This window comes from Lutjanus erythropterus, chromosome 14 (assembly GCF_056507025.1).
Source record: "Lutjanus erythropterus isolate fLutEry1 chromosome 14, fLutEry1.hap2, whole genome shotgun sequence".
Classification (NCBI taxonomy): Eukaryota; Metazoa; Chordata; class Actinopteri; order Lutjaniformes; family Lutjanidae; genus Lutjanus; species Lutjanus erythropterus.
The window spans coordinates 13,754,791-13,898,969 of record NC_139330.1 but is presented as its reverse complement, the minus strand read 5'-3'; the positions used below and the strand labels follow the sequence as shown (position 1 = coordinate 13,898,969).

The 144,179-nt window shown below is 39.4% G+C and overlaps 2 protein-coding genes across 2 annotated transcripts in view; one reads left to right on the top strand and one right to left on the bottom strand.

The window, feature by feature from the left end:
- LOC146315306 (gamma-aminobutyric acid receptor subunit pi) overlaps nt 1–36,051 on the bottom strand; it is a 53,690-nt gene extending 17,639 nt beyond the window's left edge. Inside the window, exons 1-3 of the mRNA XM_084735565.1 lie at nt 35,892–36,051; nt 23,039–23,128; nt 1–16 (exon numbers count right to left, since the gene is read on the bottom strand). The exon at nt 1–16 is cut by the window's left edge and continues 97 nt beyond it. Of these exons, the coding sequence (XP_084591691.1) occupies nt 1–16; nt 23,039–23,091 (69 nt within the window). The 5' untranslated portion in view covers nt 23,092–23,128; nt 35,892–36,051. The remainder of the gene's footprint in view (nt 17–23,038; nt 23,129–35,891) is intronic.
- Nucleotides 36,052–73,759: 37,708 nt separating this feature from the next.
- On the top strand, nt 73,760–125,955 carry cfap46 (cilia and flagella associated protein 46). Its single transcript, XM_084736280.1, has 58 exons — nt 73,760–73,877; nt 75,899–76,030; nt 76,342–76,406; nt 77,253–77,417; nt 78,500–78,623; nt 79,475–79,569; nt 80,465–80,602; nt 80,770–80,869; nt 81,263–81,361; nt 81,817–82,007; nt 82,545–82,770; nt 83,473–83,590; nt 84,743–84,872; nt 85,458–85,582; nt 85,961–86,079; nt 87,159–87,271; nt 88,850–89,062; nt 89,897–90,095; nt 93,238–93,387; nt 95,203–95,313; nt 96,090–96,271; nt 97,339–97,470; nt 97,651–97,816; nt 99,317–99,380; nt 99,674–99,809; nt 99,921–100,104; nt 100,720–100,873; nt 101,616–101,839; nt 101,951–102,073; nt 102,372–102,533; nt 102,942–103,090; nt 103,354–103,452; nt 103,532–103,592; nt 104,077–104,220; nt 104,470–104,682; nt 104,783–104,889; nt 105,774–105,956; nt 106,733–106,871; nt 108,132–108,329; nt 109,386–109,574; nt 110,547–110,669; nt 112,228–112,407; nt 112,714–112,887; nt 113,475–113,572; nt 113,929–114,002; nt 114,668–114,838; nt 115,099–115,210; nt 115,558–115,628; nt 116,031–116,192; nt 118,532–118,608; nt 119,007–119,067; nt 119,174–119,206; nt 120,056–120,158; nt 120,276–120,388; nt 123,414–123,495; nt 123,665–123,801; nt 124,783–124,878; nt 125,152–125,955. Exons 2-58 carry the CDS (start codon nt 75,935–75,937, stop codon nt 125,262–125,264), a joined length of 7,566 nt encoding a protein of 2,521 aa, XP_084592406.1. The 5' UTR covers nt 73,760–73,877; nt 75,899–75,934; the 3' UTR covers nt 125,265–125,955.
- The last annotated feature ends 18,224 nt before the right edge of the window (nt 125,956–144,179 follow it).

The following is a 144,179-nucleotide window of genomic DNA, read 5'->3' as shown; positions in this document are numbered from 1 at the left end:
GGTGCTCTCTAACAACCTGAAAACAAAGACGGAGAGAGAGAGAGCAGCGGAGAGAGAAAACAGAAATGAGAATTATTTTTCACGTCTCCTCTTGTTGCGCGTTTGCCAGGTGGATTCCTCTTCACGACCACCGCGCTATTCACACAGTCTGCAGGGTGTCGATTGAGTTCCACGGCAAACCTTACAAACCATGCTGAGTGGAAGAAAAGACAGGAGATTAAAATGGCAACTCGGAGCCTGAGAAGGAGAAGAAAAATAATAACAGGAGAAAACATGCTTCTTTTAGTTATTAGATTACCTTGAATTGACGGGTTTCAGAATATTTTAAACCATCCATCTCTCCGTTTTTCCTTTCACTTATACGCCTTTAAAATTACTGTTTGCTTTCATGAGATTTTTTTTCCCCTCCTTGTTTCTGAATGCTATCCTTAAAGGCACATTGAAGTGTGGGAAGATGATTATATTGCTGGCAATTGCGACGGGGGAAAAGAACACTCATTGCTCCTTCCCCAGTGGTATGTGTGTTTGTGTATAAATCAGGCTCTAAATACAGAGCGCCTGCTCTGTAGAGAGAAAGCCCAGGGGGCACGTGCCATGATGTAAGAGGGGCTGAAGCAAGACAGATCAAGCCATGTGCAGAGGCAGAAAACATTCATCTCCACATACTGGCAGGGTCCCCTCTGTCACTTGTACGCTGCTGTAGTCAAATGTGTGACAACGAGGGCAAGAATAAAGACGCGTGATGGATGTTCTTATCACACAGCATCATCAAATATCCACACGTCATTGGATCATTCATTTCTGGGTGAAGATGCTACATGTTTGAAAGTATCAGAATGTTCATTCTGACTTTTTAATTGCTGGACTAGAAACAAACTAATCAACAGGGGCCGAGTTAATTGGTAGTTTCTTTCATGCAGGTCGCCTCGTCTCTTAAGGTGCTGGAAAAGAAACATCCTCTTTCTGTTTTGTTCTGTAAAGCAACCTCATTCAGTAGCTATATATATTTTTATATCTGACCCAGTGGGACACGGTTTCTTCTTGGTGATTACCTTGTTTGTATGTGTTAATTATAGAAACGTCTCAAGATGAATCTAATGATTTATTTATGATAAAATGCTACATGTAATCCATTAGTATAGCTTTGTTTGCTGTAGGGAGACAGAGTTATTGCACTTTATGGAAATGAAAGCAGAATCTAAACAAAAGTCTAAAACCAGCTGGTGGCTCTGTGAGGCTGTACGGGAGAGTGGGGTAAGATCGGGTGGGTATGTTGAGCCAGCTGGGGGTAATCTGACTGTCCAACTTCAAGTTTAAAAATGAGCATAATTTAAAATCTAATTTACCTCTTTAAAACAATGGTTTAATAATACAACTTCCCTTTCCAAATAGCAGTGGTTTGAGTTAAATGCTAATGTTAGCATGTTAACTAGGTCACAATGACAAAGCTAACATGCTAATGTTTATTAGGCACAACAATGTCTACCAGGCTCATTGTCATAGTTTAGTATGTTGGCATAATAATGTTGCAAATACACAATAAGCACACAGTACAGTGAAGCTGATGATTAGGTTTGGTCTTAATACCCACCTGCCAGGATAAAGTACCTGAGAAAAATTGTAGGGGGAGATTTTTTCATCAATTTAATCATGCAATGCTTCAAATAACAACAACATAAGGGTGTGTGTCCATACAGTGTTTTTTCTGTGGCAGAAAAGCACTGGCAGGATGCTGGGGAAAACTTGGCTGAAACATTTACGCTGCAAGAAAAAAAAATGATGCATGGACACAAGCCTTAAAGCTACTGTTTCATAATCAAAGAATTAACTTATTAATAAGCACTACATAAGAGTGTAGCACTCGCAACATGTGCCAAACATTCTCTGAATTTTTGAATGATTCTTTGTCAATATCATCAGGGAGAGGCACAGAGAAACAGCTCTCTCTCTCTCTCTCTCTCTCTCTCTCTCTCTCTCTCTCTCTCTCTCTCTCTCTCTCTCTCTCCCCGTATTGAATTTCATGGCAATCCATCCAATAATTTCAAACACTTCACTGATTTCACTCTAAATCAGAAAGTCTGAGCTGCTAGTAGTGCTGGATGAAAAGTCGGGGGAGCCACTCATTAGAAAACAAGACATTTTGCGCCACAAGAAAAATGTCAATCTCATGGTCACCAAAGTCACTGACATACATTCTCTTGGGATGATGAATGCTCGCACCAAAATTTATTCCAGTCCACCAATATAGGGATAGTTCAATCAAGACCAAAGTGGTGGGCCCAACAACCAACACTGCCATACCAAAAGCTGCAATGCTACCATAGATACATGACCAAAGTGTGCAACAAATATTAACAGACATATCAATTATCATTTTTCACTTACATTCAACTTTAGTCAAAATGTTGGGTGGACCCATTTCATTTAAACATGATGGAAGCCATTCCTTCCTAAAATCACCACTGTTTTTAATTACAGCTCATGATTAACCTGACATGACACTGACGTGCAAGACAGAACTGAAGAAAGGAGCTGTATGAATCCAATTAACAGTCAGTGAGGAAAAGAATACACTGGAAGAAATTATTAAAACATCCCAGCAAGTGTCCAAATCCATCTATGAAAGAATCACCAGGCTGTTCTGCTGGTGAATCCACCACACGGCGTGAGAGCCTTCAAAAAGAAAACGCAGAGAGAAAGTCTTCCCCACGAAAACTCAGAACTTGTTTCACCTGACTGTGTCAAATCAGCTTAGACAGTGGGGTAGCTGGCTCCCAGCACACTGTTGCTATGCTGCATAAAGTCTCACTCACATGGCTCCCAGCCTCTTGTTTCAGCAGGCAACAGCCTTGGATGGGAAAGCCACGTTAGTGACGGTAGTGACAGCACTCTGCTTCTGGCATACTGCATTATCAATCTGGGTCGCCCTGTGTGACCCTCGTTACATTCACAAATGGTTTTGCATCTGTTTAACTGTACGAGTGGGTTTGTGTGTGCATTTCGAAATATGTCTCTGCAGTGACATAGCTGAGAATAGCAACAAGAGATGATAAAATATGACAGAAGGAGGAATGTGATAAAAAATGGTAATTTAAATTTATAGCTTAAAGAAGAAAAAAGTGAAAAAAAGGACTAAAATTCAAAGCAAATACAGAAAACATTCAACTAGATGTGCCACATATCATAGAATTGATTTCTTAGCACTTACTGGTAGTGGCAGAGCTATTCATCTCTCAGTGTTTGTCTGTGTTTTGCAGTCTGATGATGAAACACTGCTTCTTTGACCAGAATGTGTGCTAAGAGCCCCCAGCCCCTCTCACTCTATCCATCTCTATAAATCCCCAGACTCTCTAACTGTTGGCTGTCTAAACCTTCACCTGCAGTCGGGGAGGAGACCTCGGTTCTCCAACCTGCCAAACAGTCGCTATCCACTGAGCCCTAACAGTGAAAAAAAGAAAAAGAATCCTCCCAGAATCACGCACACTGCTAATATTAACAACTTGTCTTTGTTATTTATGTGCATGTGTAATATGTGTGAAAAAAGGATATTTAGACTTTGTGCCGCAGATAAGCCCACACTGTACACACACGTGCATGCACGCACACACAAACAAACATCACTCATATTTATGTACTGTAGGGTCCCTCTCTCCCCAGATGAGAGCGCAGCCTGCAGAGTGCACAATTTCCCAGAATGCACACTGACAGACCCGACACACCTGCCCACCTGGCTGCCTATCAAGAATAACAAGATGACACGTTGAATGCCCACAACTGAGCTGAGGAAGGTCTCTACCATACTAAGTCACAAGCTATTGCTTGGTTACAACACAATAGCAAAAACTGCCATGGCCAGAATGACAGGCTGGAAATTTCTGAGCAGAATATCAGCAAGACAGTAAAACAACCTAATGGAGAGTAAAACAACCTAATTAGGGATATTGTGTTTTTATATGACTATTTTGTGTCTACTGCAGATAATATAGAGATGGTACAAAGGCTCAGCAGCATTGTCACCTCACACTTCATCATGTGAATCTACCAGCTGGGGGTCCACCCACCAACTAAACACATTCAGGTTATACTTGGACTGCCTGTAGGTGGGATTGTGTTTTTCTGTCTTTGAGTATTAGCCCTGTAACGGACTGACAGCCTGGCCAGGGTGAAGCCAGCCTCTGACCTGCTGCATACTGAGAGGAGCTCTCCAGCTCCACCGCAACCTTGAACAAGTCAAACTATATTTAAAATGGATGGATGGATTCATAATTTTAAAATGCTAACACTACATATATAATGAATAATAAGTCTGTTTGCTGTTTTTAACTTAAAGGAACAGTTCACCCAGAAATCGAAAATACATGTTTGTCCTTTTCCCTGTAATGCTATCTATCCATCTGGATTGGTTTGGTGTGAGGTGCAGAATTTTAGGGATATAAATTGTAGAGACAGCTGCCTTCTCTTTAATATAATGAAACTAGACGGCACATAAGTTGTTCTTTCTATCAAACTTCACCCACCAACCCCATCACTGCAGAAGAAAGGGTGTACCTACTCATGAACGAGAGGCTCGTGCTTGTGACAGTATGAGTAGCAAATATTAATAGTGTCTTCCTCGGCTGAGCTGTCACTTTTCATCCATGAGTAAATGCAGGCTTCTGTCTGTGCAGTAATGTGATTGTTGGGTGTAATTCAGTTGAAAGAAAATAGTTCCTACGTGAAACTGCTCACAACAAGGCCTGTGGATTATCTTGAGTAACTGGGTCATTTCTGGAAAGACATCTCTTTTTTTTTTTTGGCATTTTGAGTATCTCAAGCTGAGGGCCATCAAGTTCCATCACACTAGAGAGAGGGCAGACATTTCTATGGTCAATACCTCCAAAACTCAGCACCTCACACCAAAACAATCTAGATGGATAAACAGCGCTACAGGCAAGAAGAAAAATACAGATTTTTATTTTGGGAGGATCTGTCTCTTTAAAGCAAGTTCATAAAAACTAAATTTGCTGTTGTGCAAAGGGCCTAACTTCAGTGATAATGCTATTTTTTTCTTGTAAGCAGCAGGTAGTTTGTTAGCATGAAAGAAGCTAAATGGGTTGGTATAAATAATAGGTTGTTATAGAGATAACAGAGTTTGCAGATACTCAAATTAGTTAAAGGGACAAAGTCACACCGATTTGGAAAAAGGAACTTTCTGCCTGCCACAAGGTTGTATGACAAACAGTTCATGAGTTATGAAAGGGATCGAAACTAAAGTATAGGCTAAACATCACTAATGAAACAGGAACTCCCACAGGAGTCTAAGACTGGCAGGTCATAAGTTGTCATGTCAAGATTATCTGTTTAAAAGTTATGCACATATTTGTTACAGGCAACTCCAACTCCCTTTGGCGAGACCATGACCAACCTTTCCACAAAATCAGTCAGTTCATTTAGGAGTTAAGCACCTTTTTGCAATAGGCAACTGGCATGAATACAAACACACACCTTCACACACTTGACCTCAATACCAACTTTCAGCCTCCAAGGGCGAAAACTGTGCCTGCATGGGGAAGTTTTGTGGACCAGCCGATTGAGCTAAATATTCCAGTGAACGCTGTTTGACTGATGAGTGATCTCTGAGAATTGCTGTGCAAAAAACAGAGTAAAGGAAACTTGCAGTGACACCAAAGAGCACCAAAGAGATGCAAAATACATTTCAGAAATTCATCCAGCAGATTACCACTTCAACTAGCAGCTCAACAGTTGGGGCGTCGACATGAGCAGCAGATTTGTATGACACCAGCTGATTTCTGAGGGCTTGATCTGTCATGGCACTTGAAGCAGCTGCATTATCTGTACAGACACATGACACTGTGGATCCAAACAACACCTTCTAATGTGCTAATTGGCTGGTCCCAAGTGACTGCTTCTTAGCTCTCTGAACTGGGTGGGAGGGAAGTGCCAGCAGGAAGCAATGATCAGTCTGTCTGTTTTTGTCATGATCAGAATCTTCTGCTGCTCTCAGTAATGAGCCCTTTGGTTTGCTTATTCTGCTCGTCTCCTGTCTAAATCTTGCTCTTTCATAATTTCTCATCTGTCTCCCCATATCTTTCTCACAGTATTAACACAGTCTATGTCTGAGTTGCTCCATGATGAAGATAATCAGCTGACGTATTACACCCATAATGTGATTGCTTGCTGCACTGTATCCACAGTGAGAGATGAGCATGGAGACACCAGTAACACTACACAAACTACTCAGAAGTCATCTAAAAGAGACATCAAAGACTGCCAATTAATTAACTGGTAGCCTGCAGTTTCAGAATAATGAATAATGAATAATGAAAGATGAGTTCAACATTTTAGGAAAAAAAATATTTGCTTTGTTTTTGCTTTACTATAAGAGACATGCTAACCCAGCAAACTTTAGGCTGCACCTTGCTAATGTCCAGTCAGGAAAATAAAAACGGACAAAGAGGGAACAAAGACTGTTGTGCCCACATCTTATGGCGATGGATCACTTTTCTTTTTGGTGTTAGAATTCCTGTGTTTTATCCAGCATATCCACCATAGATGGGATTAGGTCATTCTGAAGGGATTTACATTTAACAAGATGCTTTGTTACATGTTGTAGGAGTCAACAACAACACAGCAAGTATTATTAAGAGGTCACTACTTTAAGAAAGTAAGACTGAGTAGAATACAGTATATAAAGAACATCTGGCCAGCTGATCTGACAGCCATGAGGGAGCTCTACTACCATAGAATGGACTCCGCTGTATTCCTATACATGTATACTGTACAACGTACATTCTCTGGCCTATAGGCTAGGCCAATGTGTCTAGTGTTTTGATGCTGGATGCGTGGGTGGAGGAATAGGTTCAGACAGAGCAATACAGGGGTGACAGGGTGGCTTGGAATGAAGGACTCAAACCCTGCGGGGAATTTGCCTTTTCAGATCCTGTTTCATGACATAGCCTCCCTACAGACCCCCCCTCCCATCCCCCTACTCTTCTTCCCAATCTCCAACGCACACAAGGCATCAGTCCAGGCAGCACTTGCACATTTCACAACAGATTAATTCAGTTGAACATAACCCCTGCAGAGAGCTGAGTAACACTCTCTGTGGACCCCCATCTCCCTCTCCTCCTTCCATTCTTCCTCCCACTCAGCAGTACATTCAAACTACAACCTGCTTCTCACTCTTCTGTCATTGATTCATGTCATTTTTCGTTCCCCAAACTCCCTCTCCGGGCCTCCTCTCTCCTGCAAAGAAATCCCTGCAGCCACTGGCATGCCACAATGCTCGAGCCTCGTGTAGGAGTACAACATGTGTGTTCTGTATACGCACAGGGAGCAATTTGATTGAATATTCCCCTTTCAAGAACATGTACAAATCAGCTGAGCAGAGTGGGATTTGACAAGCATCTACCAAACCAGCACATGTTCCCAAATACATTTTCATGAGATGGGTTTTCCCATTTGTTGAAAAAAAAATCCAAATAATATAGACTATGTCATACAAGTGCATAGACACATCATTATCTGTATTTGTACCTATTCAACCACCAAATTTTCAGTATCTGTATCTGTTCAACAAATCAACAAAATTATTTGTAATCGTATCAGTATTTGTATGTATATCTGTTGCACCAACACAATTATCTGTCTCTCTTTAATCAACAAAACTATCTGTCTCTGTATCTGTTCAACGAAAAAGATTATCTGTCTCGGGATCAGTATTTGGATGGAACACCAGAAGCTGCCATGGTGTAGGAGTCATGTTAAACTGGGTAATTGTTTTTTTTGTTTTTTGTTTGTAATCTAATACTGCAGTCATTTTGCCTTCAAGTTGATTTAATATTGGCATATAACTGTACTTTTCTTCTAGTCCTTTCTTTTTAAATATTTTATTTATTTATTTTTAACTAAATTAAGTTGTATGTACCGAAGCCAACCGCCGCCTCTGTAACTGTAATTATTATGTTTTGCATTTGAAGAAAGGAAGAAAAGCTATTTCCAGTAAAGATGTAAGATGCTTGGACATAATACATATATAAATTTTATATTATAATGACATAATATTAAAATTAGGTACTTGTGTTAAAATGTACTTGGATAAAAATAAAAAGTAGTACTCTGAGGGTTACTGCATCACATTTTGGAATAATAATGAGCAACTGCAGGTAGCAGAAATATCTGTTTCCATCACATTATTTGTGCTTTCCTGAGTAACATATTTGGATTTGAGTGCATCTCTACAATATCACATTACCATATGGTTTAGTTTCCTCCCTTACACCATCAATCACATTAATAATACAAAGCATTTAATCACACTTGATGTGCTAATGGTGGAATTCCTCCTTGTGGGATTGGTTCCAATTATGTGGGTTATGTCATCATGCTTTAAATAAGGTCATGGATGTATGAGGATGAGTTATTCACACCATATTAAATCAGGCAGGTCCTAGGTTGACCTTCAAAGTCAGAGATTCAAGCTTATTCATATTCAAATGACAACTAATGACATTTGCGTCTTAATTCACAGCTCCAGATCAAATGGTAAACCAAGAAATTGGTTCATTTTCTCTCCGTGCAGGGCTGGAATTGCACCGCCTCACTGCATGAAGGTTTCAAATACAGAGCACCCTCGTGACTTCCTTGGTACAGTAGGCCGTAAGTCAGACGATGCATCCATTGTCTAGTGACAGGCTGCTGGAGAGAACAGGTAAAACATACGGCATTAGCTCAATCCTCAAGGTGTGCTAGAAACATCTGCTCCACACTGGATGTTTCGCCTGTCAAGTTGCATTAAATGTCTTCTTTTCTTCTTTTGCAGAGAATATTCATTTTTTGCCGCTGTGAAATGGGATTTGAGGGAAGTCGCTGCTGCTCTCATATACAGAGATTATTCTCTCGCTCATCAGGGACTTTCGAGGCTTCCTCAGACCCCTCAGCCACTCCGTGCTCGGAGAGGCAGAGGCAGGCAACTAGGCACCACGAAAAAAGTCCTCCTGAGTTCATGTCGCAGGCTTTTGTGGATAAAAGCAGCTGTTTCTCTCTTTCATGCTATCCCAGGCAGCTCCCTAAGCCTCGCCACATAGGAGAATGGAACATTTCCTGTCGTCATAAGCCCACTGAAGTCTGAATCTCAGAAAAAATGTTAGTTGCGACACAAAAAAATGTGTGACTCTATTACGGGCACATCGGCCAGTGCAGATGTTATATGTCCATTTTTATATGGTTTTGGTTAGTCTCATTTCTAGCCTCAAATCTTAAAAACAAGAAGCCTGCTGTAGAATCATCTTTGCAAGTTGGGTGTAATGAACCAGCAGAAGAAAAAAAAATATCATTACTGTCCTTCTGCCTGGATTGTAAGGCTTCATATGCCTAACAATCCTGATAAGTTGACTTCAATTTTAAAATACCATTTCTTTATCATTATAGATATAGATGTAGAGTCTTTTGCTCATTCCACTATATCATTCTAATCTCGCTTTCATTAATAATACATGCAGGCCAGGAAACTTTCTCTGTATGAATACTGAAGTGGCAGAGTGAGATTTGTCAATGAAGTGCTGTACCCCGTCACCCCCAGCCAATTAAATAGAAGTAGTGCTCACTTTGCAGTATCAACTTGTCATGCCCTCTCACATCCACGCAGCGTTCAATCAATTACAGCAGCGACACAATCAGAAATTAACCAGTATTCTGAATCATACAGCAAATTAACATGATTATTCATGTGAGATTTACAGCACACTCATATGTTAATCGTGTTGCTAATATACATCAGCTGCTGCTTTTACACAAGACTGCTATCCAGAGGCAATTTGTCACTCAAGGGGCTGCTAAAGTATTACAGCAAAGTTATGAAAGTCCATGTGCATCAAAGTGTGTGAACAGTAAGAACATGCCACAGTACTTTTAAACTGCATCTTGACAAAACAAAAAAAAAAATGACAGTGACATATGGCTGCCTAACTGATAAGCTGTCCACGATTTGACGAGTGTAATTCAAGAAAACATTATTATTCTTCAGTGGGTTTTTCAGCGTGATTAAACACAGCCTGCTGTGAGCCAAATCCAGCAGGCTGTGGGGAGCACTGATGGTCCGCTTTCAGTCTGATGTTTATAGATCCGCACTCTTGCTCACCTCTCCTTATGCAGTTACAGTCTGGGAATCAGCCATGAGTAATTGAATATGTGCACATTCCCCTGAGTGGTCTCAACCCTGGTGCCATGCAGGCGAGCAGGTCTCTCACTCTCCTCTCTTAATGCTAATGAAAATTATGTTAGTACTGCGAGTTAATGCAAATTCCTCTGACCGCAAAACACTGATGCAAATCTGAATGCCTCTTAGGAAAAGGGTTTGACTGACATAAAGTAACTCAGACTGTCCTGACAGTCCAAGAGCTATACAATATCTGGGTATAGAATCATGCTGACAAACACGGTGACTGTGCTCATCCCCTTTATGACTGGTTTTGAATACTGAATTTTGCCTGTTTTCATTAGAGACAGTGCCACATTCACTGGAAGGCTGTCTTGGGGAAGACAAGGAGAATGCTGAATAACGCTTGGCTACACATGAATTTCTTTAGCGCAAAAATGAGGAAGGTCTGAGTATATGCTTGTATGGGTGCCAGTGCATCCACGGGACAATGCTGTTTCTGCAAAGAAATGCTTTTTATATTGCCATGCCAGCTGCCGGTCAGTTAGTGGGTCCACCACTTTGGCACAGACTGAAATATTTCAACAAAAATTAGATGGATTGCCATGAAATTTTGTATAGATAGCCATGGTCCTCAGAGGATGAATGTGATTTGCTGACATTTCGTTTAATGTCACCAGCAGGCAGTAGGGATTGGGACAATGCCCACCCCGCTGTTGGCAAAATGACCAAAATGCATCCCCCCTTGTTACCCTACCATCCACCCCCTCCATCCTCTAGTAACAGAGAGAGTGCAGGAGCAGAGTGGTTATTTATTTGACTATGTTAGTCTAGTCTCTCTCATTGATCCTTTATCTGACTGAGATTTGCGCAAGTCAGAATCAATGACCCCGACCATAGCTCTGGCACACTAGTTGCCTAACAGTGCTGTGTATTAATAAATCAATGGAACTGTCCTCAGTGCTGAAGTAGCAGGCAGATTTGTAATTGTCCAACCACTCTGTCAGTTTCATATATACTTTATGTAGTCAATTATATACTATATTGTAGCCTGTATATATACATTATACGATTCATGACTAAAGTGACAAGTAACAACATGTAGTAATTAAAGAGTGAGAGGATCATAGAGGCACATTGCTGCCTGTAGTATTCCTATAATATTTATTGTAGTAGGGACACAGGGAAGATAATGGCTTTACTTATTCTGTGAAATATCACAACACAGATGGACTGCCACAAAATGTTGATGTTAATCTTTCCCTGAGCCTTGTTTCTATCCAATTATCAAACAAATTTGGAGTTCAAATTTGAACTGGATTTAAAAAAAAAAAAAAAAAATCTGCAAAAGAAAATGTGAATTAATTTGCATTTCAATCCACTTCTGTTACACAAACATTAGGAGCTGGAAAGCTGTTGGTGCTAATCCTCCATTTGGGTGTCATTAAACCACTGCTGAGGAAGATGGTGCAAAGATATGGCGTAATTCACAGAGTCAAACTTCAAATGGTGTAAAATGTATTGGAGATATGGCATTTCTGTTTGTTCGCATTAATTTAAGGAAGATTTCAGTCTCCTCATTTGTCCGAACAGATCTGATGTGTTTTTTTTTTTCAAAATAAAGATAAAGATGAGAATAGAATACACAGAATGCATCTTCACATGGGAAAAACCCACTTGATAATACTACCAAAAGTAAAATAAAAAATAAGGATGAAAACAGAATGCATAATATAAGATGGAAATCGCCCCCTGAATAATAATAATCAAATTAAAGCTCAAAACACTGTACACGGAATACATAAAATCAAGAAAAATAAATAATTAAATAAAGTGCAGCAGTGCATGAGTGTGAAGTAAAATGCAAAATACAGTCCCAGGCCTTCACAAAGGAAGTTTATGAGCTAGTTAAAGGCAACAGTGAAGAGAAAAGTTTTTAGCAAGTATTTGGCAAGCTGGCTTCCCTGATATCCCAATTTCCTTTTAGCTGTTTCTGGAAACCTCCAATAAACCAAGACCAGATGATCTCAGTGTTCTTAAAGGCAATTTGGCAACAAGGGAATTAGCAATGTAGCTTGGCCCTAGCCCATTAAGGGCTTTGTATGTAAGGAGAAGGACCTTAAAATCAATTGTAAATGTTACAGGAAGCCAGTGCAGAGCAGAGGAGACCATGGGGAGACTCTGTCAGTCGACCTCTTTTTCACCTTCAGTGAAGCAGCAGTATTCAAAGCAGACGACGGGGTATTGTTGAAATTTTCAATCACGTCATTTAAAGCGCAGTCAAAGGTGTCTGACTGAAGTGATTTCATAATATTACAGAAGTTTGCTTCAGCCTTGTCATCTAGGAATCTCTTTTGAACTAAAAAATTCCCTTTCAGTATTTGTTAAGATGCATTATAGCATCAAAAAGCACACAGTGATGATCAGAAATAGGTAATTCTGAAACATTATTAATGTTTAACCTTGTTGTTATTACCAAGTCTAGAATGTCACCATGCCGATGAGTGGCTTCATTTACATGTTGAATAAGTTCAAAGCTGTCATGTAAATTCATGAGCTTGATTGAAGCTTCAGTGGATCAATCATCAGTCATTCTCCATGCACCCCACGATTTATTTGCTAAGTCTGCTTCCATTGCACTTTGACACATTTTGCTTTTATTAATACACCAACTTTTCCAGCTCAGCCGGGCATAAAATCTTTAATGTATATTTTGAGGGCTTTTTAACCAAATTTCAGAGATGCACTTGCATCCTAATGACTTTAGTGATCCCGTGACTTTTCCTCTTACACCACCAGCAGGTTCATATTTGTGGTTTGAGTGAAATGTCTCAACAACTACTAGACATAATCAGGTTCCAATCAAGATACAGTTGAAGTACTTTGGTGATTCTCTGGTCTTTGTTTGGCCAAACCTTGGGCTCCCGACCAAATACCTGCAAAACTAATGACATTCCTATCAGGATGTCCTGAGGGGTCACATATGCTGTGTGACAAATGCAACAATAACTGCCTGTTTTTACAGGAAACACGTCTGCATGTGGAAGGAAATAGCACTCTGATTTCCATGCCATGTCAACTTTTAGCCTGTATTACGTAGCATCCATCTGATTCATTAATTTAAACTCTGACAGTCCAATTATTTCAGTCCGACTGTTTTTATTCAGCACCTAAATTATCCATTTGTAAAGTAACAATATAAAAGAAAATATGTGGCTTAATTAGCAGTTTTATTATGGAGAAAAAGTGCAGCTACGCTACAGGTTATAAGTACACAACATACAATATACAACCAGTGTACTAACAAAGAAGCAGTAGTAAAAAAAATTGATGTGTCAGTTTGAGGTTTAAAAGTCAAGTGAATCAATTTGAGATACTTGAATTTATCAAAAAACTTAAGGCCTTGAAAACAAATGCCATTTCTTTCATCAGATTTGCAGGATGTTAAATTTAATGTCATCAAATATTTGCTAAAAGATAAATCAAATTAAATGAAATGAAATGGACTGGGACATTACACTCAAACTTAATGTTATGTTGACAGAAACTGTAGACTTTCTCCTGGCAAGGCTGCAATCAACAAGCTGGATTTTCATTAGGGGAAATCATCAAAGATGCATTTTATGCTTCTGCGGGTAATTTATAAGTACTCCTAGCATTTTTTCCTGTCCATTACAGAGTTAAGCCAGAGGTGAGGAAAAAATTCATTAGTTATGAAGAGAGATTTAACCATCCAGTAAAATCCAATCAGCAGAGTAATAACTGTGCTTTTCTTTTTAACACCACATGAAACAGAGTAACAAGCATCTTTATGGATGCCTCTACCAAACATGTCTGCACATATGATAACTGAATGAAGAGCCATGCAAATTAAAGCTGATTTCCAAGCAAGCAAGTGGTAAACAACAATGTTACTGTTTTGACAACAGTATGTGAGGAGGGAATAGTGAGGTTTCATCAGACATTTTTATCCAAACTTATTAAAAAGACTAAAAATTTGAATGTTTAATGCGCGCATTGGGATATGTTTTGATATGGGCTAAAAACAGGCAGCAAATAAGAGCTGCTATGCCAGAATTTGGATGCACAACACACCAGCACTGCACTGCTGACTGAACCATGGAATAACAAAGGTGTATTTTCAAGCCCACAAGTGCGCTACAGGGATGAAATTACTATTGTCAAGCCAGAGACATTTTAGGATCAGCCACACACAGACTTTTAAATATCCTCACTGTTGTCCAGGTTAAAACACATCCTCCACCACCCCCAATCCTCAAATTAGAGGCTGTCAGAAGTGAGCTGCTGCTAACAAAGAACAGAACAATAGAGAATAGATGGCAGCCGTTTTGTCACATCCATAAAACAGTATTTAACAGACATTAAATCAGATCCCCAGGGCTTGTCAAGCAGCACTTAATAAAGTTTATTTTAGATTTTGATGAACTGCAACATTAAAGGTGCTACAAGCAATTATGGTTACATATGGTTGATTGCTGAGCCTCATTCCCAGGTCGTCAAATACCAGTACTTTGGGTTGGAGGGTCGACCAAAGCCAACCATTTGTGTGGCGCATGACAACATCTGCAGGGCACGTATATGAGTCAAGTTATACACCGTTCTGCTGGGCAGATAATTTTTTTAAGGCAGGAATCTTTAATCGTTCTGATACCGCATTACAACCCCTTCTCACCCCAACTTGTCACATTTGTCACCACCCCGTGGTGTCTGTTACTGAAGCACAACATACCCTTTAGTGGCTCTCTCACTGAGGGGTGGTGACAAATTGTCGGCACATGACAAGTTGGTAATGAGATCAGATTGCATATCAATACTTTTTATTAGGGGACTGACAGAGCTATTTAAGACTATAAGAAGAACCTGTATGGACTGGTTATTCATTGTTGTGTGAAAAGGGACTGTAAGAGATGCTGCCAAATAGTCAAAATCTGAAAAATGTTTTGAAGTTTTTCAGTTTGAACTTTCTGTGCCCTCAGATAATGATTCAATTTCACTATTAGTCTTGAACTTAATCCTGGGATCATCAGAAAGTAAAGGCTGTTAAGGTGGCGTGTGAAACAACTGAACGCATGACAATCAGCTTGCAAGTGGATTTTAACCTTGAGATAGATGTTCTGTTGGTGCAGGAGATACAGAGTAAAGCTCTATGATCTTGAGTTTAGAGTCCCTGTCCAATGGGATAAGCTATCAGCTTCAGTAACATTCCCGTTAAAGCAAGCGTGTGCTTCTTTATTAAATCTTCTTTTACAAGCTCTGAGATTTTAGGAGCTCAAAGGAAGGCCAAAATAAGATCTCAGCTTGTGTTAATTAAAATGACACTACAAAGTGTTATCATGGTAATAAGAGTCTTATCCTTAGCTCCAGCTTTGTAGTCTTGTAATATGAAATTGACCTTGGAGCTTTGGAGGAGTATGAATACTGTACATACAGATTTAGTTCTTTAAATTTTCCCATTGGATACCGAATCACTTATCCAAATTCACAAATGAATCTGATTCAACCATTTGCAGGCTGTAAGTGTAACCGCAGTGTTTCATTCAACCCATCCAAGAGATGGAGTGCTGACCTTTCCAGTTTATATGTCAGACCATGGGCCAGAGCCAGTCTGGAAAACATGGTAACTTTCAAAACTTTGGTGGATTTTGTCATGAACTGGACGTGTAGTTATAATGCTGAGTGATATGTCGATTCACTATCATACTATCGGTAACTTTGCTCTACCATATAAAGTAAAAAGAAGATATTACATATAATAATATCTCCAGACTGTATTCTGGGCCTGCTAACAAAAGCAAAAATCATGATAATTATGACTTTTTCAATAGGCTTTGCATATGTGATGAAGCGTAGGGGCAGGGCAACCCTATCAACACACAATTCTGCAGATGATTTGCAGATAAATCTGCTACATTCAATGGGACTTGTACAAGAATCACTTTTTGTCTTCAAGTCTTTTTCTTTCACAGTTTTCTTGTACTTAGTCTGTACCTAAGAGAAAATTCAAAGCACAGAAAAATCGTTGAGGAATAACAATTCCATAGTCTGAAAGAAGTTTAAATATGATACTGTAAGTAACTAAAATAAAATATAAATCAAAAACAGACTTGATGCAGAAGTACTGTTCTGTTTTTCATATGAGTTAAGCACAGCAACTTCTACGGTTCAGAATAAGAAACATTTCTCATGCAGGTCATTGTGGTACACTGTCCAGTATCATCCTCTGTTGCCCCCAGCAGTTATCATACTGTCTCGTCTAATATCTACCCCCCTGTCCATCTCATATCAGTAATAGACTGCACTACAGAAAGCGTCTGACATGCTGTCCAACCACCACGGCTTTATTTCTGTCACAGTAAACGTCACGGTTGGCAGCAGTTGGCAGCACTATTATAATATTAATGCTTCATAATTATTTTCAGTCCCGCTGCTAAATTTTAATGTTTTTCTCTGATGATTACTTCCAACGGCACAACCCACACCTCCACAGTGTGTAGTTCTTCCTGTTACACTTGGTAACATTTTTGTACACAAACAGGGAGGAGCAGGCAGGCTTATCGGCAATTTTAGGGCACGGACTGTAACTGCCGCTCACTCATCTTATAAACAGCTCTCACGCGATTTTTGAATGTGCCCAGTTAACAGTTTTGAGCTGGTTCAATTTAAAATGCAAGTTAACTGAACATAGGCTGAGTAATGACAAACATTACGTACAGATTTGATTGCCTTTTACATTTTCTCAGTTTGAAGAGTCAGTTCTTTATTTCACACAAAGAACTCAGAGCTGCAGCCGCTCCTGTTGGAGTTACTCTGTTCCAGCATTGGCACGAAGACAACATGTAGAACTGCTCCCAGTGAATATATTAAATTTTCAGTGTAAGTGGGTGGGGACTGAATTTAGTACTAACCTTAATCATGGTTTGCATGGTTGGTTTTCATTATTGTGAAAACAAACAACCATGACTTATCGTACAGTGTATCTGTGACACACAAAAGTTTCCATCAAATATTTTCTTCAAACTATAAAAAGAAGGGCCTCGGGAGAGTTTTAACTCATTCTGGGAAGTCTGCAAATATGCTGTGCCTGAACTCTAAAAATAAAACTTTGACTCATTTTTACTAAATTGTGTGTACACGAAAATAATGAGTTTGTGAAAACACAGGAAAACAACATTTTTGTGTTCAGCATAGTGCTGCAACACTTCTTGTAATAATTTTTAGATGTATTGATCAAGAAATTGACAACATGTTATATGAACATAAAAACATTGATCACATATTTACAACCACTTCTTCGTTCATCTATCACAATATATGCTAAAGGCAGAATGTATGTGTTATTAATTGGTCTTGAACTACTTAGGCTACGTCGGCTTTATCATTTTCAGTAAAACAAACTCAAGTGAACATCTACTCTTTAAATGATGCAATCTACAATGAAAGTAGATGTAGAATAAGAATGTGAATATATTTTCTCAGGAGGCTTTTTAGTCTTCACTTTTAAATTCCTTTTTTCTACAGTATATGTATAGTTATGCTTAGAGAGAGGTTGTGGTTGTGGTACATTAACTAGGCAACTAAAAGACTTGGTTTTGAAAAAATCAGGGGTAGATGCCAGTCTTCCTGTCAGTTTAGTTAGTGGGCACACTTTTTCCTGCATTGGCACTGGACATAAACTGTGAGCTGCTGAATTGTCCACCTTGAACATAATTCCTGGGGATGCTGAGATGGACAGAGCACCAGTAGACAGAAGGGAATGTCAGTGAACGAGTGCAAGGATGTCCTAAGTTCAGAAAATTCAAATTACTTTCATTGTTAAAATGACATGAAAAGACTAGAAGTCATGTGCCTACAAATCCTACACTTCTAAATGGGAACATCTGTCACCTTGGTCAACTGCAGCAGGGAGTGAAGTCGACTCCTCATGTAAATTTCATCAATCATTGTTAAAGAAGACACAGCTTAGAAGAATCTGTGTAACCCTGTCAAGAAAAGACCTGGAGTTTTTTCAAAAGGTTCAAGGTCCCCTGGGAAAATTCCTGCCCAAGAAAATACATTTTCATTTCCTTTCACAAATCATAGCGGTCGTAATTGTTTGAATTGTTTCCCAGCAATCTGTTAGGATTTGACGACACGCTGCTTCACAGAAATAAAGGGGCCAATATGTACATGCAGCCCCATGGTTCAAGAAGTTTAACACTGTAGTATAATCAGGTCTAGAGTGAGAAAATCCTTGCTGCGGGAAAATATAAGTGACAATGGTACCATGACTAACAGCTGTGAAAATGGAAATGGCAGAGAAACCCAACAGAGGGGAGATATTGTTCCAGATAGGGGACCTACAATTAAACTTAATGAACATGAAAAAGTGGTTTTCAGTTCACTTTGCTGCAGAAAATGATAAATTATGGAGTTCAAATAGGCGAGGCAAGGCAATTACTAACAGGCGCTGTAGTAAAGAGAAAAGATTTTGTGGAATTTAAAAGAATCTCAATTGTCTCATTATTTAACTCTGAGTAGAGAAGGCACCATCATTTTTTAAATAAAAAAGTTTAAGCATTTTCTATTAAAGACTTTTACTTTGACCTATCTCCTGCAGACACAAGAGAGTCTGATGGACCAACAAATTTAAAAATCACTTCAGTGGCGCTTGATGGAGAACCATGTGCAAAATCTGAGCATTTAACAATGCAGTCTAGTATTCACTGAAACTGAAAAACTGCCGTAATCCTAAAGCTGCAAATAGGAAGTTCTTCATCTGAGCTGGGTCATGGCATACAGCTCTGAAACGTCAGTGCTGTTTTATTTTGGTAACCCTTGACATGTGACATGTGAGCTGCCTCAAGCATTAACTTGTCAGAAGCAGTAAAATTGAGGATCACTCTTCCAAATCAATGTGCCAAAGCACTTGTAGGAGTCAAATCTCAGCTTTTTATTCAATCTCCTGGAAGCTCACAGTTCAACATACCTTCAAACTGCATGCAGAGACATTCTCTGATTCTCAGTTAATAGTAAAAATAATGAACATCCCCAAAACTGAATTTTTTTAAAAATCCACAACCTTTAAAGGAAAAATATTTAAGTCCTTAAAGTGCAAAAATGAGTACTGCAGTCCAGATAGCGAGCTGGAGTCATAAACGGTATTTAAAAATAGGTTGAATCCCTATTCAGTTTATGATGGATGGTTGAAGCAAGTTGTTTCCCCTCACCCCCTCCTCTCCAGATGTGAAGCTCACATGACAAGTCCTACATTATAGATTGATCTGCTGTTTATAACTATCTGTCAGTATAAAGCTAAAGACTTGCTGTGTCTTACTGCCTGCCAGAACCTGTTTACACGTTGCTCAATTTAAAAGTTATAAACATCTGCTCCTTCTAAAAAGTTATTGATACTGATTACAACTAATGAACAGCAAACATTCTGCATTAATTTTAAGTCCAGTGAAAGTGAAACAGGCAAACAAAACCAGTTGTTCCAGCCCTGAATGGAAATTTCAAAACATGCTGGCTGCAGCATTGTTGTCAGAGAGGCCGGTATTTCAACTCAACATGTTTCCTTAATCTCAAATGACATATGGAGGTAATTTTATGATTTAGCACAGTAAATATATTCGGTATTTCTCCTGTAACAACTCCTCACAGACACGATAAAGTCGTTTTGATGAGTGACACTAAAACCGCTATTTATTTCCTCTTAAACATAGAAAAAACAAAGCATACAGTACAGTATCCTCTCAAGCCAATTATTTCTCCTCACGCACCTCTAAAATGTTGCCTTTTGTGGTGCCAGGTTTGAGACAATTCAGTCATGTAATTATCTGAGCACATGGGTACGCTAATCTCTCCGGTGACAATCAATAAAAAAAAAGCTGACATGTAATGGACTTCTATACAGGAGGAGGAAGTCATGTCTCTCCAGTAAACACATGAAAAGCATAGTGTAAGCCTTTAATCTGCCTGTAATAGGCTTCAGCACATTTTTATCCATGCTTTCTGTATCCAGTGCTGCGAAACCATTGGTTCCTATATGCAGTATTATCGTGTTACTTTATATTATTTCGCCTCAGTTGAGAGATTAAATAAGAAATCAAGCCGGGGTTTGTAAAGATGGGTTGCTAGAGGACTTCCAGAGGGATGCTGTTATGTTATATAAATATACCCATTCTACCCTGAGACTATTTAAACAAAGACATTCACAGTTAATCAGATAATTGCTAATTAAAGGAGGGCTTTATAGAATACTTCCTTGAGATTTTTTAATAAATTTTAGACTTTATCATGGATTATACTAATTAGGCTAAACTCCTCCCATGAACAGTAATTGTCTAATTATGGTTTATCAACCATAAATAGCCAGATATGTGCGTAATGCACTAGTAAGGGTGATACTTTGCATTTGAAGAGGTTTTTTTTAAAGCCTTTCTAAACCCAGAAACAATAATGAATGTGGCAAGGCTTAGCGAACTGTCAATTAGATTTTACAACTGTCCCATTTATTGTTTTGCTTGTTTTTCTCCGGAAATAAAATCTTTAATTTAAAGTTGATCATGCTGCCGGTTTACCGCAACTCTAATTTTCTGCTGCTTTGTTTTTCCCGCTGCATCTTCTTTTTGTTCTTGCTGCAAGCTCTCTTGCAAAAGACGCCAGCCACAATAAGATCACAGTTAAAATTAGAGCACATGAATCGATACGTAAAAATTTAAACTGACTTCAAAGCCTATACGTGGTCTTGTACCAGTGCCATGTTTAGTCAACAATCAGTAAATACTTTGTATGCCAGCCACTTCCATGGCTGACTGCCTCAGATGACGAATTCATGTTTTTTTAAAGCAAGTTTAAAAAAAAAAAAAAACACAAGCTCACTGTGATCCTCAGCCTCTCCTCTTGAATTTCTTGCTTTGTGCTTTCGACTCGGGGAGAAAAACAATGCTCCAGTGCTGCCAGGCTTTTCACTGAGAGCCACATGAACACAGGAGCAGGAAGTTAGCAGAGGCTGGATTGACACTCGAGCACCAATGTGCCATTATGGAATTCAGCCACATCGATGTTATATTGTATCTTCAGCATGAAGCGAGGCATCAGTCTTTGCACAGAGTTCAAGCAGTCCATTCGTGTCCCTGAGAGCCTTTTCTGCCAGATGAATGTGAGACTTTCATGGCCGTTTATGAGTTAATGTTGCTTGTGACCTGGAACAAGGTGCTCGTTTGCCGTAAGATGAGGTGAGGGTCCTGGCAGTTTCAGCATTGTCAGGGTCATAGGTCATGTTCATAAAGCTGCCGGGTTAATAATGTGGCCATATACGTTGGTGAAAATGGTTGTAGAGCATTTGTATTCCACTGGCAAAGGGAAAGCGGTCTTTCTTAATCACTAAAGCTATCGAGCCTCCTGAGCTGAGAACCTCATGCTGAAAGGGTTTACTGATGGGCTGCAGTTATGGCAAATCAACTTTCCAGGGTCTTCAGACACACAGTGTCAAGAGGGTCATAGCAATTACATATTGAGTTGTTCACAATCACTGAATTTCCATCATTAAATTTTACACAGCCAGTTTATAACAATAATGTATAGCTCTGTCAAAAGGAGCCGTGGAAATGAAAATTAGGAGGCATACTGAGCAGGATTTTTATCCTCACAATAGCAAAAACTAATTTATTTTAAACTATCCTAAAATTATCCTTGCACGTATCGTAGAATCCTACCCTACCACAACCACACTATAAGGTAAAACTCTAAATGCCCCTTTTTCTAGGGTGGGCTGCTCATCTCTGCACTAAACATAAAAAACAAACAAACATTGTTTTATTTCCAGATATGTGTAGGAACACAAGCCAAAGAGGCTGAGCATTGCAAGGCAAAACTTCACGTCCTCTGCCGGCATTCCTTATCAACATTATTGTTACTGTACATATATTGTTAAGTACATCTGAATTGAGGTTACTATGGACATAAAATTGATGTGAATTAAAGCCTAAACAAACCCTGCCTGCATAAATAAATAAAAGTTTCATTTTATAGAGAAATGTGTGTAGTGAGTATTGAATCTGTAGCACCTGAACAGACAAATTCTGGCACAGATGTGTATTCTTAAGACTTTCTCAGCCTTGACTGTCATGTTTTGTCATTACATGTAGAAGATTCACTGAAACAAAATGGCGATCAGTTCAAAAGTAAGTCTTTGAAAGCTCACAGATTCATGACATTAATTAATTCCATGTTTGAACGGTCAACATTTTGTAAATGGCGTCTGCACATGCCTATAAGGAGATGCATTCAGCAGCACTCTAGTGTAGCAGCAAACCTGCTATAGCACATTAATCCCAGAGCTGATTGTGCAAAGAAGCGCTGCACTATACAGAGAATATCTTATTGCAGGATTGAGTGAGACCCAGAGGGTTTGCCTTATCTAAAATGTGCAAAGTGCATTCTGTGCTTTGAAAATAAACTGCAAGAAGAGGAGAGGCTTCTCTTCACGGTAACAGACAAAATGTGCACCAAAACATCCCATCATTCTCTCCATATGACCTCTGCAGGGATTATAACACCAATTGTGTGCAATGACTGATACATGTGATGCTGGATCCTGCCTCATTGGTTCTGCTCAGCAGCGTCATGGATGTGGCAATGGCATCTCAGGGCTTCTCGTCTGGTGCACGGGGACTTGTTATCAAGTATTGATGGTTCATGGGAAAATGATATAACTGAGTGCCTCTATCTTCTCCCCAGATCATTGCATACAAAGCATTGGTGGCACTGGGTGGTACGCATTATAATCTGACATGACTTGATTATGCTTCCTGCCTCTTAAGATGGTATTGTGGCTGCAGATCCCAGCGGTTGTATTTCTCCTTCTGTAAGCAGTCTTACCTGCTAATGAGGAGGATGGTGAACACGGTTGCTCCTGATACAGAGAAAGCCATGGCTGTCGAAGGAGTGGAGACGCCAGGTGGAATTTATCTGGAATAAAAGCACACAAAGGACAATACGGCGCAATTTAGAGTGATGCAAGTGATGATAGTGGATACATAAAATATGGATTTTCTTCCCTTTGAAACCAAGATTGTTTGATGCCTATCAGCAGGGAGACAAGATAGCACATGTGCTGATCCAGTGGCTCCCAGATCTTTCCTTTTCAGAAGCAATTTTCAAACTGAATCAGCTGGCACACATCACAGGTGTTCCTTGCCCCCTTTTTTATTTTTAATCTTTACAGTCTACTTTTTTTTTTTTTACTGAGATGATAGCTATCACCCAGGTAACGACGGTTTCTGTGAACCACTTGGTTATCTTTTACAGATTCTCTCACAGATACTGAAATGTAGGACAAATTTTCTAGACGTATTTCTAAATCACACAGAAGCGAGCTACAGCACTGACATGCCAGAGGGAAACTCTCTCAACAGCACAATGACCTCTCGTTACTGATTTCATCCCAACTCCAAGTCTGGCACTGTTGGGTGAAAAGTAATAAAGCATATTGCAGTTTCCTTCAAAGAGAGCCCCCTTGCTTCCTATATCTCCCTGCACTCCCTCTCTCCGTCTCTCCCTCCCTCATGCATCTTTTAAGATGAAAGCAGACAGAAACCCTTCAGAGACCACAATGACTTAACCACAGAGACCCGACTAATGTGGATGGCAAGCTGAGCTAAGGAAATATTTAATGTAAAGTTGAAAGCCAACTTCTGTGGCTGTGGTGTTAAAGTGGCTTCACAGTGGTGTAGGCATGAAATACAGTAAGATCTGTTGGTGATGATGTTACCGCTTTGGCTACAGCTTTGGTTACATAACACAGTGTGTGGTTCTGCAGCAGGTAAGACATGGCATTATCACAGCTGACAATAGAATTTACCATCATGCCTATAATGTCTTTATGTAGTCTAAGTAGTCTAAGCCGCTTTGGACAGATTTCCTGTCATTTCTGACATGAATTCTGAGTGCTACAACTCTGCACGAGATACAACTTTGGTAGCCAAGCAAGCACACATCAACCAAACAAATTGCATTCAGCTACAATTAGGATTTATTTACATACATACATACATACATATATTTATCATCTACCAAGCTCAGTAACAGCTTCCTCCCCCAAGCTGAACCCATTTGAACATGGCATCCTGCTGAGCTCTAATGACTCTCTTTCTGTTCTACTGCCATGTTTAAATGCCATTTGCACTGATCTATAGAGCCAGTCACAATGTTTGTTCACAGTAACTTCCACAGAGAAACGACTGCATCATGTACATTTCAATTCAATAGCAACATGTTGATTTTTTTTTATGATGTTATTTTAAAGAGTAAACATCTCATTCATCTAAAATGCATGTTTCTTTTATGGTTTGCAGTACTTTAGACATACTACCTATGTCACCCCCAAGCCACCCTTGTGCCTTCACATTGTGTTAATGACAATAAAGTTGAATTGAATTGAATATTTTGAGATAGACACAGTATAGCCCACTTTATGTTTGTGTCTTCGCTGCCAACTTTGTCATAGTCAAACTCTGCAATAACTGACATGAATGTTCCTGACAAAAGAATAGAAATATTTCACTCACTGCTGATGAGCTCATTCAACAGCCATGAATGAGTCATGAACAACTCAGTCAATGTAAATAATGAATGCAGTCTAAATTCAGCATATATTTTATCATTGGACTTTTCCGTCTTTTTATATATATATTCTTAAAATAACCATGCAATAATAAATCCTACAATCACAAGAGACACTGGGACATTTTGTCGTGTTTTTTGTATTTTCCCTTTGTCACAGGTATACAGACCAGACCACTGAGACACTGTGTTAACAACAGTCACTTCCATGTAGACAAGTGGCAGTTACGATATGAACTGCGAAGACGTAAAATCTGCAGATTTGTTAACTGCTGTTGTCACTTTGTGCTATCACTATAATATTTAATGATATACAGTTAAACATGGCACTTTGACCTACCAATGTTTCTGCTTGCTAACATCTTTGATAAACCAAATCTACAGAACAGCAACATCTCACTGCTGGTTGAACTAACTAATATGATGCTGCCATTACTGTATAGATTGGTTCTATACAGTATAGATATGGACTGCCAACTGATTTTATGTGACACTTTTCTAGTCTACTGACCACTCAAAGTGCTTTAAATTCACACATCTGCACACACATCAACACACATGGGACAACCACTGGGTCAGCTTGGGGTTCAGTATCTTGCTCAAGGACAGTTTGACATGTGGAATGGAGGAGCCAGGGATCAAACCACAAATCTTCTGATTAGTGGACGACCAGCTTTACCTTGAGCCCCAATAGCCCGCAGAGACATCAGGAAATTATGGGAGAGAGATGCAGATGCAACACATATCTAGACCTAATCTAAACCCCATCAAACCTGGATTTAAATTGCTATAACAATATAATAATAATAATATTGCAAAAAAAAAAAAAAAAAACCACTGAAACCACAAAAGCACAAGTCAATAAAGAAGCAGTCAGGCTATCGTTTTATCTTCTGTTGGGTTACTTATGTCCTCAACTGTTCGTAGGTTAAGCAGCCCCTTGCATAATGAATTTAACCAGACTTTATTTCTCCCGTGTGAAAGCTTAACATTAAAAAATGCAATGTGCCGCTCATGTGAGGAAGCAGCTCAGCATTACATGCTGCATGTGGTTGCCCAGTAAAGTGAGCTAAATGAGTAATAAGGGGCATTACCATAATTTAAATCATTTAAACTCCCTTTAAATGTACAGCTGCTGCTACAGCAATGTTTTGGCCATACTGTCAATTAGCGAGAAAAAAAGGTCAATTATCGTATTTCCCTCTGCGCCCACCTCCTCACTGACCTGTCAGTTGCAGAAGACTGAGCTACTGACAGAGTGTGCTCTATTTGCACCCCAGGGTGCACACTTGAGGGTAATTTAAGCTCAATGAAGAATGTTAAAAACTAAATATAAAATTGTTACTCTTGGACTGATGCACTGGAGACAGTGTAAAACTGGGCTGCAAATCAAACACACTCAGTGAGCAGCAGAGTTAGGGGAATTAGCGGGAATGTATTTTCAGCATTTCAAAAGATTAAAAATACTGAGCTTTAACATATTTTAATACAAAATACATTAAGATTCCTGATCCTGTTCCTGTAAGTACGAATTACAAGGTGCTATTTTGTACATTAAATACTTCAATTACATGTATTAAAAAATTCTGTTCATTTTTCCAGCATTTCATGCTTGGACCCCTACAGGGGAATGCCATTATAAATGATTATCTATGCAGCCTGGAAATGCATTAAAAGGACTGAATGACACCCACTCACACTGAAGCCATTCAGTCAGTACATTACAGCACATTGCAGTAACCTGGAGAAACTATTCATGGGATCAGAGATACACTTTTATCCTTGTTTGACTTAAAGTGATCATTCACTGCAAATGCTTGAAGACATTTGATATTTCTATATAGTGTATTTTTACCCTAGGAGGATTGTAAAAGATTCCTGGTCTAAAATGTGTGTAACGTGACATGGTATGTGCAGCACAGTATGTGTACTGTACTGCTGCTACAACAGTGCTTTTTGGAGTGGAAAGCATCCTGCAAAAAGCTTATTTGTATGCTCCAATGCGTAGACCCATCACATATGGACCCAAATTAGTTTGTACTCCAGTGGAAGAAATGGAAAGACAAGAAAATGCTCAGATTTAGAGAATCCAAGCAATCAACCATGTAGACCAGTGCTTCCAGAATAATGCATTTACAGTAGAGCTGAACAATTGATCAAAATACTATCAAAACCACAATATGGCCCAAATCCATCAATTCATAAGACAATAAGCCTACATTTATAAACAATTCATAAATGGTTTATAATTAGGTTATTAAATAGGTTGAAAAGTGAGCATTATTACTGCCAAAGGCTTAGTGTATGAATCTGGTATTTTGATACATAAATTTGATGCCCAGTTAAACTTTCTGGCTATTCAGATGCAGACTGTGGTTATATGCTCGCTGCTGGAGAAAGCAAAATAAGTTCAGTAAGCAATGAGATCTGAGGCTTAACACTACAAAACATATGGTTCACCATTTGGCAAACAACAGATCATAGTTGCACATTATATTAAATGTGTTTTAACAGCTTATTAATGATTCATGACATGTTTACAACCTAATTATGAATAATTTATACATCATTAATAAGGATAGCCTGATAAAGGTCAGATATGTCACATTATCTAGAAAAAAACATTCTGCCCAAATCACATTATCAGTGTGTTGTATTTTCTTCAATGAAAATGTAATGCGAAAATTACTATTCCCACTTAAATCCTAAATCTAAATCTGTCACAGAAAACGCAATACGATACATTTTTTACATATCATTCAGCTCTTATTTGCTATCTCTTTAATTATAAGAACTTACATTCATGAATTATTTAATCAATCGTTTAAATTATTACTGCTTATTTTCTACCCTTAAAAAGGTCATGGACTCCATGTATTACTGGGGAGACAAAATAAGGACAAATTCATATCAAAGCTCATCCTGTAACAAAGTTTGGAACAGCCATCACAAAAAATGATTTGTTTGCTATTATCTGTATACGTCCTAGTTGCTCAGTGAGTGAACCTCATGACAAAACATAATCATTTTTTTTTTTTTTTTGTTTTCTCAGTATCAGATGTAATTGGATTCATCTGTCATTGTCTTCAAATAACTTTTTGATCCTTTGGCAGAAGAAAATAAATTACACACAGCTTCTAGACAAGCCTTTGTGGCCTTGTTTCATGTGTACAGTACACAACCTCAGACCAAAACACACTTGTAAACACATACAGAAGCAAAACCGCGCACATAGAGAGCCGACTGTTGACTACCAGTGTTTAAACCCTAATCTTCAAAGTACGAAATATTTGCTTACTTGTGATTTTGAGAGCTGAGACCATGATTTATCAGTGCCCGAGGTTATGCAGAGCTCCATCTAATGCTCAGATACATATCTCCACTCCTCAGCCCACGATGTTAAATCTGTCTTGGCATTCACCCAAGCTCAGCGACCATCCAGATGAAGGACTCTCCAACAAGGGAGGATGGGTAACAGCTGTCCGAAGTGAAGCCTGTCTTTCAGTTGTGACTCTAACTGCTGGCAATTTGATTTTAAGCTGACTTGAAAAGGGCAGCAGCAAATATAAAAAAGATATGTCAGGCAGAACTGAGTCACTTCATCTAATTCTCTGGCTTTTCTCTCCTTTGTTGCACTTCAAGGTACTTAACGTTATTCTAGGCATACTGGCTGAGTCACATCAATAGCATGTCAGCCTTTGTGGCCCCTGAGCTGCTAGTCCATACCCAAATTCACCTCTTCGCCCAGTTATTCTCATTCTCTTTGTCGTAACTATGAATTACTGGATCCTGACACTGATTTATGTTGTTATTTTGTCTTATATTTCATCATACCCTTTGAAATATATAACAAAAAAGCTTTTTCTTGCATGGATAATTTTAAATGTAACCAGCGGAGCAATCAAAATAAAAAAAAAAAGGTTTAAATATGGTGTCTGATTAGCTAATCACAGTCCTGTTATTGATTTGTATGCCAACAAGTCTTTTGCAAACTAAAAGTTAGTTGGCTAATTTTATGTTAGCATGCCACATGTTATTACAAAGCTGCTTTTATTTCCAACATGTTTCTTTTAAAGTTAATTTGGCTTCCAAGCTAGACAGCAAATTAATCAAGCTAAAAACAACTTTGTCCCCTGTAGTCAATGGCAAAGGCAAATAAATTTTTCATTCCATTTGAACTGCGCCACAAATCACACATCTGATATATGTATGTAAGTCATAAAAGTCAACGTACATCATAAAATTGTTTAAGTATCAGACCATGAAGTTACATAATTAGAATGACTACATACCCTGAAACCGTGTAAGTGACATTAGCCAGCATCCAGCCAGCATCAGGACGTAGTCACACAATAGTCTTACTCATTCTTCCTCTTCCTGGCTGATAAAAGGACCAGAAGTCTCTGGATAAAACACTTAAGGTAAGAAAACTTTTCAAGGGAAATCAAGACTCATGATGTTGATGACGTAGATTGTGTGAGAGACGAGAGATGAAGTTCACTGAGCAGTTTCACACAAAATTAAACTATGACAAACCTATGACAAACAATATGTGTGAAATTTGTGGCACACTTAAAACAAAATTAAATGTGCCTTAAATCTGCATTCTTTCTAATGGCCAGCAGGGGGCAACTCCACTAGTTTATATGAAAATGACCTCAGGAAACTGTTTCCTAATGAGTTAATGGCCTCAGTCACTAGTTTCAAGTCTTCTTCTATGCAGCATGATGTTCATTTTGTAATTAATGGTCCTATTTAGAGTAAAATAGACAATAAATCAGGGCATGCTTTGGGTCACATGTGATTGACGGTGTGCCCCTCCAGTGCAAAACACAGGGCTACCGAAACTCAGATCGAACTGTTAAACTAGACAGTGTTGATAAAATATGGATCAACGACTACATTGTCTATTCCTTGCTTAAAATGGGTTCAGAGGTGTAATTTAGTGTCCTATTTAGCTGTAATATGAGAAAGATCACAATCAGGTGGCAAAATTGTATCTAAGGAACCCAAGATGAAACTCCGGCGAGATTTGTGTGTGTTGTTTCTTCACTGTGCACGTTGTACAAACCAATTATGTTTCATGATGTAACAACGCTGTGGGCACAGACAAGGGGTTGCGGACAATTCTGTTACTACAATGCCCATTTGTCATTAAAAATATTTTAAGAAACATGTTTTAGAGTTTTGTTTAGTTGTTATAAAAGAAAACCATTATTTCCTGCAATACTGCCGTAGTCGCAGTACATCACCCACCAGCTCCACACTCTTGTTTGTATTCAGCATGCTCTGTTTGAAAAAAAAAAAAAAAAAACATGATGGCAAACCCCATAATGCCAATGTTGAGGCTTCAAAGCGGTTGTTCATGAACCGAGGGTGGCATCATTGTGGCTCTGTCCACTAATATACTGTCTGTGAGCAGTAGTGTTTCATAGCTCTAACAGGCCCTTTTCACAGCAGATATTTTGACATTTTAAAACTGGAAAACACTTTGTTACATGAATAATAGCTGTGCTCCATTCCGGTAGGGCCCTGCTGTTCTGGAAGCTGTCTCTTTAGCATAGTTTACAAGGACACCATTAATGTTAATAGGTACACCGGTGCTTTTTTTTTTTTTGCTGTGACTAATCCAATTTATTGCTGTGAAAAAGGCCTATTTAGGCATGTATCAAAGCATAGAGGGGTGGCGGTGTAAATATTATGTGCTATAGGCATTAAAAGACCTTTTTTTTACAGCAGCGATTTTGACAGTCGGGTAAACACAGGTGTTACCAATGATACAAATAAGATTCTGGTCAAAGGTGAGTCAGGGTGCTGCTAGTGTGCATCTTGACTCACTGGAAAGCCTCAGCTACACTAAATGGAATGGGACTTTAATTAGTATCATTGATAATACCTGTGCTTAACTCACTAGACTATTTTATATCAGTGTAGTTGCTGTGTAAAAGGAAGTTTGAACAAGTTCCTGGCTATGTGTTTTTCATTGATCTTTTTGGTCATATTCAGCTCAGAGTTTCACAAATCTCTATAGATGCACAAATCCTGCTTTCTTCTAATTTTTTGTATCTTTATTTAGGATTTCAGCCAATACTTAGTACCAATCTGATAACAATCTGAGTCCATGACCCATCAGAACAGCACTGACGCAACTGATAACATAAACAGTATTTTTTTGGGCTCCATCTCTCATTTTAACTGATCCAGCTTATAAAGGATTTGATGTAAAGTGGTCTTTGATGATAATATCCATCATCGCTTTATGATCTGTTTTGTCAGTAGGGGCCTGCTCTGGCCATACTTTAGCAAGTGATTGCCTTGGATATATTTTAAGCACATTATTACCTTGTCTCATCTCCCAGCATCAGTGATTTAATTTATGAGCCCTGAGAACATCAGACCATCTGTGCCCTAACAGCTTTCGTTGCTTTGGGTAGATTTTTTTTTCCGACAGTTTTTCATCACATTTCATTATAGTCAGATGAATTATTCTTCACCTATCCAGTCAGGTAAGAAAACTAACAGTGAATGAGAATGTGGTGAAAATGTGTGCAGAAATAGAGAAATAGACTTGATACAGCCCTGTTCCCCAACCTCTCCATAATCTAAGAAGTATATATAAGTAGAAATGAGTATGAGTTCAGCCTTTGAAAGCACATAATTTGAAAGCATTCATCCTCATACTCACATTTAAGTCCACATCCTGTTTTTTAGGTTTCTTTAGAGATTCCACAAGTTCATTGGAGCAAAAATAGCTCTTAAAGAATCACTAATGTGAGAGTGATAGCACAGAGTAATGGAGTATTACACTGTGGGGTAATATAGTTTCATCTCTTTTGTCAAAGGATGTAAGTGATGTTGTCAGTAGGGTCTTAACAGTTCTTGCCAAAATCTAACCTGCATTTCTTATTATATTAAAGTGACTTGACTCAGTGTACCCCTCAGCTCCCAGCCCTTCAGAGACCCTGTCTCTCTGCTCCGTCTCTTTCTCTCTTTCAAACATACAGCAGCAACAGCAGGGACCCTGTGGACTTCATCTAGGCGGAGGCCTCCCCTCCCCTCTTTCATCTGCGGGTTTAGAAGCTTCAATTCAGGCTCTGAGTGACTGCTACTTCTCATCATCCCAGACAGGTCTATAGTGTCCGTCGCTCTGCCTTATTGTTGGGGTGAGTTAGCAATGTTACCACTCAAACGCTGTATGGGGAGGAAATCTGCAGGCTTGCAATTACAGGAGTGATGGTAGACGTGAAGATGATGGTGATGAGGAATCAAAGGAGATGGAGCAGCAGTAAAAATGGAAGTTATAATGAGTTGGGTAGACAGGCGTTATTTAAAGGAAGCAGCAAGTTAGCTTAGAAGACTAAAGAGTAGAAATAGAGGAAATGTCAGGCCTGGCTCTGCCCAAAGGTAACAAAATATTCTGAACAGCACCCGAAAAGCTAACGAATTAATGCTCTATTGAGTTGCACAGTGGGAGGAGCTATTTTATGCACCTTTGAGTCCGGAAATTAAAGTCCAGTTAATTTTTCTCATAGACAATGTTACATGACTCACAGTTGAAGCACTTTCACACCTTTGATAAACAGTGAAACTCTCTAGATTTTACCATCAGAACAAAAGAGTAACAGCTTTGTTAAAAAAAAACATCTTTGATGAAGAGTTGAATATACAAGTCTGTGCAGAAAAGTGTACAATACTCATATTCTTATTCCGATTCATGTCTCTATATTTGAATGTTTTTCTTCATAGCAATAGCAACCAAGGCTCATCTGTATTGCTGTATTTAGTAAGAGATGTAACGATAACTTGACTGATTGATTAGTTGTTAACTATTAAAGTGAACACCAACTATTTTGATAATGAATTCAACATTCTGAGTCTTTTTTTAAGAAAAAGAAATGTTCACCTCCACATTTTTTTTGTTTCCTTACTCTCCCATGGCAGTAAACTGAATATCTTTGGGTTGGGAACAAAACAAGACAGCCCCATTACAAAATGACAGACAGCATGATTTCTCAGAAACAAAGTTGAAATAGGCTTTTAAGTCTGTTATAACATAAACGTACACAGTTGTTGTATTGACCAGAAGAATCCTGTGTTTCTGCATTAGGTAACACTGAGCATGCTATTTAGTGCACAATTTGAAATGGAAATAAAGCACCTCCCACTTTTAATCCCTTAATCTTGTTTGTTTAATCCATACATAAACTGAAATATAAAAATGAAACTCAGTGGTTTATGGAGGGTTATGTGCAGGAGTATTTCTTGGCTCGGTGCAGTAACATCATGACATCTTATTGGTATAGCCGACCTCTGGTGAAGTTTGGCTGAACAAATAAACCTTGTTGATGTCAAGACTCCAGGGTTTGTTACCTCTGAAGCATAGACATGGTTTGTTACACAGAACCATGTGGGATGCAGTCTGTAGAAAAAGTTTGGAAAAGGGCAGGCAATTGCTAGTTTCAACTTTTGTGGTCCCATTTGGAATTAAACTGACAATGGAGCAGTGCATGCTTTAAGGCGGGGCTACCGTGTGACTGACAGATCGCTCTCCATGAGTCTGTCCAGTGCAACACACAGGACCCACGAAACTCAGATCAAACTGTCAAATTAGATAGTGCTTAAAATGTTTTTAAGACTGCAACCAGGCAGCCGCCATTGTTTTTCCAGCAGAGCATCCCCCAACTTACATCAAACTGTCAGATTAGGCAGTGTTGATCAAATATAGACTCATATTTTGTAACTACATTGCCACTAAAATGTTTTTAGAAACATATTTTCACTGTTCAGATATAATAAGAGAGACTTCATGGCCAGGCTGGCCACCTTTATTTCCTGCTAAAAGGACGAGCCAAAACCAAGTCGCACTACGTCACCCACCTGCTCCATGCTCTTGGCATTACTGTGCATGCTCTGGTTAGAAAAAAAAAAAAAAGAAACAAGATGGCAACCTCCATAATGCCAGACTCGAGGCTTCAAAACAGTAGTCCACAAACCCATGGGTGATGTCACGGCTGGTTTACACTTGCTTTGGACAGAACCAGTTTTCCCTTGTGTCAAGTCTTTGAAAGTCTTTGGCTGCTGGCTGTAGTGTCATATTTAGTGCACAAAAATGAGAGTGGCATCACTTCCACAAGAAATTGAATATATTATTATTGTTATTATTATTAAATATCACTATATATAACTACTGATAAATGAGCACTCACTGGAATCACAATCCACTGAAACATACTAAATGTAACAGCTTGGGTCCATCAAGACCACCCCCCTGGGCTTTAGCCACATTTCACTTGTAATTAGATGTAATCCTTGAAAAGAAAGACCTGAGGGAAACCAGTTGATCTGAAGACACATCTGGACACTGTGACAGCTTGAGAATGGACAATACCAGGAGGATTTAGCCATCAGATTACATTACCGATGACACAAGACACGGTGCCACTGAGTCAAGGCAAGATCCCAAGAGACAAAAACCAGAAAGTGACACAGCTGTTGCCATGATGCACCTGCACTGCACTCAGACCTGGTGAGTCTAAATTGTTGCTTTGAATTCAGTGCAAAAAGAAAACATAAAAATTGCCAACAAGTGGGGTCATGAGGTCTGCACGTGATGTAAAAGATGTGATCCAAATGAATCACCAGCCGTGCATTTCAGTGACAGAGAGCAATGCTCCCATTTAGCTCACAAGACCACAGAAATCGATCAATACGCAGGTGAAAGAAGCAAACAGCGTAAAAATGAGACTGGTGCTATCACATATCCACTCCACTGGATCAATTTGTTGTTCAAGACTGCGGTGATTTTAATTCTTCCATGTTGTCCATCAGAGAAGGAAAGAAAATACACCGCCAGCTCTGGAGTTTTGATGATAACAGAGAGCCTTTCCAGTATCTCCACACAACTCTATTTATGTAAATCTTCTTCCTCTCCATCCCGGTGCCTTCTTGTGGCTGCTGGCCTGCACTGTGAGGGCTAAATCTGAAAAGCAGCTGGCAGTTTATACCCAAATGAGTGAACAAAAATCTGCACCAATTAAGTGTGCCTTACAATCTGTGTTTATTCTCCTAATTACAGGCATTATGATTGTGGTAAATATAGTTTGAGAAAACTAGAAGAGGACTCGGGGAAACTCATCATAAGGCTTCACAGAGCATTATCGTGATTTTAATTAGTTTTTATCATAGTGGAATCGCAGCATTGCTGGGAGCATTTGTCTGTTGACTTGACAGCTTAACTGCTTTTATCTGATGCAGAGCTGCTGGGTAAAGATAGGCCAAAATAGACATCACCACTGATAAGAACCATCTGTAAGGTTAGACTGCCTTGTAAATGTCCACAAGCTGTAGTGATCAACCCTGATAAATTCTCCCAGTAACAATCACTTCATATAAAAACACAGCCATGCCTGAGGCTGATGGTCTCTGTTAAAACATCCCTAACCTTCACCTTCATGCCACTTTGATTACTGTCATCCTTAAAATCATGTGCGCAATTAAAAGGTTGCAGTTTGCTTCATGAGCTTGACCAGACTTGGAATAGTTCAATATTCCTCCTGTTCTAAACTGAGCACAATCTAAAAAAAAAAAAAAGGCCCTGGGGAAAAGCAATCAACGATTAAGTGGCTTGCGTCCTTAAGCAAAAACTTGTTAACCTCCTAACCCTCATTCATCTACGCACTGGTGCACCAGCATCTTGCACAGGCAGAATTAATTGAAAGAAGCACAATTTAAGAGGGAGACGCACACACACGCCCGTGTATAGACACACGCGCACGCACAGGCAATCCATGTATTTGGCTGTTAAGTAACACCGAGATAAGCCTGCAATTGTTGACTACGCATGAGCATTAGAAGAAATAATTAGATTTTTTTTTCAGCTTCAAACAAAAAGATCACTCCATTCTTCAAAGTTTAAATCGTCAGCGGACTTTTGTATCCAGCCTGCATTAGACGGCAGCCTCTGTTCAAAGGCGCACTGGAGGGGGGAAAAAAGCGCACGAACAAACAACAAAACGTCTCCAAAATTTGATGCGCAGCAAATATGAACAGGTGCCACCATCACTGGAAAGAAAAATCAACCACGATAATGAAGTTGAAACACGAACTTTACCTGTAGCAGCGGATCGTCGCGAGCGTGTCATACATGTCCTGGAAATAAGAGTCCGTAACGTTAAGAGTTTTCCCTCAGATCGCTGTGGTTGTAACCGTGAGTCCCATCCAGTTAAAGACAGCACCTGCTGATCCGCGCGTACATATGCCCGCACAAACGACTGGTTGTGCTCTGTCAGCGGATTCCCATTAACCACTCTGGGCAGGACGCGCTGCTGCGCAATGACGCACGCCATGGACTCGCAGCTGATTTGGAGTCTCCAAAGCTGCCCAAGATGAATGCCCAAAATATCTGTCATGATGATGTCTGCTGTGCCTTACCCTTGCATTACAGTGCAAGGCGGGAAACGATATTTTATACCACAACTAAAACAATGGAGGAGTTTGAGTCTCATTCAGACAGAGACGATTTGTCTCAACAGACATTTAATGAATATGTCTTTCAAACCTCCAACAGCGATTCACATGTTTTGAATCAAAGAGATCACAGTGGAATAATGGAATCTATACTGACACACAACACATGCACCATGTTGTCATTTCATCTCTATTTTGGTACTTTGAAGAAATCAAGTGACAATAATCCTGTCAGTGCACGTTTAACGCTTCGCAGCAGCACTTAAAGCTATTTTACTTTCTAATCAGCTCCGCAGATAGAAAAATATGTTGCTGTAAACATTCAAGAAAGGAGACTCGGGGGCTATAAGTCAGGATGGAGGACCCTGTGCCAAGGTGCTCACCTCTGATGGATGGAGCTGGACAACCTTCCCTGGGCCTTACCTCTTTGCCTCTGCGTGGGTGTACCAGGAGCACTTCCATCCAAAACGCCTCAAGCGGAGTGAGGGGCGGTCAGTCAGGCAGCAGCTGATCCGATCTTAGCACACATGTGTGCCATAACTGTTGAAGCTCAGTAGCTGCATGGTAGAGTGCTATAGTGGTTGTATAGAGAGACTACTATTCAGGCAGGAGGGTTAGGGTTAAAGCCTCTCTGTTGGCAAACAGCCATTCAGCTGATGCATGCTTAAGCAGGACAGTTATTGCCTTCCACACATGGTTATATTGGCCTCCACCTCCAGGGAGGCTGCTCTCCAGCTGACCCTGACCTCTGACCCAACCATGAAAGGGTGGAGATATAAAGGAGGAGTTCCCTGTGGGGATCATTAAAGTATTAGCAGAATGGAGCTTTATATCGAATGTATATACTGTATTTGAAAGAGGCAGAGATTCTCTGGAGGCATTTCAATGGTTAAGTTCAGTGGTAAGTATCTTTCAAAGAAACTTGGAATTTAAAAGAATCTTCGAAAAAGTAAAGTCTGACAGTCAGATGAACTGACATTTTGGCAACCTCGTTCACACTTGTCCATTTTCTGCTCGTTTACACTCACAATTGCCAGGGGTTGATGAAAAATCTAAAGGTCACAGTAACGTGACCTGGCAGCTCACACTGTGAAAATGTGACACTTTTAGTCCCCAGTACTTTCGTCAGATGCCAGCCTGTCTCTCAGCCAGTGTCTGTCTCAATTCTGAGTTCTAATAAGTGAAAAAAAAAAATAGTGTAAAGAATGTAATAAGTACTTTGTAATAAACCCAAAAGAAAGAATCGTACATAAAATATATGAAGATATATTTTTCGCTTTTTTTCCCCCATTACATTAAGATACCTTATATTAAAGAAAAATATAACTTAACATTGCAGTTGAGTACTTTCTCTTGGTGGGAATTGTTGGGTCTCTGTAAATATTATATAATATTAGTATGGTCTAGACCTGCTTTATATGAAAAGTGCCCTGAGATAACTTCTGTTATGATTCTGTTATGATCTCTGTAAATAAGACTGGCTTGACTTTAATGTGGACATTTAACCCTTATGGACAGACATCTATCGCTTACAAAAGTGAAATCCTGCATAGAGGTGGGGGGCTTCAGAAGGTCGTAAGATAAACGACAGCAGTCAGAAGTTGAATAAAAGGATAGAAAAGCAGAAACAATATACATATATTTCTGTATCAAAATTGTGTCTGTTTTTTCAGATTGTACCTTATTGTTTGCTTGTTTTTTCCATCACAATTTTAGAAAGTGGAAAAACCAGCCATTCAAAAGCTTCAGAATTTGAAATCTGAAAATCTTCTGCAGTTCAGACAAAACTTCCACAACTCTGCTCAAGACACTATCATACCACAGACTAGCACGTGATTTAAATCTAATGGCTTTGTTTGTTAGTGCTGGTTAGTTTTTTAAAATTAGATATAAATATTTTCCGGTAATTTTAATATAAGGGACACGTTGCCAATGACCCCAGGCGTGGGGACACAAATCATGCAGGGGGTCTTGGGGTTCTCCCCCATGAGATTTTGAGTGTGTGTGAAGAAAATGAAGAGCCAATAAGAGTAAAGCACAGATGCATCTGTGATATTAAAGACTGGTCTTGCTCCACGTCAGACAGTCCACCATAGACAACAGAAAATACTCTGCGGCAAACTGCACAGTTTGCCTTGTGCTCATTTCCACTGACAGGACTGATCTACTCGTGGTCTGCCTGCCACTTAGATCTGTATTTGGACAGCATTTCTCTTTTTTACAGGTGGACTTCAGCCTGAGGTATTTGTTGGCATAAAAACAAACTAAAATGTGTGTCTGAGTATCCGTAACCGGGGCAACAATGACATTGAATGACAGACAGCTTCCCTGTTTTCTGATTTACTACTTCTCCACTGTGACTCATGTTTTGTTTTTTTATTGTTTCTCATATCATTCCAAGTATGTGAAAACAAAGTGTTATGCATTACAGTAGGATGTGCATCAAAGTGGATGAACAGGCAAGCAGCTGCACACTGTGCAATGTCATCAAGACACCCACTCATGCACTCCGGACGCCGCTCTATTCACACATGGCTCATCCAGACTCAGGACGAGGGAGCTGGCAGGGTCCAGGCCAACTAATGCAGACATTTGTGTTCACACATACAACTCCTCTGAGTGGTGTCTGGATAATTGCGGAGTTGCAGTGCATATGTGAAAGGGCTTCCAGTCTAATAGGACTGCTTATTGAGCTAATTAGCTAGCTACAGCTACAGCACCATTAGCAGCAATGCGCCAGGCTTAACGGTGAGGCGTACAGAGTTTGATGTGGCTTTTTTTTTTCTTTTTCTGCTAACAAATAAATGGAAACTTTGTCAGCTAAGCCTTTTCTGACCAACTAACAGTTTAATCAACTATTAGGAGTCAACCCTAGATTAAACACCAATACAAATACTTAAATATATGACTATCATATTCCATTTATTCCATATTCTGCCAGTAAATGCCTAAATATTTTATACACTGGACCTTTGCCCTGCCATGTCCTTCTGTCCTTGTATTGTATCTTCTGAATATCCTTGACGTTCTAACAGGGGATCCTCTCCCTGTAATTTTTTATGCATGTGAGAGCAAGGGACAGGTGAGAAGATGAGCCCGCTAACTTGAAGGCCATCCAGCTTTCAACCTTTTCCTCCGCCGACAGGCCCCCTTGTGATGAATCTCCCCCTCATATCTCTCCCTGTCACATTTGAATCCTGCTGGGGTATTTCACCACATCCACCTGAGCCCTCATTCATCTGCCGCCGCTGCTGCTGCTGCTTTCACTGAACCATTTCACTCAGGTTTATATGACCATGTGCATGTGTTATGCATGATTTATGTGGCCTGTGTTCTTCGAGTCCCATCACTTAGGCCTGGGTCACCGGAGGAGATCAGATTAAAGTCGAACCCTGAAACCAAAACTTTCATACATGTGTCCAGTGATCTCTTCAGCTCCCAAGGGGTCATGCTTGTGATACATTATTTATATTCAAAGAGTTACAAGCTACTGTATATATAGACATGATGAAGATATTAGTATTTTCCCGAGTGGTGGTGAAGTTGTGTTTCTGTTGCCGCACAAGCATTGCAGAGCATCTACGTTTAGCCAAACCATTTAACCTGACCACAGTGCCAGTAGAGCTTGCTGGGATATTAGCATAGCCATGCATTATGCAACATTTCTACAACTACAATCTTTACATTTAAACAATTCATCTATTTAAGAAATGAGTTTTCGATCAGTTGGAAGGTGACCTTGCCCTCCCCACTGGCGTGATGGATTTCAGTGCAAAGCCCCAGAAATCACTCATCCACAATTTATTATACAAGAGGGGCTTTCAGGAGGCAGTTGCACGTCAACAACCATGGAATCTGCTGCTCTTGACCTGGAAAAGGAGAGGATCTATACGTATATGGCAACTATTTCTGTACCATTAAAGCATTATTATTTCTAAAATAACTATATTTAAAAGATGACCCGTTATTGGAATAATTCAGAACAATTCAGGAGCATCAGGCTGTTTTTTTCACTAAAAAGAAATGAATAATTATATGAATGCTTTGAGTAAAATATTCTGAAAAAAGTGAAGAAATTATTAAAATTCATCTCATTATGATTAAACGTTATTTCATCTTTCATTTTTCTTAACAGAATGATTTGAGGCTGAAAAAAGCAACATGTCTTTTCTCTTGCAAAACAACCTCAAAGAAATGCAAAACAAACACAAAGAGATGCAAAACGACAAGAGAACAAAAAACCAACCTTAAAGAGACCAAACAAGCACAAACACAAAAAACCCTTAATATGTGTCCAGGAGTCCATTGTCTCATAATCTGTCCATAGCTTCACAAATCAGCTGTTTACTGACATTATTTCAGTGATGCACTGCTCAGAACCAGGGCTCCCAAACTGACTCTTAAAGTGAACATATGCAGATTTTATCAAAGACAAGTAAATGCATAGACCCCATCTTCCCGTATCTTCTTATTTTCTCATAATCTTTCTGTGTTCAGGACACTTTACCAGCCTTAAATGTCAGCATTTGACATCCTGGGAAAAACTTTCTGATGGCCACCAGATGGTCGTGGAGAAGAAAATAAAATCATATATTGTGGCAAACAGAACAGAATGAGAACCAGAGAGCACATATTCAATATGAGAGACAAGCACTTGAAAATATATAAAATACAGCTGGGCTCAAGAAATGTAACAGCAACTTTACTCATATTGAAACTAGAAAAAAGTATAAAAATGACAATGACAATTCATATAAACCACCATGTTCTGAACAGATAAAAATACAAACAAAAACATTTGCATCTAGTAAGTGAAACTTAAAAAACTACTCAGTCCAGCACCGGGCATGATGAGAAATGAGGCCATATGTTAGACCGGGAATGGATTTTACATTACATAGCCGTTACAGTTGATATCATCTGCCTTAGAATAAACTTTACAGAGTGTGTCTGTGAGAGTCAAAGCGAGCCGATGTGAGCCACCGATATAGCCTACAGGCTACAATCATTACAACAAAAGAAAAGATTTTCAGTCCATGGCAATGTGTAGCCTATTAAGAGGTGTTGCAATATTGATTACCTTTAAGAGATCTTGATCATTTAGCGGTTAGTCACACCAGCCAGGCTTATTGATAGGTTGAAGCCCCTAAATGGCGGCAAGTAAAACCCACAACATTAAACTTTAATTATGTCCAATTCATTATATGCCCAGTGTTTGACGTGTACTCTGGAAACCAGACCAAAATATTGACTAGAGGCACGTAGTCAAGATGTTCTCTGTGCAGCCAGGCTTTCCATAAATGCAATGAGAGATGGAGCATCTGGACACAGGTTGGTAGAATTAGAGTTTTACACATGACCTCTATAAAACATCTTATACATTTTGGCATCTGAGGTTTTTCATCACCATCACATAGTGGTTCTTCTTGGAAGACTTGGAAACCTCATGATATCAAAGCTGTGTTAAGTCTGGCTTCACAGGAGATACTGTGCACCCTCATTAGACAGATGCTGCTGCCAGAGGGGACTGCGGTATCTGGGGTAAACTGTTAGTGGCGTCCTTGCTTTCCCTTCACAGGAACAGATGTCAGAGGGAGCTAGACTGCCGTGTCATTTCCACCTGAGGTTTCCATCCTTTCATTTTTCTGGTGCGCTCGTGTTAAATTGCGTTTGTGTCGCGCGTTTCCTGATATTGGCCCTGTGACGACTGGGATAACCCTGCGTTCAAGGCAAAGTGATGTGTCACAACACAGCCGTGCTAGGTTGATGAATAAATCAAAACACGCATGTTGCAATGGCGTGTCATTAGCTGAGAAAGTAATTACGAAGCTAAAAAATGGTGTCACAATCCGCCTAAATAATGTTACCCAATGCATGTCATTTATTTTGCATAGCTAGAGGGGATCTTGGGTCATTAAAAGTACGTGCACCGAGTGTTTCACTTGCTTTTTTTTTTTTTTAAAGAAAGTAATTTTAAACAGAGAGATAAGAAGGAGATCATTTTTATGAAAGTTATTCAAAGACTCTAGCACAACCAATTTAAGCGTTGGTGGAGCAGGTAGAAGCACACCAAGTATAATTGGTTCCCACAACACATTTTCCTGTTTTCTTTCCCTTCTCCCTTCCTGTGACATCCTTTATCTCTCACTCCTCTCTGTAAATATTTTCCCCATTTGATCCTTCCTTCATTCAGCCACGCTCTCTCTCTTTGTCTTTCTCTCTGTCACTCCCTGCCTTTGTTTTACTCATATGTATGCCCACACAAACCCAGGAAAAGCTCGGCATTGCTTATCGGGCAGAATGAGAATCCAGGCATTTTCAGACTGGCAAGCGTCAAATATGAGGATTTGCTACTAATAGATACATCAACGCGGAGACAAGAACAACTTTCTTTTATCTTTCTGAAGTACCATCCTGTTTTATCTAATTTCCTGTCAAAATAGCCTTAAGGTTACGTCACCTGTCAGTCTGTCAGCTTATTAATTTGATAGACTGGATTTTATCAAGACATAACAATGCAAGTACTGTAGTTTGACGAACTGAACAATATTCAGGCTCGCAGAGACTGAGGTAAACAAAATGCTATAAAAAGATGAGAACAAGTATCACACCTACATTGTAATCGTGCTTTTATTGTACTAAAATGTTTTCAGTGAGTCATCTGAGTCCACTGGAGACCATCCCACTTTAAGTTTTCACACCTTCAATTTGTTTTTCTCTGCTCCAAACTTTCGGACACACATTTGCTTCACCAAAAGCCGCTCAGTCAAAAATGACCCAGGGCTTGCAAAACAGTCACAAGAACTCACAAGTAGCGTGAGAGGCAGTGACTTGTTGTCCCTCAAGGTTAGAGATTTTGTGTCTGTGGACACGTCAGAGCAAATGTAATTCCAGATGATGCAATTCCATCTGAGGACTGTGGTCTTTTCTGGGCTCTTCTTCTCTGGTGTTCACACTGGTTAAGAATGCATTGAAAATACCTGAACATGGTCCAGGCTGAAGAAACAACATGTTCTCTCACCCAGCTCATTAAATATATATATAGAAATACACGCTTCAAGCTATGACACTGTAGGTATCCCTCTAGTGTCAGTTTTGCAGGCGCAGACCTCTATGCTTCCCGCTTTTATTTGCTTTCTAATCAAGAGTTGATGAGATCATTACCTTATTCATGTCTGTGTGCTAAGTACAGAACTAGAGCCGAGAGGCAATTAGCATAGCTTAACATAAAGACTGGAGGCAGGGGGAATTATTTCTTAACAAACAGCAGCCGGACACAGTAACCTCCTGGAGTCTTGTTGTCAAAGACCACCAAGGGAGATGCTGCGCAGAAGCACCGAGTTGAGTACAGAGTGAACAAACAAGATCCACAGCGTTAATCAGTGAGCCGAACGTTGGGCAGAACCTGAGTAACTCTTTCCCCATGCTTTCAGCCTGTAGCCACCCCTTGGCTTCAGTTCCATATTTAAAGCTGATATAATCTATATTATTATGATAACAACGTATCAGATAAATGTTAAAACAATGTGAGATTGAATCTACAGCTCCCCTCACTTCATTTTTTAGCTGTCTGACCTGCAATTTTACTGTTTTCATTAACTCTCTCTGCTCTCATAGCAGGCAGCTCTAAAATTCACTGCACACTATCTACTCAGCACCAAATTACAGACAAAGTTAAACAGAGTGGAGAATTTATCAGCCAGAGAGCCAGATATTTCTCTGGACTGGATGCACAAATAAGCATCAAGTTCACCGCTCGGTCCCGCTGCCCCCATATAGACAAATAAATCATTTATTGCAGGTGGCATAACTGTGGTATCAATCCTCTCACTTAACTCTCAACAAGAAGCAAAGTTTTCAAATACTATTATTTCAATTTAGATGCACATCTTTGAAAAGTGTTTTGACCATTGAGACTAACCTAGCCATGAGTCTATCGCATCTTTCTTGTTGTCTTATCGTCTGGGGCCAGGCTAATTAGCAATGACTTGTAAGGTCATTTTACAAACAAGCTTTGAAAATACTGGATCAGAAGCCAATAAAATGGCACCAGTGTAAAAACTTTGAAAAAGCATAATTTATAAAGCTTTGAGAATTTTATACACTTCTCATTTATAAAGTGTATTTTGAAGTGTGTGAATGCTCTGGCCGCAGAACAAGCCAGTCAACTGATCTCAAAACATAATAGCAAAGGAGGCAGGAGCCAGCAAACGGACAAAACACAGACCGACACTCTGTCCTCTCTTCCAGTTGAAGGCCCACATATTTGGAATAACCTGCCATCAGAAATAAAATCACTAACTGAAGCTTTCAATACTGTGGAAACTGTTAAACAAAAGAAAACCTGTGAACAGAGATGCAAGGGTTTGTATAACATACATACTTTCTTTGCCTTTCATTTTTAATTGGTGTTTTCAGTCATTGTTCTCTTCAGTCATGGTTTTGAGTCATTGTTGTTTCAGTTACTGTTTGTAGTGGCTGTTTTGTCTATGTCTGTTTTATGTTTGTCTCTATGTGTGTGTGTTTTATTATGTGTTTTATCCCTTGAAGACCTAACCAGGAAAACAAGGACTGCAAATGAGCTACAGCTAGAGGTCCTACACACTGCTTCAGTTGCATTTTATGTAAATGTAACAATGCCTATATGTACTGTCCCTATTACATTAATGAAAACTATAAAAATGCCCTACCCTGTAAGATGAAAATGTATGCAATAGTGAGCATGTTTGAAATCCAAAAATGCACATGCTACACTGCAAATCCAGTACAGGATGCAGCGTGGTTGTATTTGAACAGCACAATGGATTTGTGCTGAATGCTTCAGTGTTTGCTGTAGCCAGATGGATGGAGGGATGGTGAGGCGGCTAAAAAGAAAGACCTGAATATCGAGGGCTGCATGCTTCCTTGAGCAATATCTCTACCAGCTCTTGCACTGATGTTATCATGAAAACAACTGACTACATCGTATATGAAAGAAATGACTAATTACAGCAAGCATACACTACTTATGGCGTAGATATTAAATATTACCTTACAGTTCACATTTCATAAGATGGAGTGGGTCATTCTTAGTTTGGGGACTTTCTCACTACAACATAGAATACACTGACTTGCATTAATTTTCTTTTCACCACGATAAACACAATTTACCCTATGTGATATCCTCAACTGGCTCATATCCTGCACACAGGAAAATCAAATAGTTTAATGGACCAATATTAGCAAGTGCACGCTCAATGTGCTGGCTTTGTTTGACAAATAGACCAATTAAACAGGCAAATGTACATTAACTGCTGGCTGACATAGAGTATGTTTTGTTCCCATGGTAACATCCTGAATATGCTACGATGTGTTGGTGTCTGCAGGGATATCGATGAGTAGAATATGAACAACATATCCCAGCTCTGACCTTAAACAGACTAGAGCCTGTGTGTAAATGCTCCAAACATCATCAGCAAAGAACAAATCACTCTACAGGATGAGCCAATGTCAGTTCCATGTTTCTGTACCTGGACTATTGTTTGGGCAGTATTTGCATTTGAGCAAATTTTGGCAAATTCGGTAGTGTTTGTCCGACAGAGAGGAACTGTTTGGCACCTCTATGTATATATACTCACTTCTTCCCCATCTGTCTCTTTTCTCCAGTTTTCTTTCTCATTCTCACACACTCTCTCTCTCTCGGAATATGCTTAGGTTAGCCAAAAAAAAAAAAGTCTGAAAAACAGAAAAAATGATATATGCAGGACCGCTGGTTACATTATTTAGCTACCCAGTACCAGAGGTTCAAAATCAGCCGCACACTCTGGGCTACTCAGCTGTAGGTGAAGTGTCTGAGAGTAAATAATAAGCTTCCAACAACCACTAAAATATAAAAACCCAAGTCATAGTCTCATACTGTAAAGAAGATAAATATTTCAAAGCCCAGAAAATAAATATTTCAACTCACAGAACAAAGGAACGAGTCTCGGCCTGATCGGGGCCTAAGTGTAAATACATCTATTCTTAGTGACTGAGAGTTACAGCTGAATTGAATCCACAGGTTCAAAGAGTTTCTGCAAATACTTGTATCTCTGTCACTCCTAGTTGGCACAGAAAAGTCTGGAGCATTAATAACCTCCTGGGAAATAAATAAAATAAACTTTCTGCTGGGTATCTGGCACATAGTTTGTTGCTGGTGCTTCAGTCTTCTGTAAAATTGCGGTTGCTGAAATAAACAATAAGAGGGTACCAGGAGAAATGATTAAACAGACAGACAGCTCAGGGGTCAGACAATCACACACTGGCTGGACATTGTTTGAGTGTTTTTGGACAGCAACAAGGGCCAGATCAGGTCAGAATAACAATAAGTTGATTGCAGGATGGCAGACATAGTACCAGTGTTAGTATACTGGTGTGTGTGTTGTGCCACGCAAAATATAATGCAATATAATACAACAAAATCACAAACTACAACCTCAAAATTGAGTTGAAGTGACCACCAGTCCCAGCAATATAAGAAGCAGTAAGCTTCACAACTGCAGACCTATTGTTCAGGATTGCATTATTCTATAAAGTGAAAAAGTCATATTTTTTTGTCCAACAGCTGAATGTATTATTCAGCCCAAAGCCATCCAGATGCCAGCCTGCAGGTATCAGACCTGTGTGGAATACCATAGTGTTTTCACTTTTCCCTCTCTTTACCTTGGGACAAGAATTTAGATGTGCCTCATAAATCTGGAATCGGCCATGTCTTGCATTGAATTGTCACCTACATTTTCTGTCGTCCTTGTACTCTGTGTGGCGGCATGAGCTCAGGCGCTGAAAGTAGTTTCTTTCCACTGTAGGTGATTTAAGGACATTAAAGTTTTTGCACATATTAAGGGAGTCACAATTTCAATTTTAATCTAAACTGTATTTGTTGTTTTTAAGCAAATCTTAACACACAGAACTGAGATGGCAAACATTTAAACACCAGCATTAGCTACGTTTCTATACAAATGTAACGCAACTTTTAGAAACCTGGCAAAAAGAAATGGGAGTGAATGTTTGTTCCATCCACTCAAATAGGAGTTTGTTGTTTGAGATAAGCAGTATGATTACACCATCGCAGAGTAAGAAGGCGCAACAAGATAACACAATTAAATGAGCACCAGTCAAACCACGAACGGTGAAAAACAATGTAGAGAACATAATGGAAATATTGGCATCTTTGTTTGTTTCATGTATTAATTTGATGAACGTTACAGTCTCCTCATCCGTACACAGAAGCAATTTGCCACACTCAGGTATGACCAGTCATGGTGGTCAGTTATTCAGAATTATTTCATAATTGTCACCTGTTGCCACAATAAAACAGGCTTGATTTGATGTTTTCCTATGAGAAGATTTTAAGTTCTTCACATATGACAGAAATTAGGTGAAGACTAAATTATCATGAATGTAAATGAGTGATTGTCAATCCACATTATTGTTGTGATGGACAGGCAAAGTGTCCAGGGTGTCTCCTTGCATTCGGTTAAAGACATGCTGGGATAAGCTCTGGGCTCTGGCCGTGAGATCAGATGAAATTAGAGAATGTAATATGAAAGGATCTGGGTGTAATGGACGAGTAGTTTGGCATTGACTGACGGATGATAGATGAAGACGGATGATGGTTGCAGCTAAACCAGAATTATTTACACGCCTTTCCATGGTCTGCTTTGCCTGCGTTAGGGGACTTTCTGCTCCACATTTTTTATGGGCTGTAATTAGGACACAGTTTTGCATAGTGTCACCATGAGGGAGAATCCATCATAGTGTCTCTGTCAGCATGCTGTCAACACAAATGCATCATGAGACAGAGGGAAAAGGGCTGAGAAACATACATATACATACAGTGCTATATTCATAAGCAAATAAACTCATGTATGTGGCATAAACATATGCCAAATTTAGCAACTATAGCCCACTAATGCATCTCAAACATCCTGTATGTACATTCGCTTCTATGAATAACATATGTACATTCGCATATGTGAATAATAACTCATTGAGGTTTGACAAACGCACTGAAAATAAACAGATGATAACCTCAAGAATCCAAGCATGAATTACTTTTCCAGAGTACACCAGAAGAAATGTGAGAGTGCAGTTTTTTTTTTTTTTGTACCGTGTATTTGAAGTTGCTTTTCAAAGTGCCTAAAAATGTTCAAAGTTACCTAAAATAGTTTGTGAAAAGATATAAATATGCTCAAAGCAAATGTGAACAATTAAAGTCTCATCATAGGAGCCTCTTGGCTTTAATAAGGTAGCGGGGTCTCTGTGAATACATGTGGACGCTCAAAGCCTGGAGGGGATGATCCATTTGCAGGGACATTTTCCAGAAAAGCAATTGTCTATATGTCTGTAAGTATGATTAATAAGCCAAATGTTCTGGGAATGAGGGAAAGAGAGTCTTTGTTGAGTGTATGTTCGTAAGTAATTACAGAACATGTACAACACGCATCAGTAGACTCTCCACCAGCTCCTCATACTGTACAGGGAGTAGATGTTATCAGAAAATGAGAATTCTTCACAACATCAGAAACCAATTATAAAGAGATTATATTGATTCATGACCACTGAAATGAATAGACCTCAGTTACTTGGAAACTAAAACAGTTGGGTTTATATGTAAAGAGTGCAGGAGACTTAGTTATACTGTATTGAAATGATGCATGTTGACCTTCTCAAGTAAACTGAACAAAGACTCTTGTAGTAAAAGTAATAAAGATAAATGAATCAGTGACGGTTTTATCTTACAACCTAGTGAATGAATCCACAGCGTTCTTCTCCTTTACACGTGACAGCTCCAATTAAAACGATGATCAATCTAACTCTGTGTTTATTTAAATTACCGTGTTCAATCATAGCATTTAATTAAGGCAAATATTACGTGTTAAATCATGAGATTTGTTGGAATATAAACACAATTATCATCAAAGCTGATTGAAAATTTGAATTCCTTTGCAGAGGGAGAGAGAAAGAGAGAAAGAAAGATTGTATTATAGCATCTGAGAAAACTTTCTAAAGAACTCATAAGAAATTCACGACAGGGGCTTTGAGAGAAACAGAGGAATGAATTCTTAACTTTATGAGACAAATTTGTTTTTGCTTTTCTTTTGTCTTTGGAGCATAGTTTTGCTGTAACACACTGAAGAGGGATTAAGAATGTGATCCTGATTAAATGAATGACTAAAGAACTGATTGTCTTATTCATGACAGCACAACTCGTCAAGAGAAATATCACTTTACAGGGAGGTTACACAAAAATGTAATTTATTTAAGATGCTCAAGTGCACCTCGTATGCTTATACAGTTATTACTAATTCGCAATTGCTCAAAGGTGCAGTGAGCAATTCTGGAGAAAGATAGTTGTTGAGTCTCATTCCCAGGTTGTCAAATACTTGTGTTTTGGGAAAGAAACTCAACATCAAACTATCTTACCAACCTGTTTTTGACTTTCTCATCACAGAATAGATTTTCTAAAGCCTGAAAACACAGCCGAGAGGAGGAGCAGAAGTCTAGTTTTCTCTCAGACCACTTGAATTACATTTTGCGCAGAGGTTATCAAAGAAAGTGTTCCCATTATCAACAGAAAGTTTTAGTTTTTGGTATGAAAGACCTTCCAGGTTGAGGATAAACTGCAAGAGGTGCATTTCTTTCAGCTGCTAATGTGTACTGTATGAGTCACCAGGGGCTGGTGACAAAACATTGGTATTTGATGAGTTGGGAATAAAAACAGGCTGAAATGTCTGTACCTAATGCAATGGCAATCCAACCAAGAGTCGGAAGGGTAGCTGGTCTCTTGATACCCCGACCGCTCAGTTGGTAGAATGCACACCCCATGTACAGGGGCTAAGAGTCCTCAGCAGCATCCATGGGATCAATTCCAACCTGTGGCCCGTTGCTGTGTGTTTTCCCCCTACTCCCCGCCACCATTTCCTGTCTGTCAAATAAAGGCTAAAAAGCCCCCAAAAAATATCTTTAAAAACACAGCCTGTAGGCTTCATCCTGAGGACAGTGAATGTCAGACTTGAACAGCAATCCATCCAGTAATTGTTAAGATTTTTCAGTCTGGGCCAAAGTGATGCACCGACCAGCATTACCATCCCTAGAGGCAGATTGCAATAGTCACAAAAACATAATAATGTAAGACCCAGCTGCAGTGTATCAAGTATTAAAGGTCTGATAAAGCTTTTTAACTGCATTTCTATATGCATATTGCCTAATGTCAGCTCTAGGGTCTACAGAGATAACACATTATACATTCTACACACACTGCTTTAGAGACAGTTTTAATGAAGAGCGTGCAAAAGGCAAAAAGATCTGTAAGCATATGAATACTAAGGAAGGATGAGGCAGTACATGGCCCTACTCTGACCTATCCCATGTTATGCACTTCAAACACATTTAAATAACACCCTGTCCTCCACACATAACATCCTTATCTGTGAAAGCAGAGAAAACTAGCAACTATGCAAACTAGGCTACTAAAGAGCTTACTATAGCGATGTAGTTTTGATGTAAAAAGTACAGTGATTCAAGTTTAAAAAAGACGCACTGCACACTATCACCTCTTCACTGGCCTTTGCATCACGCTGTCAGTGTCTCAGTGAAGGGGTGAGAACATGATCAAAGATGAGCTGAATCATCATCAGATCGACACTACAGTGGCAGGTCACTGTGGTCATCTTTTGTCTTACTACTTTATGTGTTACCTCTCAATGCTTTTTGCATTTCATCCACATTTCTGGAGGTAGCTACACTGTGGAATAACTGACAGCTGCATGGCTGTGATTGTAACAGGCTGTGGCTACAGAGATAGCTGGAATTATTTGCTGTTGTTTCATTTATGCCTATGATGGTTGCTATGATTATGACTGTCAGGCTTAAGTCAAGCTATCAATTATTAATCCCCATTGGGAAATTTGTTTTCTGCATTTAATCCAGGAACTCTCAAACTGTGGGGCAAGGCCTCCTGCAGGGAGTGTAGAGCCCCTGCAGGGGGGGAGGTGGATGACCAGGGGAAAAATATGGAGTGATACTAAACATGAAGGCAATAGAGTGGAAGAAGCGCTGCTGGATCTTTCTGTTGGTCAAAATACAGGTGCCTTTGGATACTTCAGGTATTTTGCACTTATGCTTCAGGTGAAGAGCTCATTGCATGGGTCAAACAGTCTCAGTAAAAAATAAAAAATGCAGCCTTGGGCACTGTCAGTGTGCCTTGGTGTGTTTTTGAAGGAGCCTTGCATTTTTGTTTTTTTACTGAGACTGTTTGACCCATGCAATGAGCCCTTTACTTGAAGAATGGAGTGATACTAAGTTCAAAGAGTATGATTTATGCAGGGAAAGTAGATAAGAATTCACTGTTGCTATCTTGCTGACCTTTATTTCACTAAAATTCAGTTGGTGTCCTTTTTTATAGCTGCTTCCTCTATCACAGCTTCTGAATGATATAACAGAAAAAGTTTGAGAACCAGTGATTTATCCCATCCTAAGCCAACCACTGTTAAGTGCATAAAAACCAACTCCAGTTCTACCAAAACTCGTGTTTTTGGTGGTGGGGTAAAACAGAACGTCCTAAGGTGACCACAAGACAGGGAGAACATGCAAACTCAACAGAGAAAGACCCTGCCCCAGCTTAGATACAAACCTGAAACCTTCTTGTGGTAAGACAACAGTGCTAACCACTGAGCCACTGTGCTGCCTGGCTACAATTCTTTACTTTACCAAGGCCATGTGTGGTTTATAAAGGGTGTAAATAACACACAAGAGCTGTGCAAGTGTAATTAACTGAAAGAGATGGTTGATCATTACGATAAAACTATACCCCTAACTTATGTGCTATAAAAAGTAGCCACAGCCACAGCCTTAGAAACAGCTACAACTTTAGTCTTAGCCATAACAAAAGCCGTGGAGACAGCTACAGCTTTAGCCTTAACTTAGACATAACAACACACAGTCTGTGATTTGTTAACATTTAACAGGGGGGGTGGCCCAATGGGAGCAGGTGTGGGATCTATTAAGTTGATCTTATCTGTTTTCAGCACCACAGACAGCGCCATGGATTTATCAATACACAGCAAAGTACTGAGATTTGACATGGCCGGGTCCATAGACTCTAACTTGCACAAACCTCAGTCAAAGGATCAATACGAGTTAAGCGGACTAGACATCTTAACAACTCATCTGGTCCTGAACTCTGTGTGCCACTATGGGATGGAGGTGGGGGTGGCAGGGAAAATGTATTATGGTCATTTTGCTAACAAGGGGGATGGCATCTCCTTTCAAGTGGCCTACTGACCACAGAGCCAGCTACAGCCATAGCAATAGCCATAGATATTGCCACAATTACAACTATAGTCACTGATACAACCTCTGCTATAGCCAAAGCATAGCACAGACATTGTTATGGTCATTGCATCAGATAGTCATAGAAATAACTAGCACCAAGTACAGGCATAGCCTAACTGCCAGCTGTGGTCACAGCTACTGACAGAAATATGAATTATGGGGAATGTAAAAAAAAAAAGTGAGATGTGGGGTATGAACTTTTTTGGGCTGCTGAAGGTAGGAATGTCAGAAAAACTTTGAGAACAACTCATTTGAACGAGCCACTGTACAATGCCCAGGGATTAACTTGGTCAAGACATAGACAGACCCTTCCCCAGTCAGGATTCAGTCCCAGGATGTTCTTTGTGTGAGGTGTCAGTGCTAAAGACACACTACAGCCATAGAAACAGCCCTAGCTACAGCTTTAACCTTAGCTATACAATTATAGCCACCTAGACCTCTTTCAGAAATACGATCAGATGTATTGCAACTTAACTTCACACAAAAGCATAGTTCAGAAAAAAAAAATGTCCCACCATGACCTTTCAGAGGCTCCACAGAACTCTAACAGTGCGCAGTAAAAAATTAGACACATGGTTTTCCTTTGGCGGAAACTGCAGGGTTTCAGTGTTTCCAGGAACAAGTAAAATAATAATTCTCTATATACTGCACCTAGCTATAGTTGTCGTTATCAATCGTCTCCTCAAGCCTAGAATTTAAAAATAGAAACTCCTCTCTGTGCGTGGTAGAGTCTATCACGTATTGCTGTATATAAAGTTTATGAGGGTTTGGAGTTAAACATATGGTTTATCACTTCAATGCAATGGGCAAGTTTAAGTCTGTCTAAGCTTGCACCCGGTATAAAATTCATTGCCTTGCATTGCTCATCTATCATGCATGCACCATCTGTCTGGGGATTCATTCCATTTTTTTCTCTCCCTCCTCATATGTATTGTGTCTTTCTTTCACCGTCTGTCTCCCTCACATTGGGATGCTGTCTTTTTAATATCAGAATCCTGCCAGTGATCAGGTGACAGGGGTGTACACCATGTCAGATTAGCAAGTCTGCCACATTATCTAGAAATGTGTGGGAGACTACAAAACCCTGTCAAGTGCCAGAGAGGCTCACTGTATAATCTCTCAGTACAAACTCTGCTGCAGGACACAGCAGCTGTTTTTTTCTGCAATGCCACAAAAAAAAAAAAAAAAGGAGAATAAGGGAGAGGGACCATTCCTTGCCCCCAAATCAAGTTTGGTTGCTGAGGTTTTGTACAAGGAAAGGCCAATATATGACCAGAGTGATTACAAAGGATTAATCATTAGAAGGAAAAGGGGATATCATGGAGTTAAATGTCTCTCAGTCTCATCTAGCTGGTGCAGCTGTTATTAGACAAATCCTTCCTGTGGGAGGGGAGGACAGATCTAGTTTAGACTACCGCAGCATTGCATAATTCTTTTTCCCAGCCAGACATGTTAGCAAATTATTGACGCTGTGGGCTACCCCACACCGAAGACAGTAAGCCATTTCCTCCTAACGTTTTTCAAGTATCCATCCATCTTGCTGGGAGTCCATTTCCAGAGAGACTTTTGCTCTTGATGTTTCTTGGACACCATGAGCACCACTGAGCAGATTCTCCTTTCAAAACATGGCCTAATCAAAGCCAAAGAGGGAGCGGGAGAACATCTAGAAAGTTCACGATGAAGAGAAGCTAGTTTTCACGGCTCCAAAACAGCCACAAATTGACTCTTCAAAGCTCAATGGGTGACCTACTTTTGTGCAGCCAATTATATTATGTCTCCCTCTTGCATCTTTTTTAAGTGGGTCAAGAAACACGAGAAATCTGAAAACAAAGTTTCTGCGTTTGTACACAGAAGGTGTGGTATTTGTTCTTTTCTGACTGATGATTAATACATGCCTTGGGTTGTCAGGATCAATTTCACATGAATTAGTAAGACAAAAAGAAAGCAGTAGCAGACATTAATGCAACTACGTTTAAGAGGAAGACATATTGAGAACTACAGTAACATAAAAGAAGACTTTTGTTGAAAGGGTTAGGCACGGGAGCTGATATAAGCTTCTGTTATGCTATGGCTCCTTGCAAATGTATCTACAGCTCATACGGTACAGTACTCTAATACACAGAAGTTACTTTTAAAACTAAAAGTAAACTTAAAGCTCTATTTGTTGAAATAGACTCTTTAAGATAAGAAAGATCTACTCTGAATTACTACAGAAAACACGAGCACTTTGGACAGAAAAGAGTATGACTGATTACCTCTCGGTTTGTGAGCATCCATGATAGCAGAAAAACTGGCAACCCGCAGAACAATCTGCGACTTACCAGTTGCCCAGACATGATTAATGGAGTCAAAGCAGCAGACAACAACCAACCAGCTGACTTCTTTTGTACCTATATGAGTTTCAGGGCGAAAATCAGATTTTATCTTTATTATTATTGCATAATTATTTGTCCAATATATTTTAAAGCTAACAGTAAGGAGTAGTAGTGAATATGGGAACACAAAGAGGGTACCTGCTTTCAGAGCACTGCAGTTACATGGTATGCAACTGCAGTGTTCATTTACATACAGATATCTTTTGGTGAGCAACAACATTCAGAATGCTAGGTTTCTTGTGCAGGCAATTGGCAACATTGCCAAATTACAGTGAAGCACGGGTGGAACTGAATTCAGATGTAAAGCTTAATAGTCTGGTGTGACATGAAGCACAAATTTGCCAAAATATCTTTTGCAGCTAGAGCACCTTCATCTGATGCTTGTAGAGCGTGTGAAAAGATAAACAAAGCACAAATTAACATCAAAGAGCATTGTGTGGAAGCTGAATCTTTAACTGCAGTTTTTAGATCTGTTGATATACAATGATGTTGATCACAAGGCGTAAAGTTAGGGATCGGCAGTTTATTTTTGGCATCACTGGGCAAAAGTTCTGTAACAACCATTAAGCATAATGTAATTCAACTGGTCTGAGAGAAAACTAGGCTTCTGCTCCTCCTCTTGAATTTGTTTTTAAGCCTTTCAAAATCAATCCTGTGAATTTGGCCGGCTGCAGATTGGTAAGATTGATTGCTGAGTGTCATTCCTAAAACTTAAGTACTTGATGACTGGCGAATGAGAATCACTTCCTGCACCTTTAAAGTTCACGCTTAAAATCTCCTTATTTGTTGCAAAATAATTTTCTCAGGCTAAGATGATTATACCATAAAACTTATAGGTTGGTTGACAAAATTTGATAAAACAGCTGGCAAACACTTGCCTCTTCACACAGACAGCAGACGCAGAGCAACACTGACATTTACTTAGTCATATGTCCTGCCGCCTAATAACATAAGTGGTTCTTAAACTGTGAAATGCCAGTTAATACCATTGTTGATATAAAAATCTAAAATTGATTTGCACAGCTTTAACTTTATGTGTAACTGATATTTACATATGGAACATTCTGATATAAATGTCATTCATAATGGCAAAACTGTTAGCTCTGCAGCTCACCAAAGAAAATTGATTTGATTATTCTATAAATGCAAAAATTGCATGACAGGAGGACATTTATTTTATATAGGCCCACTGTGGTTTCTGATTTATCTTCATGGCTAAAAATATTTCAAGGACAGTTTGTAGCTGACCAATCAGACTGCTTGGTCAGAACTACCTAATACATCAGACCCCAGTCCCCAAGGCGAAAATCACTCAGGGGGAAAGACCAGAGCTTCATATACTAGAAGAAACAGAAAAATGCTTCAAAGTTGCCGTACAGTTTGTAAAACTAACAAACATAACATCATGATCACTGGTTACCATAACTTCATGGAAAGAAAAGGGATCCCAAAAAGAGAGCAGTGAGAATGTATGAGCCTCCAGAGAATGGTAATTCTTTATTTTGGCAGCAGAGTTAATTCCCTTTTGATGACAATAAATTAATTAGCTATTTTATTCTGAATAAGAAACTAGGAACAACCATTTTAATAACCGTGGCTTTCACACTGAGATTTGAGGTGCATAACATACATGAATATTTACCTTGAGTCGGAGGCCGCTGGAGTTCAGTCATGATGTTACAGTGCAGCAGCGTCAGACTTAACAGGTTTTGTTATTTGCAAACAACACTTAGACTAACAATACCTGCTAATTCAGTATTAGCAGTGTCTGGTCACTGTTGGCTCATTTATTCCACTTGACTGAATGAGGATGACGGCTGACTGAACAACCTTGATTTATGAAGGTATCACGAATGCTCAGGTTCAAGGACGGTCACATAATAATTCTTCTATGAACACTTCTATGAGATAATGGTTTGTTTAACTTGACATGAATTCATATAAACTTGTCAAAATAGTAATTCAAAAACTTGTAAACTTGCATTTCGTTGGATCTTCTGTTTTCTATCTCATGTATAACCTTCAACAACCAAAGTTTCACTCAGGCTGATAGCGATTCTTTTTATGCCTTGATTTGTGTGCTGTGCAGGTACCTGCACTTTTATAAAACACCAGCATTATCGATACAAATGGCATTAGACAGGGGCTATCAATCACTAGAACAGTGGTGTCTTTTCTTTATCAGTATGATGTTGTTTACAAATGCATCACCCAGATGGAGATGCATGTATGAGCCATAAGAGTCTCTCTCTGTAGCACAAGCACAACAGAATACTGATAACTCCTCCCTCTCTCTCTGTCTCTCTCAAACTCTGTAAAAAGGCATAGATGTGCATATGAGACTGCTGAGAACCAATCCACTGAAGAAAAAAAAAAAAGACTTGGCGGCAAGTTCTTTCAAAACTCTATTACTGTCCAAAGTGCCAACAAGGCACAAGACAAACAGGGGTCTGAGTGGAATTTCAAATGGTGAGGTGAGGACTGAAACAGGGGATAAAGCTGCTTAACAACTCGTATGGGTTTCCATTGTCTGAAAAAAACAAACCGCTTACACCTCCAGCACAACAAAGCACCTGTCTGCTAAACTCTCTGAGTTAACAAGGCATGAAGTCTCTGTTCCAGCTGATATCTTACCTTCACTCTGTTGTCCCTCCTCTCTCTGACCGGATTTCCAACTTTATTTCATTCTTCTGAGACAGTCTGATGGATTGAAGAATACGAGTTTAATGGCTAGCACCGGCACTCTTTGGACTAAAGGTGCTGAAAGCTTGAACCAACACTCAAAACCCCTAAAACTAACAATCTTCATACCAAATGCTCGCTGAAACTACTAACAAGCACTATTTTTCTATGAGATTTTTAAGCTACTGAGGCAGCATTAAGAAAATGAAGCACTAAAATTCAGGCGGATGACAGAGGGACTCAAAATATGCTTTTGATACAAATCAGAGTGTGCTTTGGACAGTGCAGTGTTATTAAATCAACTTTTAATGAAACAAATTAATCACAGCCAACATATTACAGGTCCAGGCTATAATTAAAATGCAAAACAATCTGCAGCAAAGCCCTGGACTTAATGATGACATGTTTAGTGTCAGGGTGTCAGTCTAATTAGAGTAACTGTGTGTGTTTGTGTGTGCATGTGTAACACAAAAGCATGCCCATGAGCAAAGATTGTCTCCAGTATTACACAGACAGTCTCAGCCATTTGGGAAGAATGCTCAGAAGAACACGAGGAGAGGAAAGCAGTGGAAGAAGGCAAAACGCCAGCGGACACTCAGAAATAATCACTCTGTCCCCTGTCGCCCACACAGTGAGTTCTGTCAGCACAAATACAGCCACCCACTCACTCTGTCCGGAGTCCTTCAAACACTGCAGAGCCAAGCCCGACACAGTTCAGCAGGTTTTTGGGAAAAGCATATGCCTGGTAATCACAGGCAGATCCAGACAATGGCAGAGTCCTCTGTACAGCCCAAACAGGTCACACAATGTTGACAGAAAAGTAAACAACAGTTGCTGTCAAATGTTTAATGAGAATGCCTGAGTTGCAGCCCGGTGAGAAATGCGTTTGTGACTTTTAATGAAGATTTTTTTTTGTTTTTTTATGTGACAACTAGTTCATTATGAATAGACTTCAAGCACACGAGAGTTTTCAAAATAAAGAGTTTCTTTTCAAAATTAAATATTTGTGTGTAAATAAGCAACTAGATAAATTCAAATCAGCGAGTAAAACATTTGTCATCATAAATTAATACGAGTTTAACAACTAAATTTACTTCTTCAAGCAAGTGTGGTTGCAGATAGGTCAGATTTTATTGACAGTAGCATCTCTGGCAACAAAAGTAAACACTGAACAACTGACTCAAATTCTGACTGTGATTCTGAGATTGTAACTTTACAATTCAGGGCTAAATAATAAGCTTGGGGCAAGTAAATGCTTCATCAGACTAGCAAATCTAGCAACTCACTTGCCCAGTAAAAAAGAATTAAACAATTTTGATAATTGATTAATTGTTAAAGTAATGTTTCATGAAAAAATGTTAGTAAGTCCAATCTAAAGCCTCTCAAATATGGAGATTTCCTGTATTTTTACATTCATTATCATATTAAACTGAATATCTTGGACTAGGATGGACATGTGTCACTATTTTCTCATATTATATAGACATTGCCATGAGCGAGAGTCAGTGGTTTAAACAGGAATGTCCCAACTGATTGGTGCAGTGAGACATGGTATGCCTTTTTGAGCTGGACTTTTGTCGGACACCTTGTGTCTGTTATGTCTGTCTCAAGTGCAAAGCTGGTACAAGGTTTGATTATGTGACAGAAGTGCATATTTAACAGATTCAGTGTGGTGGACGGACAGAGTCTGATGTTACATGATGCAATTCAGAAGCCGGGCACTCGTAAGGTCAGGGAAGGACTGTGAATAAATAAACTATGCTTAAAGTCAGACTACTAAAACACTTGGTTAAGGACAGGAAAAAATTGACCTCACATCAACAAGGACAGCTCTTTATTCTAAAACCCCAGTAGTTGAAAAAATGTCCAATTGGACCAAACATCATTGCTCTGAAAACACACTCTCCTTGCAGCTGGGAAGACTTGTAATTTTATTCTGATATTGGAAATTTGTCTGCATCAGTAACATTGCTAGGAATGAGTAACTGAACTAACAGTTGCAGGGAGAGTGTGTATTTTCAGCGCAATGAGCCTTCGGAGCCATGGGCATTTGTCTTCAAGATACCGGGGTGTCAGACAAATGGGCTTTCAGTCCAATGGGACATTTTTCGGACTATTGGGGTTTCAGAATAATGGGCTGTCAGAACAATGGCATGGCACCTTGTCAGCCTCACAGTGATGACAAGACTCCAGGACACAGTCTGGCACACATTTGGATGTAATTCCCAGTAATACTAGGCTGAGTGGGGAAAAAACACAAATGCAGAAATCTACACTAATATCCTAACTGCCACATTTAATTTTATGTTCACGTAGGACCCTGTCGCTCCAATTAAGAAATAAAAGGAAAAATATGTTCTCTGGGCTTTTGAAATGGAAAACAGCAGCATTACAACTTGGCTATCACAAAATAGCAGCAGGGGGTAGCTGTTACTTCATATCACATGTGAGTAGTTTCCAGTCTGACTGGTCTGTGATGCTTCAAAACAGTGACAACAAGATGGGAAAAACTTTAGTGACAAGCCTACCTAAAAGTTACATGATGGCCCGCCTGAGAAAGATGTTTCAATTAAAACAATGGCAGGGTTTGAAATGCAATATGTTTTTGAGGGATTGTTTCTTTCCAGTTTATTCCTATGAGCATTGACTGATTGACAGAAAACAGAGTCCAGTTTTGCAGCACTGATATGAAAACACTCAGCTGAAGGCTGTAGAAATAAGATTAAATAGAAACTTGAACAAAATCAAATTAAAAGTAGACGCTTTCTGTTGAAGTCTTGCCACGCTGAAGTTGTTGCAGACCGCAGGAGATTGAATGACAAACCATTCAAGGGCAAAATTAAGCCCTGATATCAGATTGGGTTTATCTTATCTGAATATGATAAAGCACTGTGGTTTCATTTAGATGTGACGATGCAGCTGTATTTTTTCTGGATAAAATGGGCCAGGAGGAACTTTAAGGCTAAACTCCATGTTTAATAATCTACCTACACTGCGTGTCCTGGAACGAAAGGTTAGAAAAGAATCTCGCCATGCAACCATCCAATACCAGCATATATTAATATTATCTAGCCTACAGCTTTCTCACTTGTAAAGCAGAATACAGCCACTCCATTACTGAGTGGCATTGTGCGTGTTTTGGTGTGTGAGAGAGAAAGTGAGAGGGAGAGGGTGAGTAAATGCGAGTGTAACAGGCTCCAACAGGAGCTGAGATTCACTGATCATTTTGGGATGCATATGGTAGGAGGACAGAGAGGGTGGGTGGAGAGGATGAGAGCGAGAAATTTTAATTTGCTCAGGGTGGCATGGCAAATATTTTGTGCTGATATGTTTACATAAAAACAGGCTGGTGGAATATCTGCTGCTGTTTATGCAGCATTCACCAGTATACTCTGTTATATTGTGACATGTAGAATGTGTCATAATACAGTATTCTTCAATTGTTACTATGGCTTTTTTTAAACCACCCACACACACATATTTACAGAAGAGTCACGCTTTGAGTAATTGTGATTTGAAGCATTTTCTTCTTACTGGAAGTCGATACTGAAGAAGGACGTGGAGTCCTTCTCTTTGTCCTATGTGGCTAGTGTCTCGGGGTTTGTGTCACACATCATGTTCCACTGTATCATGAATGACTCAAACAAGTGTAGCACTTCGAGAAAAACACCAATGTCAGTTTGCTGCTGTGTTATGGCAGCTGCCATGAAAAGAGATGGTGGGGGATGGGCATTTCTGTGTAGCCTGGTGTAAGGACTGTTGGTTGCTGTATGAAATAGCACCATTTCAATTTGCAAATGAAACATGAACGCCCAGATTCGTCTGGTTCCCAGGCTAGGAAAGGACTATGAATTGGGTTAATAATATGTTAGCTATATAATTTAACTTACATACATAAACTACAAGAGTGAACTCAGTAGAGTGCACGTCTCTGCCAGGCAACCCGAAAAGATTATTTGGATGTAACCTCTTTTTAATCACCAACAGTTTCATTAGAACTGTAATTTAATTATTCTCCTGCATTGTTAGTATCCTATTAATATCCTATTAGGCATTTGACACCTTTGACCATGAAATTATATGAGGTATACAGTCATTAATGTGTAGGCAACAAAATGGCTAATCAGTCCAGTAACATGCCAGATTAGCAGTGGACAAATTGCAGGTCTGCACGCCTGGCAGAGATAATTAGCTCCACCATCTATGCAGATGAGCTCTTGCCACTGCAAATGGCAAGCATGAACAGATTAGTGTAGCTTTTAAAAGTCTGTGAAAGCTTTTGCTGTACTGATGAAAACGCAAGGGGTCAGGAACATCATGTCTCTGACACAATGTGTTTTTTATTGAAGAGTACCACCTAAATGTTCATCTACAGAAAATCCAAGGACAAAGAGTCCAGGACACACTGCTTAAATGATAATGTGTTGTGGAATATCATCATTTCAAAAACCACCAGTAACTAATAAAGAACACAAAAACTTTTGGATGTTGGCTGCATTCCTATAATCTTAGTCAGCCCAGCATTTGTGAACAAAAACATCTCTTTCTCAGTAGTTGAAATGGAGAACATCTGCGATGGCACCTACCACAACATAAAAACAAAAGTACACAATGTAAGTTTAATAGGCTATAGCCAGCAGTGTTTTCAGTTTGATGTCTTTGCATCTGCTGTAAGCAGGCGAGAGGCTGTCTGTTCACAGGAGGTGCCTGCAACATCCTTTCACAACATCATACACATCAAGCTGGGATCTGAGCCCCTGGGATCTGTGGGATTTGGGTGCAGGTTTCTCTGTAAGTTTCACACAAAAGAGCTAATTCTTTAAACAAAAAAGCTGAATCAGTGTTAACTGGCCCTCAGCAAAAAGATAAATGCTTTGCATATTTCAATTCAACATCATTATTATCACAATATGATTTAGGGGAATAATTCTTCTATACTCCAGCCAACACTCATCACACAAGTTTGTCTGAATGTACCAGTATTTATGTTGCTGTCAAGCCTGTGTATGCTCTGACAAAAGCCTGAAAAGAAACTGTTGGATGCCTCAGCCATGACTGGACTTCTCTGGCAATGTGACAGAACCATGACAGGTTGGCCAGAGTAACCCTAATCCAAGGAAACACTGAATGAAGAAGCAACAGAGTGACGGCATTAATCTCAGACATAAATTTGGCAAGGGTCATTGGACGAAGCAGGCAGTCAGCGCTCGGCTTGCAAGGTCAGTGTGTCATAGAAAGAGGAGGAGGATAGAGGACATGAGGGAGGTCTGTTTGTAGAGCCGCGCACGGCTCAGAACACTCACTCCCTGCAGGCACCTCAAAAGAGTCAATTGAGCGACAGAGTTATGGAGGATGTGGACATGAGAGAGAGAGACAGTAAAGGACAGAATAAAAAAGAGAGAGGGTGGGGGGTGGGGATATACTGCATAAGACTGAAGTTGATGTCTTGGCTCACAGGGGATAGATTTTCAGGAGCATAACAACCCATCTGTGCCCTTACATAAAGTGGTTCCCTCAAGTGGGATTGTGAATTGAGAGGGAAATGCCCTAATCTGCACCATTCAGTCTGGTGAAAGAAAAGCCATGTGAACCGTAAAAAAGCTGGGACCATCCTAAAGGGCATGTGATGACAGAGAGGTATCACGCACTCTTGGCACTGTGCTGCTCTCTTTTTTCTTATCCTTTTCCTGTCATCCTTTACCAGGCCTCGGTAGTGACTTTCCTATAAGCACAAAATACACCTGACTGTTTGATCAGTGGTTCTCAAGTAAGGATCTAGGGACCCCCAGGTGTCCATGGCACTCTAGCAGGGAGTCTATGGACACTTGGCGGGCCTCCTCAGAGTTCCAAACAGTTTCAAGGGAGGTTCAGTGAATGGCAATGAAAAAACATTCATTAGCAAAGAGATCATCATAATCTTTCATCAGTCAAAGACACATTACCCATTAATGATGGAGACTTTCTTTGCATGGGTATTCTATGTTGACATGGCACATTTCAGAATAACGTATATCATATTATTGGATTCTAATTACTGATGCCCTGTGATTGACTTGTGGCCTGTCCACAGTGCGCCTTCGTTCAACGTCAGTGCTGGGAGTGGAACCAACCCCCCACAACCCTGTAAGACAGGCGACCCGAGTTTCATGTCAAGGACACCCACAATCAATGCACATTAGACCACCGACCTTTGGTTTGATTGGATTTTGTCTCCATTCCCTCTGAGTATATTGCATTTTGTCTTATTAATCTGAATAAAAAATTGCAAAGAAACTAGTCTAAGTTATTAATGTTGTTGCATGAAGAGCACAGTATTTGGCTCTGAAATGTAGTTGAATAGAAGCTTAGAATAACAGAAAATGATTAGTAAAATACAAGTAAGCCTACCTCAAAATTGTACTTATCTTCGATAACTGAGTGAATGTTCTCACTTAACTCTCCACCACTGTTTCTACACTTTGCGGTGGTCCTGAATGATATTATAGCAGTGTGTGGTTAGCTAACATTAGCAGCTCTATCCTGCTTTAATGGATTTGGGTAAGTTTTGTCAGGCAACCTGAGCCAAATCATTTACCTAGAAATCTATATTTATAACACTAGGAGTAGCTATAGGCGACATCTAAACTGGTAATACACTGTTGAGGGTGCTGATTTCACCTTGAATTCTAGGTTTTTGGCTTCCCCCTTTTAGCATTGTATCATGTAGCCTATGTTACCATTAACATTATCATTATCATCTGCCACCAACATAAACTACATATGTGCATCAGAAGACTACATCATACTTACCTCTGATACCACCGTTATATTAGGTCATGTTTTTCTGTGGTTTATACTAAAATCATGTGCAATCATTTCATTTGAAGAATAAAAGTGAACTTTCATGAAAAACAAAGGACTTGGAGGGGGGCTTAAATTTATCAGGACTTATTTGCGACATTCCCGTTATTAAATTTTGAGTTGCTCTAGTTTCAATAATCCATGTCGTGAGGGGCAGTGGGAAGCCTTATTTTGGCGCTCGTCCTGAGGCTAGAGCCAATCTGTTGGGCAAACAGCCAAGGAGCAACTGAGAAAAGACAGAGCACCCGGCTGCATTAAGGCACATAATGCAGACAAAAAAGTTTTTAAAATTTCCTTCAAAACATGCAAATATACTGTAGTTTATGACTGACCCAAATTCGATTCTCTTAAACTTTGTTCTCTGACGCACCTAAAATTCTTTTTTTTTTTTTTTGCAATCATATTTTGACAGCATTGTATTATCAAGTTTTTTCAAGCACATGTTTCTTTTGGTATCATCAAAGAGAAAGAAGGAGGAAAGAGTGAGGAGTGCGAGGAGGAGGCAGAGGGAGGAGGGGAGCTGCTCTTTCAGAAATTGCTTTCATAATGTGACTGTGATCTGAACTTTGTCATCAGTATAGCAGGTCAGCAGCGCTCTAGCAAATATATGTACTGTAAAATGATCAGTCTGATACAGTTTGATGACCAGTTGCTTACTGCTACATGTTCATGTTCAAACACGGTTTGTTTTAAAGTATGGGAATAAGGGAATACAGAGAAAGGCAGATAAAATGGGAAAGTGTCAGAGAGAGGAGGGAGTTTTTAGCTGGTTACCATGGTACCTGAGCTCAGTGACGTTGCAGAAGAATTAAATATCACTGAGGGTCCTTTTGCTTTTGATCCAACTCTTCCAGACGCAGGCTGCTCCCCCTCCACATCCTGGCGGGACCAGCACCTGGCTGGAGAAACATGTCAGCCACCTGAGAGGAGAGATATATTCGTAGAGTAACACATGCACACATTCACAAACTGATGCAGCGTGTAATATATAACAGCATGATGAAACACATTATGGGAATGACAGGCTCCTTCTGAAATATTCACAAAGTGTATCATTTTCATCTCTTTTTGAAAGGATGATGTCGGATTTTGTCGCAGTTGATGAAGTCAAGTCACACATCTGTGGATTTTTTGAAAAGTGATTTCTTTGACACTGTTTATAAAATCATATTTATTTTTGTTGTCATTGCTTACAGCTCATAAAACATTACTGACCCTGCTACGAAAAGATCAAGGAATGTGGTTTACACGTCCTGCTGTGAGGAATTTGCATGCAAGAAGGATCCACAGTTCTTGGAATACCACCATAAATAATATGAATGATTATGTTGAGATGAAACAAATCAGTCATATTTCCAGTTTTGTCGACACATATCTTACATGTCTTATGCAGAAAGCAGTAAACTCAATCAGACAGGTGAAAAGTCTGGCATGAAACAACATATGAAACATTTGATATATTATTCAGTTCCCACTGATGGCCTTTTTAATTTTTGATCTACAAAATTATATCAATCTTCCAGCAATCATGTGACACATACAGCCATGCTGCTGCAAAACCTAAAGACAATCTAGCAGGCTGCAGTTGGGGACTCTTACTACCTTTACTACCAATTTCAATAATGTCTCTGCTCTCTAGATTTTAAATAACAGTCCCATCATCACACAGTTGATCCTACCCAGCCAACAGGAAAGCAATAGGCTGTAGAGAGGCACAACTCTTGAGAAGTAGTAAATCGTGATGAGAAGAGGCTATTTTCTATGGGCAATAAATGCACAAGTTTCAGAATATTTATGTCACTGAGCATGAATGATAATCCCCTGGGTGAAGTGACTCAAGGTGCAGTTATGCCTCGGAGTATGAAATACGGTTTATGTTCAGGTCAAGCTGTACTGAAGTACTGTCAAGCGGCAGAAGATGAGAGCTAAAAGTGCAACCAGCGTGTGTCTTTAAGTGGTTTATTGATGCCTGTCAACGGGGAATCGGAGTGTGGCTAATCACCACCGACACCCTGTCTCTATGCTGAGAGGACGGCTTTGAGATGGAGGTGTTGGAACCTCTTAACAAGATCAATCAGCCCGCCTTATCCTCCCACCAATCTAAATGGAAACCAGACTTAAAGTCTATAGGCACTCTGCCACACTGTGAGGCTGTAATGATCATTACACATCAGAAAAATCGTTGGAAGAAAATTGTTGGAAAGATGAAGAATGGAGGTACAGCTTTGCTATTCTTAGATTGCCACCGTTAGTGAGATAAATGTTTATTTTGTTGGATGCAACCTTGAAATGTTGACCACATCGGTCAGAAGGCTAGCTAGATAGCTAGATAGATAGATAGATAGATAGATAGATAGATAGATAGATAGATAGATAGATAGATAGATAGATAGATAGATCTGCATTGACAGACAACTTACCATACCAGCTAATGATCAGATGCTCCCATAGAGGTCAAGGGTTCAGTGAAAAGCTTTGGTAGCACTACGCAATAAAGTTCATGGATCCTCCATCTGGAATTCCATAAATTAATTTTGGGGGACCATAAATAGACCTAATTTGATGACAATCCATCCAGTAGTTATTCAAAGCAGATAAATCAATCTGGTCCAAGGTATTAGACCGACACCTTGACTGACGGGCCAACCAAAACTGCAGTCCTGGGAGTCACTCCTCAACTGTGCCTAAAAATAAATCTGATGAATGAAAAATGTAATTTATCTTCCATGCACTTGACTATACAACTGATTAATTACGCCTCAATGGATCCTCAACCTCCATCTGATGCATTAGGGCTTTTTAATCAGTCAGTTGGGCAATCACAGTAAAATTAAATGCTTAAACTGTCTAGTGATGATTTAAGTTTTTTGGAGAAGACCTTGCCAGAGAGGACATTTTTTATTTTACGAGATAATAACACCATAAACAATGAGATAACCAGCAAGCTCTGAACTATAGCTTGGATTCTGAGTGTTTATTAAATTTGCAGCACTATAGACATTACTAGAATGTGAAACTGCAGGAACTAATGTCTTATTTTACCCTTGATTCACCTTACTAACAAAGCATATGCATTTAGCTTACATACATTAATTCACCTTTAAATATGACTTACAGCATACATGTAAAATATATGCAGCAATACAGCTTGAAAGTAATGCATTGCTTCCGTTAAATTTCATATTAATGACTAATCTCTATGGAGTGCAACCAAATCAGCAAATACATGCAGTGAAGGATTGGGCATAGTGTCAGTTTTTGCTAAGTATGCATCCAGGGTGCCATCAAATCCAATCCCCACGCTGATGATGTTTAAAGAAATCAGTGACATCCGTCATCTCCAATGAGAGCGTGAGCAGTGAGTCAATACCCTCATTAGCTGTTTGAACACATGCTTGCGTAGATAAGAAACTGCGTGTCTGACGGTCCAGCTCTGACAGACCAGATTATTTTCAAATGTTGAATTGTTTAAGATAGCAGATTGGGAAACTGCGCCATCCTAAAAGTGTATATGCCTATTGTGCATGAAGTGGGACATTTGAGGAGTCCTGGACACTGCTGTACTCTCACTACAAGACAAACTGCTGGGTACAGATTTAGAACACAGGTGCCATTGATCCACTCAGGGTTATAAAATCAGAAGACAAAAGTTTTGAGGGAATCAAATGTCTAAGAGAAGAACTTGTAAATTCTTTATTGCTCATGACTCAGCACTATGGGTGGTATTCTGCGCCAATACCGCTATGAGGTGTAACAAATGCTTGCAAATGCTCCGCGGCATGATTCACATCACTAATTATCCCTATCTAATAGAAAACCTCATTCCAAAGAGGAACTGAACATTAATATATGCTGATGTGTGAATGAATAGAGACATCATTAGAACGTTATAGTTTGCCACGTTTTTGTTTAGACCGTCAGCTGATTTCACGTTAATAACCAATTGATTTATTGCCTGAAAGGATTTGAAATGGGCATTTGGGAAGGGCTTAAAATTTAGCCCGAGGCTCAATATCCAATCAATGACTGTTGTTACTGCATGTCTTTTTAAAAAACAGACGGCTTTGGTTCATGAGAAACTAACTATACCCAGCTGAACGTGGGCTTTCTCATCAAATGCACAGTGAATTTTGATGCATTAATTTAAATCTCTAACACCTACGTCTGTTTAAAATTCTCTGCCGATTGAGTTGTATCTTAAATGTGGGTGGCCCTGCTCATTAGTTGCAGACAACTCACTGGTGCAGATAACACTTGTTAGCAGTTGTGTGTGTGTGTAGGCTTGTGTATGATTTAGCCATGCTATGGGCATATCTTTATGAATGTCAATGCTGATATGTTGGTTGTTCAGTCAACCACTTATGTCGTTGAAATATCCCATCCATGTGGATTTTGTCATTTTGGAGCCAAAGGCAAATACACTTGTTCTCCCCCTTTTTTAATCCATGAATACATAATAAATCACAAAATGTAGCTTTTCTTTATGACTAAGTGTGAAGATGAATGAGTGGATGAGTGGTTGTTCTGTTTTCTTTTGGTACAGTAGCAGATACTCTCATATCTCTTGTCAGAATTCCCCCACTTTCTCCGTTTTTCTCCGATAGTGAACATGATAAACTTTGTACCTTGCCACATCTGCATGTTAGCATTGTCACTGTGAGCATGTTAGCATGCTTAGCATTTCACTCCATGTCAATGCAGCCTCTCAGAACCACTAGCTTGGTTGTAGATGCTACAGTCTTTAAATTTCTCAGGCATTATGACTTTAAGGTAGAATCAGTCGGATTAGACCAAGCTGTTAGTAAACACTCCAGAAAGATAGCTGATTTTTGAGTATCATTCCTGGGACGTCAGATAGGGTTGGTAAAGCCTCCCGAGCACAACAAAATAATGAGAAAATAAGGAAATACAGCAGAGGGCAGGGGATCTGCATGTACAGTCACTACGTTCATATAAGTCTATACATTTTTTGTTGCATATTATGCCTTTAAGCAATGTGCTGTGTTGTAGAGCTCCGGTAGAGACTGATTGGATTTTTTTTTTAATTCAGACGAGAGTAAACCTTTGTACTAAGTACAGATCATTTCAATGAGCCTATCAAAGAATGTTTTACAAACTTTTTAAAGTAAACTTTGGGTTTAATCTTGATGAAAGCCTCTTCCCAAGTATTGCTCTCTATTGCAGTACATTCTGCTATCAAAGACTGACTAAGTTTTTTGTAAACATACAGATAAAGACATGTCTTTTCAAACAGTATTTTGGCTGTGAGCAAAACTCCTAACTCAAAAGTGCATTTAAATAAGAAAGTACAATGGGATTTGCATGTGGAGAACCAACCAATCTATAATTCGGGCTGATGAAACCACTGTTTGGCTGCTGCCATTCTTGTGTATGGGGGTTTCACATGTGCAAAATGCTTAATTATTGATAACAATTTGAGAGTTGATCAATAATTTATTTGATCCTGCTGTTTTTACATCTTAAGGATATACTGGTATTATGGGGCTTTTCAGAGATGCTGAAGCTTTTTCCAGCAGGAGGCCAGATAATGCAAATGAGTTTACTCTACACAATGGCTCTGATTCATTATGAATGAGAGGTGAACTGTGCATGTGCATCACTTGATGCAAGCAAAGATTTTACATGTAAATGGTTGTTATCAAAACCCCACCCACTCTCAGTGGCTCTAGTTTTTGATTAATGGCAGTATAATAAATTGCAATTTTCAGCATCAAAACACCGGGCAGAACAGTTTTGTCTGTGGAATTCAATTCAACACAGTGTGAGATAGCAACCAGCTGCTGTAAACCTGGATTGTTTGTTAACCTTATCAGCATGCTCCTTTTAATTATTTTCCTCTTTTTTTCTTTGGAAAACATTCTCATTATAACTTCTAAGGAATTAAAAGTAAATTAAAAACAGCTAGCAAATCTGTTCAGACTCATCTTGTTTATCTAAATGCATGTTTACAATGAGCTTCCTGGTGTGAAACATGGGAGCAACAGCCCTTTGAGTTTTTTTTTTCCCTCTATTCATCTCTGGAATAAAGCTGGGGTGATTAATGTAATTTCTCTACTAGTGGTGCATTGTTTATCTTTATTCTCCACCTTGATGTGTGTCATTGCTGCTGACAAGATTGTGACATGTGGTTATATCCTCATTAAATGTGGCCAGCCTCTGTGCACTGGTCCAAAGATAACTCACAGACACAGCTCATGGATAATCACTTAATGGCATTTCAATTTCCTTTCTCATTTTACAAGAGACCATGACCCAAACATGCCCTATTTCGGCAAAATAGCATTTATGATGGTGTGTACACAGAAGCTAAATGGAACTAAAAGCTGCTATTGAGCCCTAACTGGAGCTTAACATTTATTCATTTTGAACTTCAACTCACTCCTTAAATTAAATTCTGAAAAGAGTCCAGTTGTTATTCATGTAATGCGAGACAGTTAAGTCTGTTTTTGTGTATATGAGGCATTCCTGGAGCAGCTCAAGTGACAGTGAATTAAACTCACATATTGTGAACAGTGAAAATGCCCTGGTTGCTTTTTATTAGATATTGACACATACTCAACAACATTTCCACAAACATCCACTTAGACTCAAAGATGACCTCATTAGATTTTAGAGTTAACAGGTCAAGGTCACTGTATCCTCAGGTCCATCCCATCATTGTGAACGTGATAAGAACATATGGACAAAATTTCTTCGAATCTGGTACAAACATCCACTTGTACTCAAGGCTGAACTGACTAGATTTTGTAGGTTAAAGGTCAAGGTCAGTGTGACCTCACAAAATGCATATTTGGCCATAATTCAAGAATTCAAGCTAATTATGACAACATCTTACACAAATTTCTAAAAAATAATGAGGTGTTGACATGTTATTTCCAAAAGGTTTAAGGTCAACTTCACTGTGACATCATAATGTTCAGCTCTCTATCAATCCTCTGCACTGCAGTCTCTAAGTGAAGACAGTGGAATGAAACATAGTCAATAAAGTGATAACTTCAATTTTGCCAAAAAAAATACACTGAATCCCTTTAATTAAATTCCTTCAAAGTCCTCACAACATACACTGTATGAATTTGGACAAACATGGATCTGTAATCTGCAATTTAACTGGATTACAGAGGCATACGACTGCAAAGGCTGCAAAGGTTTTCAGGTATTGACAGGATTACACATGATTATATCAATATAGTGTATAAATTTAACTTTAAAGGGTTATACAGCAGTATGATTCTTGTAAACTACAGCAGGACAGGTGTATTGTGTGCTGGATGACAACATGAACAAGCACATTTAGCATTTTTAGAGCCTATTTATCATCATATAGCACCATCTGTGTTGGCCAGATTGCCTGGCTACTGGCTCTGTGGAGCCAGCCACACCTTCTTCTGCTATGAATTGATTACTTGTTCTGTATAGTAAATAAAAATAGTTTAGACTAGCACTTATAGTATAGGTGACGCAAGAAAACTGTATCACTTATATTTGGAATTGCAGGTGTGATGTGCTGATACAAAGACCTTACTTCATTTTTATATATATTTGTGTAAAAACACCTGACCAAATTGCTTTTAGAGCCCCATACACAGTGCTTTGCTCATAATCTCTATTAAAAGTCCAGGATTACAGCATATAGGTGTTTCTCTCTGCAATTTTACAATAAACATACAGTAAAACTCAAATTAACTCATATTTATCAGCAAAAGTACTGTTGTTGCTCTGACAGTTTAAACAACAAATAAAAGCACCAACCCAAACCATTAAGTAGGTCAAGTGACAGAGGAAAAATCTCTCCCAGAAAATAATTATATATTTCACATTTAAAGCCATTCCAAAGGGTGAATATTCTCTTTGTGTCTGGCCTATATTTAGACATATCCCACGATGAACTGCTTATAACAAATTTGCTTGAGGGCCACTGAGGAGCTACTGTATTTATTCTGCTTTGAAATACTGGCAGGTAATACATGATTCTGTCAATTAAACCTCAATCCAAGAGCTCCAAGTCCATTATAGTGAGAGCCACAGCAGTTTGGTTTGCCTCGCTACTTTGTCCCCTGTCACATCAATGGCAGTATTTGGTTTGACCAAGTAAATTATATTTGCACACTGAGTGGCCTGATTTCTAATGATGCACTTTGAAGTTAAGAAGCGTTGGGACCACAAGCATGAAGAGGTGCTTTTTGTACAAGTGTGTCTGTGTGTGTGTGTTTGAGAGAGACACAGAGAAAGAGAGTGAGAGAGAGAGAGAGCGAGAGAGAGAGGGAGGCAGATAAAGGGGGGAGGGGTCATCTCTCTGTCCTTTTTTAAGGGCTTTAAATTATTTTTCTCTTATTTTTACGTTTTGCTTGTGAAAATTTATTGTGATTAATCCATAACATCAATATCTATGCCAATAAAGCCTATGAATTTAGAGTGAAATGTTTAAGCCTAGTAGTCAGTGCAGTGAAATAATGTTCAATCAACACACATATGTTTGTGGCTCATGTTGGCACATTCGCTTAGTTGCAGCTCGGGGTCGTGTCCAGACAGGAACCCTAGATTTGTGAAAATCACGCGATATTTGTTTCTACTCTCCGTATCTTCATTGCGCATGCTGTAAAAAAAAAAAAAAAAAAAAGCAATGTGCGACAATGCTGTGGTTACGATCTGATTAAGTGCAGGGATAAAAAAAGGAACACTCGGTTAAGGTTAGGGAAAGATCATTATTCGGGTTACAATGATCAATCTCGCGATATCTTTCGCAGTTCTGGGATTCCCTCCTAAACACAGTCCCAGCCCGGTCTCCGGTTGCATAGTAACGCTACCCAGCTACACACACAAATATTGGGACGTTTAAGGTCTAGCGGTAGCACTTCCTGTAATCCATGTTTAGTTTTTCGTTTAACACATTAACGCCGACACAGTTTAACAGGTTTTCATTTTTGTTAACTCGCTGACGTTAATGTTAGTTCCACACACCTGTACAGTTTTAATGGGGCGGTACCATTAGCGTTAAAACTGGCTGCGTTAACGTTACGTAGTTTTGCCTTGGCTAGCTATCGTTAGCTAACAAACGCAAATTAACCGTGTTAGCTCTAGCTAGGTAGTTAACCTTCACCTGAGATGGACCTGGATATTCGTCAGTATCTAACCAAGGCAAATGAGCAACAAGGTTTGTAATGAATCAGTGAGGAACATCTAAACTTATAAAAATTTGACGAAGTGTGTGTTAAATGTCCTGTAACTTCATGTGTGTAGACTATGGAGCTCTGCAGTCAGCTTACCGTGTACTCCAGGACATCACAGCAGCTAGAACCGACGGTCAGACACCACGCATTGGCCCAGAGTTGTACATTGTGTGCGCAGAAACAGCTCTACAGGTGAGACGGAGGCATGAATCATTGTGTAGTGTGTAGATCTGGTCAGCATACTGTCAGCAGGGTCAAGCACAGATTTTATAAATACGGAGGTCATGTGTCGCAGCCCCTGAATAAAAAGGCTCTAAATCAGTTGAGGATGTGGCTACTAAAGACAGGGGTGTTTGAGGACATACTGTAACGGTGCATTCTGGGACACTGATTTCCAAGTCACAGTAGCACTAAAGCAACAAGTACAGAGTGCACAATAAATGATACTTACAAATTCTGTCACAAGGTTCATACAGAGTCACTGAGGACAGTTAATGGTTGCATGTACATTTCCCACTAATTCTTAAAATATGGCAATATTTTGAATTTAATACAGGTCATACAAACAGCATATTCTGTTGGGATTTTCTAAATTAGGCCTTACTATGAATTTGAGCATTTTCTGATTAAAATGTGTGGGATACACTGGTATTGTTCAAGTTTTAGGAGCTAGTCTTTGGGCATAGCACATTGAGATTTAGATCCATCCTCATCTTTGTGTGTTGTAAACAAAACAACTAGCCAGCCGTTTGCAGTGCTGGGGAAGAGATGCATGCACAAAAGAAAAGTCCTCTGAAGAACACACTTTTAATCCTCATGAAAGATCTGGATATCACCAGTTTTTTTTGGTATACACAAATATCGCCACAATGACCTGTTCAAGAAGTTGGCTAAACAAATGAAAAAGGAAGGAACATCAATACTGGTGGAATTTTTGAAAAAATCCTATTTTGACACATAGAAGCATAATTGGAGGATGCACACTGCATGTAAACAGGAATATAAGTAGCATATTCATTTCCATTAGCCATGTAAACAGCTTAGAAGGAATATTGTCTTTTTCAGAATAAGGGCAAAAACAGAATATTTTTTGCATATAAATCTAGTTGTTGTAGGTGTGGACATTGGTCTACAGTCAGCATTAGACATTAGACTGATGCTGAAATCCACTGTATGAAAGACTGACGTGAAAAAAATACATGCTCTGAATGTGCCTGCAACCTTGCCTCCCAAGTGCTGTGAAGAGTAGTGTTTCAGTGTTTCATGTTGTTCATGACTGCTGAGATGTCACATAAGACATGATGCTTCAAGCAGCCTCCAAGACTGAAAGATTTGAATATGAATGTGAAAAATATGGAGCGCATTTATATTATTAAACAGGCTGCTGTGATAAAATGTAAGCTTTGTCATCTGTGGAAGTTCCTGAATTGTTACTGACGTTATTGGCACATAGAGAATATTTATTTGGTACAGGTATTTATATAGAAAATCATGAATAGAAACCTCTACAGGAGGATTGTATTTTGTCATTGTTTCATACAGTAACTTTAGTTAGCTAAATCTAACTATTCTCCCAGTAGGGAATAGTAATGAATATTCACTAATGTAGGCTGAATTGTCCTAAGGCAAGGAAACATATTTGAATAATGAAACACAGTGATATTCCATAATGTGATTTGTTCTGTCTTTTTTATATCACACTGCAAGTTTTCTCAGTGAAAATGCTGCTTGCCATGAAATCTCAGACTTAAGTGACTGTTGAATTAGTCCTCATCCTCAGCAGAACTACAGCACAATATTCTTCTGTTTTCTAGAGAAGCATGAATATTCCTGTTGCATGGAGACTGTTTTTTTAACATACCCATCCAGTGTTCATTGCTGTTAAGTTTTACTTTATAATGTAAAAGCATGAGAAAAATTCTCTCCTGACAGTACCACCATTCCTTGAATGATAACTACCATGTGTGAATTTATTTAACTTCGGAGACATCATATAACACACAACTGACATCCTCAAGGGCAACAGGCTGCAATTAAGATGATTTTTAGTCATGCGCAAAATAAATGTGCATCACACATACATGAAGCCATTTCTGAATAGTTTTAATAATGCATCAAATGTAGAAAAATGCTGGTAACACAATGTAACTGCAGATAAGGTTTAAATATTTATTTTGTTTGGCCTTTGTGCATCTCTTTTTCTGTGTTTTCAGCTGGGTTGTTTGGAGATAAGCACAGCGTGTCTAAAGATGTACTTTGAAGGGAATCCGCCAGCTAATCAATTTTTGTGTCGAGCCTACCTCTGCCAAGCCCAGCTGAAGTCTCCGCCGGCCACTGGGAATGTGGTGAGGACAGTAAATTAGACACATCCCTTCAAGGGGGTTGCGTGTACTGTATTTTGTGTGTCTGTGCCACAGAGACACAGCTATTGTTAAGGCATACTATACTCATTTAAAGTAAACAAGTCCTGTTTTTCACAGTATTATTCTTCAAGGTATATTGCCCTTTGTCTTTTCACAGTTATGTGCACTTTAAAGTATTTATTGCTATTTAATCAAACTGTGGCCTTTATTGAATAGTTGGTTTGTGTGATCTTTGTATGTTTGGATGATGTGACAAGTTCTCACTTCCCCTTTTGCATTGTTTTCTATTTCAGGAAGACTTTGAAGAGGCTGTTCAATGTTTTCTTAAAGCAATTGAAATTTCAAAACTTGAACCAAGGTATGTAACCTCTCAGAAGTGTGCAAGGCTTTGTTCTAACACTGTCAAGAGAGTTGACCAATTTATGCCATGCGCAATTTATCATCTCTGATATTTTTTGGCAATTGTCACAATAGTGCACCTGTGAAAACACGTAATGAAAGTGAAATATTCACAACAGGGAATGTTTTAGCTATAACAGGTTATGAGGGTTCAGTCTACTGCACAGGAATATTCTGGAACATTAAGGTTTGATTGGCAAAGAACATTGTTGAAAAATAACATGATTATTCATGCTTCAGAAGTGGATGAGATTCAGCATGTATTTTTCTAAAATACAACAGCTGACTTGAAATATCTGTGAGCACGGTGAAAGGATGATGTAATAACAGAAACAGAAAGATAAGGTCCCTTGTTCCTTGCTCTGAAAGATGTGCTTAGAGATAGTGGCTTAGCCTTAGCAAGCAATCAGCACTGAATCTCTTTGGTAATGAACTCGTAACCTGTCAATAAAAGGGCTGAATGTGCAATCCCAATTAACACCAAAGGGAATACATATCTAATACATTCAACCCAGACTAATGCACAGCCCACTCTCTGGTGAATAAATTAGCAGCACTCCAACAGTCTGTTCACACAATTTCCTCCAAATAGTGCCTTGAATTCATAAATTTCACTTATTTCACATAGATAGGCATACACAGGGTGCTCTCTTGAGGCTCGTTGGATGATAGTTTATCTACACACATTTGCAATTCACAGGACACAACACAGTGTTGACACTTGGTCCGAATTGAGTTGTATTATATGTGCATCATGTAAATAATTTAGTGTTCTCTGTTTACTGCTTTTGCATGTGTTTTACAGATACCACTTCATAATCTTCAATGCCTCAGTGCTGTACTTCCAGACAGTGCGCCCCCTCCTGCAGCCAGGGCGCTCCCTCCACCTGGTCCCCTCCCTGAGGCAGGTGGTCCAAAGTCTGGAGGAGGTGGCAGACCAGGATCACAGCTGGAGGGCTGAACTCATGATGCAAGTGACCTCACAATGCTCTCTTACTCATCTTTCATGAATAAGTCCAGTCCTGATTCTGTCCAGTCTCATGCTGGATTCATTGGGATGACATGCAGAGCTAATTAACCAGCAGTTCACTTGTGTCCACAGTTTTTTTCAACCCCTAGTTAATTGGTTGAATTGTTTTCCTCTATGGAGGGGAGAATATATTCTCTGCTCTAATGTAAGCTGTTTTATAATGTTCCCTCATGACACCCAAATGTTAGTTATCTTTGTTCAGAGGACATAATGTACCATTCATGTACAGTGTAAAGCTAGTGATACAGCTAGCCTGGGTATTAATAGGATTTTCTCCAGTATGCCTGAAATTCAAAGTATCATCTGTGTAATATAGGTTGGCCAACATGCATGGCTTTCATTTATGATCAAATGCAGACATAATGTTGCCTATAAGGCTAAGAGATAAAAATGAGAAAACTGGACAACATGTATGCCGATACTGCTGTAGACCAATATAGCTGTGATAGGATAATATCAGTCAATGCTATATTTGTCGGGCTTCCTACTGTTACAAGCTTCATAGAGTGAGGGCGATTATATTTGATTGTATTGGCTTGCATTGGATGTACAGTAACAAGGTGTATGACATGCATGAGATCTTGGTCCTGTATTGCTGTGGAGACTGCTGAAGTAGAACTCAGAACATTACCATATGTCCATATGTTGTGGAAATATAAATAAACAGTAAAGGAAAGCACCACACACCAAAGAGCTTATGCAAATAATGCAAATAAATACCCTCAATGGGAAAGTTTTTGGTGTGCAGACCTTTCCTTTTCTGTTCAGGTATTTTCGTGAAAAATTAAAATTATTTTTCTGGGTTTTGAGCCTATATTGGGCAGGACAGCTCAAGTGAGGACAGAAAAGGGGGAATGAGAGTGGGGGTGACGACATGCAGCAAAGGCACCCACGGTCATTGCAGTGGACCCACAGCCACAGCACATGGGACGAACACCCCACCAATTGAGCCACCAGGCCATCCCGAAAACCTGTTCTTTTACAGTGAAAAATTTACTCATTTACTCTCTGTTTTTATTCAGGCACCTGATTGAATGTCTTGTGGACTCTGGGAAAATGGAGGATGCTGCAAGTTTTGCCAAAGTCACAGAAGGATTTATCAAGTCACATACCCCGCATCTTTACCCCAGACTCTTTACATTACTGGTAAACAGCATTTTTTGTTACCTTCTAAAATGTTAGCAGCATTTTTTTTGTGGTTTAACACATCTAATTAAAACTGTGTTTCTCCAAAATGTCGAAATTTCACTAGATAAGAAAAACAAACTTGTTCATGCAACTCATCATCCTTTGTTAGATGAATTTTTCAAATAATTGATTAGTGTGGATCTTTACAGGGAGACAGCAGGTCAACAGTATATGTCACACAGAAGTGGTAAACATTGCCTGAAAGCTGGGAAACAGAAGATTATAAAAGATGCAACTCAACACTGTGTGTCAAGTTCTTTTTGTCATGAACCTGTATTGTCTTTAGGTACCTATATACCAGTTTACTCTAGCTTTAAAACTGAGCCTGCTGTCCTCTGAAAGTGGCAGTGACAGTAATGTTTTCAGTTGACATGGTTGTACCTGCAGTGTTGAAGAGGTTAAATCTTTTTCTGTATCTGAATACCTAAAAAACACCAAATGTGGAAATACATGGTTTTCATGGGACATTGTACTTTCGTCACTAACTTGGTAATGCTTTATCAAAGTAGTTCAGAGATGATCACTTACAACAAGGTGAAATGCCATGTTCAGGAAATCATCATGGTCTTGTTGCATCTCCATAGACTGTGTAACCAGAATCATAATTTTATCTTTACTTTAACTCGTCCCTAGATTGAACCCAATCCTAACCTGACCTTATTTAGAAACTCTGCCCCTGTCTCATACTAGTCTGGACACTGGTTATCTGTGGAATCCTTTTCATTCAGTTTAATATGAATTACAGTAGACCTTTTAGTAAAATGTTTTGGGAAATAAAGAGTAACTCCTACCTTTATTTTTTCTTCTAGGTACATCACAAGTTGGCAGAGGATGATTTGCTCGTTGAAATGAGCAGGGACTGTACTACCTTAACGGTCATTTATAAAATACACAAATTTAAAAAGTAAGGAAAGTTTAAGTGTTATATTTAAGTAAAGGTTTATTTGTTGTGCGCTGAAATCACTGGAGGATTTGTTTTGCAAAAAGCATTGTTTTTGTGCTGTCATGATGAAAGCCTGTTCCATCTACAGTATCTGCTGCTAAGATAAACAAGTTGTACTGTAGCCGTTGTTCTCATAGAAAAAAAAGCTTTGATCTGCTTTAACAATGTTTGCTTTTTAACAATTGAGGAGGCAACACTGTGTTTGAAAGAATCTGCTGTATAGATTGATTGCATATTTGCTTTTTCATAAGAATGCTTCCTGCTAATATTAGAAGCAAGTTCAGTCATAACCTTTATTAGTAATGACCTTGTTAATGGTCATACCAAGGTTATGACTTGCCCAAAGTTTTACCATTCTGTATTCGTAACCCGCAGTATGTATTTTTAATGTGCTTAAGCTGTAGCACTTACAGAGGGATGCTGATGGGTTTTGATCCTGAAGCTTTTATACCTTCAGCTAACTTGGAGACTCTTCAAACATTGACCCAATGGCTCTGCCTTTGGCGTCCCATAGTGAGCAGATTTATCCGGCTGCCTGCTTATATGAATAGTTTAATACCATGGCTTCTGGTGTAGCATAGTACAAACCCAGTCTCAGCCCCCAGCCCCTTTCTGTAGGCATGTACTCAACATGTCAGAGCTCCTTATGGTTCTTCCACTCAGCTATAAACGTTGACAGCATGACTCAGTCTGACTCAGCCATCATCGGCATCATATAGTTATTTTGCCTAAAGTTTATGCACTGTTGGTGTGAGTATATTAGGGTGTGAGTGAAAATACAGATGCATGCATACTCTTGGAAGTGTAGCATAAGTGTATATTAATGTACACAGACAGGTCTTCATGTCGTTTGTAGCAGGCTGGAAGAAATGAGTGTGGATGAGCAAAAAAAACAGGAGCTTAAGAAGATTTTACATCTCCTGGTGGATTGTACCAAAGTGTCCAACACAACTGTGAATCCTCAGAGCCCAACACCCATCCAACCAGCTGACAGGTCTGTGACCCCAAGTGTCCTTAACAAATCTCCTGCCCTTACCTTTGTTGCTCCCTGTCCTCTTCCTAAACAGCCACATATGGATATCGTAAGGGCAGTACGTGGCTCAGATTACTGTATAGAAGTGTTGTGAACTGTATAAATTATGTTTTATCTGGGATTTGCAGAGTTGCCTTCCTCCTGGAGCTGGCTCTGCTGGCCTTGCAAGTGCAGCATCAGAAAGTAGCTGCCGACTGTTTGAAAGAGCTAAAGACGGCAAGAGAGGCTGTGAGTGTCCGATATTCTCTTGAAACCTCAGGCAGTAGCATGGCTCCATGCTGTAACTGTACATATTATAGAAATATGCAAATGTATGCATGGAATTTGACATCCTCTCCTAAGTATGCTCTTGACAATAGATGAGATTAATTAGCTGAGCGCACACCCAAGAGCTAGAGATGTTGCTGCTTTTTGATTACTTTCAGCAATGTAGAATGTATTTCATAGAGAGGTGTGTAGCATTTTTAGATATTTGCCCTTTTCGCTCCTGCATACTTTGATGATGTTACATAAAATGATAACATAATTATTTTTTTGCATAGAATATGACATATGTGTCATCATCATACCCATGCTCTGTTGAATGCTGACTTTTGAAATCACATGTATTTGTCTTTGTAGAGTATTGGCCAACGCATAATAATGGAATGTGTCAGCTGTGAAATCAACCTTCTGAAGAAAGAAGCAAAGATGAATGTCTATTCCAAAACCAGCGTGGAGGTGCTCGATCATATGCTTGAATGATCAGCCATGTGTTTCCACCACATGTTATTATGCAGGCAGTGGACCCATTCAAGGAGGCTTGATTAAATGTTAAATTGTATTTTCTTTAATCTTATTCTTTGTTTAAAGGCAGTAAATCCAAAAATTCCCCTTCACCTGAATTAGTGTTCCTAACGTATCTAGAAGTGTCTCATCAGTTAGAATTTCAGTGGGGAATTTTAATTATCAGGATGATTTTTTTTGGTCTCTCACAAGAAAAAAAATCTTGAGGGAAGTAGGATCATGTAATCTCATTTTGTACCATATAATATTTTGGTCTGAAAACTGTCACATTTAAAAATTGGCACCACATATTTAATCCAATTCAGTCCAAGTATACTTGCCAAGTGATAGAAGTGTTGTGCTGTCACTGCTACAGGAGAGATCCTCAATCTGTAGTTGTTATCCCACAGGCCCGGCTGAAGGAGATAGGAAAGCTGGATCAGTGGCTGCAAACTGCAGTGAGGGAGGGGGACCCTCAGGCCGTGCAGGCAGTGTGTGCTACCCAGTGGAGTTTCTGTCTGCCCCTCTTGCAACACAACCTCAGGAAATACATCAAAAAACCTCTACTCCATGTGGCCCAAATACTGGAAGACATGCAAAGGTTTCTAGCTTTTCAAATTCATCATGATGCATAGTTATGTGTGTATGTCTTAGGGCATTTCAGTTTGTTTATATTGTTGTGTTTACACTTAACTGAACATATGTTTGACTGTGCTGTGTGGCTTAGTTCACCAAAAAAAGAAAAACAGGCTGTGGCCTAATTCAACATGCAAGTCCAAAGGAATAATATTTTTTACAGTATACAATATACAGCAAGTGCACTGGGCTTTTCTGCAGCCACATTTACATTTTTACCATGATTACTTTCAAGCTTTGAGGAAAAACACTTTTTCATAAATGCAGTATACAGTGGATTACAAAAAAAATGCCATTATGATGATTTATGGAGGAAACAGTAGTTTTTTGTTTCTTTGATTGTAACCTTTGGTTACAGTTACTGAGAGACAATATTTTATTTTTGAAGATTACAAAGTAGATATCATTAGTATCTCCTGCACCTTGGTATCAGACCTACAGACTCTTGTTACTATGTAATATATTAGTTTATCCTCGAAATGTTTGTGTGTTATTGTCACAGTATGTTGCTGGAGATGCGCTGTCAAGTCCACTCAGAGCTGGCAGTGATTGAAGAGGAGGAGGGGTGCCTGGAGGCTTCTTTGACTCACCTCCAGAAAGCCATGCTGCTGGATAATGGGACACAAAGAGAACGGCTGTTGTCAGCTCTCCGCCTCCTGCAGCTCAGAGGGACCCTCTACCAAACGCCCTCCCGGACCGAGGATAAAGCCGCCATGCTTATGCAGCAGGTTTTCAGTCCATCTGTGTCAGACATTTTAACATTACAACATGTAACAATTCTTTAAAGCTGAACAAGGCAAGATTTTTATGCAAAAACAGCAATCATACTTAGTTACAGTGAAGGAGAAGAGCATTGCTCCAGAACTTAATTGTTGCATGATTTTTGGGTGGTAGTTTACTCACGTGCAGCGTGCTAGTTTAATGAGACAAAAGTAAGTATTGTTTATATACCATACAATAAAATTAGTGTGTTTTTATGTATGGTGTTGTATTTTAAAGTCACAGAGGACACCATAGCTGCTTACAGTGCTGTAAAAAAACTGCCAGGCTACAAGTTACAGCAAAGTACCAGTACTGCTCACTGATGAAAATATCTCTAGTTATACTTATTTTATTGTAGACAGTAGAGAAAAGTTGTTTTTCACTAAAGCTCTTGTTGAAATGCCTGAATTACTGTTGCAACAGTATCTACTGAAGTTGGGCTGAAGTTGAGCCTCTCTCAATGTCACTGCTTTTCCTTCCTGGGCTCTCCCTCTCATCCTCATTCTCCCTCTTCCTCGTGTGTATGCATCATTGCCCTCCATTTTTGTTAAAGACAGATACACTCAGTGTTAGTTTTCCCTGTATGTAATTTTTAATTTTAGTATGTAAGGAATCATAAAATATTGTAACATCCTGTCTGACATAGAACCTTTCACTCTCTTTGTCAGGCCAGGGACATGCAGCCTGATGATAAGACAGACATTTGTCCCATCCTGGTCGCTGTGGGTCTCCTTTTGGCCCCTGATGATTTCCAGATCGTGTTGGACGCAGACAATACCTCTGAAAGTACAGATTTCTCTTCCATACTTTCAGTTCTTACTAAGACACAATAACATCTCTGATTTGCAAAAAGGTCTTCTCTAATAGGGATACAGTAGCTTGAAAAAAGTCAGGACAGAAGCTCTCTTAGTGGTAGCGATAAACTTTGTCGGTAGGTTGTGTACGATTCACCAGATAAGCGGCGTATGTTCCAGTGTAGCTCATAGTGAAGCCCCATCAACTGTGCGCAGTGGATCATGGAGCAGAGGAGCCTGAGCTTGGGGAGAGTCTTTGATCTCAGACTCATTCCAGGCTCCTTGGTCCACAGCATTAAATCAGCATTCAGCAGTCTTAATGACCCAGGGAAGAACTTGCCTCTGACAGCTAGTCAAAGGGCTTCTCCTGCAGGCATGGGTTAAAAGCTTCGGTCTCTACGCCTCTTGTTTTTGTCCATAAACCTCAAGCATCCCCTAGATGATGGCACTTAAGTATTGTGTTCTGGGCTTCAAAGCCAGCACACCAAGTAACCCTTGAGGACAGAAGAATTAATTAATTGCAGCATGTAATGTGTGTTCATCAGTGAGAGGTGTTTGCATGAGAGAGTGTGTGAGTGTGTTTGAACTCTCAGGTAGAGCACACAGGCACTGGAGCATTTTCTCCTTTGAAACACTCCAGTCAAAGTCACAGACCTCTATTTATAATTCTGTTCATAAAATAAATGCCTGAATACCCCTGTTACTGACAATGGGTCTGAATGAAAAACTGGAACATGCTTGTTTTTATGTTTGTTTTTGGTTTTGTTTTGGGTTTTTAGTCTTACATGTCTAATCTGAATGCAATGCAGTCAGTAACATTCCTGTTTGAAAGAGATGGCAATGTTGGAAATGGGCCATGTGCTCTTGTAGTCCCTCAGTTGTGCTTCATGGAAATGTCATAATAAGAATCATTATGTAACATCCTCAAAAGTATAATATGCTCACTCTGCATATGAGTGCACATTTCTTCCATGTTCTTTGAATTACAGGCAGTCATTTAGGTCTAAGGAGAATGACTAGACTTTTTGTTATGCACACTAGCCGGAAAATTATATTGATTTATTATTTAGAGAAAATGCAGAAGCTTTTCCAACAGTATTAATAAAGTTCAACTTATGTATTCAGTACTTCAACAATTGTCTAGTTCCCGTAGGCAGTCCTGGATCTGGACCAGTGGCTCAGCTCTCTGCGAAGGCTCAGCATCACTCTACATCTGTGGGGAAAGTGGATGGATACCTGGCCAGACAAGGAGATGACACAGACAATGCAGAGAGGTGTGTGGGTTTGTATGTTTACTTGTATTGATTGTGATTACACATGTATGTGTATGAATACAAATGAAGGCCTTTTTTTCTGTCTTGCCAGTGTAAAGGCTTTGTCACAATTATTTAGTTCATTATTATTTAGTTGTAAGGCTTCCCAGAAATCCTGTTGGAATATTGGCCATGTGATCAGCCTTTTATGCCTTGTTGAATTTATTACTTCTTACTGTTACTGAACATTAGATACTAATGGTAATGTGTGATATATTGGTCCTCTCTGCATTTAAAGTTGTTGTGTGACTATAAGACTCTGCAGCCTTGTATTACATCTCCTCATTCAAAGCACATAGTTGAGTTCCCCCGTCTACGGATACCATTACAGTAAAAAAGTGTGCACATCATAAATGTCAGGCTTAATGGTCAGGAGAGAGCAGAGCCATCAGGACTTGTAGATTTCCCAAAGGAAACCTTTATTATTCATGGTCCTGCAAACAAACAACTCTAGATCATATATGTACAGTGTGCTGCTGCGCCCTTGCCCTGACCTTCACCTTTTAAAAAGGAATCATCTTTTTCTTTATTTTCTGGCTGTTCCAGGGTCAAGTTGTGGGCAACACTGGCAAAGACAGCCAGGAAATGGGAAGTTTGGGATGTGTGCCGAGCTGCTTGTCGATTCTGTTTGCTTTATGATAACGAGAGATGGAAGATTCCCAAGACTGACAGTAAGATGATGAATGATTCTTAGACAGGCGGTAAAATATCAGAAATATTCCTGTAACTGAGGGAGAGGGTATTAGAATATTAGAATGACTTAAAGAGAAACCACTTAGTTATATAAATGCTGTGTGATCTAGTTTGTAGAACTGCTCTGCCATGATTGCAAGATTGTAGCTCATTTTGTCTTGTGTGAATCAGATTTATAAGACTAACGGATCTGATTTACATGAGGTTTAATTTGGTTAAAGGCATCTCTAATGAAAAGACACAGGTAGAGAGGCAATAGTAATAGTAGTGCTAGCTGTAAAAGTGTTAAATACACAAAGAAGAGGTTTGCTGCCATTGAAAGAATTCACCTAACAGATTTTGTGAATTTGATCTAGAATGTCAGTCCTCGGAGGAAGAAAGCCAAGCAGAATGTCTTCACAGTTCCAATGTAGGCCAAACCCGTGTGAAGGACTTGCTGCGCCTTTTAGCTGAAATCCATTTCATCAGTGCTGAGGTGAGTGCTTACTAACTTATGCCTCTTAATGCACATAGACACTTTTCACGGTATGATTTCATAATCTAACAAAAGATAAATTTGATAAACTTAAAATGGTGAATGACAACACTACACACAATGACTGGTGGGTCTTCCAGGAACACATACACATTTTCCCGTTGTTATAATGATAGAGAGTTACACCCAGTGGCAATTTATTGATTTTGTTCTACAGATAAGACAGAAAAACTTTCGGTCTGACTTTCATTGTGTCCCTTTTCAGTTAGTAATGCTAATGTACATAATTAAAGAGGAGTACATTCATATTCTCTGGTCTACCAGTTTTTTTTATTTTCAGTCTTATTTGGATGCAAAGGTTTTTGTCCTGAGGTGTTCACAAAAAAAGAAAAACAAAATCAAAAATCTACTCTCTTAGATCATAAGAATATTATATTTGATTTTTTTTGCTTGAGCTCTTCTTTTGAAACATGAGATTAGGAACAAAGATGGCTTGCAATAGTAAACATGCATTTTGGGATTAGATGTAGATGTTGATTGGTTGGAGTCAGAGGCTGTTGTGCTTGTCATATGAGCTTGTCTTATTGTGTAATCCCACTTCCCATCAAGCCTGCAGCTCCAAGCCTTTATTAAGCCCATAGAGATGTTAACTTGACAGCACTTTGAAGAGAATGAAGACAACTATCCACAGCAACTACATGACCCTGCCAAAACTGACTACACTGTAGCCTCTCTTGCTCCTCTCATGTATATCTCTCTTTGTTCCCTGACACGTGGGTATTATTTTTTGGGAATTGGGTCATAATTCATTAATTTAAAAGGTACCTACGTCTCAGTCTGATGATGAAGGCAGGATCCTCTTGTCTAACCTAAGTTGTCCGCCACTGGAGTAAAATGCTCACCAGTCATTTCTCTTTCTTTGATCTGCTACAGCTGAGCTTTAACGGTTCTAGAGAAGCTGTCATCCCGTAGTGGGAGGTTTTCTTTTTTTTTTTTTATTATGAAGTTGTCAAAACAGGAAGTCAACTTTAACGTTACCTTTTGAAGTCGAGGAAATTAATGTATTCTGTTTTACTCAGGCCACCGTCCAAAAGCTGCGAACAGAAGGGGTGCAGCTTAACAGCCCTGCTGTGACTGCAATGCATGAAGAGCTGTGTGTTTCTGAAGAGGATCCACACTGGGTTGTTTACAGGTAAAAACATAATGTACACACATGCTTCTTCATAAAACTGTAATACTCTGTTTTTTAGCTCTTCTGTCTATGCACTGCATGCTTCTGTTTTATTAACATATCACAAATTTAGTGTTGTCTAAAATGTTGAAATATCCATGAATACTGAATATTTGCAATGCTTTCAACACTCATTTTTGTCAGTATCGATACTACGGAGCTGACACAGACCCCTGCTGTGCCCACATGGCCCCGCCTCCTCTCACTTACTCACAGTGCTGTCTAGTTCTCGCCACTTGGGTCTTTTCTCTTGTTGAATATTTTATAGTCTTGTTATAGTTATCTTAAAAATTTGACTATGGTATCGAAAATGGTAGTGAATATTGATATTGTTTTGAAATGAAAATTTCCGATATTGTGACAATCCTACACGGAAAATAGTAAAACTATTAATTTTAAGTCCAAATTTGTAACTTTGTTGACCAACCAAATTTGCTTTACATGCTTTACATTTCCCATATTTTGTTTTTACCAGATAACACACAAATTCATGATTTGATTTATTTTAAAAATTGATAAGATAAAAAAAAGTTTTGTTTGTTGTTTTGTTTGTTATATATGATTAAATAATTATCTACTAATGTGTCCATGTACCCCTGTAAGTGTGGTTGTAAAATATAATTGTATAAATGACCACTATTTTGTACTTCATTGACAGTAGCTCATTTATTGGAGCAGTGAGTAGTCGTTTAAAGTGAAAATGTTTGCATAATTGGTCAGAGATAATGATAGACAGTAGTGGGAATGACACAATTTCTTGAACTACAAACCCATTAACTGAAAGTCTTTTTTCCTTGTCTTTAAACCGAAACTACACTCTAGATCTGAAACCATTCCCACACCAATTAAGTGGTTGGAACAAGGCTTTAAACATAATAAATAAAGTGATTATATTTAATAAAGATGTTGCACATATACACCTCTAAGCTCCAGAATCAGACACTACTTGTACTGTCCTGTTTTCCCACTACCTCATAACTTTTATGGTTGATATCTCACTGATTATTGGATTCAAAAATAGATGCTGCACCCACATAGAATCTGCACCAAAAGTCTGTTTCTGAAGCTTGAATGCTTTATATCTGCAACTTGTCTCCCTGGATTGTAGTCAGGGTTTTCTTCTTCTAGTAGTAATAGCATTTTTTCTTTATCGAACTGACAATGCCTGACATGTCCCATTCAGCAGCAATTACTGCACTATTGCACTTTGCCTGAAATTTGCCTTGAGTGCATTATAACATTATGAGGGCAGAGAGCTATCGCTGTGCATCCAGGTCCTCAAATAAATTGCTGTTGAATGCCTCATTAGATATAATTTATTTGACATTGTCAAGGTGAGTTACACTCTTCCTTCTGCTATGTGTTTAAAGTTTAAACAAGCAACTTTTTAAAATTTGATTGAGTTTTTCACCTTTAGTTTAATTATTCATGAGAAAACACCATGTGGCCACTATACTATCTTTTACTCTCTCACACACAAACACGACTTTCTCCCTCCCTTTCCTATTTCTGCTGTACCTCTTTACCTCTCTCACCCAGTGACTGGATCCAGGCTCTGTCTGCCTACGCCACCTCCAACTTCTTGCGGGCAGCGGAGCTTGGAGCAGAGATCAGGGAGCCGTGGGTGGTAGAAAATGCAGCCATTTACCTGTGGAACTACAGCAACCACTTGTTGGCAGCTGGGGAGTACCCACGCCTGCTTCCTACCTTCCAGGGTCTGGTGGAGATTATGCAAAAGACAGAGCACACTGGGTAGGCTTGGTCTTTAAATTAGTATCAGTTTTATCACAGGATATATAGCCATTAGGCAGAAGTTTAGATCTTTGGCCTACAGGTCTTGTAAAGTTAATTTCAGTACAATCTGGGTCACTGACAGTGAATGAAAGACAGTTACTGTTGATGTGAACTTAATTATTCATCAGTATTTTTGTAAAAATGGTCTGAACCAGAATGTCATAAGTGTTTGATAAACTGTCTTTCACAGAATGTCAGCATTTTAAGAAAAGAGAAAGGTGGCTTTTTTTAGACTGATGACTGTACATTTTTTAAATTACTCAGTGGATTTTGACAGCGTTTCTTTGCCCAACAGTGATTTACTTAACCCTCACTGGACTCTATGCAAAACATAGACTTTCAATCCCGGTGACTTGAAAATTATTACATTTTCAGCTGATAACAGCAATATGTACACTTGTCCTCAGAAAATCATTTAAAGCTCTGTCAAACTTAACTTTTGAAAAATGTCTGTTGATTTAAGAAAGAAAGAAAGAAAGAAAGAAAGAAAGAAAGAAAGAAAGAAAGAAAGAAAGCATTGCTTGAATTTCTGACTATGGAAAGAAGCAGTTAATGTTCATGAAAACGGACTAAACTGCCCTTGAGCATAGCAATAATTATGTGAATTTTGGGAATCAGTGACATCCTCATGTAACAATGTGGCCATGGAGACAAACATATTTTGTCATCCAAATCAGTGGTAAGGGTTTTTATTTTAAAACATAAAAACAAAGATGTTTGGCCTTCGAGCTCAACTTTTAGTCCTTGTTTTTTACAGATAATGTCAGTTTGGAGCCTTTTTGTATTTCCCAGGAATCGTGCTCTGTTTGTGCTGCTGTGTGATGCTGTGGCCCGGGGCTTGATTCAACCTCTGTGTGGACGAGACCACGTTGACTCAGCCCCACCAGGAGACAAGGGCAAAAACAGAGCTGAGAAGGGAATGAAGAATGCCAGTGCTCATGGGGTTTTCTTAGACCCTGGTGCCCTCCAGGATGTCCGCAAGGCACTAGAGGTATGTCAATGTCAGTCCACAGTATGTGGGAGGGGGATAGGGGCAATGGGCAACCTGTGTGTGGCTCTGACTACATTTTTAGAATTAGTACTGTAGAAGTTACATAGAAGTAACTTGTTAAGTTTCAGTAACATTATTGTAATAATAGGCTTTGATCTCATAAAATGCCCTTCATATCAGTTTGTGTGCGAATGTCACAAACATGCATAAAACCAATCTATGTCATCATGACACCAGACAAAACACAAATTCTAAACACAAATTACATTCAAGAACACTATCTGGTAAAACACAAGTGGCAGTTGCACTGATTCTGTCCAGAATCTCTGTAGCAGATAAAATAAACAATCCTGATGGAGAACTGATGGCGTTATAAATTTAGAAATCTCCACATAGGGGGCGTTCCTATAGCTCAGTTGGTAGAGCATGTGCCCCATATACTGAGGCTGTTGGTTCTCTGCAGTGGTCGCTGGTTCGATTTCTGCCTGTGGCCCCTTTGCTGCATGTCATCCCTCTCTCCCTACCCCTCTTCCTGTCATATCGTCAGCTGTCCCTATCCAAAAAAAGGCAAAGTCCCCCCTCCAAAGAAAGAAAGACATCTTCAAGCATAATGTAACTTGAAATAATAACATAATGACAACTCTTTTTCTGTCTCTGATCTTTCCACTCTGAAAACAGTTTCTGAAATTCCAGCATTCAAAGCTTAAGAACAGATTAGAATCTCTAAAAAGAGAGATGTGTTGAACACATAATCTCTGAATGGAGATTACTGAATCTTTGCAAGATGTGTTTAGAAACTCAAATTCTAATCTTCTGTCCAAATATTGTATTGTAAACATTATGCAGGAAACAGTTTACACACTATCACTACATGGAAAAAAATCCATATTTCACTGTTTCAGTGTTTAGGTTAAACTATCAAAGCTTGCTTTAAGTCTTCTTCTTGTTATTTTGGAGCAAACTTCATTTCATCCTCCATAAAATGTGGCTAGTAATCCTCTAGTATAAACCCCAAGGGGGCAGTCAGAGATTGTCGGATGATGCTGAAAGGGGGCATTTGTTTAAAGTGAGTTTACACTAAAGATTCATGTTTCAAGTTGAAACTTGTATAAAAATATGTTCTGCAAAACTCTGAAACCTGCCAATTTATACCAATGTGACCAGGCCAGAAGGTGTATCACTGTCATCCAAACAAGTCTTTATTCCATTGTCTCTGTCAGTTTTCAATAGCTGGATCATCTATAAAATTTCACTAATCATGGCGTTTACTGTGTCGACTCAGGGAAGTGTCTCTCACTGTCCTTCTTGGTATTCCCTGTGGAGAAAGTTAAGAGTTTCTTCCTCTTGAAAGCAGCAATAATTTTTAATTTGCGAGAGGAATATTCTGCTGGACTTCCCATGAAAGCAACACACACTATAACACTATTTTAAAACCAGCCAACTGACAAGCTGAGTCACAGCAGTGACATCAGCCAGCTTGATTCCAGCTGAGACGGGGAGTGTTTATCCCACTGCAACTTTTCTCTGCACCATTCTAAAAAGGTTTTATTTAGTCTTGAATATTTGCTCCTCCTCTCTGGGAGAAGACCACACTGCTTCTTCTTGTTTTCTTAACAATATATTTCATTGACCAGGGATTTAGCCAGGTCCTCTACACGCAGTCCAAGTATTGCAACTAGACTTGAAGGCTTTAGATGTGCTATGGAAACTAACTTAACTAACTGAAACTAACTTCTCTGCAGTGAATAAACTGGTAGAGAAGATTCACACTAACTTTCAAAGCAATTGAGCTTATATCATTCAAAAGTTAAGATGAATAAGCCTCTAATACAGGCTAGCCTACATATGCTTATGCTCACACTTCTTCCTTTGTAGGCTGCTCCTGCTTTTTGCTGCTGTTTGAGAACACTAATGTGATCTAATTGAAGTTTGAATGTCAACTTTCTAACCTTTGCATTTGTTTTTTTTCACACACCCTAAAATTATTCTAATGGCATTTTTGCTCCCTGAAAAACTAGTGATACAACTATGATAATAATATTCAAACTGTCCAGTTAAATCAAATCTGTTATTTTGTATTAATTGACATGATTTATTATTGATATAACACAAAATAGTAATCAACACTAATAAAGAGGGAAACTCTTGTTCTGATAGGAGGCGGTTAGGGATCTAGATAATGGATAGGCGGCCAATGGCCCGAAAAATGTTAGGAACTACTTTTCTAGTACACCCATCCTCTACAAATGTATTTCTGCCTTCAAGTGCAGGGGGATTGGGTTCACCAGGATAGACAAGAACACAAGAAAAAAAACACCCTGTATATGTTGAGGCTTAGCACTCTGGGCATTGTTCAGGCTTCATACACTGTAGTATACTGAAGAAATACAAGGCCTCGCAGGAAGCACTGATGCCTCCTTGATATGATATCATGACAGATGTTTGAGCATCACAGGTGAAAAGTTGAAGCACACTCAGGATACCATTTGTTATCCTGTTCATCCTTTGACACCAATTACTCATCCTACCGTGCATGCACAAACACATGCATACATACTCACATGTAGCTTTCATGACTGTCTTTCTTTGTGCCCCTGAAGTCTGATTTCTCTGTTCTCTTTTCTGCTGTTGCCAATTAAACTCTATTTCCTGCCTCCCTTTCTATTCAAAGGATCCTCCATGAATATCAGCTCTAACTCCAGATGAAAGGCACTTTATCAGTGAATTATTAACTAAATTTCATCGTGTCTGTTTCCTTTTTGAAGCAAAGATAAAAAATGATCCGTTCCAATACATTTTTTATAAATAGTCTACAGTACAGCAGGGTCAGATACTGTGTCTGACTTGTACAAAGTCTTACCGAATTTTTTGTATGTCTGTCGTGTCTGCAGCTGACAGGCTTGCAGAGGGCCTTGGGCTAGAAAAAGTCCAGGGTTTGCAGAATCTTACAGATACCGTCTCAATGTATGGTATTTGATAGACAATTTGATCCACATTTTTAATATCATTTAGTATTATGCATAATCCTGACTATGTTAATGTCATGTTCTACTTTTTAAGCTTCTCAGACTTCTAATACCATACCAAGTAATTCTAGCTGACAGAATGCAAGCTTATTGTTGTTTTCTACACTTCATCCTAGCTGTGTGAAGACGCCCTGATTATATCCAACTGCAACATCCCCGGGGAGACCGTCCCCATCGCAGCAAGGAAGCAGGTGGTGGCCACGTGGGTGCAGATCAAGAGGCTCTTGCAACAACAGATTGGCTCAATGATGGACACTAAAGATGAGGTACCATTCTCTGCGTTAGCCCAAAAATATATATGGCACTTCATTTTAGGTTGCTAATCAATGTTTAGGGCGTAACTAACATTTTGAAGCACTTTCACTGTTCAAAAGATACCACGTCGTAGTGCAGGATTGATCCAGCTATTCATAAATCCATTATAAGTTTGAGTGTAAAGTCCTTCCTAAGATCTTAGTAACTACTGTCTAATTTCAAACTATTGATTTACTAAATTAGGTTGCACCATAAACACTTAAAGATATAAAATGTGGCATTTACATATTAAAATGTTAGCACTGTTCAGTTAAGATTATGTTCCCTATGTAAACAGGAAGTCACTGTCGCAAAGCACATGCTTGAGACACTGACTTGGAATATCTGCAGCACCTTTTGCTTCCTGTTTTTCTCCATTGTTTTGATTCATCATAAGAAACACAACCCCATTTGTGAAAGTAGGGTGACACAAACACCAAAACTGCTTTTCCTTTGCAAAATGGCAAGTGCATGCTTCACAAGGTGCTGTGTTCTCAAACCTCTGCATGCAAAATAAAAAATAAATTACTGCATACTTCTTTGTCTACACACCACATCAAACCAGGCCATCACCTGAAAAACTGTACTACAGGATCATGAAACCTGAGATTGTCAATTTTTACCCTGTTACAAAGATTTTCCCACCTTGCATTCACACATCTCACAGCTGCTTCTTGCATTCTCTCTGATTCCGTTTTTCTAACACCTTTTTGTACCGCTGCATGTGCACTTTCACAGTGAATGTGGTAACGCCACAGAGGGAAGTTCTCTTGAGGTTAAAGTTTTCTTGAGGTTAAAAGTTCACTCTTGAATTTCACTTAATTCTGCTCTGTTCGTATCATTGATGCCATGATCGATAATCGAAAAATGACTGACAAGTGAATCACAGTGATCACAGCAGCGCTGTGTTTGTGATGAGAACAATGGAGAATAACTGAAACAGAATAACCACAATTAACAACTAACCCCATATGCAGTTATTCTCTATTTCACATAAAGGGGGCTGGTATACTCTATGTATGCTAAATCTGACATAAAAAGGCTGCTCGGATTCTTTTTACTGCACTATATGTGAAATGTGAAGGAGGATGAGTTCTCACTGAGACAACTAAATAGCTCATTGTCATAACATAGCCATGTCACATTCATTATGTATCTTGAATTATGGTCTCCTTACAGTTGTTCTATAATGTGCTTGGATTGTAGGCTTATAATGGCTGACATTTTTATTAATGTTTTTGATGTGGTAGGTGTTACTTCAGCCACATCCATATTACAGCATTGTATCCGCTGCTCTGTCATCATGTCCAGATGTCATATTTCCCGATTATGGGATAAAAATGTGGGCAAAGCACTTATACAATTTGTCATTTAGGAGTGTTTGATTAGTCACCATAATCCTACGACCATTTGTCAGCCAAGAATTTCCTGCCCTAAATCAGTCCCTTCAGCCTGATGTGCTTTGAGTCACAGCTAAATGAGGTTTGTTTCTTGCCATGCAAATTAAGAAATGCAGTGTTAATATAAGTGGGGGTTTATCTCTAATCTCAATAAATCATTCATCAACTCATTTTCCACACAATAGGAAGTCATACATTATCAACGAGGTCATCTCTGCGGTATTTGGGACACATACAATATGATAATCATACTGCAGGTCCATGTATAATTTATAAGAAAATAGTAATATGTATATGTCTTTTCTATAATTAAACTTAAGGGATTGGTGTATTTTCAGCAGAGGACTGCACTGAAGTGCTCAGCATTGTTTTCTTCCCCATTTGCAGTGTAGGAATGAGGGAGTGTCGGCGATGACGCGTGTGCTGGTTGGCGTGGAGATGTTCCAATGCAATAGGAACCCAGGGCATATGGAGTTCTCTGTTCCCCGTCTCTCCACAGTATGTACTGTTCTCTGATCATGTTTTCCTACAGTGTCTGTTGCCCAGATGGTAACAACAGATGCCAATATGACCCATGAGCCTTCAGAGCCTGTCTGCATTTTATTACGTGTCAATATCTTCAACTTACTGTATCTGCGTTGATCATCTTGCTGTGGTTGGATTTAGGTTATCAGCAATTTCTTTGACATGAGGTGTGCTGTGAGGTTTTTTTTCTGTGGAGAATCGCTCTCTCGTCTTTCACTCTGTCCCTCATCCATCCATCTCTTCCAAGATTTCTTTTCTCCTCCTTTCTTTCATCACATTTTCATTCACTCTCTCCTCTCCTACATCTCCTTTTGCTCCCTTCCCCTTTCCCCTTATTTCCACTTTTATTTAAACCTTCCTTCCCATCTTTCATTTTCTGTTTGCCTCCATTCAACCTCCTCATTCCTTTGCTTCCTTACATTACTTTCTTTACTCCACCCTTTCACTTCCAGCCTCCTGTCTTTTCCCTCTTCAATCATTTCTTCATTTCTGTCCCTTACTTTTCTTCTCTTTTCTCTTCAATCACCTCCTTTCACTCACACCTCCCAATTTTCTCCCATTCCCTGCTTGCATAACTTAATTCCCACCTCTCGTCTACATTTCTCCTCCCTTGTTTTCATTCCCTCCCTGTTTGCCTCCCTTCAATTCTCACCCTCCCTCTTCCGTCTTTGCCTACACTCCCTCTCCTTTCCTTTTTTCTCACCACCTCCATTTTCCTCACTTCCCATCTTCTCTCTCCCCACATAAAGCTGGCAAGCATGGCTTCTGAATGCAGCTGGACTGATGCTGTGGTGGAGTTGCAGGTGTGGTGCCAGCTGGCTGCCTTCTGCCACGATGCCAACGACCACAGCTTGGTGTTGTGCTGCACCAAGAGTGCTCTGCAGCTGGAGGAGGCAGCATCACAGAGCCTCAACACCATGCCTTGTGTTCTGTAAGTGTAGCTGGCTGATTACAGTTTCTTTAAACAGTGAGAGAATTTTAGATATGCTCAGGTAGATCTGCCTGTTTTTCCCTAATTGATTAAAAATGGGCAGAAGAGGCTGCACTTGATATGAATCTATGTGCTCTGTTATGGAAAGCACATTGAGATTTTCTCTTCCAAAGCCCGCTGAGGGGCAGATGACATCTTGTGCATATTCAAGAGTATTGCAGGTGATATTAATGAGTAAGCATTGCTCCAATCCTGTCCAAATTTATTTTTAGATCATATTTAAAAACAACAGTTGGCCCAAGTGCTGTACAGTCAAATACGGCAAAAAACAACAAAAACAGAAAAATTGTAGAGGCAAAACATCAAACCGCACAATAGCAATAATAATGACATAAAGCAAGGAACGCAAAGCCATAAGATCAGTGCAACTCAACTCTCGTAGTGAGATAAAAGCCAAAATATAAAAAAGACAGGATTTTAAAATAGGCAGTGCCATGGCCGGCCTAACATGCAACCGCAACTCATTCCAGAGTTTTGGCAGTACAAATGCAAAGCTGCAGCCTCCTCTGTGCTTCAGCTAGATTGTGGGACAACAAGGAGTGACTTTTCAATACCTTGATGGGACATACGTCTCTAAAATGCCACAGTTAGCTTGTGTGATGATTTGTGGGTAAATAATAAAATCTTAAAATCAGTCCTAAAACCTAATGGGAGCCAGTGAAGGGAGGCCAGTGCAGAGAAAATGTGTTCTTGTTTGTGTTTACCTGTTAAAAGATGACCTGTAGCATTCTGTACCAACTGCAGCCATGAAAGAGAGGTCTCGCTAACACCACCATAAAATGCATTACAGCAGTCAAGCCTGGTCATGATAAAAGCATGTATAAAGCTTTCACTAAGCGATAATGATTTTTTGCTAAAAAAAACGTAGGTCTCGAGGATCCTTGTGTAAAGTCACAACATTTGAATTAAATTGCAGTTTCGCCTTTTCCAAGGGTATGTCAGTTTTAGATTGATTTTCTGGTTTATTGAATTTGATCAACAGCTAATACTGTTCTTTGCATCCCTAGCTATGGCCAGTCTGCGGTCAATGAGATGCTGAGCAGTGCTACTTGTTTGAAGGGTTCGAGTTTAGTCCATGAGTCCAATGGAAACCTTCACACCTACAGAGAGGCTATGAAGGTGCTTCTCTCCAGTGTCAGGTGATGTTTACAGTCAGTTTTTATATTGACTAATGCCTTAAGCAGTTCCAAGCTATAAAATTGAAATGAGAGAGATGGAGAGAGTATTTTTTTAAAACTGAAAAACAGTCTCTTGGTCTGGTCTCTCTACATTTCTGATTTCTTACCTTATACATACTAGTAATGTTCTCTTTTCCACAGCTATGCAGAAAAGGCTGAGAATCCAGCATTGTGTCTCACAGCTGTCAGGCATTACTGGAACACTTGTCTACCCCTGACACAGACTCCTGAGGAAAGATGGCAGCTCCGAGAGCCCCTGGAGAAGATCCTGAGTGCTCTGGTCCATACCAACACTAAACATGCAAAAGTGTGGACCCCTCTTTAGCCCCATTCACACATTCACTTTAATCGACATGAATTCCATAAATTTTTTATGTTGTGTGTAAGCAGGAGCCCGAGTTAATGTTTTTTTTTTACGATACTAACTTGAGTCCTAGTAAGATTTTCTATACATTTTAATTCAGTTTATTTTAGTTAAAGATAAAAAAAGCTTTTAAGGTATGTCTGTGATGTTTGGACTCCATCAGATCTTCACCAGGCAAATGGTCGAGATGACAACTGACAATGTACTGTACAACACAGACATCCTGTTGTAGTCATGGCCAAGTTATCGGACAAATCCTATATAGTCACACACAAAATGACTTAAACAGAAAATTTAAATAGTTTCACAAAGGTTATACAATTTAGAAATCATATATATAATATTTGAATGTATACATAAGTAGTTCAGATATTTAAAAGAGGGATACAGCATGTTTCTCTCCATATTTGGGAGCTGTAATTCAGTGTGCAAGTACTTTTCATTTTCCATACACTGAATTTGTTATTCAGCACCTGGCTTACATATATCGCACACAATTACCTTTTTGCATTTATAGGATGCTTAACAACTAAGCATTATTAGTGGTGCCACTTAACTCTTAAGAAAGAGTAATAAAACAGCAAGGTAACAAGGGAAACCACAGCAACGCAGAGTCTGCCCTTCTGTTATGGGAAATGTTGCAGCCCTTTCTCAGCCCCAGCATCAGACAAGCCCTTCCCAAAACTTTCAATTTCAAACTACTGACAGGACAAAAGTTCAGCCAGAAAGTACCAGAACAAAGTGAACAGACAGGGAGCAAAACAAGAATTGAATGACAGTCAGAAGTGGCCTTTCATGTCCTGTTATTTTTTTCTCCTTTCCTATTTTGGCCTACTTTTTTATTTTATTTTTAAACAACTTTAGTTTGTTTGTCATAAAAGATAGGGGGCACAGCTCTTAAACTTGGTCTCTTATCTATAATTGATGATGAAATTGATGAAACTTTCTCGAGGGTGCTAACTGGGGAGAACTTGTGGGTGTGTTCAAGTGAGAGAAAACATCTCCTTAGCTCTGCCTGTGGACAGCAATCCAGCCAGGGGGATAAACAGTCGTTCAACTGCGAAATAACTTTAAATCCATAATTAAAGGCAAGTTACATGAGAATACAGAATCATGTTCGTCTGTGGTGTTCTTTCCATCTCAACACTGTTCCTCAGCAGTGCCGTGACCCACAGTAAGACCGGAAAAAAGTGTAATCTACCTCATCCAACTGTGTCTCGTCTTAACAGAAATAAATGTGATCCCTGTTAAATACCTAAATGACTCCCTTACATGCATAACTGACCTCAGTAATGTTGCGAGCTCTGGATTTATAGATAAGAGGTCAGGGTTGTATACATGGCAAGGTCAGAGAGCAATTCATCTTGCACTGTACATCAGTGAGCTTTGAGTATGACCAAGGATGATAGCATTATATATTAATCCTTTCTCCTCATATTTCAGAAACAGGGCAAAGTGAAAGGCTTGACAGCACTACCTCTTGGGTGTTCTAAACATGAGGTAAAAGGTGAGTAGTAAAGGGACTTTGAAATAGGCCATCAGTATTTATTTATTCATTTATTTATTTATTTATTGGAAGCTATCCTTAAAGATGGCTTCATGTTTGATTTCATCACAGAAAGTGTTCGTCCCAGAATAAACAAATAAGCTTTGGGCCCTGTGACATTTGCATTTGGATTGTCTATTTTGACAGCTGAATTTCTTAGACCTACATTGATAATTTCATTGTAAACACACACTTGCTTACATTGGATTGGAGGTCAGTTATCTAATTCTATATTTCTGCGCATCTGTGAGTAGATGAGGAGGACCTAACCCTAAGAGCAGCCATTTACAGCTTGTTGCACCAAATCCACATTGATAAATCAGACTGGAAAAGTGCTCTGCAACTCCTGGACAAAGCTGTCAGAGACATGCCTCGCACCAGACACCGACTGTGAGTGAAGAAATATCACACAGTGAGGGTCGGGGGTGTGATATCAAAGGGATGGGAAATGTAGATAGACAGAAATACAAAAAGAAACCTTATTGTCCTCTGTTTTGCCAGACCTCTCCTGAAACAGCGAATATTGGTAAAAGCACGACTGGGGGAAAGTGTACTGAAGGACGTGCAGAAGTTGGAAGACGAAGGAGACCGATGCTGTTCATTAATGTGGCACCAGGTGGCACTGTGTTCTGGAAATACAACCCAACAGCTCTCCTGCTATCAGAAATCCATCACCCCTCTGCTGGTAATACCTCTGTTTTGACACAATTTTTATATCATTACACAAAACTGATTTATTAGCATATTAATGCAGGTAGATCATATTGGAATCAGTTGGGTTGTAAGATTCTGGTCATGAAGTTCATCATTTTGTTCCTTGTGTAGTCCTTATGCAATGAGCTAAGGCAATATTTCGAGGAAAGTCTCCAGCACCATCATGTGGAGCCTGCATGTCATTACAACTGTGACTGAGTGCCCCTCCTAAGAGCCTCTCAGCTGGGTCTTAGTTAAGTCTAGAGCTTGGCAATATATCTGAAAACATTATCATGATAAAATGTTTCATTTCAACTGATAGTGATAATGTTTATGAGCCCAAGCATATTTGCTATTTGCTTTCATGGCATTTTGCATTTGATGCATTTAAGTGACTCTACTGAACATTCTGATGAACAATTTTCGTATTGATGAGGTGTCGTTTGAATATACATTTACATTTATTTTTATCATAGAGGCCTTGTTTAGGGTACGAGTTTGGCTTAGTTTGAACAACAGGCCACACATTGCCAAATAAAATGGGAAAATCGTTTTTGCAAAAATGTTTGTGATCACCTTGTGTTTTTTTAATGCCATTTGTGAACAGAGTGTAGAGACTCAGTGGCAGAAGGTCGACCTTCTGCTAGAGTTTGGAGAGTGGCTGTACGCTCACAACTTCCCCAAATCTGATGCCCAACACCAGGTTCAGTGGGCCATAGACATCCTTCTACACAAGGAAACTGAACAGTCAGATGGAGCAGGTAGAACTCAGTGACTCATCTTGTTCAATGTATCATGACACAGCTGAATGTGAATGGCGAGTGTTTTTGTTAATTATACTACTGCTAAAAATCTAGAGGAGAAGGTAACAGATTTTGAGAATTCACTTTGAGGTTCACATGTTGGCAGGAAATGCAGATATCTCAGGGGTCCTTTGCCATATGGATTCAGTCTGGGTATGCGGTTGCACGTATGCCTGTGTACTTTCATTTTAGGCACTCTCTGAAGTTTTATACTGGGTTATTCTAGGAGGAATTGCATTTGCTCTGTCTGATCCAAAAAAGGGCCATGCCACAGGTTTTTGATAGTTGCATCAGCAATGGAATTCAGTGTTTGTACTTTCATTCCCATTGTTACCATGTGTAAACACTAAAACCAAGCAAATATTGTTCAGAGAAAAAGGACAAAGACAGATTTCTCAAGATCCCATGTGGCTACCCCCTGAGAATACCAGAGCAGTATTTAAAAGACTGCTGTGAGAAGTCTTTTTAGTCTCCTGCAGTGAACACCATTTAATATTCCCTGAGAGACAAACCGAACACTCAAATAAAAGAAAAAGTCTAAACTAATTACAGAGAAATGTGTCTCTATAACTGTCCTTTGTATTTGTAAATAATGTTAATGTTGCTGTTCAGTTATACTGACAGATTATCCTATGTATCTGTGTTGTTTGCTGTTAAATTCTTTGTCACATTAAATGTTATATGTACATCTTTCCTCCAGAGGATGAGTCCAGACAGAAGAATTTGAGGACAGTGAAATGTGAGTCCCTCATTGGAGTCCAGGGCTCATCATTCACACAAAAATTGTCTAGTCTGAAGGAGGTGTGGCGCCTTGAAGGCCTTGTACGAGCACACACTCTACTTGCTCTCATGGCAGACAAGACTTCACCTGAGCACCAGCTTAATCTGCTCAGAGCCTACACCGTTGTACTTCAAATATGGCAGGTAGTGCATCTTCACTTGATTGTGCTATCACCGTAATTTGACAATGTAGATGAAATCCGAATTATGTTTAAGTACAGAACATAAATCTGTGCGCGTTGTTTGTCACTTCAGGTGTCCATGGCAGTGGGTTATGAGATTTCCAGTGAGATGGCAAAGAGCCACCCAGCCCAGCCTCCTCCCTCAGCTGGATCCAGAAAAGAAAAAGAGAAGGGCAAAGGCAAAAAAGTGAAAGATGTGGGTCATGTAGCTGAAATTTGATTCACACAGTTCCTAGTGGAGTGTATAACATACAACATGAGGTCATAACTTTTGAAGAATAATGTAGTTACTTGTGTGTCAGTAATTACTAGCCTTTGTTCTATCTGACACAACACCAAAAATTTACATATTATTTGTATTTATATAATTTATTTGGGGCAGTAAAATATTCTTAGCAGGTATTTACTGAACTAAATTCTTAATTTTAAATGCTGACTATACACACTAGTAATAACAACAAAATATCAATTCTGTGTCTGTTCTGTGTGATCAGCCTCCCCCTGGAGAAGAGAGACCTAAACCTGTTGCCTTGGATCAAACACTTCCTTCCACTCCAAAGGACTGGGCTTGCTACATCTGTCCGGACCAGGCCAGGCAGATCTTCAGAACCAACAGTAACCCTCACTGTATCAATACACACAGCATCACAAAGCAGGCAAGACTGCACACCTCTCTGTCACATTTATCTGTGTCATATCCATCTACCATATATAGTTTTGTATCTGACAGTATTTCAGTCAAGATAGCAGAGATTGTATCCGCTGGCTATGTAGCATCAAAGGCCCTGCTGCCAAAAGCATTGACTTGGTATCAGTGCTGCTTTAAGAAGCTGTCATTTCTGGTTAAATGGAAGTGCATTTATTGATCTGTGTGGATCAAATTAAGATGTTAGAAGAGAAGTTAGAGAGAAGAGTTGGAAACCCCAGAATTTTGAATTAAATATGTGTTATAATTAATTTACGGATCTACCACCAGAATTGGATGGAAGTATGTGACGTGACTGGATTAACTTCATTACAAAAAATCTTATTTCTTTATTTTTTCCCTGTTTGTTTGGTTTTAGACTCGGAGCTTGTTTTATCTCAACCTGCTGGCAAAAGAGCTTCACAGGCTCTCACTTGACTTCCTGACCCTGCCTATACTGCATCTATGTGAGACCATTGCCAATGACCTTTTGGGTAGGAGGAGCCTCTCAGACCTCTACCGACTTAGGTAAAAACACTGATAAACTAAATAGAAACTTCAAGTGTGTTTAAAGATCTTGAGGAGTATTACTGCATATGAGAGAAATGTTCTGTAAAAGCTTTTGTGGCTCTAGAAGGACCTGTGCAAAATCTGAAAAATTGCCCCAAGTGACGTCTGTGGTACATCTTGTGGTGCAATTGAGTACTTTAAGAAATCCTATGAATGCTTAATAATTTAACTTTATGTAGTGACTTTGTATGTTCCTTGTTGCTCTTTTTTCACTCAATTAGAATTGTGAGGACCTGTTGTCGACTGGGTTTGGAGACATATTCACCATATCAGGAGAAGCTCCTGAGTCTGAGTAGAATCCAAGAACAAGAGCAGATGGGGTAAGTCAGCTCAGCTGTAAAGATTTAATGTTTGTACATTTTGCTTCAATGACCTATGATGCAGTGTTCATGATTACAGGTGCCGCAAAGCAATTGCTCTTTCAAAAGAGAGGAGAGGTCTACACAAAGCTTACAATCAGGTCAGCCTGCTTCTCAAAATAAATGTATCTGTTTCAAACTTTTCGTCACGTGATCCATATTCTTAAGGGTTTATAAGTTTAAGAAATTACCATTAAAATGAATTACTTCTAATTTACCTTTATTAAGTCTTAGAGAATGACTGGTAAGTGCCCACAAGTGATTACTTTATGCTGTAATTAGAACTTTTATAGTGTAACACTGACTGCTGGCAGATTGATATTAGGTTTACAACAGTCAAATTACATGTCTCATCAACCTGGAGTGGCCTTCTCGTTACTGTGACTTTTATATTGAAATCCACAAGGCTCATCTCATAAACTTACAATAAGATTTTAGCAGGGCCCATAAGGGAGTTTTTTTTCTGATGCACACATTTTTCACATGTTGGTGTGTATGTATACAGTCAATACAATATAATATGTATGTACTCTGTCATATCCAACCTGTTAATACATTGGCAGCTTTAAATAATCATCTATCTAGGTGGATGAAAAGGTGGAGTCTGAGCAACAGAGTATGGATGTGTGCGCTCAGGATATTTGGCTGGAAAAAGCTGAGGTTTGCCTCAGCATGGGGCTCTATCAACCTGCCAGGCAGCTGCTGGCAGAGGCCCACTTCGTGTCTATGGTGAGTCTGACAGTAAAATGGAGTCAAGAACAACATTGTTTTACTCTGTTGGCATACCTGACTGAACCATTTTATACATGTACAATACTTACAAATATGTTATACAGTTGTATGAAAGAAAATGTTAACTTTGAGTGGTACACTACACTCTTTCTCTATTCTAAAATATTAGATGTATTTACTGCGATGGTTCTTATCTTCTCCATTATAACTCCATGTAACTCTCCTTTTCATATTCTGTCTGTTCAGGAGCTTGGAGATCAGAAAGCAATGGCAAGAAGTTTGCTCAGTCTCGCCGTTTTGGCTTGTGAAGAGCAGAACTATGTCCAGGCTCTGATCCTGCTGAACAAAGCCCAAGCCCTGGGTGGGGATGAGGAGTTCTGGTACCAGTTCACCCTCACCAAGATCAGAGCTGTAGTAGGCCAGAGAGACCATGATACACACCAAGATGCACACACCAAGGTATATCATCACTATCTTCAAACAACCCCCCACTGTATAATTACCTTATTTTTGTACGGTAGTTCATACTTTTCTCCTCATGCCTTGTTTTCTTTCACAGACTGATCAGATTATAAAACAAGGCTGTGGGGCTCTGAAGCTGGTTCAGGGACAGCGGGTAAATCGAGTCCCAGAAATCACATTCCTGATCACCTCTTTAGAGATGAGGTACTCCCAAACTTCCGTGGTCAAACAAAATGTGCTAAATGTGTAAATCTTATTAAGATAAACTTTAGTGCTTTGTTTTCTTTATCATGTTTAAGCTGCACTATCTAGTTTGGATAGAAGAATGTACACAGTAATAATCAGCAAATATTGATTTTCAGATTTCACCCTATAAATAATCCTTTTCATATGTATTGCAATGGTTCCAGTGTCTTTCCTAAACCCACATGCATCAATTTCACCTATTGTTTTTATAAAATATGTCCACCCCACTATCTGGGGAATGTTTACTAAGGGTTTGCAACCCTTTTTAAGCACTAAATAGTCAATTGCATTTGTCTTTCCAGTACTAAAGGATTCCACCAAGGTTTTACAATATAGTGGAAGAAAAGCAGAACTGCTGAAAATTGTGTGTTTGGCCTAATGCCATATGAATTGTAATGAAATGTTCCTGGTCAGAGGCACAAAATATGAGAGGAGGCAATGGAAATCCATACAAATAGCTGCTCACTGAATTTATCACCACAGACTAATCACTGTGGCAAAAGAAACTGCACCTGAAATGTAACGTCTGGGAAAAAACAGGTGCAAGTTCTGTGCCACTTTCTTGTAGGACACACATGAAGTGTGAGAGACTACAAACAAGTATACTTTGCTAAACTGAAAATTGTGGTGATGTAAAATTTTAAGTAAATACCCCACCTTTGTAAATGGATATTTGATCCAAAGAAAAGTCAACTGGCTAAGCCTGGTTTCAACCTGTAACTGTTATTCATTTAAATGTCATGTTTTAAATGTTTAGACAGACACACTCAGATAAGTGGTAACTTCACTGGGTATGGATGTAATCCTGGTGTAATCTAATGTAAGGTTGTGTTGTGTTCCAGAGGAGCCATTGAATGTATACATGCCTTTCGTGGTGGTGAACCTGGAGAGACACTCGGCACCGACGTTGTCCAGAGGCTAATGGCTGCCTCTGATACACTCAGAGAGTGTGCCAGTAGTTTCTCTAAACTCAGTTATAGAGAACAAGCAGCAGAGGCACATGTAGAGTACGCACATGCTCTGAGGTTAGTCGGACAGAGTTACTCCAGACTTGTTAATGTTATTACAAATGGAATATTCTTTAAGCTATATTATATGCCATATACAAATACGATATTTACTTTACTTGGGTACATGCAGGAGGGTTTTATGAGGATTGTGGGGACTTTTCATGTAAGTGTTACAAGTTGCATTCATAAAACTCTCTTTACTGGACATACTTTTTAAAAATCACTTGTATCATTTAATGAATAGGTGAACGTTTTTGAGATTTCATTATTAGCATAATTACCACCCCAAACATCTTTACACTGTAATGAAACAAGTTCTGCTGTCAGAAATCAGCAGACAAAAAATGCAGTCAGTTTATCAGTGTCAGTAGTCATATCAGGGGACCCGAAAAAATTAGAAAACATTTATAATACAGCTTTCAACAGCTGCTTTCACAGCAGTACTGTAACAGACATATAGAAGGAATGGTTTGGGCTACATGAAGTTAGATGCTTAAAAATGTCTTTCTGAAACAAAGCAGTCCATAACTAATGTGAGGCAGTCAGGGGAATATACCAAGAAAATCTAATTAAATTTTAGAGTTCCTAAGGGAACATTCTAAGTACAAAAAAAATTGTTAATTCCACAAATTTCTTTTATAATAATTGTACCTATCCCAAAAAAAAACAGATTTCTTTGTACAAGTGGTTCTTGTATGAGGTCCAGTGTGCTCTTGCATACTGTATTTGACTTGGAACATTTGTTGTCTGTCTCATACTTTGTTTTAACTGTCTGTGTCTTCGCTCTGAAGAATCCTAGCCAACCATGCTACTGACAGAGAGGACAAACAGCGCTTCCTCCTCGATGGTCTTTCCCAAATGCAGCTAGCTGTCACAGAGCAGGAGCATGTGGTGCTGAATGCTCAGAGGCTGCTTCCCTCATGGGAGGAGGTAAATGAAATGCATGCATGTTCCTTTAAAATCCATCTTTCATTGTGATGATGTCCTCTGAAAAAAGTGTTCTCACAAAAATCCTGTGTAAGTGCATTTACTTGGCTGTTACACTCGAGCTCAGAAGCTGAGTTCTGGCTAAAATTGCTGGCCCATTAACATGTGCAGATGGAAAAAAGTTTTATCCTACTTAAAAAAGTTCCTGACCAGTTTTGGTTCTCCTGTGAAAAGTATGTTTGTGGCTTAATGACAGAGAAAGAGACATTGTTTGTGTTATCCACACATTAATTTCCTCAATCACAATTAAGCAGCTGCATGAAGTTATTAAGACCCTGTTGTGCCACTGTCATATTCTGAGGTTCTGGGCTGTGTGATGTCTTAGCAAAATATTTCTGTGTGTATTGCTGTTTATATCTCAAGCCACAGTTCAAAAATGTTTTGACATGAAAAGATAAAGCTTTCATTACTTTTACTTGTCAACAGCAGCTGGGTGTTAGGATCATATTTTATCCACACGCCATACAAGCTCTAATGCACATGATGTTATCTGGGGGCTTCAGTGCCAGAGATGGACTGACATAACACTGACAGCCGCCTGGATTTACATGTTGATGGAATCATGAAAGAAGGATTGATTGAACACCTCTGACACCTGCTGCAAATTCTTGTTCTGTTGAGTTTTTCGATATAATCTTGCACCGATGTTTGACTCATTGGAGGATGGACTGTGACAGTGTGCTTTCAGCAGATGGTGCTGCTGCACTAGAAAGTTTTGGCATCCACCTGCGCTGGAAACAAGAGTGAGCGGATGTAATCACTGAAATAGTAGTCATTTATTCATCCTCATGAGCTGGTCTGTCTTTTGTTTCATATTTTCCACTTTCCATAAATAATCAGCAGTAATGTGGATATGATGACAAAGTGGGTAAAATGATCACATATGTTGCCTAAGTTGCTGTTTGTCTGTGAACTCATCATCACAGCCCAATCTTACACCCGAACCCACAGCTTGAGGATAATTGTTTTCTAGTTGCCATTTAAACAGTAGTCACACTTTTTATTATAATGAAGAGAAGGTGTTTGCTGTGGAGTTTTCTTTATCATTGAAACATAATTTGTTTGAGCTTGTCCTTGTCTCATACATGCTGATGTGTATATTTCAGGTCTGTTCTACTCTTTGTGATTTACTGCATGTGTGCTTATAATTTGGATTGCTTTTTCTCATATTTGTTTTCACGCTGGTTCTTTCGTCCTTGTCAGAGTCAAGGTCTGTCACTGACAGCCATGCAGAGGCTGCTTCGCCTGCGTCTGACCCTGGCAGAATTTTGTCTGGCCATGCTGGAGGAGCACTGTGCTGAGAAGAAACGCCAAGCTCTGGCACGAGAGGGGAAGACCCCTGCTGAGATCGCACTGGAGGAATTTACATGCTCTACACCTGAGCCAGACTCTATAGAACAGGTTAGACAGAGCATTAACTGGAAATATCTTTATTGTGAAGGTGAAGTATCTCATTTACAAGGCTCAGACTGTCATTCCAAAGTGTAGGAGCCCTAACTGCAAAACTCTTTTCACCTTTGTGTATAAATTTGTACCTTGGAATCAGGACCAACCAGGAACAACACATCCAGGGAGCTCAGGGAGCAAGTGCAAACAAGTGCAGCACTAAGACATCAGTCCAAGTTGACTTCTCACTGATGTTTATAAACCAGCACCTCTGCTCAGGATATAACCTGTTTAAAGAGTGTACTGGAGTACTGGGTTTAGGAGACTGGTATAGTAAGTTTTGTGCATAAAAGATTTGAAAAGTTCATGAGTTACCATACATTCACTCGACTTCCATCTAAGCTAAAGCTTCTCAAGCAAACAGCGAACTTATCCAGCTTTCAATGCAACATGTAGTCCTCATAATACTATGTTGAAACTTAAGATTTGATCTTGAGTCATGTACAAATTAGACTGACCTAAACCTTGTGACAGTTACTCTACATAATTCTGAATGCACTTTTTGCCAGTCAGCATATGTTTTGACATGCAGATAAGATGTTAGCAATTGCATCACCCAGAACTCAAAATGAGAAATTTCTCATTTAATATTAATAGTTTAGATTGTGAGCTTGAGAAGGGCTTTAAGGTGTGAGCAGTGTAGTCATCCATGAGCTCGAGCTTATGGTCTCATACTGATTTATGAATAGTGTAGTCATGTAGAGCTTATATACTTCAGTCATTTTCTATGTATTCTCCCATTTCCTGTCTTTTTTCATTCTCTCTTCTTCTTTTTCTGTCTCAGTCTGTCCTCATAGCACAGGGAATCAGTATTTATGATAAATGTAAAACTAGAATACTTACTTATTGTTATGTCCACAGATACCACTTATCCTTTTATTGCAGGTTTTCCTTGTAAAAATGAGGAAAAAAGAGAGATTGTGAATACAGTTTGTCAGACAATATTAAAATAAGTTCATTGCTTGTGATCTGTCTCCTCATTTGACCTTAACTTCCTTGTGTGGTGTCTAGGAGTGGCTGAGTGTGGGCAGTACCTTGGGGCAAGTGGCTTTGGGCCAGCTGGCCACAGTCAGTTCTTACCCTCCGGACAACATGGAGACCAAAGCTTGCTGCCTGAGTCTAATGGGAAAGTACCTCAGACTGCTGGCTGTGCAGGAGGATCCCACTTATCTGTGTGCTCTGTGGGACAGACACAAACAGGTAGACAGCACATTGATCGCAATAAACATTTACGCATATTTTTCATGTATGCATGTCTGCTATATAGAGGATTCTTACAGCCACTGTATTCCAGATGGGAAGCTGGAATTAAATACATTATTTAGAGAATCACATGGGAATATCAAGAAGTTTAAAGTTGAGATTAAACTTTTTAAAATGCCTTGTAAAACCCTTTTATCACGTCTCACATTTTGATCACATCCATGGACATATAATGCTCCTATTTAATATGTCCCAAAAAATGCACAAAAATCAATTTCATTGTTATCATCTTATATGGAAATCCAAGCATGTTTTCCTCCTGTTAAACAAAATATGTTGTGTACTTACATAGGCAAATGTGAACAAAACAATTTCTACCAATAATATCTTGATATCCACCTATAAATCAATTTTCAGCACAGATGTAAGATTTATTAGTAAGCTAGCCAGCAGCATGGCGCATCGGGTCATGACACTCCCACTTTTCAAAGTTCAGATCGAATTCCTCTCAACATTAGGTCCCACCTGCCTATTCTCTTTCACTCAGAAATACTTCATAATCCTTTTAGACTTTAATAAATAGATTAGAAATTGAAAGATATTTTTTTAAATCTCCTCCAGACTGTTTATGCCTTAAGAAATTTTGTGACTGCAAAAACAACATACCAGAAAGAAATCACTTAACTTTTGACCGTGCTTTTATGTAAAGTCATAGAAATTTTGGGGGATTTTATTTGTGGGTCTTTTGGGAATCCTGATGAAGGGGCACATGCACACACATACACACCAGTGGACAATAACCTGGAAAAAGTTGCTACACGGGGTGACAAGCTTAAAGGGATTAGAGAGATGGATATCCGCTTATATAATTTAAGACAGAAAAGCTTAGGTTTTCATGGTTTGTGATCATGAGGGGATTTTATACTAATCACGATTATTGTTCTGTGATCTTGAACTAACTTTGTGAAGAAGGGGGCCTGGTCTGACCCGAAAGCTGTTTCTGTGGAGAACGAGGATTCAGAGAAGGAGAAAGACAGAGGATCAGGCAGAAGAGAGCCGAGGGTGACCTCTGCCAAAAGTGCTGAGCTGCAGGTACATACCTCCTGACAAGTGACCCCATCGCTTCTGACTCATCTCTAATCTAAGGTCTTTATACTGAGGTTCACATCACATCTCAAATCCCCCAGAGGTAAATCTCGGGGCACTCTGCATACTTCTTATATTGAAAGTCAGTGCAGAGATCTACTGTCCACATTAAACTTGGTGAAGAACAAAATGGGGGCAATGTATTATTTATGTGGCAACATTTGGGAATATTAAGTAAGATTAAATTGATAATGTTCTAAAGTTGAGTTTTCACTGGGGTGCCTGAGATTATGTACTGTATAGCGATACAAAATGTACCATTTCTAATATCTAGATGCTGTTTGAATCGTATTAGAATGAGATAAATGCCTTAACATATAGCTTTAATCAGTTCATTCATTGTGCTTTTGCCACTGGAGGACTTGAAAGTATTGTTGCCATGATGAACTCTAAGAAGAAACATTAATCATAAAGGTTTGATATAGCCTGTGCATTCAAATGACTTTGAAATATCTTGCTCACAAATGTAAAAACAAAGCATCCAATAATCTGTGAGTGGAATAATCACCTGGCTGAACTGCACATTGACAGAGAGGTGTTTATACTAGAAAGGCTAGAAAAGTTAGGCACGGGGCCGTGTTTGGACTTAACAGGCCAATACAAGATTTTTAAATGTCAAGTCAGTTTCATTGAAAGAAATAAAACCATGGAAACAGGTTAGAGGTATGAATAACAGTGGCACTCCAGTTGAAAATAAATGTTTTTAAACTATGGTAGAAAAAATACTGTAACTTTATGTTTTCTTTGTATGCAAAGAAAAAAGTTAGTCTTGATGATGATTTCAGTGAAAATGATGCAATGTAGTGAGTTCTGATGAAGTTACTGAAACTATAGGAAAGCTGTAATGTTTGTGTCCCACTGTGGTGTTGACATTGACATGTACATGTAATGTAAAGCTAGCTACATTTAGAGATGACAAAAGATGGAAAAAATCTGGAGTTTGACCTGAAGGATAGGTTGAGTATTTGGCCACTGTAATTGTTCCCCTTGTCAGTACTAGATGTGAAGACATCATGTCCTGATGTAATTCCGGGGAAAGAGATGACCTACAAAATCCACAATCCTCACTCCGTATTAAAATGCATTCAACTGAAGCTAATTTGAGGCTTCAGCAGGCTGAGTAAGAAAAATCAAGTTGATATCCTCCTAAGTCGCATTTTTTTTATTACAAAATTCCCTCTTTGTGTTCCTCACTCAGGAAACACTGCCCAGGGAGACAAAAACTGAGAATTTTGGCCTAAGAAGCCAGCAGAAAGCCTCATGTTAGCTTCACCTGAACCTGTTTTGAAGGCAAAGAGGACTGTCTGTCTTGTCCCCCATCACTTGTGAGCATTTTACAGGTGGCTTGACAGAGACGTATGACAGTGTATGATAGTATTGTAATCTACATATGCAGTGTAACATGCTTGTAATGTACCTGTGTACGTTTGATTGATTGATTATGCAGTCTTAATCTGTATAGTGTACAGGGATGTTAATTTGCCTGTATTGTGTGTCTATGAAGAGGAGTCACAGAGCCCAGCAGCTGTTGGCACAGGCCAGTAAGGCACTGGCTGAAGCCATCAGCCTGTGTCTCCAACACAGGCTGCTGTCCTCCATTCTGGCTGATGCCTCTCTCAACATGTTGGAGTGTCATGGTCAGTCCGACCCTGCAGCGGCAGGTCAATATCTTGCCCTGTTTCAGGTATTGTGCATCAGATCATTTGTTCATTTGTTACTACACTGCCAGGGTGTTCAGGCATTCTCCTTAGTATAGAGTAGAATTGTCACATGCCCATGTACAGAGTAGAAAGTTCCACATATGGTACATTGTGTGAAATAGGCTGCCACTGGATGCAGGTTGCTCTATGCACAGTCACAATCCAGTCCTTTGCATCTGTACGCACACATCATCTTTGCTAACTTAACAGTATTCTTCAAGACATCATCACCTACTATAATTCCCGCTCTCACCAGGAGCTCCTTCATCCATCCTCTGTTTTATTCCCAGAGCTGCTGCACTGTTGCTATGATGGCTGAGGTTCTAAGTTCTGCCTGTGCCGACACCAGTGCGTCCCAGCTCTCTGCTCTGCTCAACCTACACAGGAAACTGCTCATCTCTCAGGATGAGAGGCCCAGCAGCATGCTAAAGGGAGTGGAGAACTCCCTCAGTAGCCTCTCCAAGGTACCGGGTCACCAAACCCCCCCACTCATGATTTATGGATGCTGTCATATGCAGCTCGGTAAATTCCCTTGATGGGGAACACAATATTGGTGCTGTTATGGCCTTTGCTCTGAATGTACAGTAGGATTCCAAAATCATACTGAGTAGTCAAGTTGCAAGCATGCATTTTAAAAGTTTTTATGTCACACCAGCATGTACAGTAGAGGCAGGATAACTTGGTGGCATCTGTAGCCTTGTGAGCATAATGCATTAAGAAGCTGCCCCCTAAAAGGCAGATGAGTCTTTTGGAATATTATCACACTAACATTAACACAATATGTTAATTTTGCCAATACAAATGAATTGGTGACCAATAATTGACCCTGGTAGCGTAACTATATTTTGATAACATGACATTGTGTTTATCGGGACAATGTCCCGATAAACACAATGTCAACATCAGTCAGCATTGACATTTTCTTTTCAGGCCAATAATCCCTGTGCTTTCTAAAATTAATTCAATCAGATAAAGAAAAAATATTTCAAAGACACTCTATGTATAATACACTGTTAAATGTGTGCTTTTGGAATGACTGTCTGGTTTGCAGGCCTTCAGTCACCTGACCATCTATCCTGGTCACCTAAACATCCTTGCAGAGCTTCCAACTAACCTGAAGATCCTGCTGCTTCAACACTCTGAAGATGGGTAATTTCTATTTTGTCCTCTTCTGTTTTCCCTCACCATTTCCGTATCTTTGCCGTGCTGTAAAGTCTGCCCTTATCTGCCTCTGACAGTATCATGGTACTTGAGTAAATGGCTCCCGGTCACACAAGTCACGTTAGATTTAGGCTATAGGTACATGTGGAGCAGAAGGGGCCTGCTGTGTGGTTCACCTGCCACTAGAGGGCTGATGTTTGAAATTACTGTTTCTGTACTTATAGGTAGAGATGGAGTGCATCCATTTTATTTGACATATCATTTTTTAAATAAACACAGTGCTTACAGTGTACAGGTAAAGTCTAAAAAGTTTTTTTGTAACTGTTTGTTTGTTTTGTTTTTAGGTCAGAGCTTTATGGGGCCTTTTATGAGGTGACCAAACCTCCAAATCAAAAGGGAAAGACTACACAAGTCACAGGTTAAGTGCTTTTACTTTGTTAAGGTTGTTCACAAGACAAAGAGCAGTTAGACTTCCCACTTTTATGTGAGATGCAAGGCATTTTTGAAAAAAGAATATTTATTGTGTTTATGTTTTGTTTTGTTTTTTTACATTGCATGTTTTGTTTCTTAGCCCTGGGTAATATGACCCTTATCACATATACAGTACAGTGCTGTATGTTGCATTTATTGTATTTAAATGCAGCCAAATGGATTCAGTATTCCCACGTAACATTTATCTGCAAGGCAGATGAAAAGTTCAGTTTTAATGAAGACAAGGAGAGAGGAAAAGTGTAGAACAAATTGGCTGCATTTCCCTTTTACTTTTGTGCTACTAGTCTGGCATGGAGCACCAGCTTTCATAAGTCATCACAGGACATTAGCATACTACCTGCTTACATGACCTTTCCTGGGACCAGTCTAGTTGTGGGTGTTGTGGAAAAAAAGGACTTAAGAGTGAGAACAAATTCATGAAAAGGAGAAGACAGTGGGAAAAACACAAGATGAGACCGAAGAAGAAGGAATGAGATCTTTCACAAGGAGCAGGAGGAAGAGAGGGTGGAGGCGCTCACGGGGACCAATTACAAGGCCTGTATGCATCTGTGAGTATGCATGTCTGATTGTGTGTCAATTCTGTTGTTGCAGGTACCCTGGCGTGCTCTAGGGTGGCTAAGGTTTCAGTCTGCCCGCAGGCTCTGCTGGCACTCAGGGAGCAGACTCGGGCCTTTGGCCGGGATTCTAGACATGTCCTCCTCAAGGAAGCCTGGCACGGAGCTGAGGGCAGGCTGGAGGCCTCTGAGGAGCATCAGGTTTTTCTCTGCTTATGTCTTGTTGAGACCTCTGCACTTCTGTCACGCTATTATCCACTGCAAGCCTCATAAATTAGCTCATTTCACTGCAGTCTTTATCATCTCATGTCTCATTGTGATTACTAGGGAGACTTGGGACAGTTGACTTTTACATCCCAACATTGTGTTGCTGCAGTATATGTGTGTATGAATGTAATCAGTGGCCTCAAACAATAAATACTGCATTACAGCTACTGAAACTCTCTTCTCTTTTCTCTTGTTCCCCCACACAGAAAAATGGTGCAGAAGCAACGTTAGCAACTCGCTTCAGAGAAATTGTACGAAATATGGAAGACTATTTGAATCCACTGCTCACACAGTTTGACTTCTCTTGCTTAAGGTGACGCACCGTATATCATCAGATTCTCCAATCTGTCCACTACAAAGGCTTGACAAATTTAATTTGGTTTTCCTAGCCTAAGGAAGGAAAATTTTCTACTGTGAAGTGAAGATTTTACTGCTGTGGCAGGTCCAAATGTTCACTGTGAGAAAAAGTGTGTTCAAAACAAAACGAGACTGGTTTGTCTCTTAATCTTGGTTGATTAGGTTTGTTCCTCTGTCTGTGTTCATGCAGCAAGGTTCCTCTAATTCTGTATTTCTCACACTGTCACAACCTACACTATCTGATTCTATCTTCTATAAGGCAGTGTAGCTCTGCTGATCCTCACCTGTCCTTGCCTCCCTCAGGCCCCCGGCTGCATCACTACCAGTCACTGAGGTGACCAAAACCAAAGATAAAGAGGAGAAAGGGAGTTCAGGTAAAGGTAGAGAATGTTGGCTGTGAGCTTGCTTGTTCTGTAACACCCTACGGGCCTTGTGGTTATCTTTACCATGTATCGTGAACCACTGTGTCATTCCAGTCTGTATTGGCACCCCATCATCAGGTTCCTATTCAAGCAGACTGCAGCTCACCCCCCAGGCTACTGTTTTTATTGTATATGTAATTTAATGTGATACAATTTGATTTAAACACACAACTCAACAACACAGTACTTTTACCAGGAGCAGTGACGATTAAAGTGCCCCTGACCTAAGAATTAACATTAAAAATTGCTGGTACAATCACTCTATATTAATATTGTGGACTTCAGAAATGGAGCAGTATTTCCTTAAAGGTTGTTGTACAGCAACATCTTGTGTATGTGTGTGTGCACCACCAGTAGAAGCAGGGGAGTATGTGGTCTTGCTCGCAGACCAGAAGTTACTGGGGTTGCCACTGGAAGCCTCATCCATTCTGCAGGAAGAAGGCCTGAGTTCTGTGTCACGAGACTTCTCCCTCCAGCTTCTCCACAGTCGCCTGAAGAGAGACGAACCAGACAAAGGTACCAGTGACACAAATGCAGAAACATTTTAAGAAATGTTTGCAGCCACTGTCTAGGTATTCCCAACTATTCCCATGAACATGAAACTTTAAGAAAAACATACCACATACAGCTATTTCAACCACTACTAAGTGGCATATTTGTGCTCAGGAAAACTGAACTGAACAGTTGAAAATTAGGCATTTTGTTTGTCCTTTAGTGTTTTGGCCTTATTAATTAAAATTATGACTAAGGTAATAGTCTGACTATTCATAAGTACATCATACAACCCCACATTAAATAATCCAAACTATCCCTTTACTGTGTTGCATCCCAGAGTTAAGAAAAAACAGGTTCCCTGATGGTAGAAATAAGACTATGCAGTATAACTGTCTTACCTATAAAACTGTTAATAATTAGAGTAGGGTTTTTGTACAGTATAAGTGGATGTTTGCTTCACATAATTCCTCCTCATATTTTTGTAAACAATGACTTACACTTTAGACTGCAGGCAGCCATCCATAGAAATGGAATTTGTTCAAGCGAGAAGGTCATTTCTCATCCCGCCGGCACGCAGAAGTTCATGCGGACATCCGTGAACACCACAGCCTGCTTTGCTAAAGTGGATGTCCATTATCTATGGCCATTTCGCTGTGCCTGCTAGAGCAATTTAGAGTTGGAGCTGTAGATGTGATTGTCCAGGAGTAATACAGTAAAATGTGTTTGGTGGCCGAGAGTAACTGTTGACTGAGCACATCAAGCTTTAAGTAGAAATGTTCATGCTTGTTAAATCTGTTGGCGTAAAAAACATAAAGTGTGAGTAAAACTGAAAAGCACCAAAGTGACTCCCACTTTTTGAGATGCTATAGATTCACACTGAGGGGCCTGCTGAACTTCTGGTGTTAGACACAGACGTTGTCAGGAAAAGCAAATTTTATCTGCTTAATCCTTTTAAAAAAAATCACTAGCTTTCCATAACTTCTGAAATATAAAAGACTAGTGCAGAGAAGAGCAGTGTGGTCTATTCCCAGGTTATAATGAGATGAAACACAAAGAAAGAACCATAACCAACACTGACATTACTCACTTATAGGAAAAAATCACAGTGAATTTGGTCCTACAGTGCCTAACTTGGTGCATTATCAACTGCTGTTTATTTGAAATTACCATAGTCACACATTATACAGACTTGGTAGATTTTACTTTTCTAGGTTTACTACAGTATGAGTGTAAAATCCTGAGAAAAAAATCCAGGAATTCTGCACATTATTGTTTTGGAAAGAAAAGAAAAGGCGGTAAACAGAGCACTGGAACTGGTGCTGCAGACATTTTTACCTTTTTAAAGGTTGAATCATTTGCATAACTTGGATGAATGTTCAAAGGTTACTGTTAAACTAGTGCATAGGTGTGAGTGTGTGTGTGTGTATGTGTGTCACTTGACACTTGAATATGCCACAGACAGGAAACCAGAAGAACATGTGTTACTTAATACGTCTTTCAATGCCTGGATCAAATACATGGGTGATGATGAGACTGGAAAAAAAATTGTTTTGTTTTTTTCTGGACGATCATTACCATAATTTTGACATCTACAGTTTACCATTGTGTCAAGAAGATATAGTGCCTGAAACCACTTTTGAAAGGGCTATTTGTTATTCTATGCAGTGCTTTGCATGAAGTATGCTCAGGACAAATTAGCACAAACTATAAAAAGACTGCCTTCAGATGGGAAAGGTTTGCCTTTGTTTGTTCTTACAGCCTCAACTTTGTCTGTGATTCAAACTACACAGATCTGAAAGATTTTAGAATTTCTGACCTGTTGTTCCTTTTAAGGAAAATCAAGCTTAAAAAAGTAATAGTGACAGGAAATCTTTCATTACACTGACTCTGCTTTGTTACACACAGCATAATGCTGCCCCAGTGTGTGATTTTCTGCAGAATGGACTAGTTCTAGTGAAATTTCACTTTGGACCAAAGTGTTGAACTGATAGATCAACAGATGGACTACAGCCCTGCTACTGGCATAGCCTAAAATAAGAAACAATGACATTAAAATGCACTTTAGATTACTACCAAAGTCTGTATGCAATTAGCTGGTGCCATTTGTTTGTTCAAAAAGAAGAGGGAGTTTGACTCTAATTAATCTGGTAATTATATTGATAATCAGTGCTTAATCAATAGTCAGTGATTTCATTTGCAGCCATGACAAAACTTTTAGGTCAGTTCTTCAGTTTGAGTCACCAATAAATGTCACTGACTTTGCAGATACTGAGAATTGTTTTTTATTTCCCTGACTAAATGCTGTGTAATCTACCCCGCAGACAAGAGTATGTATTAATTCTGTTTCCTGTTTGTGGCAGTTGAAAGTGACAACAAAAAGGAGACCAAAGGTGGCAAAGGAACTAAGGGGAAGGCAGATCAAAGCCAAGCCATCAAAGTGGTGAGTTCAGTAAATTAATCTGGACCTGCCAGATACAGACAGCAATATTACTTTTACCTGCTGTCAGCAATTGCAATAATTTAAGTTCCTCTCGCCTCCCTTTTAAGTGTGTTTTTTCAATCAATTACATAATGTGTTTTTCATAAATGTCCTATTTCTAGCTTCTGAGCATTTATCTTCTGTCATGCACCACTTCTATTTTTTCCACCAGCCCCTTCCTTTTTGCCTCCATTTCTTTTGCTCTGTCTCCCCTGTCTTAAAATCCACTCTCATATTCTCTCTTGCAGCTGGTATATGCAGATGTATATGTGTTAGACAACATGTGTGTGTGTGTACATTTTCTGTTTGTAACTGTCCTTGGTTTAAGCTTTACTAACTTCAATTTATTTACCCAGGTACCAGTGAACCGTGTGGTGCCTCCTAACACCTTCCCAGTGGATACACGCAACATCAAATGTATCTTTTTTTTATTATTATTATTAAAGCTGGCTGGTTTATTTGTGCTGTTGGAATATAGTTGCTGTGCTTTTCATAGATCATTATTCTTAACATGCCTCCACAGATATTGTTGACCCTCACAATAAAGGTAACTTTGGTAAGTAAATGTAAATAATTATTGGTGCATGCTTACATTGTCAGTTACATAATTAATAAACTATTATTTTGTTCTCTCTAGAGGTGGAAAGGTTCACTTGCAGTACTGTATAGTTCCAGTGCTTTTATTTTAGGTTTTGTATGGGTGGTGTGTTTTGGACTCGTGTATAGAGAAATGCTAGGGGTACTTTTGAAGTTGTGCAGTGATTAATGTTCTCTTTAGCTGTATTGCAGCTGCTGGCTCCTCATTTCCTGTTTTCATCTTTGGGCCTTTTAAAGCATCCCTCTCTCTTTTACATTATACTATTTTACAAAATCTCTATTTTTGTGGCTTTGTATAAAACACATTTCAAGGTATTTAAGTAATTTAGCACCATCATAAAACACAGGGTTTCATAACAGAATGAGAGTTATTGCCACACACACATGCAATCCAGATAAGTAATTCAGTTGAGAATAGATAAAAATATAAAGCAAAACATAATAAAATACAAGCATAATAATATATAGTTATTTACATATACGCGTTAAAACCCAGAAAACAATTCTGCAGTGCATTTTTTGAGTTTACGTCAGCTACAAGAAGTGTGACAGTGTTTGAGCACCAAGCAGGCATTGATGTCCACCTCCCCTTGTCCTGCCGGAGTGTTGCATTTTTCATCCTGTCTGTTCAGGACCGGCACACCCATCAAGTGCAACACCTTGATTTTAGATGTTATTGTGGAGCAGGTCTCTGAGCGAAATTTGAAGGAGCTTATTGCCACAGCATCTACATGTGCTCCCTGTTAGCACCACAACTTAAGCAAGTGGAGGTTTTCATAATATTTCTTTGTTTTTCTCTGTGGCAAAGATGGAACCAGTCTGAGCATGAGGATGAAGGAGATGCTGGAAACTCACAGCCAGCATTTTACCCATCTGTGGGAGGGCTTCATGGGCAGCAAACAAAAACCCAGGTTAGAACTTTTTAGTAGAGCAAAGCAATGTGATGCAAAATTTCTTTATTTGGTTTTTACGTTGCAACAGACCTGATCATTTCTGTATCACTAACCCTCTCTGAAATTTGTGTCCAGCCTGTCAGAGATGGACCAGCTGCTGTGCAGATGCAGTGCCTTTATTTACCTGGGAATGGAGCGCTTAACAGCAAACATTCCACCTGCCAAACTAGCAGCCTTCAATCTGTCTGGTACTGTATACTATACCGTGTATTTCCCTCCACGTTGAATAATAGAACCTGAGAATATTTTATTGAAATAAATGCATGTTTTTTAGATGTCAGTACTGAAGATTCACAGTAGGCAGATCATAACCACATGAATACCGCTGTATATGACTGAGCAGAAACATGATGTACAAATCTGTTGCATGTTTTGGTTTATTTCAGTTTGTCCAAACACAGACATCCATACTAAAAGGAAAACTGTGTAGGATCTTCCCCAAAAACAATGCCTAAATATTCCCTTTCAATCATCACCCGTGACCGACCAGAAGTGTGTGGCAGAGCCTACATCTGCAGAGACCCCGCCCATCACCTGTACCCTCTTATTTTCTCATTATTATGCTGTGCTACTGACACTTGCATTTAGTGTATTTAGCGACATCAGTCTACTGTCTGTTTTCACCTGACAGCAAACAAAATGTCAATCTAAGGTGTTTGTTAGCATAACAGCCTTATATTTTTAAAATGAAATGAAAGCTTCACTTGGTACTGCTCAGGCTTATTTCTGTGACCCCGTTACCACTATCACTGCATGTAGGACCTCGCCATCACCTCACCTCAGCGTTTTCTGAAGCATTTTAAATAAATACGTGAGAAAAATAGGTGACAAAATACTGTAATGAATGAGTGATCAAAATCTGGAGCAAGAGCTGTTTGCGGATTATGTAAGCAGTAAATGGAGCAGTAGGCTTAATCTCTTCAACCACATCAATCTTTCATTCTGAGTGGGTTTATATATAGAATTATCCCTGTTCTGTAGTGAGAAATCAGTGAGGTTTTACTATCGGATCCCTGCTGTAACATTTGCACAATTTCACCTGTAAAAATAATTTGAAAATATCCAGAGGATTACTGAGGAATACTCTGTTTATTTGTCACTTAATCCTACCTTCTGTTGATGGCATGAATTCATACAAGATAGCACATCTGTACTCTGGAGACATACTACATATTTTCAAATGGACATTTTCTGAATCAAGTAACTGTCAAAAGATTGCTGTGTCTGTATTTTCAGTGAAGTAGCCTTCAACAAAACTTCAACCAAACCGATTTTTTTCTTTAAGTATTCTTAGAAAAACTCCTGGCTGCTGTAATTTATTTACAGTCAGGGGACAAGACGGCCAAGCCCGTCTCTCTCTCCTCAATTATTAGAGGAGGTCTTTTCCCTCCCTCAGTACTCTTTAAATAAATAAAACTCTGCTCCAAACCTTTCAGCTCTTCACACCCTCACAGATATTTCACCAAGCAAGTATGGCTTCATCTTCTTGGCTTCTTTCCTCCCTTTAACCAGTAAACAAAGGTAGTCAGAGGATGGGTGGACATTATCCAGGGTGATTGACAGAGTGTCAGGTTGGCCTTACGCATCACCCCAGGCCAGACATATGTGCCACCCACTTGCCTGGCGTTAGTGCTGCTAACTATAGTGTGACTGACACCATGGTCTGAATTCCAGCTGTTACTTCACAACACACCAGATCGTTTCTACCTAATTGGCCATCGGGATATGATTAGGCGATGGCAGATTTGTGTTTCTCAGAAATAAAAAAAGGTGTCATGCGGTACATGCTGCGCCATCTGCACTCATATCTTATCTGGGAATTGTGTTAATTTATCACTGCATCGTTACCTTGTTTATGTAATACTTTTACTTTCGACATGGCTCTTTGAGGGACAAAGTTTGATCAATGTAACGCTGCAGTGACAATGACTGGATGAATCAGACTCACATCAGAGTGGACTTCCACTCTGTCCCCAGGCACCTGCATAGCAAAGGTGAAGGGGGCAACAGTGTTTTGCTGCAGACGCAGACATGATTGTCACTGTATCTGAAGTCAGTCAGAGTAGCTGCAAGGCACTGCTTATCCTCGCTGCAGTAGAAAAGATGGTAGACGACCTCGCTGACACACACCTGGTGTCAGACACAAGCAGCAGTTCTCTCACACCTACAAGTCTAGGCCAAGTGCTTGTACAGTAAAAGCCTATTTGTGTGCTAATGAAAAGATGGAGTGTCTTGAAGTAACAGTGTTCTGCCTGTTGGACCCTGTGGCAAGACTGATTGACATAATATTCTAAAGGTTTTTTCATTCATTCATGTTTCTTCTCCTTGTATAAAGTACACTGAGCTTCATCTGATCTGAAGAAGTCCCCAGGTAGCACCTCTTTCTTCTGCCTGAAAGTGATTCTAGGAAATGAATGAAAATCAATAAAATCAGAAGTAGCAGAAAAGGCCAAAGGCCTCCGCTGTTAGTTTAACATCAAAGCCTAATGTTCACAAGAAAATGGCCAGTATATAGCATAGTGAATTACCCTTGAACTACCCCTGAACTACCCTTTTCCATGTCTCTGCTCCTGATGTATTTTTGAATAGAGAGCTTCTTTCATTATTCTTCTTGAGTTGCCGAATCAGAAAATTTGGGTCTTTTGTCCTTATGTTATGCTAAGTGAGGATCTAATAATGCTGTAAATTAGCACCTTGTCATTTTAAACAACATTAAAAATATATTTATAATTGTTAGCATACACCAGGTGCAACACTTTTCTTAGAACTAGACCTCCTGGGAAATAATCTTAGAAGAATACAAAAAAATTACATTGTGAAGCAAAAGTTAATCTGGAAGTGGTGAAGGATTTGGCTCTACACTATTGCTGACACAAAAATAGAATTATCATTAGTATTGAAAGCACCTTTGATATATATTTTTTTCTTAGCTTTTCAACAGTGTTCTGTTCTTCTCTCTTTTACGTAGTGGTTCTCTTTTCAGTCTTCCTTCATCCCGTACACGCTGGCCTTTACCTCCTTACTTGCCTTACAGTGTCACTTATGAATGTGACATGACGTGACAGACCACTGAGCTACCTTGTGTTCTGTGTGTTTGTCTGTACAGAGTTTTATATTAATGCTTTTTATACAGCTGTTAGTTTATAGTTGTCTTTTTGTGGATGAGCTCTATTTATTCTTTTGCCAGATAATGATAATGTTTGCTCTCCTCAGAGTGTCGCATGGCTCTACTCTTTGACCTGGTTCAGAACAAGTCCAGTCTTCTCCGCCAATCAAACCTGGACACACACAAGAGGTAACAAAACACTCAGAATGACTGAAGCTTTAACTCTGTTTTTCAAATGAATCTGCACCTTCTTCATATTTATATCTGTCTTCCTTTTTACGTTGCTAATGTGTTGTACTAGATTCAACTTATAATATTGATAATTGATGTTACTGTCCCCTATTTTTTCTCCTCTCAGGGCGGGACAGTTAGCCCTGGAGAAACCCCTAGAAACTGCTCTGCTGTTGAGTTTGTGTGGTGTCCGCTGTATTGTCCTCAACCAGTGGCACAGTAGCCTTCAACAGAGCACACACACTATGGACAAAGTTCTAGACAGTAGGTTTTGGACATACATAATAAACAATGTCTTTACTACATTTTTCATTCCTTACTGTGAACCTAATACATTGTAATATAGCCACTTTAAAAGATCAATATGTAAGAATTTTAGTTTAGAGCATTCAGAATTAACTAAAATTATCAACAGAATGTAAAGAAATAACATAACAGTTTTGTGTTGCAGAGATATCTACTAAAGTTAGCATGAAAATCAGCTACCTTCAGCCCGTCCCGTCTCATAATAGCACTCTGTATCTCAAGAGACAATCATTAGTCACTAGTGTCCATTCTACTATCAGTGCAACAACACGGTGGTTATTTTTGTGCAGGGTTTGGCTCCTGGCACCCTGGGGCTGGCCTTGTTGTAACCCCCACTCAAGTCTCCAGAGGTGGGCACTGACTGATGCCTAACCTCTGTCTGGCCCCTCTCCCACTTCACGCCTCTCCTGTCCCAGTCTTTGTCTTCCCCAGAGTCAGAGTCCCAAGCGGAGCCACTGTAAATCACTTCAGTACTATACTCCCTTTTGTCAAACTGGCCTACTTTGGTCTGAGTTTGGTCCTGGTCCGTCCAGTTCACTGAGAGGCAGGTGAACCTAGTTCTGTTGCTTGCTTGCCCAGCTCCGCTTCTGGTGCACATTCTGGCACAACTCTCCACCAGCATTTACCACCGTCCTCCTCCCAGCAGCCAAAAGCTCCTGTGCTAGAAGTATAAATGCAGACACTCCCTCTGTGCTCCGAGCTCCTGGCCAGCCAGATTCAGCTAATAGGACTGCTAGCTGCAAGGCTAACTGAGCTAATTAGCTAACAGCAGCTACAGTTAGCAGCAGTCAGTAGTTACCCTGATAATATGCTTTTCTCTGTATGTTTGGAATATGAATTCAACCTGTGGACAATTCTTACATTTTGTACCTCTAAGCATCTGTGAGCATCATTAGCAGTTACTGTAATACAGTCTGTGTGTGTCACCATGTGTTGCAGATCTACTGAGGGTCAGGCTCACCTCTGGACAGACCATCCATGCCCTGAGGAGAGGGGACAGTTCAAGACTACATCACAAGGTCGCAGAATCATATGGTACTGTATACCCTGCACACTACCTTATTTAGCCTCACATTTGCATTTCTGTTCACTGTAAAAGAAAGAAAACAAGCTGATGTGGGTTGTTTTTTATGAGTGCATCACAGGCACCCACACATCATTTCTTTCTCTGTGTATGAGGCTTGGCTGTCTTTGCAAAGAGAAAAAAATAAACGTCAAGCAGAATCATTCATATTACGAATCTAGATAAGCTGGATTCCAATATAACCTTCAGATATAATTATTGCTTTCTCTGGTTTTCCTCTGCAGATCAAGTGCTCCTCACTGACTCAAACGAAGATGATGTTCAAAACGAAACAATTCTCACACCATCAGCCTTCAGCTGTATTCTTTATGGACTGCCTAACTTAATTGTCACATAAAATCTTGTGTATCCTCAACATTTCTCACTTACATTTCACAGTTTGGGATGATTCCGGGCATACATGTCAGCCAGCTGAAGCTACTGGAGCATGAGGGGGTTAAACATTTTATTGAAAATGATCTTTGATTCTTTACCTTAAGTTTTCCACTATTCCAACTTTATTAAAATACTGATTTAATAGTTGATATCTTTAACATAAGTTCTGAATGTACACAGCAGATGTAATATGCCTGACTTCGTAAGACTAAGGCTAATGCTCTCTGAGAGGGGAGCTTACAGAGGTTCACCCTATACATGTCTCATATTATTAAAATAGCAGAGCTGTACCTCTCTGCCTCACAGATAACACTCGGTGTATTAAATATATAGAATGTACTGTTCACATCAGTCGCTGTGATGACCAATATTCATTGAACTACCTAATTGAATATCAGACATAATTTCAGACCAAATAAACACTTAACAGGACCAACAGCCTGCTGTAACAGAACAGAAATAGGTCAACAATCTGATATGATTGATGCTCTACTATTACAAGTGTTTGAGTGCCAGAATCGTCTTTGAGTGTCAAATATCAAACATAATTCTTTAATTATTATTCAGCTTTAATAAGAACTAGTTAGATTTACTATATTGTTGACAGCATTAACTGCAGTTCTGTTCTCTTGACACATGAAATAAATCCTGAAATGAACCATTTCAAACACTGATGCCACAACTGAGGGTGTGCTTATTGTTTAAACACGCTGCGTCGAACTTGTCAACATGAAACCACTAGACCTCTCTGTACTAGACTCAAATTAAATGTAATTGTTTGTTGTATCTTGTGAATTGTTGGCTAGTAGAGAATGGCTTTAATCAGACATTGCAGTGCATGCTTAAGCCTTACTTGTTATTTTCAGGAAATTACTAAATGGTAAGTATACCTGTAAGAAATGAATGAGCTGATGTTTTGAAAGCTGCCCTCTTTATTTTAATTAAATCATGACTAAAAAGAGTCAAGGTCACTAGTGCCATTTCAATACTTTATTCCTCAATAGATTTGGGTGTGTCAGTTCACTAAAACAAAGATTAAATGGGACGTACCGTACCAGCTATTCTCAAAAAGTGATGATCTTTTAGAATATGATGGACTGCTGTAAATTTAGCTACCCAGCAGCATATAAAGTAGGGCTGTGTGATATAGACAAAATCAAATATCACAGTAGATATTTTTGATCCAGTAAGTCTATCGATATTGCAACAGTATTGGTGTTTTTTCAAAATATTAACTCAGGGAGATTTTTAATAAACAATCAGTAATGAAAACCAGGAAACCAGGTTTTGTTTTTTTATGAATTAAAGAAGATATAATGTGATTTTTTTTTCTTTGCTTGGATTGTATCCAGACAGTCTCAGACTTTCCTGTGTTCCCAATCAGTCACTGATGGTGAGATTACAGAGCTTCTGCCATGTAGACACGCAGTGATTGTACTCCTGAATCAGTGCTCATAAATGCAGAGAAATGTACCCTTTAGAACAAATTGCTGATTATCAAATAACATTTAAGAAATTATTGTCTCAGCTCATGTCTGCAGTGCTGATGCCTGGACAGCTTGTTCTTTGGTTGATGACATTCAGAGCAAGTTGCTGGATACCACGTTTCTCGTTCCCGTTATTCTGATAAATAACTGCTGCTACAGTAACTGTCTGTCTCAGCAGCTTGGTTGTCTTTTCACCCAGGGACAACTTGGCTTTTTACCCCTCTGGGCAGCCAACAGATGTCTCTGTCAGTTGCTGTTGTGCTCCCAAGTTCAACTCACTTAACTTAAGGTCTTAATTTGAAGAGAGCGTCCACATTCAAATAGTGTACATGTTTAGATATTTAAATTATATGCACAGTGTTCAAACCGCAAACGCTATTTAACATTCACTGGTGTGTAACTATATAGTTTTTCTTCCTTTTTCATGATCAAAGTAAATATTTTACCAAATCAATCAATTCCCTGTCAATTTATTTATCAAAATAATGCACTAATCATTTAATGTATGGACTGTATGTGTGTAAGTAGGTTAGAGAGAGCACCTCGCTGTGCTGCAGACCGATCACAGACGGGATGCAGCACAGACAGGAGAAAAATAAGGCAGAGGCCCAGGAGATTATTCACAGGCCGAGGTACTGCTACATCTTCAGGATAAACCCTGTCATCAGTAACTATCGTGATGATGATGAGATTCTTGCTTGGGTAAATATCAGCACAGCAGCAGGGGGTGGAGGCACTGAACTACAGAGGCAGCAGTAGCAATTAAGTTTAATAAAGAGAGAGGGTTTTGATGAAAGGCTCATGATTATGTGACAGAAAGAGTAGTTTTGCTTTTAGAGATCTACAATAGGGTAAACCATTGTGGTGTTGTGTCTTAAAAAGAAAAAATATCAGCAAGCTGTGGTAAAAAAACAGGAGTTCACAGAACAAAGTTCAGCTAGATTGAACTATTGAATTATGCCTTTCTTTTTCAGTTTAGGCTAAGGTCTAACATTATTTCTTTTATTTAGCTTTGGCTGTCAAACCACAGTCATGTGGTCATTTGTCCTATTGACTGGTCTAATTTAATATGAGCCTGTCAGAAAAAAAAGAAGGAAAGTGAGACCTCTTAATTTGGCTGATTGGCTGAATGATTTTAGCTGCACTAATTGGGAGGCATGCTGCAGCCTTTGTTCCTGTGAACAGTAAAATGGAAATGTAATTTACTGACAAATATCACTGAGGTTGGTGTGTGAGTTTGGAAAAGGATGTAAAAAGCAAGAAGAAGTTGACCACTCCTCTGTGCTTAAGGTCTCTGGAAATTTAACAGACTATGGGCCAAATTATTTTTCTCGTCTGACCAAAGATGGCTGAAGATCTGTGCTGCAGTGTGTGTTGGTTGATCGGCTTGTTTGCTTGTCCTTGAGTTCGGTGGTCTGCTCCGCTAATGTTCTCCGCTCTGATTGATGGCATGCAAAGTATTCACAAAATCAGCCTTTGTATTACAGTTAATTTAAGTTATTAAATATAAAATGCATGCAAATATTTGCCTTCTTTAAAGCTGGACAACAAGATAATGGTTAGTGCAGTGCCCCAGTTTTTCAAAAACAAAAGTCTGATGTATGATTTTCAGTGTGTTCCTGTGGAAGCTTATGGGAAGCTCTTCCCACTCAATGTTAGCACATCTATATATTGTTCTAACCAAGAGTCTCTTGAGACACTCACTGGATTAGTATCTTCCCTGTTTTCCTTGTCTTTGGAACTAATAAAGGATTATCTTATCTTCACAGTTCAGAAGAATGAGTCGTCCAATTGGTAAGCAGCCTTCTGTCCACAATCACCTTTGGTTATTGGCCAAACCCTACAGTCCAGACAATGTGAAGTAATATAAAAACTAAGAATAATACACTAAGTAATACACAACACCATACACTGGGAGAGGTCTAAAATAAAGACATTTTCAGCAGGCTTATAATTCACAGTAATGATGATGATGATTAGAAATGCTCTGAAATTTTAACTTAAAGCTGGGTGCAGGTGAGATCAGTAATGCTTGGTGAGATGTGTGTCCTCAAGTGTACAGAACTGTTGAATCACTCTCTCAGATCTCACAATAGTCCACTCGAGTGTTCGCTGTAATGGAATGGGACTTGAGATGGTGGTGGGGATTCTGAAGATGAGGCAAACGCATGATAAACAACAGCTGAAAAGCACTATTGAATGCATCTGGCTCCTTTTTGTCTTCAAATGAATGGGAGGGGCAACCTGGAGGACTCTTGTTGTTTATCCTGAACTCGTTCACCATAATTTTCCCACCATGCATTTCGGTGTAGTGTGAGGAATGCATTCATTTCTACGTGTATGCAGATCTCACCTCACACTGAGGTTAGTCTGTGTGAATGCTGATCTGGGAAATACTGAGACACACCGATGCCCCACCAAGTGATGGTGGGACTGACCTCTCCTCAGGGCATATTGATTGTTGTTGAAGTTTATTTTTAGGTGCACCTCATTTCCCTTTTATCATCCTCTGTCCTTGTGTGAGCGGGAAATCAATCAGGTTTGTCATCACTAAGTAAGTTCGTACTGAGCACTGCACAGATGAGAGGGAAGGAAGGAAGCTTCCCAGAGGAGGTTCCTGCAAGGATATTGCAAGATGCATCCCGCATGGAAATACATTATCAGACAAACATCTGTTCATTGGAAATCTGTTAGTGATTGAATGCCACTGGTAATACTGTCAGACGCATAATCACCACAGATTATTTTAGCATTAAGACAGGAAACTGGGCTTCATGTTAGCTTACTAATTAGGCTTCATCTTCACCTACAGTATGCCATGTTAACAAGATGTAATGTCATTTAAAGCAGACTAGTTATAAAAAGGTCATCGAGCAAATGCTGTGCTCTAAAAAGTAAATTACTTGTAACACCTTATCCCTGAAGGTCGTTATAAGAGGACTCATGTAGGTAACTATATGATTAAGCAGCTTCCTGTTATTAAACAGGAGGGGGACATTTCATTGTTATAGGCCCTTGCTCACACTTGATGAGAGGCGTTGAGTTTGTGTGGGTTATTAGGAGAACTGAAAACACCTGTGGAAGAAGATTTGGAAGTTGCTGGAAGGGCCAGGATGGCGTTGTGTATCGTTATAATTGTGAGTTTATCAAGTTGTCAATAAAAGAAGAAAGACGTGTCTGGGAGGTCATTACAGCCGTTCAGATCCTGAAACCTCTAAGGACAAACTAATAAGCTTTTGTCTGAGGAGTAGTTGGTTGTTGTTAAATGTTGGGAAGTTGAAATGCCATGGCAATCGAAGAGCACATGATTTATGGGTATGGGAACTCCCTATGCCGGTCAAACCAGAACATTAAAGTGGTCAAAGCAGATTGAACTGTTGCAAATTATGGGGGGGAGGTCTGGCAGTTATTAATAAAGGTACCATTTTTTTACCACAAGAATTCATTCCTCACAGTGTTCAGACATTAGTTCTGACTCATTTGGGTTAGTGTCCATCAGTGTGGTGTAGTGTGTCAAAATAAAGACATGGAACAGTAAATGTAAATGTAGCGTGAAAACTTACATAATCAGAATACACAAATCAATTTTCAAACAGTAGTTATGGCTATAAATTTAACATTATGCATCATGATGTTGTTCTTCAGGGCAAGGCAACATATTGTTATGTACAGAGGAATGGAAATATGCAAAAAACCACTGGCCAAACACTAGGATTAGAGTTACAATGGCACCATCATAGATGGTATGTAAAGTGGTGATGATCTGTTGTTAACTATTTATTAGCCCATTTGTCACTGTGCAGCAGGAATGACTCATTGCACAGATGTGGTTAATTGCTGGCTTTGGTTTATTAGCTTGTGTGCAAAACAATTTTTTTATGTCCATCCAATTTGTATGAACTAAATTGTTTGAGTGAGTGACATACTGACATTGCAATCCCTAGAACCACACTGCTCATGTGGCTAAATAAGTAATCACCCTCTTTAACTCTTTCAGAGTTTTTCCCCTAAAAATAAGTGAGAGAAAAGCAATGGCTGCAACCAACTCCACCTCATATGATGACTGGCCTCCTGCTCCACCATGTACTTGAGGAAAGCAAGATGAGAAATGAGATCCACCTCTTGTTTGTGTAACCGTGGGCTGCATAATCAGAAGGATGCTGCATGTCTGGCAGTGGGCACAAGGGCAGGGATACAGAGTCAAGACAACACACAGAAGAGGGCACTGGATGTTGCATTTAGGCCAACTGCAGCAAGCAGGGTTGAGCTTCATGACTGCGACACGCAGCCATTCTTAAAAGCAAGGTTGATTGATGCAGCCCTGTGAAGTACCCATGAAACCTGCTTCTGTATTCACGGCCTAACCAGACAAAGCTCTGATTTATTGTAATGCTTTATTTGACACTTACCTTTCCTTGGCAATGTTTGGGGATTTGTTGGAGATATCATAAAAGTCACTCAGTTTTCTGTTTGGTTTTACAGACAGATGCCTTTAGTTTTTTTGAGTTCACAGGGCCAACCTACATTTTCCATCCATTAAAATCTCTGGCTTTTAAGACGAGTAACTATCATGTGTTTTGTGGTTGATATCAAGCAAATTGAATTTTATATAATATGCAATAACATAATATGTGATTTGATGGTGCAAGAGAGAAACAGGTGTCTTTTAACTTTAATTAAGTCACACCTTCAAGTGGTAAACAATCTGACATAAACCCTATACTTTGTAATATGTGTGTGTGTTTCAGATAGAAATCATCCGATGAAAGTAGATTGTAAACCACTTAAAAATCAACAGTTTACACACACACACTTCAGGAAGTAAACTGGCCTAAACTGCTGCTGACATAACTTTCCTCACCCAAAGGTGCAGGTTGGACTGTAACTGCAGATGTTAAAGGGCTGGAACAGGAACTCTGCAGATATTAAGGGAGCTTGATCTCAGGTGGTTTGAAATAATGACCCTGACGTCTATACAGATTTACATTTAAAAAATGGGAACTTATTGGTGACTTTTTTGACATGTAATCTTTCCAATCCAATGTCAAGTTTTTTTGACTGAAACCTTCTGAAACGTGGCCTGTTTTCCATCATGACAGAAGGTAGAGCTGAAAGCTGTAATCAGATCAAAAACAGGGCTGTTAAGTGGATTGTTTGCCTCAGCAAGAGAGGAAAACAGCCATTAATTAGGCGTCATTTTATTACCAACATTTCCCCCTACAGTTTTGTAACATGGCAAGATTTGGGCTCTTCACATTTGGTCTCCATAGCCATAATCATATTATGCATGCTAAAAAATGCAATTAGGCGGTATAATCATATCAGAACAGCAAGGATTGCTTGCTCTCTGAACACACATGCTTTTATTGATTTTATAATTGAATGTGTTGAGAGATGCTGCACACCAAAAGTCTGTGCACTGACGTGGCTGAGTTGCTCTGCTTCTTTATGCGTAAGATCACATGGTGAGCCATTACAGGAGCATGACCATTTACATGTGAGGAGGAGGGGAGAGGAGAGTCTCATTATTTCACGCTTCAGAAACTCTGAAATTTCCACAGAGCGTAGATCCACGGGAATGTGTTGGCATGACAGAGATACAAAGAACATTTAATTACTAGCAGACGGGATGCAATGGTGTTGTACAGTAGATTATTTGCACAGTTTGCTAATAGATAATGTATTATGTTTGTGCTTAATCAAACTTCAGGTTTCGACACACACATTGAGAGCCAGAGAAGTAATATCAGCTATGATGAAACTACTGCAACATAATAACATTGAAGTTAAAGCAGATTGAAAACAGGCAGGCCTTTACTGCACAGTCAGTCTGTCTATTACAGGATATGACATTTTCTGTTCATGTAAGCCCTGAATCAGAATTGTTAAGGTGGAATTACAAATTGCGAGATAAGCAGAAAAATGTATTACTCTTACTCACCACAAGATTACATATTTGGAGTACACCAAAGCAACTAGGTTTGCAATTTTGATTGCATGCAGTGCAGCCTCTATCTGGGGAATAGAAGCAATAATTTGTTTTTTGCATGCCTCTTCCTCATTTTGCAGTTCTAGTGAAAGTGCAATATATGAGCACAGAATTTTGTGAAAATGCTTACAGATAGAAGCATCATACTTGTACTCTCTGAGGTGAGCTGGAAGAAACAGAAAAATATTATGATATGAACTTCATTAACACGTATGGGTCTCCTTGTTAATGGCTTTTTATGTGATTATTCCTTCACGCTGGCGACAGCTGTGGCCAGAGGCATTGTGTTATCAAGTTGTCTCTCCGTCCATTTTTTTTGAGGGAACTTTGGCGTGAATGTCCACCTGGACTCAAGGACGGACTGATTAGAATTTGGTGTTAACTCACAAAATACATTTTTGGGCATAACTCAAGGATTCATGCGTTACTTCAACAAGAAAAACTCTGATGAAGAATGAATGAAGAATTTTATATCTGATAGGTGTTTTTTGTATTCTAACATGAAATAGTCACATTTAATGTTTTATAAGTTGTACATATTTTGTGTAAAATCTGAAAAAAACAGAATGCATTGATTTGCAGATTCTTTTCAACCTCTATTCAGCTGAATACATTACAAAAACAAGATATTTAATGTTCAAACTGATTAGCTTTATTGTGTTATGCAAATATACTCTCATTTAGAATCTGATGCCTGCAAAACTTACTTTTAACAACACTCATTAAGTATTTGGGTACTGAGGACATAATTTGTTGAAGTTTTAAAAGTGAAATTCTCTCTTTCTCTGCTGTTGTACTTTGCACTTCATGATGCACGGCACATTTTCAATGGAAAACAGGTCTCGACTGCAGGCAAAAAAACCCCAAAATGCATCTATTTTAATAGAACTCAAAGCTGACTCCATTTCATACGTGCATGCAGCTGAACTTTGGCTCCATAGGGTTTATAGGGTTTAATCAGTTATGAGTGTCCATGTAAGGATAAAGAATGTTGCCTTGTGTTAATTTACATTTGTCAGTGTACAGAGGTATAGAATCATACTTTATACGGTAAAGAGCTAGGATGGTCTGAAGCAACTACAAATACATACACAGACACCTCTACACTACTCCATTATCTCTGTTACGCACACGGAAACAGACGCACCCGCACATAGACAAACACGTGCACGTTTCCAGACACACTTCACTTAAAACAGACTTGGGGTGTTTTTTTGTTCCACACAGACTGTGATGTACTTCTGTGCACCATGGCTCTGGCTCAATTTCCAAAAGATCAAAGGTTCACAACTTCTCTGTGACATCATAATGTCCTGCAAAATCACTTTTCTGGTCATTATTGAACATTACAACTGAGGAACAGAAGGTGATGTTGAGCTTCAGGTGACTGTTGTTGCACCATGTGACAAAACTCATCGGTTCTCTGTGTTGTGCCAAATCCAACGAAAGGAAAGCCTCAGTAGAAAACAGAGAATTTCATATTTATGGCTCCAGACAGGGTTTTTGTTTGTTTGTTTTTGTTTTTTGTTTTTTGGCCAAGAATGACTCTCTTGATAGTAAAGGTTGCTGACCTCTGACCTGCGTTTGCAATCTACAAGCTCACTGCTAGATGCCACTAAATTCTACATACTGGTCCTTTAAGCCCTTACAGCTGCTCCAGCAGGAGCTCCACAGGTTTTTAACAAATGTTGTTGTACTGGGAAGCTCCCAGTTGTGAATGTGTGTAACTATGAAAGTGAGGAAAGACATTGTTGAAAGCCCCATTACAAAAATGTTAGCATATAGAAATTTTGCAAACACAAAGCAAACACAGAAGATATATGAAAAAACAAAACAACGCATACACAAAACAATAATTTAGGAAACACAACACATTAAAGATAAGGAGATGTATCAAGTAAAGTAGTATTGACAGGGTAAGTTACAGGACTGGTGAGCTGTGACACGGAGCACAACTGACTCTCCTCGACTTTCTCTGTTTGCCGGCAGATCTGAGATATTTCAGAGGGAAGATTGGCAAGAAGTAGAAAAGGTCACATTCTAAAGAGCAAGAGCAGAAAAATGCACATGCTTATTGAGCAACTCACACAGCTTTATATTCTCCCAACTTCCCCCCCATGCCATCCCTGTCCTCCTCTCCTTCATGTATCTCCTGGCACTGGTTCTTTGTCTCTTATTGGCTCTTTCATTCACGCCCTGTTTGATTGGTCTTTAATGTGTTCTCTTTTATTACCTCTGCTCTTATTACTTTTACTTCTCTTCTTTTTTCCTCTTGTCCTTAACAACAATACGCTGTTCAGTATGGACTGGCATTTCCACACTACACACTGTAACAAAAATGAATCCATTTTGCATCTAATTTACATTCCCTGTAACAACCTATCACATTCAATTTTCTGTGGAGGAGCTGCTGTGCTGCAGGTATTCGTGCAGTGCTGGGTTTGCCGGTCTGGGTTCACTTCAAGGACCCATTCACCTTTGAGATTATAAAGTTATACTGTACATTATTACATTATCGCAGCATGACTGTTGGACTCCTGAACTGAGGGTAAACTGACAGCACTTTTTGCATTTGTCCAAACGGCCGCCCTCGCAGGTGTGTTATGAATATAGTACTGTCAGGTGGATTCCTCCTAATACAGAGGTTAAGTTTAGATCTGAAACAATTACTTGATTAATCATTTAATCAGTCCACAGAAAATGAATCAAACTATTTTATAATATTATTTTGTAATTTTTTAGTTAAAGCTAGCAACAAAATTAATGGTTCCAGCTCTTCAGATGTGAATTTTCTACATTTTCCTATAATAGTAAACACATATTTTCAGATTTTAGACTGTTGGTTGATTAAACCAAACATTTTAAGATGTCATTATGAGCTCCAAAAACTTCAGTGGGCCATTTTCTGTTATTTGCGGACATCCGGTTGACCAAATAATTAACTGATTAATCAGGAGAAAATTAAATTAAACAATATTGAAAATAGTTGTTAGTTGCAGCCCTGGTTAAGTTAGCAGTGAACACAAAGCACAGCTGAGGATAATAATCGTCAATCAAAGTACTGAGCAAATTTGACCTGATGATGGCGCTGGATGAAAATTCAGGGGATCACCAAAGACGTCAGAATACATCGTCTGGGAGCATAGGAACATAAATGGATTGAATGTCAAAACTTAATTACTGCCAGTCAATAAATCAGGGATTCCCAAACTTTTCCCCCAGATAGCATTAGTTTCTGACCAGGGCCCCCTTTTGTAATGTGTCTTTAAAAATCTATTGCCAATACTATAGCAAATATTAGGGAAATGAATTTATGAATGCTAAATATATTTCTTTACTTTTATGCATTTTATATAAAGAATACGCACAATAATAATAATGATTCAATTTTTTTTTTTTTTTTAGTATCTTCCTTCCTCTTCCGTCCATGACAATCTTTTATTGGTGAAAAACAACAGTTATTAGTCTGCTGACATTTGCTGTCCAGTCCCTGTAACCCTCCTACAGAAATAACTTCATACGTCATAATTTCCATAATGAATGTGGCTGATCATCTCCATGTCTGGGAAACTGAATGTACAATGCGCTGTCTCCATCATAGGAAAGAGCAGCTAATGGCTCTGATAGGCTTCTTTGATATTTTTCAAGGTCAAAGTTCCAGCGCTTCCTATTCTGTCAGAGCCTGCATTAACTTCAAGGTTACAAGCACATATCAACGCCACGTTGTGCAAACATCAAACATGTTCAGAAAGTTGCAAGGGTACTCATTTCATCATTTTATCAACATCCATTCTGAAGTTCTTGTTCTTTTGCATCAAGACATTCTGGAAAGCTGAATCTGTATTCCCAACACATTTGTCTTGGTGAGCCTTCAGGCAGAAAGTGAGATGAGGAAGTATATTCTGGTGGTGGGAAGCGGAGAGAACAGTAACTGAGTGGAACAATTACAGGGAATATGCTGCATCCATGCTGTTTGGCTTCTCAACGGCCATGTTTGCCTTGTAAGTTCTGAAAGTGGGAAATATTTTCCGACAGAATGGCATAATAATCCACAGTAATGGGCACGTCTGTAAAATGTACTCATAAATAATACAGAAGTTGTCTCACTGAAAATTCCCTCTATTCCACTACAAGAAATACAAAAGCCTGTTTACAATATTGATTTTATATATCATGCTTCTACATTATTACATTGTTCATGGAGCTAGAAATTATTGGCACCATATTAGATTCATACTATTAAATGCGGTGGCTGTACAAGCCTTCTGCTCAAACCTTAGAAAATCTAAAGACAGCTGTCAAATTGAAGTGGAGAAACATAACAAAAGCAGACGCCATACAAACAGGTGATGAGAAACGTGAATTATAAGCTATGTCCTTCACACATCACCAGATCTCAATTTAAATGACCACAGGAGATTTGAGTCCTAGCCGTCACCCTCCACCACCATCATAAAGACATTAAGTGAGGGAATATCTGTTGGAGGAATGCACTTCAGAGCTCCAGTAGAGCTTTAGAGAGTCTTTGCCAATGAACACTGAAACAGTTCTGGTAGTAAATGGTGGCCCAACGCCTTATTCTTGTTTTTATCTTCCATTTGTTAACTGTTTAGTGTTCAAGCAGCCTCTTGTGGTTGTGCAAATAAAAACTGTCCTCACTCAGAAGCAAGAGCAGTAAAACCATGACTTTGTTGTTGCACCACAAAAACTCTTAAAGAAGACGTCGGGGTGGATGGTTGGCCATAAAAATGTCTGACTCTGACACAGCAGAGACAGCAGTTTTGCATCGTCTCTCTTACCGATGGTTAACATTGATTTCTTTTAACCACGATCAACATGTGTCTTTAAAGCTGCACCAAACAATACTTTTTATATTGAAAGTGTATTGAATGACTGTGTAATGTAAAAAGGGTTACTTACCTAATTCTGCAGATTACCTCAGCTCTATTGAGTGTTGTAGTGTCTTTCAAATCACTGTTTTGGTTCTTAACATGATCAGACCTTCACCAGCAGCTGGTTAGCTCAGGTGAGCACAAAACACTGTGAAAACAGCAAATCTAGCTCTGTCCAAAGAAAACAAAATGTGCCTACTAGCACCTCTAATGTTAAGTTATTAACACACTGTATCTCATGTATTTGTTTACAAAAACTAAAGCGGAAAAACATCAAGAGCGCCATCATCTGGCTCTTAAAGAGAATAAGCGGTTAGACACTAAATACAAGCCTTTGCACCGCTGGCCTTGCTTTGCACCCAGATTATGTGTTGTTTAAATAGCAAAGTGGTGTCGGTCATGCTTCAGATGCTTGTCATTTAATGGTCTTATGGAACATTTTTGAAGGCACTGGCAAACCACTGATTTTGTCATTAAGGCAAGAGGCCGTTTTAAACCCACTTAAGAGCAAGTTGCAACGAAGGGCAATTTCTACTGTATTTCTGCTAACCCAAAAAATTCAACCTTTGAGAGGATGTCAATACCATGAGAGTGGAGACTTAAATGCAGTCAGCGACAAGTTAAATAGTGTTGTTTCAAGTATATACTGCCAGGGAGTGAAGTCATTGTGTCTTTTTGTGCAGGAGTCAATGCTCATGCAGCAGCAGAAGAGGAGAGAACTGGATGAAGTCACAGGACACACTGGTATGTGGTAAAAAACCCATCTACACTTCCCCCGTTTCTGTCTTTTTCCACTCTTCACTTGCTCGATTTTCTCTCCTCAGCCATCAAACACTTATTTAGACGTTTCAGGGTCTAATCTGTGGCACCTCACTCCGGATGAGGCTAGGACTTCACTTTACTAGACTTCAATTTCACCTTTCAGTCATGCTTTGTATGCTACTGAGGTCCCATGAAGGTATATCAGAGGCAGCAAACACACATTGGTTCTCGGAGCAAAGCATTAGTGTCAAGAGTGCTCATATATAAGAAGCAACTCTGACATCCTTCCTGCCCTTTGACGAGGGCTCATATAGGAGCATTCCCAGAATATGATCAGTGGATAAAAGACAGTAAATAATCATGGCAGCGAGATACGGCAACTATGGCATGTAAACAAAATGGGAATGGTTCCCGCTGGAGTCGAACAAAATGCAGGTTTCCTCAAATATTGCTCCTGCCATTTTCATCTATCCTACAGAGTCACAAAGAGCCAGCAGCACATTGCAGCATATGGCAATGTGACTTGATGGATTTCTTAATCTTCAGAAATAGGAGTTCACTCATATAATACATGATGATACGACCTGCAATATAGTATCTCGCCAATTCACATGAGGGAAGCTTATCTTCATTCTCCCTGTAGACCTGTGCATTAAGTGAAGCGTTTCATTTGCACAGATGCTCTAATGTTAGCCTCAAGGCAGTCACCTTACACAAAATCCTCCCCCTCCTGATTGCCTCCATCAGCGACCTTCAGATTGCTCACCTTGTGTTTCTACCGCTGCGCTGTCTTACTGTATCACTGTGGGTGTGTTTAGGAAATTATGATTCTGATTGAGAGGGCTGAGCTAACTAGAATCTCCCGGCCTCTCATTAGTGGAGTAAAATAGCTACTTAGTCAGGTAGAAGAATTTCATTTACTGGCAGCTGACTGTGCCCAGCGCGGTGATTGCTTTCTCATTTTGTTAACTGCTCCCCACTGGCTGCAGGGGGTCCACTGTGTTTTTCCCTCCGTTTTATTCATTTGATCTCTTGATTGCTGGCGTAAGCCCATGAATCCTAATAGTTTCGGGTATGTTATGGCCGATGTTAGACGTTATATGTGCCTTTTATGTGTCTTTTCCTTCCTTTCAAATACATAAGAGTGGCAGCAGGGTCGCCTTTTGTTGCTCTGTAAAGCTGAACAGATGCTGACTTGCAGGGTGCACACTAGATTGTGCGACAGTAAAAATGAGTAATTAACACTGATTCATAAAGAAAGAAATACAAGCCACTTAGCTGTCCCCATTCCAGCTAAACCCTGAAGAAGCAGCAGCAGAAAAGGCTGAATAAAGAAATTGTCGAACACAGTAGGAAGTGCCAGGGCTGCAGCCCACACTGAGATGAGATCTCACCCAAGACTCCCGCTTCAGAGGAAAGGCCACACCCCCCACTGTGGCTTTCTGGGGGGTGTGTCCAGCCATCACCTTGCGAGTGTCTGACATTTAGGTTTTTGGATTGTATAAGTTTGTTGTGTGCACATTATCTTTGCAGTGCAGTGACCAGTGAAAGGTGTATGGGCCATTTAGACACACTCTTCAGACAACTAACAGTGTAAGAAGGAAGTCTGTCTGTTCACCAATGTTGTCAGCTGTGTTTTAATGTATTTTATTAAGAAACTTAGTAACATATTTTTAGTTTTCACCCCCAAACCACCGATTAATGTAATCTAATTAATTTTTCATTTAAGGAATTAAACATTTAGAAAAGTAACTTAGGGTCTGGAAACTCAATGCCTCTGGACCTTTGTTTCTTGACCGAAATATCAGTGTTATCAATAAATTCTGATGATGAACAAGTGCACCTGCATCTGCAACTGTCCTTTGCCTCGCTGAGGTGCTGATGAAAGAAGTGTGTTATTAAAATTTAGTCTTGATTCTACTTGATTCTACTTTTGTAATTGTCTCCAAATTGGACAACTGTTGAGCATCGAAGTGAAATAGTGCGTAGGTTGATGGCTGACAATCATCAACCAGTGAACCTACTACCATCGTGACGTCACATGTCATTAAGCAGTTGACCGAACAGTTCACAGTCCTTGAAGACTGATCACTTTTATCGATTGGCCTTTCATGAGCAGGACATCAAAATGCATTTTTTCATTGAAAGAATCTGTAATCTTTATCCCTTGAAGACAGTTGTCCAGCACCAACACCATCAAAGTGAGTCTGGAGGTGTGATGGTGGCATAATAGGAGCGACACATAGATGAAGAGAAGAATAATCTAAATTTTGTCATTTTGTCAATCATTTCTCCTGTTGTGTAGGACTGAGGAACGTATCCAGAGACAGCAAGGATCTCATTGCATCAGCGTGTTGATTATGGCTCCCAGGCAGTGCTGACTGACGGGTTGGGTCAGTCTCACTGATTAACCAGCAACGTGTCAGTCATGGAGAAACACTGATGGATTGTGGTCGACACTCTGCGGATGGAGGACTGGCCCTGAGGCAAGGAGCTGCACTTGTGGCACCCCTCTGGGGCTTAGACTCCAGGTGCTGGCAAGCAGGCCAGCTCTTTCCTCCTCCCTGCTTTATCACCAACATCTCTCTGCTCGCACCTCTCTGCAAGGGCATGGTGAGTCATGAGAAAACCCCGGCTGGGCATGCATTTTAATATAGGCTGGGACCACAGTGAGAATTTTAGGGCTGTGGCTGTAATGCTAGGAGAAAAAAAGAGAGGAAAAAGTACACTGGAGGATGGAAAAGGGTTCCTCTGAGTTCAGATGCTTAATGATATCATGGAACAACCTAAACTCTCATTATAAAGTTGTAGAAATCCATTAAACTTCCAATGTATGAGATTTACAGGAGTTGATTGACAGAATATGGCAGAAATTGAATATCATTTTTATATGTTTTCATTAATCACCATTTTCCACAGATGCAATCATGTTGCACTGACAGTTTCTACAGTAAGCACAGCCCAAAACAAACAAACAAAATAAAACCCCCACAAAAATCAATTAATGACTCTAAATACAGCCTTTTGCATTTTGTGTGAGTTTCATGGCCACTGGAGGGGAGAGTGACACAAAGTGTTTGTAATCTGCAGGCTCGCGGTTTGATTCCACTAAATCCTATACACTGGTCCTCTTACAAATTTCAATCCATTTGTTTGTGGAAAACAAATATTAGATCACTACAGTTAAGCGCACAGTACTTGTGCAGTACTAATGCAGTGCTTCTGGAAAAATTTCACTCTGAACCGGAAATGCGTTCCTGGTAATGACACTAGAACTGTCCATTCCTGTTTTAAGCAATATATTGAAAAATGTACAAATGGAAACAAGACAGTATAATGCTGTCCTACTGTAGCTATGGATTGTGTTGAAGAAATGCAGTGCAGGTTTTAAAAGGGAAATTCGGGGCTTTACAACTCCTTGTAGATATGATTCTTAATTTGGGGTGTTATAAATGTTTCTTGGCCTAAATCTGCCCTCTCAAATGTTTCCCTCTTACTCTGTACTGCTCCAAAGTAGCTTTGCTGTTCAGCAGCTGCAGTGCCTCATTAGCTGTGAAGAGGCATGGCTTAGTGGCACCAGTACACAGCATGAGAAGGGAGGTAGTTGGTAACATCATGTTTTCACTTCTGAAAGTCATCCCATTGTCCCGTTTTCAAATTTAACTCCACTGGTTTCACTTTGCACCACAGATATTACACTTATTACTTTGTCACCATCTGCCACCAAACAAAGGAATTTTCTTTTCTTTCTGAGCAGTGGCTGCTCTTTCTTTGAGCAGAGAAAAGGATGGGACTGCATGTACATTTTGCCCAATCAGAAAGAAGGCAGAAATACCATGCACACCATCGTGTAATTTTATAGCCATTAGTTTGACTGTCAGGGTCACTGCTAGGTGCTTTGGTCTGCTCTGCATAATAACTGAGCTGGATCATTAAGGACACATGTTTATTATGGCCTTATTAAATTTGCTTTTGTCAATGCGCCAAAGCTGCACTGAAAGAACATGTCAGCACCCCTTAGACATGTTTATTTACTACATGGACTCACAATGGATGCCAAATGGATTTCAAAATAAAAACTGCATTTTTATTGAAACCCAATCTTACTTATGAACATATGTGAAAAATGTACCCTGACAACGTCTTTCATTTCTTTTTCCTACAATAGCGCCTCTTGCAGTCCCATATCTGCTCCTAACAACTAAAGCATGATTAAATTTTTGGTTATGTTTAGGTAACCAAAAGCACTGGGTTAATTTTAGAGAAAAATCACAGTATTGGTTGAATACTAAGAGGAGTTAGAGCACGAGACACAACGTATCTGCTGTCACTTTCATCTTAACCAAAACGCATTTATTGGGTAATACCTGCTGCATGCTGGGGTTGGGTACCAAAGCTTGTTCCTGTATGTCCAGTAACTACTGGACCATCTCATGATGTAGAATTCCCTAAGTAGAAAGCTGCGCACATGAATGCTTGCATGCATGCATGTGTGTGTGCGTGCCTGCGTGTGTGTTCGTGCATGTGTGCATGAGTGTGTGCAAGTGTGTGTTTGTTTATATTTTCACGTCATCCATTCTTGTAAATGCAGTATTTCAAGAACGCCTTGATGCAGTGATACTCTGGTCAACATGTTAATGTTGGCCGAACATTGAAAATCACAGCTGGTTGTGTCTGGCAGTTGTGGCAGTATTGCAGTAGGTGCTTCATCATTTTCAAAAGTGTTGTTTTAGCACCGGTATCTGAAAAAAATCCAAAAAACAACACCACTGAATGCTTCCTTCCAGTGGCCTCTGCAAACATAGGGTCTGTGGCACCAAATCCCAGTCATGTTCTTCCTCCTTCCAAAATACACCAGTAATTAGACAATCAATGTTTTTATAAAGACCAGTAACACTAAAAGGGTGTCGACAGACACCTACTGTAAAAGTTTGGGTGTATGGGACCTGTATAGTCTAATGAGCAACAAAGAAACACAGAATAACCCTGCTTAGGCACACAAAGTATACATCCATGTCCATGTTTGTCTACAATCAGCATCAAAATTCTTGACTTTTTTATATGCGTACCCTAGTTTCTTCTGACTGAACTGAAGTAAATGGTGTTCAAGGGCACTTTGAGAGTTAATGAAAGAAAAGAAAGAGTATTTTTCATTCTCTTCCCCCACCTACATTTTCATAGTCGGTCCAGTTCAAATTGTTGACCCTCCAGTCATGAAGTCATTAGCCCAGTTGTCTACCCTTCCTCCAGGCTAAAACTACCCCATACTATGAATTTTGTCAATTAGGGGCATGTATTCCTCAAAGGATAATGCAGGGTAATGTATACTGTAACATGATAGCACAGGCTTTAATGTAACAGCACAGTTGATCAACCTCTGTTTGCACTAAAATGTGACCCTTCTTTTTTAAGGTATGATCATCATTTATTTATTTAAATCCTTGGAAGAAATTTTGAGGGAGGACCCAAAGCTTGGAGGGAGAAATCAAGGAAGAGTGCATGGCTGAAACAAGGTAATAAGTGAATGAATGAATTAGCAGTGAAACAATAGCAATTACAATCAGGAAAATAAGCAATTAATGCTATGATATATGAACGTCAGCTTTGACACCCACATCTTTGCTTGTTTGCTTCACAAAACTACCAAACAAGTGGACGGCTGAGACAGTTGTCAAATTAGCCACCGTTCACACCTCTTCCAGCCAACACCGGTGCAAAAGGCACAGCCCAGTGTGTTTGAGTTTGTG

Coding starts and splice junctions, on each gene's coding strand:
- cfap46 (XM_084736280.1), top strand. CDS start 75,935: ATGTACTTTGAAGGGAATCCGCCAGCTAATCAATTTTTGTGTCGAGCC. Junction 97,817..99,316: donor CCAACACTAAACATGCAAAA/GTGTGGACCCCT, acceptor CTCATATTTCAG/AAACAGGGCAAAGTGAAAGG. Junction 119,207..120,055: donor TCACAATAAAGGTAACTTTG/GTAAGTAAATGT, acceptor TCTGTGGCAAAG/ATGGAACCAGTCTGAGCATG.